At 40.5% G+C, this 127,030-nt stretch overlaps 2 protein-coding genes, 1 long non-coding RNA gene and 1 other non-coding gene across 8 annotated transcripts; 2 read left to right on the plus strand and 2 right to left on the minus strand.

The window, feature by feature from the left end:
• Window positions 1–269: 269 nt before the first annotated feature.
• On the plus strand, window positions 270–42,583 carry FKBP9 (FKBP prolyl isomerase 9). Its single transcript, XM_019443764.2, has 10 exons — window positions 270–655; window positions 13,994–14,139; window positions 14,526–14,715; window positions 15,367–15,512; window positions 18,761–18,950; window positions 25,829–25,974; window positions 32,486–32,672; window positions 36,364–36,509; window positions 38,758–38,921; window positions 41,188–42,583. Exons 1-10 carry the CDS (start codon window positions 429–431, stop codon window positions 41,362–41,364), a joined length of 1,719 nt encoding a protein of 572 aa, XP_019299309.1. The 5' UTR covers window positions 270–428; the 3' UTR covers window positions 41,365–42,583.
• Window positions 42,584–48,140: 5,557 nt separating this feature from the next.
• On the minus strand, window positions 48,141–100,161 carry NT5C3A (5'-nucleotidase, cytosolic IIIA). 5 transcript variants are annotated; one of them, XM_019443768.2, is made up of 11 exons: window positions 99,953–100,053; window positions 67,635–67,730; window positions 63,866–63,920; window positions 57,767–57,865; window positions 55,558–55,627; window positions 54,647–54,693; window positions 53,576–53,661; window positions 52,114–52,203; window positions 50,346–50,508; window positions 49,429–49,629; window positions 48,141–48,931 (listed from the first exon to the last, which is right to left on the minus strand). In XM_019443768.2, the coding sequence occupies exons 3-11, from the start codon at window positions 63,899–63,901 to the stop codon at window positions 48,830–48,832; spliced, it is 894 nt and encodes a 297-aa protein (XP_019299313.1). In that variant the 5' UTR covers window positions 63,902–63,920; window positions 67,635–67,730; window positions 99,953–100,053; the 3' UTR covers window positions 48,141–48,829. The 5 variants fall into 5 exon arrangements, with proteins under 5 accessions (XP_019299313.1, XP_019299312.1, XP_019299315.1 ...); XM_019443767.2 differs by lacking the exon at window positions 99,953–100,053 and adding an exon at window positions 68,454–68,576; XM_019443770.2 differs by lacking the exon at window positions 67,635–67,730 and having other exon boundaries at window positions 99,953–100,067.
• LOC128775775 (U6 spliceosomal RNA) lies at window positions 89,543–89,644 on the plus strand. Its single transcript, XR_008420750.1, has one exon. It is a non-coding gene; the product is annotated as a U6 spliceosomal RNA (small nuclear RNA).
• A 5,212-nt stretch (window positions 100,162–105,373) lies between the features above and the next one.
• Window positions 105,374–113,593, minus strand: LOC109263945 (uncharacterized). Its single transcript, XR_002078486.2, has 3 exons — window positions 113,219–113,593; window positions 112,414–112,620; window positions 105,374–105,405 (listed from the first exon to the last, which is right to left on the minus strand). It is a non-coding gene; the product is annotated as an uncharacterized LOC109263945 (long non-coding RNA).
• Between the last annotated feature and the right edge of the window lie 13,437 nt (window positions 113,594–127,030).

Here is a 127,030-nt window from a genome sequence, read left to right on the forward strand (position 1 = left end):
GCAGTAAATGCTTTTCTCTTCCAACTTTGGGCCAGAGCCCCGTCCCGAGGAGTTCACGGTTTCTCCCTCGGGGACAGGTTCCCTCTGAAGTTGCCAGGCTCTTCCCAGGGCGGGCCAGTTCGCAGGACAGGGCAAGGTGGGGCGGGGCAGGGCAGGGCAGGGCCAGACCAGACCCGGGCAGCGCGGGGCGCAGCACACCAGCTAAGGCGCGCGGCTGCGGCTCCTCCCCTCGCTCGGATGTGGCCGGGGGGCGGGGGGTGGGAGAGGGGGGTGGCGGCTGCCGCCCGGGGAGGGCCGGGAGTCTTTTCCACGTTTGCAAACGCCGCGGCGCGCCCAGCCCGGACCCGCGCTGCCGGAGCTCCGCACTCCCTCGCCGGCTCCACGCTGCGCCCCGCGCCCGCCCCTCGCCGCTGTCCTCGCCACCCCTGATGGCATTCAGAGCCCGGGGCTGGAGGCCTCCGCCGCCGCCGCTCCTGCTGCTCCTGCTCTGGGTGACCGGGCAGGCGGCGCCCGTGGCGGGCCTGGGCCTCGACACGGAGCTGCAGATCGAGCGGCGCTTCGTGCCGGACGAGTGCCCGCGCACCGTGCGCAGTGGCGACTTCGTGCGCTACCACTACGTGGGGACATTCCCCGACGGCCAGAAGTTCGACTCCAGGTACCGCGCCCTGGACGCCCGGCCGGGCCTCCGAGGCTGCAGCGCCCACTCTCCCGTTTCCTTCTCTCCGGACAGGCCTTTCCCTCCCGACGGACCTCCCCCAGCTCCGCCCAGCGATCCCCGCGCTCCTCCCTCTCCCTCCTCCTACCCAAATGCTCCGCGACCCTAAATCTGTCCTCCGCGGGGTAAGTCCACCCGCCCTAAAGCTCGCTTCGCCCGCCCGCCCGGGACCGGAGCCTTGGATAGGTCCTGGCACAGAGGGGTTGGAACAGTTCCCATCCTCCCAGCACATTCACACAACGCGAAATCTATGTTAAATGGCCACCCTGCAAGTAGACCCCCCCTCCCCCCAGGAGTAAATGTTGATGTCTGCTTGCCACCTCCCTTTACTGGCCTTTCCGCAGGCCCCTTGAGTCAGACGACGTCTCTCGCAGTTGATGATGATGATGATGATGATGATAATGAGCTGACGATAGCAGTCGTTACATATATGGAGCTATTACACTGTGTGCCAGGGTAGTTCTAAGTGCTTTGCCTATCATGAACCCATTTAATTCTTAACAACAGTTCTCTTAGGTAGCTACCACTATTTTGCCAGTGAGGTTACTTGAGGCCACTGAGGCTAAGAAACTTAAGTGGAGTCCAACTGAAAACCAAGTGACGGTCCAAGGCCAGGGTCTGTGCATAAAGCTACCACTGTCCTTCCTTCTCCGCTACTGGGCGTGGGGTAGTCCAGAGCAGGTCGCTCAGCTTTGCGCTGGGGCCCTGGACCATGCCCACGATTCCTTCCCTCTAACTCTGCCCCGGGATCACAATACCTGCCCCCAGCTTCTCTCCAGTTGAGCTTTAGGGTTAAGAGGTCTCTTCCTCCAGCTACAGTCAGCTCTCCTCCCCAAGACATTGTTCCAAACCCAGGTCTGTGCCTGCACTTCTCTCAGTGAATCACCAGACGAGACAAAGAGAACTGTTTGTTGAGCATTTGCTGTGTGCCCTTGGCTGTGCTAGGCTCATTCCAGAAGTCATCTTAAAAAAATACTCTTACCTTTCTTGACTTTGAGTCAAGACAATGAGTCCAGACAATGAGTGCGTTTACAAAAGCTGTTTAGTATGCAAGTGGCACATACCAAATGCTTAGAAATAGTCATGTTTACTATTGTTTCAGTTGCTTCTTTTTATTTTTAACAGCTTTACTGAGCTATAATTCACATACCATACAATCCACCCATTTAAAGCATACAATTTGGTGGTTTTTAGTGTATTCACAGGGTTGTGCAACCATCACAGCTATCATTAGATAGCTAGAACGTTTTCATCACTCTAGAAAAGAAATACTGGACTCATTAGCAGTCACTCCCCTCCCCTCCAGCCCTAGGTAACCACTAATGTACTTTCTGTGTCTACGTGGAATCATATAATTTGTGGTGATTTATATCTGGCTTTTTCACTTAGTGTAATATCTTCAGGGTTCATCCATGTTGTGGCATGTACCAGTGCTCCATTTCTTTTTTATGGTTGTATAATATTCCACTCTACGGAGGTTCCACGTTTTGTTTATCCATCCATTGGGTTTTTTTTTTAAGTTTATTTATTTATTTCGAGAGAGAGTGGGAGAGGTAGAATTAGCAGGGGAAGTGCAGAGACAGAGGGAGACAGAGGATCCAAAGCAGGCTCTGTGCTGATAGCAGACAGCCCGATGCGGGGCTGAAACTCACCAACCACGAGATCATGACCTGAGCTGAAGTCAGACAGTTAACGGACTGAGCCATCTAGGCACCCCTATCCATTCATTAGTTAAGGGTCATTTGTATTGCTTACACTTTTTGGCTAATGAACATTTGTGAACAGGGTTTGGTGTGCAAATATGGTTTTCTTTCTTTTGGATATATACCTAGGAGTGGAATTGCTGGGTACTGTAGTAACTGTGTTTAACTTTTTGATGAACTGCCATACTGTTTTCCAATGTGGTTTCACTATTTTACACTCCTGGCAATGGATGAGTGGTCCTAGTTGTCCACATTCTCCTCAACAACTGTAATTGTCTATCTTTTTTATTCTAGCTCTCCTAGGGGGTGTGAAGTGGTATCTCATCGTGGTTTTGGTTCACATTTCCCTAGTGGCTAATGATGCTGAGCATCTTTTCATGTGTTTATTGGTCATTTGTATATCTTCTTTCATTTGCGTTTTTAGTTAGAAAATAAAGAAGGGGCGCCTGGGTGGCTTAGTCAGTTAAGTGTCCGACTCTTGATTTCAGCTCAGGTCATGAGCTCATGGTTCCTGAGATTGAGCCCTGCATTGGGCTCTGCGCTGACAGTGCAGAGCCTGCTTGGGATCCTCTCTCTCTCCTTCTCTCTGCTCCTCCTCTGCTCTCTCTCACTCTCTCTCAAAATAAATAAATAAAACTTAAAAAAAGAAAAGAAGGAAGAATTTCCTGCTTGTGCTGATGATAATTAATAATTCCTACTAGAACAAGCTGATACTTTCTACCCTCTAGCTTGGCAGCCACTGTGAGGCAGTGTGGGACAATGGAAGACATTGGAAAGAGGCACTACCATCCCTTCAGCCAATATGCAGTGTCTGCCCCTGAAGAAGGTGTCCTTCCCTGTCCCTACAGCTTATGGTCCAGGCCATTACACAGTGTGATATGTACAGAAGGGATAATAGCATACGCTTTTGTTTCTCGTGTAGAGTCCACACAGTTCTTACCACATACCTTTTGATATATGAATTCATTTAATGTCAAATGAATTCATTTAACCTCACAAACAGTGAAGTAGGTAACTCAACAACAAACGAAGAAACTGAGGCTCAGAAAGTTCAAGTAATTTGCTCAAGGGATCTGGCTACTAAGTGGTAGAGTGAGGTTTTGAACCTAGGCAATGTAATGTCTATGGCAGTATATATATAGTCTATGGCCCGTAGTCTATGCATATATATAATGAAAAGAAGGCAAGGAGCTGTGGAAAACACACAGAAAGCTTAACTGTATGTTGTGTGGGGATGGAGAGAGAGAGAATGGTTGGGATGGAGTTCCAGGATTGCAAAGATAAGACCTGAGGATGATTAAAATTGACCGGGGGGTGAGCTGAGGGGTGAGGGCTGTGGAGAGAAGAGAGGGTGTGGCTGATGGAGGGAAGAGCCTATGCAGAGGTTTGGCGGTGGGAGTGTTGTGTAGGGGAACGTGAAAGCTGTTCACAGTGGCCTCAGCTTGGAGTGGCAGTGGGGGAATGACTGAGAGGGAAAAGAAAAGGCCAGAGGAGTCTGGGGAGGAAGGCTGGGCCCAGCTTTGGGAGATCTTTTTTGCTTGGCTATTGAATTTGGACTTGTCTAGGACAATGGAAAGCCACTTAAGAATTTTAGTCATGGGGGTGAGGGGTCAGACTTTTCTGTGGTTGCTGTGCGGACAGTGGAGTGGAAAGGGCAGGATGCATAGTAGGTGTTTCATTAGTGTGAGTTTTTCTCCAGGGCGTCCATTCCTTTGGGAATTTATGAAGTATTAAGGCACAACTTTGCTATTCCTGCCCAACGAGCTTAGGGAAGGAGAAATCAAAGGTGTTTTGGGTTCTGGCTACTGATTTGGAGGTTTTGCTCAGAAGAAAATGGCTGTCACCCTGACCAGAGTCGTAAGTCACAAAGGGCCTCTGTTTCCACAGAGCTTTCTTCCTCTGGGCCACTGGCTCGGGCATGGTTTCATTTTATTTTGGAGCCTCCGTGGGCCTGTTAATATGTTCCTGTGGCTGCAGCTCCAGATCGAAGTCGACAGCGGCTTCCCAGCTACACTTTTTAGGGGGCTCCTGCTCTCACTTTCCAGCTCTTGGGAGCTCCTTGTTAGCCACTCCTGATTCAGCATTTTTAGAAGTTCTATAGCATTCCTAGCAATAAAGGTGAGGGGGATGGTCTCTTTGCTCTGATTTCCTTCTGGAGACTGAAATTTACCATGTTGCTGTTATCGTTAGCAGGCAAAGCTAGCCTCTCGTCAGTTCATTCACAGCCTCCAGGCTTGTCTGCAGACACTCAAGGTCCCGATATTCAGTAAATATTATCGTGTGTCTACCACATGTCCTGTCGGGTGGGCTGCTCTAACGCAGTGGTGTTCAAACTGTACCTGCATCGCAATCATCTGAAGAGATTATTGTACACAGTTCCTGAATCACTAGGTCTGGGTGGGGCCTGAGAATGTATTTGCCTTTCTAAGTGCACAGGTGATGCTTTTGCTGCTGGTCTGAGGACCACACTTTGAGAACTATTGCTCTAGGGGACCCTGGGTGGCTGAGTTGGTTAAGTGCCGACTTCGGCTCAGGTCACAATCTCGCAATTCGTGAGTTCAAGCCCCGCATTGGGCTCTGTGCTGACAGCTAGGAGCCTGGAGCCTGCTTCAGATTCTGTCTTTCTCTCTCTCTTTTTCTGCCCCTCCCCACTCATGCTCCGTCTCTCAAAAATAAATAAACATTAAAAAAAAAATAAAAGAGAACTATTGCTCTAAAAAAATCAAAGACTTATTAACAGACATCAGATTAATTTTATATATTCATTCATTCATTTATTCATTCCATTCACTCAACAAATATTTATTGAGTACCTGCTGTTAACACCTGGTGGGTATTGAGTGAAGGGATGTTAAGGCTCACCTTCTCTGCAGGATTGGTTCTGAGAAGAGCCAGGGAGCTGGGCAGCACGCCAGATGGTGTCAAGGTGTACTGGAGGAGTTAAGTAGTGACAGGGAGACTAGTCAGGTCATGACAAGGCTCACTTAGGCAGGGAGCTTTTTATTTTCCCAGAGAGAGAGAGACAGAGAGAGAGAGGAACTGCGCTCTCCTGCCTGAGTTGGGGAGAAGGGTAGAGGGAGGGGGGAGGGGAGAGAGAGAGAATCCCAAGCAGGCTCCACTCTCAGCGTGGAGCCTGATATGGGGCTGGATCCCATGACCCTGGGGTGGTGATCTGAGCCAAAATCAAGAGTCGGTCGCTCAGGGGACCTAGGTGGCTCAGTCAGCTGAGCATCCAACTCTCGATTTAGGCTCAGGTTGTGATCCCAGGGTCGTGGGATCGAGCCCTACATCAGGCTCTGTACTGAGCATGGATCCTGCTTGCAATTCTCTCTTTCCCTCTGCCCCTTGCCCCCACTCCACTCCGGGCACTTTCTCTCTCTCTAAAATAAATAAATAAACAAATTTTAAAAAAGAGCCATATGCTTAACTGACTGAGTCACCCCGGTGCCCCAAGCAGGGAAATTTTAAAAGTTTGAATTAAAAAAAAAAAAAAAGTTTATTTATTTATTTTGAGAGAGAGAGAGAGAGAGAAGGAGAGAGAATCCTAAGAAGACTCCCTGCTGTTAGCATGAGATCATGACCTGAGCCAAAACCAAGAGTGGGAAGCTTAACAGATAGAGCCATCCGGGTGCCCCTAAAGTGTGAATTTGTATGGCAGCTCTTCCTCTGGAAAAGCCACGTGATGAAAGGGAAGCTGCTGCTGGAGTCTTAGCCCAGTGTGGCTCTCCTGACTTTAGGAAAAGAGCCTACCCTCCAGGCAATTCTTCTTAGGATCTCCTGAGGTCATTGGCAGGCTTACTTAGCTGCAAAGACTTGATACATTGCTTTTAACTTTCATTTGTGAGTCATTGTGAGGGACTGTGCATGCATATTGATCATTTAATTTGGCTATATTTTACTCACTAAGAATAAGATTTATAGAGATCTAATATTTTAACTTCAGCAGTTGCTGAAAGACAAAACTCCGCAAGAGCAGTGCAATGATTTCACTTTGCAGAGGTTTTCTCTTAATCATATTTTAGTGTGCCAAAAATCATCCAGGCCAACGGCTCACATTTCAGGGTCTGATCCTCTGTGAAGGTAAGAATGAATGTGTTCTTTCTCATTTCCCTCTTCTCCACTCTTACTCCTTCCTCTCTTGTCCCTCACCATCTCTCTCTTCCTCCATTGCAGTGTTCTTCATTTTTCCATCTGGTAGTGGAACTGGTTTGCCAGTTCATTAAGGGCCTGCCTTTTCCCACTGCCACGGCTCATTAGCAGCTGGTAGAGGTAGTTGTTTGGGGGAAATAATCTTGGACAAAGAGTCTGGGAAGCACATGGTGTGTGGAGAGAGACGGGAGACAGAAAAGTCAGACTTGGCTTCCCCCACTTTTTTTTATTTTTATTTTTTTTTTTAATGTTTATTATTGAGATTCAGAGAGAGACAGCATGAGCATGGGAGGGACAGAGAGAGGGAGAGACACAGAATCTGAATCAGGCTCTAGGCTCTGAGCCGTCAGCACCGAGCCCTATGTGGGCTCAGACTCACAAACTGCAAGATCATGACCTGAGCTGAAGTCGAACGCTTAACTGACTGAGCCACCGAGGTGCCCCATGGCTTCCTGCATTTTCAAGTCTACACTGGGGCCCAGGCTCCTTGGTGGAACTCAGCCAGGGAAAGGTCTTACCTGGCTCATCCCAGAGCTAGGCTAACAGCTGGGAGGTGTCTGCTTTTGTGCATTTCATGCATTTTTCAATCGCATTCACATATGGCTCTGGCAGGACCACAGCCCTTCTTTAGGCAGGTCCCGTATGAGCCAGTCGTCTTGAGTTGGCCTGAGACTGGACCAACTTTGAGGCACCCAAAACATGGTTCCCATGCCCCGTGGGCTGGCTCTTTATTATCTTGCTTCCCTCCAGTTACAAGTTCTTAAAATATGGTAGTGTCTTTAATGTTCAAAGAAATGAATTCAGTCTAATATATAGTATTGTGAATATAGTTAAGAATACTGTATTGTATACTAAAATTTAAAAGTATACTTTATTTACACTTGAAATTTACCGACAGGGTAAACCTTAAGTGTTCTCACCACAAAAAAGAAAGAAAGAAAATGTTAACTGTGTGAGGTGATGGATATATCAATTAGCTTGATTGTGGCGATTATTTCACATTGTATACGTACATCAAAACATCCGATCATACATTTTAAATGTATGCAATTTTTATTTGGCAATTGTACATCAGTGAAGATGGGAGGGGAAGTAACGTATTCAGCTTTTATTTGTCTACGCTGAATCTAAAATTGGCATACAGAGCCAGCTGACTGGTCCTGTCATAGCTGATCAGGACCTCAGTTCTAACCGGAGGGCGGTTTTCTCTCCCTTTTGTAATGGCCATTTTTCCTTTTTTTCTGCATCTGAGATAAAAATAATCTCAGCAACAAGTAGTGTAAGTGTATATAAATTTTTGTCAATAGTTTTAAAATTAATTTAATTTGTATTTTATTTAGTAAAAAAATTTTTTTATTGTTTATTTTTGAGAGAGAGACAGCGTGTAAGCAGGGGAGGGGCAGAGAGAGAGGAAGACACAGAATCTGAAGCAGGCTCCAGGCCCCGAGCTGTCAACACAGAGCCTGATGTGGGGCTCGAACCCACAAACCATGAGATCATCACCTGAGCCGAAGTCGGACATTCAACCGACCGAGCCACCCAGGTGCCCCTAATTTGTATTTATTTATTTAAAAGTTTATTTATTTTGAAAGAGACAGCGTGCCAGCGGGTGAGGGTGGGGTAGGGGTAGGGGCAGAGAGAGAGGGAGAGAATCCCAAGCAGGCTCAATATTGTCAGTGTAGAGCCCAATATGGGGCTTGAACCACGAACTGTGACATCATGAGCTGAGCCGAAGTGGATGCTTAACCAACTGAGGCACCCAGACACCCCCAGGCTCCCCAAATTTTTTTTTTAAATTAATCTTTATTTATTTTTGAGAGAGAGAGTGCGAGCAGGGGAGGAGCAGAGAGAGAGGGAGGCACAGAATCAGAAGCAGGCTCCAGGCTCCGAGCTGTCAGCACAGAGCCCGACGTGGGGCTCGAACCCACAGACCTCGAGATCATGACCCGAGCCGAAGTCGGACGCTCAACTGACTGAGCCACCCAGGCGCCCCCCAAATTTTTAAAAGTAGTATCATATAGGGGCGCCTGGGTGGCTCAGTTGGTTAAGCGTCCGACTCTTGGTTTCGGCTCAGGTCGTGATCTCATGGTTTCGTGAGTTCGAGCCCCACATCAGGCTCCAAGCTGACAGTGTAGAGCCTGCTTGGGATTCTCTGTCTCCCTGTCTCTCTGCCCCTCCCCAACTTGTGCTGTCTCTGTCTCTTTCAAAATAAATAAACTTAAAAAAAAGTAGTATCATATATTATTTTTGCATATTCACAGAGTCTTTAAAACCAGTTAAATAATTCCATAAAGCTTAAAATTGTAGTTGCAAAGCTGCTAGGAGTGGGGAAGGGGCTCAGGGTGGGGTGTAGCAGTTTTGGATGCAGACTTAGCTCTAGGCTTCCTTCTGCCCTGCCACCTGCCACTCTTCACCTCTGCAGACTCTGGGATGCACAGGGCTTGGCCAGATCCCCCTTTGTTTCACCTAGATTCTGTTTCTTCCCTACTAGGTCAGATCCTACACCTGTTCCCTTTCTGTCTTCCAAAATTTTGTTGCCAGCTCTTGACAGCAATGGTCTCCTCTCCTTTTCCTAAGTTGTTGTTTGTTTGTTTGTTTTTTCACAAAGAAGAATGTAGGAACTTGGGGAGGGAATGGGCTTTGGGGACTCTAGGGAGGGAGTGCATTCAGTTTGATATATGTTCTTTTATTTATTTATTTTTAATACTTATTTATTTAAAAAAATATTTATTTAAGTAATTTCTACACCCAACATAGGGCTCAAACTCACAACCATAAGATCAAGAGTCAAATGCTCTTCTGACTGAACCAGCCAGGCATTCCATAACATATGTTCTTTTAACAGTTCATCCTCGGGGCGCATGGGTGGCTCAGTCGATTAAGCATCCAAGTCTTGATTTCGGCTCAGGTCATAATCTCACAGTTCATGAGATCAAGCCCCGACTCGGGCTCTGTGCTGACAGCATGGCCTGCTTGGGATTCTCTCTCCCTCTCTTTCTGCCCCTGCCTTGTTTGCACTTTCTCTTTCTCTCAAAATAAATAAATAAACATTAAAAAGAAAGTCCATCCTCATTGAAGATTGAAACCTACATTTAGAAATAGAGCCACAGTGGGGCGCCTGGATGGCTCAGTTGGTTAAGCGTCCAACTTCGGCTCAGGTCATGATCTTGCGGTTTGTGGGTTCGAGCCCCATGTCGGGCTCTGTGCTGACAGCTCAAAGCCTGGAGCCTGCTTCGGATTCTGTGTCTCCCTCTCTCTCTGCCCCTTCCCTGCTCATGCTCTGTCTATCTCTCAAAAATAAATAAACATCAAAAAAAAAAAAAAAAAAAGAAATAGAGCCACAGTATTTATGCTTTAGGAATGCAGCCACAGAGTTAGTTACTTATCCTGAGGAATATCCTGCAAGTCATGTGTGTGCATGTGTAGACAGTTTCATGAATTGGTTATGATGGGTTTTATGTGATGTCTCCTGTTTTAGTGATCCTTGGGCTGGTAAACTTGAAGACCATCACTGGAGGATGCTGTAGCCCCACCCCCCCCCCCTTCAGGGCGGGGAAAGTAGAAAGAAGTGTCAGGGATAGCAATCAAAGGGTCTATAGCAGCGAATGAGCAGAGGAGAAAAATAAGCTGATGGAGAGGAAAGGGGGATTTTGGACGTGCTAGATGATTTCCATTTGCCTTTCTAGGTCCTTCTGTTCCACTTGGCTTTTTGCTGTGTGCATACTATGGGTTATATAAATGACTCCCTCGTCACCTGGCTTCTGGTTGGGTTCAGTCGGTGGGGCATCAGCAGGAGATCAGAGGGAGGAGAGTGAGGTGGAGATATTTATTCCCTGGGCTCCCTGCCTGTAGGTCTCCACCATTTGTGTCCCTGGACCAGAGGTCTTAGCTAAGCTTCTGTCATGTGGCCCTGAACCATCACCTTCTCTGTACCTGGATCCTTCAAGCCCAGGTCTGACAACAGCACCCCCATACTTGTCCCCGAGGTACTACATTGTCCCTTGGGTTGTCTGCACTCTGCACACTCCTTTGCACACAGCCCCTTTATTAAACTTTCCTGGAACTGCCTAGTTTGGGTGTATCATTTGTTTCCCGCAGGACCTCAACTGGGACTTCTGCAAAAGGTGTAAATCAGTCAGATACTGGGACAGGCCATATAAGTGCTTATTCCAGAGCTTGCAGAAGTAATTTTCATAACCACTTCTGGGCTTGACTCTGCAAGTGAATTTGTGCCAGTTGTGCTGATCAGCACAGATTTACTCAGAAAGACTTTATTTTTCCAGATGGTCAGAGTTTTAAGCAGGAGATAATTCTAGTCTTGCATTGTTAATTTCTCACATATGTAAATTAAAACTTTTCTTCAGAAAGTTTTTTTGTTTTTTGTTTTTAGCACTTTGCTTAGGTAGTCATCAAGTGAAGAAATTAATACTGCAAGGCAACAACAGTTAAAAAAAATTTTTTTTTTAATTTGAGAGAGAGAGAGAGACAGAGAGAGCACAAGTGAAGAAGAGAGGCAGAGGGAGAGAGAGACAGAGACAGAGAATCTTAAGCAGACTCCATGCTCAGTGTGGAGTCCGACATGGGGCTCAATCTCATGACCCTGGGATCATGACCTGAGCTGAAGCCAAAAGTCAGATGCTCAACCGACTGAGCCACCCAGGCACCGAAACAACTGTTTTTATATATCATCTAGGGCCTGGCCCCATGCTAGGAGGTTAAGGGTCGGATAGACCTGTGTTCTCGCTTTTTTTCCCCAGTTGGCTAACTGTGAGCTTGGAAGATTCTTTCCCCTCCAGAGAGCCAGAGTATCAGCACCCACCTTGAAGTATTGTCTGATGATTACATGGGGTAGTATGTGGAAAAGCTTAGTTTGCCACTGTACCTGACACATAATAAACACTCTAAATAGTAATTATTATTAAAAACTCTTATTAAATTTGGGAACCATATTCAGGTTCTATGGATGAAAAACTTGTTTCTAAGGTAGTTTCCAGCCTATGCATTGTAGCTGTTTGCACATGTTCTGTACCTGGGATGTCTTTGAAGCTTCGAGTTTTGGTCCATTATTGATATAAACCCGCCAGTTGGATGATGGTTCAGGGCATGGCAAGGCCCCAGCCAAGTGAAATTAAAGAGCTGGCATTCCAGGGGGCGGGTGTTGGTCCCTGGAGGTAGAGGGTGGAGGTGTAAAGCTGTCTTGGGCACACAGTTGACCATGTGTTTTTGTCCTTTGGCTTGCTGACCTGAACTTGGAATTTTGCTTTCTCTTCACCGACCTTGCAAAAGGAAAGTTATTAAAATGGGTTGTAAAACCAGGAGGAGGAAGCATAAGAAGGGCGGGTCTGAGGAAGCTGCCCTGATGGGTGGGGAAGTGGACTGTGCTGCTCCTCCAGATTGTTCATTAAGGAAAATGAGGAAAAGGTGGCAGTAATTTACCGAATGAAGAGAGCACATCCCAATGAGGTAAATTCTAACAGCTCTTAATATTTTATTACATGTGTCTTTCATCATCATTTTGAAAATTAAGAGAGAATTAAAGAGAAAACAAGTTAAGCCACCTGAAATGGTACTCATAGAGTACCATTGGTAATGTTTTTATGTGTCACCCTGTGGATTTCAAATGTATCTATGTCAGTTCAAAATGGAATCCTTTTACGCTGTGACTCTATAGCCTGTACTTTTCTGTTACTGTATATGTCCTCCTGTGCCAATGGACATAAATCTGATATTTTTAAATGACTACACAGCGTTTTATTGCACGACCTTGCCTTAAATGCAATCAGTGCCATACCCTTGAAACTTCTTATTTCCAGTGTTTCATTGTTATAAACCAAGCCCTGTAGTTGTTTTCTTCAACATAGTATTTGAAACTCTCTGGGTATCTCTGCTGGTTTTTTTGCAATAGGCAAAATCCATGCCTTGGATGTTTTTATATCTCCCAAAGCACCTAGCACAGTCTCCTAATAGGCAAACCCTTGATGGTTGTAGAATTTGACATAAAGAGGATGAGATCATAGATGTTGGTCACGGTTCCATTATTTATCTTCCAACCTAAGGCCGTCACCAATCAGCCTTTAAAACACATGTATTAGTGATTCCTAGACTGTATCAGATTTCTATGACCTGTAACAATTATAGCAATATTGGCATAACTCTTAGGTTTTCAGAGCACGTTACCGATTGTAATATCATATATATCTTGGGATGACTATTATTGTTACTCCCATTTTTGTGGTGGAGGAAATCGGTTAAGAGAGTTTAAGTATCCTTTATGCTATCATGCTACTTCTCCAACTTACAGACCTAAAGATAAAAAGAAAAATCAGGGGTGCCTGGGTGGCTCAGTCGGTTAAGCGTCTGACTTCAGCTCAGGTCACGATCTTGCAGTCCGTGAGTTCGAGCCCCGCGTCGGGCTCTGGGCTGATGGCTCAGAGCCTGGAGCCTGCTTCCGATTCTGTGTCTCCCTCTCTCTCTTCCCCTCCCCCGTTCATGCTCTGTCTCTCTCTCTGTCTCAAAAATAAATAAACGTTAAAAAAAATTAAAAAAAGAAAAATCAGATAAATATGGTAATGGAGCATTAGTATCTTACGTTGTTGCTTTTATTGTTTTTTTTTTAATTTTTTTTTTAATGTTTATTTATTTTTGAGACAGAGAGAGACAGAGCATGAAAGGGGGAGGGGCAGAGAGAGAGGGAGGCACAGAATCATAAGCAGGCTCCAGGCTCTGAGCCATCAGGCCAGAGCCCAACGCGGGGCTCGAACTCACAGACCGCGAGATCGTGACCTGAGCTGAAGTCAGACGCTTAACCGACTGAGCCACCCAGGTGCCCCTACGTTGTTGCTTTTAAACAATCACACAGGGGCGACTGGGTGGCTCAGTCGGTTAAGCGTCTGACTTCGGGTCAGGTCATGATCTCATGGTTTGTGGGTTTGAGCCCCTCATCGGACTCTGTGCTGACAGCTCAGAGCCTGGAACCTGCTTCGGATTCTGTGTGTCTCTCTCTGTCCCTCCTCCACTTATGCTCTCTCTCTGTCTCTGTCTCTCTCAAAATAAATAAACATTAAAAAAAGATTTAAACAATCGCATAGAAATTGAATAAACTGTTTTTAGTGGAAGACTTGATAGCTCTTTTGCAAAATAGACTTAATAATATAATATATTAAAAATAATATATGTTTTTTCTAGGGAGAGTTATGTCACTGCTTATCTAACTGGATTTACTGGCAGTATTCACAATAATTAAAAAACTCCAACCCTGAAAGTACTATTGGTGAAGACGTTTCCTGTATCAGTAACTCCTCTACAGGCTGATTTTGGGTTGCATTGGCCTCACTCTATCCAGGGGTACATTTTCACTGGATGACTTCACTAAGGGAAGGATTAATTTGTACTTTTCTTATTCTTGTTCTACCTCTTGGGTCTTCAGCTATGACAGAGACTCTACTTTCAACGTGTTTGTGGGAAAAGGACAACTGATTGCAGGGATGGACCAAGCTCTGGTTGGGATGTGTGTAAATGAGAGGCGCTTTGTGAAGATCCCCCCAAAGCTTGCCTATGGAAGTGAAGGAGTTTGTAAGTTTTGTTCCATATTTGTAAACGTATCTGCAGATACAACCAGAACATTTGAAGGGCTTTCAGTCAAGCAGACCAGAGGATCTGCAGAGACTTTAAATTGGGGGGAAATGAGAAGCAATGAACACATACACACACAGCACTAAAATTTCATCTTCAGTGAATTTTTTCTAAATATAAAAGAAGTTGTTATTAACACTGGTATATTGAATGTCACCCTTGTTGAGAGGAAAACATTTTTTTCTCTTTTCTATTTCATTTGGAGGAAAGAGGGAGGGAGCATGGCCCATTTTAGAATTGTTCAGCGACCCCCTTGAATCCTAGGTGTTTATTCATCTGGCCCGAAAGGCAGCAACTTCTCAGTGTGAATTCTCTTTAATTTTTAGCTGGTGTGATCCCCCCAGATTCAGTTCTTCATTTTGATGTACTTCTAATGGATATTTGGAATTCTGAAGATCAAGTTCAGATTCACACTTACTTCACACCCCCCAGTTGCCCTCGGACCATCCAGGTGTCTGATTTTGTAAGGTACCACTACAATGGAACGTTCTTGGATGGGACACTGTTTGATTCAAGGTAAGTCCTGCCATTCAAGGTAACATTGGTGAAATGCCCCTTACTTCCTTCTGTCTCACCTGCTTTTTATGCCCATCAAGAAACCAGAAGACAGACTCTTCCCAACTTCCATCAGCACCAACCCCTTTCCTTAATGCTTTTGGTACATGTTTCATGCTCCATAAAGCCAGATCAAAACTTTAATATATTTTACAGAAATGTGAGAACAGTGTTTCTCTAAATTAACAGTATCTTGAGAGCTCATCAATAAGTGAAGAGCCCTATTTCCAAATAGGTTGATGCATTTTTTGGTCCATTTTAATAGTTTTCCCGTGGAAGGAAGAGGGGAAGGCTGAATGTATGTGATGCTATGGAGAACTGCCAAGAGTAGGGTGCTAAGCCAGAAACAGTGAACCTTTTGGGCTTTCCTGTCATTACAGTGTATTTGGTTAGATAGAATAGCAGGCCAATTAGACCACTGTGGTTTAATTACATGATTTCTCAATTTGAAGACTGCTGCTGTCTTTGGGAGTGAAGATCCAAAAATGCCTCTTCAGAGATGGGTATAGGTTCACTATTTAGCTGATAATTGGGTATCTAAAACATTATTGAGGGATGAGTTGGAAACACCCTCATAGCATGGAACTTTTCCCCTTTCTCATTGGTTTTCAGTCATAATCGCATGAAAACATATGACACATATGTGGGCATTGGCTGGTTGATTCCTGGAATGGATAAAGGGCTGTTGGGGATGTGTGTGGGGGAAAAGCGCATCATCACCATACCTCCTTTCCTGGCCTATGGAGAAGATGGAGATGGTAAGTCTTTCTCATTCTTTAAGCTACTCTCATCTCTCCTTATTTTTATTGCAGTGATTAATTCAATTTACCACATGAAACCCGCCAGACCTTTTGGTCTAGACTTGCACTGTCCAATATAGTAGCCACTAGCTCCATATGGCTATTTATATTTACATTTAAAATAAATTAAAACTAAATAAAATCTAAGATTCTGCTCTTTAGCTACACTGCCACATTTCACGTACTTAAGAGCTGCATGTTGCTGCATGTACTTAAGAGCTGCATGTACCTAGACAGTGCAGGTACAGAGCATTTCCATTACTGTAGAATGTTCTGTTGGGCAGTGCTAGTCTAAATCATCTAGTGTCTCATCACTGAATTGTAGAATCTTCCACTTATTCATGGTCATTGGCTTTTCATAAGTAAGCATCTGCCACTGCCCCATAAACTGTAACCTTGGGCACCAACCTCTCCAGCCTACATTTTCCCATCTGTGAAATGACAAATGAACTGGAAAGTCTAAAGACTGTAGATATCAAGGTATAAATTTAGTATATGATGCCAGAATTGCCATTTTTTCCCCTGATTTGTTCCTTCACAGTGGGCTTTACCTGTGACATTAGTTCCAGGTGGACAGATGCAAAGCATGTTAGAAAAAAAACATTAATTTGAATTAGTGTCCTTTTTGTAGAGAGAAAACAGACTATTGTTTGGCAAATGGAATTTCACAGTTACTCATATTTTAATTTCAGACATATTTAATCACCCTGGCAGGCTAACACAACAAAGACAACCTCCCGGCATTTAAACAAGTAGATATAGGGTCACCTGGGTGGCTCAGTCCATTAAGTGTCCAACTCCTGATATTGGCTCAGGTCATGATCTTACAGTTTGTGAGATTGGGCCCTGCATCAGGCTCTGTGCTGACAGCACGGAGCCTACTTCTCCGTTTCCCTCTCTCTCTGCCTATTCTTCTACTTGTGTACTCTCTCTCTCTCTCTCTCTCTCTCAAAAAAATAATGAACATTAAAACTTCTCTTTAATCAAGTAGATATACGTAGCGAAGAATTGAAATGATAAAATGATACATCTAAGAGTTTACTGACTGTGGTACCTGACTTATAATGACCCTAAAATAATGTTTTCTAAGCTGTGTTTCCTGGCTCTGTATATCTACAGAGCAGGAGGAGAGAGAAGGAAATGGGGCTCAGCCTTCTCTCCTGTCCACTTCTACTTGTATTGCTGGGGATCTGCAGACAGACAGTCTCTTCAAAAAGCAGGGGTAGGGATTCCATGCTAAAAGAAAAATAAAATTTGAAAACAACTATAATTGTAATCTGTAAATACAAATTCTCCAGTCTCCAAGACATGTTGTTATTCTTATTACTCAAATGGTCTCCTCCTTAGCCAGGGGGAGTTTATTTCCCAGGGCTCTCAAATCCTTTTGACGTCATCCAGGTGCATATGTCATACATAGTAAAACTAGATGCCTGGCCTAATTTGAGGAGTATTATTTATTTATTTTAAATAAATACTGAAGGGGTACCTGTGTGGTTCAGTCAGTTAAGCGTCTGACTTCACCTCTGGTCATGAATGATCTCACAGTTCATGAGTTCGAGTCCCACATTGGGCTCTGTGCTGACAGCTCAGAGCCTGGAGCCTGCTTTGGATTCTGTGTCTCCCCCTCTCTCTGCCCCCCTCTACTCACTCTCTCTCTCTCTCAAAAATAAAGAAAACATTTAAAAAAAATTGAAATAGTTATTATTTAGTATTTTAATACTGTGCTCAACTACCTGGGTATGAGTTTAAATAGGTGAATTCTATGGTATGGAAATTAGATCTTGATAAAGTTATTGTTAAAAAAAAAAAACATAGATGCAATTAGTACATGATAATGCTAGAAAAATTTAAACTCTGGAGTTACATTTAAGGCTTTCTTTTTTCTACTAAATTAAAAAATACAGGAAAGTACAAAAGATTAATATTCTGTCACACCCATACACACACTTCAGGGATTGACCACACCTTGCATTCCAGAGTCTGACTCAGCAGCTGCTTTCAGAAGATTTCATGATTTCCCTGAGGGGAAGGAATAGGGGTGGGCTCTGCCAGAGCCATTGAAGGAGCTCAGTCATAGTGTACTGTCTTACTCACTTGCCCAGGCCTACTCCTTTGCAAGGTATAACAAATGGCAAGTAAGAGTGTGGAGGTAGGTGGTTTTTGTCAGTTAACTTCCTTTATCTCAAAGTACTGGATTGAGTTATTTATTGCTTGATGTTGATCTTTGCAGGAAGAGTTAGTGCCCAATAATCTCTTCGTGTAGATTATCATTTTGCAGATACTCAGTAAGTCCCCACTGCTGGGAACATCCAAAAGAAGCAGTATGATCCAGAAGTGAGGTGGAAGCGATTTGAGGATTTGTATTTTGCAATGTGGGTGCCATTTTTTTCCCTCTTAGCTAGCTTTAGTTTTATTTATATCTTGTTTTAGATGTAGTTAATACATTGAATTGTGCATGTTGCCGCTTCAAAAAATTGGCTGTTGGTTCCAAAGAACAAGTCTGTGTCATATTCTGCAGAACCAGGTCCAGGGTTTGGAATTTATACCTTCAAATGTCTGTGATTTGCATTTGTATGCAAACAGAGACCCACAGAAGCATTTGGGCTTGCATGTGGGTGCATAACCACCCACGTAGCACCTTGATTTGTCAGCACAAGCATAGAAAATATGGTTGTAGTAGTGTCGCATGTCATTAATATTGGTTTGCTCCTTTTCCTGAAGAAGTCAGTCTTCAAATATACCCGCCAGCCCATGGTTGGGCACCATGGACACAATGGTGACAGAACATAGTTGGACACCAGAAGGACCACCCAACATGCAGAAGAACATTTATTCCTTTGGCTTGAAAACTTTAAGGAATGAGTAACACCAACACAGTGGGAATTGAGTTGTAGTTAAAAGTACTTTCTAGGGGCGCCTGGGTGGCTCAGTCGGTTAGGTGTCCGACTTCAGCTCAGGTTATGATCTCACAGTTTGTGAGTTCGAGCCCCGTGTCAGGCTCTGTGCTGACAGCTCAGAGCCTGGAGCCTGCTTCAGATTCTATTTCTCCCTCTTTCTCTGACCCTTCCCCACTCACACTCTGTCTCTGTCTGTCTCTCTCTCAAGAATAAATAAACATTAAAAAAATGTTTTTTTAATAAAATAAAATAAAAATACTTTCTAAATCTTGTGTCCTGATTTCATCAGCTTCCTCCATTCCCCTCTAGGGAAAGACATTCCTGGACAGGCATCTCTGGTGTTTGACGTTGCGTTATTGGACCTCCATAACCCCAAGGATGGCATTTCCATTGAAAATAAGGTAGTGCCTGAAAACTGTGAGCGGCGAAGTCAAAGTGGGGACTTTCTCAGGTATCATTACAATGGCACACTTCTGGATGGCACCTTCTTTGATTCCAGGTAAGGAAATAACTGGAGCCTTTACTCATCAGAATGACTTACTAAATACAGTCTACCTCTGGCTGGACCATGATCTGAATACTCTGTCAGTGCTGATTTGTAGTTAGTATTTTCATCTCCAGTATAGACTTCTGTTTTCTGACACTGAATTCCTTCAGAGGCTGTTGGAACAGTCTCCTTCTTGGGGCCTGGGGCATAGAAGTCTACAGGAAAACAGGAGAGGCTCAGCTTACACTCCCACCATCCCCCTATAGTGTTCTTGACTATCCAGTATGAACCCAACTATGGGATCCAGGATGGGAAGTGGCCAGAACTGAGGTCTGGGTGGTAGGAGGAGGAGAGAACAGACTTGGTGCCAGGAGATCTGGGTTCTAGCCCCAGTGTATGGTCTGGCTTCCCTGAACTTCAGTTTTTTTCCCTGTTATTAGCACCTTTCTCAGAGATGGTTAAAGAGATAAGGGATGTGAGAGTGCTCTGTGAACTTCAAAGGCTACTGCAGGAGGCCAGTTGGGTGCATTCAGCTTCCTTCTGGTTGCTTCAGAGGCTAATTACCATGCCTCTGTTGTTATTCAGAGTCCTGTTTTGTTTATTGGGCTTAGCTTGCAGTTGTGCCAGTGGCTGGAGCAGGCAGTTGCTGTGTCTTGCTCTTTCAAGTGGTAGGTATGTGCTCTTTGGAAACCACCTCTCTAGCTTCCTGTAGAGCAAACAGGTAGTGACAGCAATCTACCTGTCTCTCTGAGGTAATAAGCTTCTAATTTCTTGAGTCATCCAAAAACAGTACAGAAGAATTTTTATATGGTATTCCTTATATGGTATTATTTTGTTTGAATAATTTATCTTTCCTATTCTTTTACAATTTTCATTTGATTTCTTTGGAAAAAGTAATAGCTACATGGTTCAAAATTAAAACAAAGTATGTATTAAGGTATATCCTATTACCTACTCCTGCCTACCTCACATATCCCTCCCCCCTCCAGCCACTTAGAATTAACTACTTTTACTTATTTATTTTTTTTAAAGTAAGCTCTATGCCCTATGTGGGGCTTGAACTCACGACCCTGAGATCAAGAGTTGCACACTCTACCACTCTACTGACTGAGCCAGCCAGCCACCCCTAGAATTAACCACTTTTTTTTAAAAGTTTATTTATTTACTTTCAGAGTGAGAGAGAGAGAAAGAGAGAGAGAGGGAGAATCCCAAGGAGGCTCTTCGCTGACAGGGTGGAGCCCAACATGGGGTTTGATCCCACAAACTGTGAGATCACAACCTGAGCTGAAATCAAGAGTCGGAGGCTCAACTAAGACACCCACTTTTATTAATGAGTTTCTATTTGATTCTTCCAGTGTGTGGATTTTTTCCTAATGCAAATATAAAGAAATACAACTATTCTGCCTCTTGCTTTTTTTTTCACCTTGTTTTTTTTCCATATTTAATACATAGAGAGAAATTATTTATTTTTTATGTCTGCCTAGGTTTCATTGAGTGAATATTCCAAACTTACTTAACGTTACATTCCCCTATTGATGAACATTTGAGTTGTCTTTAGTCTTTTTCTGTTACAGAAAACATTCAGTGTGTGTGTATTATTGTTATATGAGCTTGGTTCTGTCCTACACACACACACACACACACACACACACACACACACACATACTTTTTTTTCTAAGTAGGCTTCACACCCAGTGTGGAGCCCAACATGGGGCTTGAATTCATAACCCTGGGGCTCAAGACCTGAGCTGAGATCAAGAGTCAGACACTTAACCGACTGAGCCACCCAGGAGCCCCTCTGGAATTATATTTCTAATTAAGACCATTTTTTCTATTGTACACCATATTTCTTTCCATATTAGAACTATAATTTTATTAGATTTAAAAAAAGCTTTCCATTGGAGTGACTGGGTGGCTCAATTACTTAAGCATCTCGCTCTTGATTTTGGCTCAGGTCATGATCTCGCGTTTTGTGAATGAGGAGTCTGCTTGGCATTTTCTGTCTCCCTCTCTCTCTGCCCCTCCCCTGCTCATGCTTTATCTCTGTATCTCTCTCTCTCAAAATAGATAAAGAAACATTAAAAAAAAAAAAAAAAGCTTTCCATTTCAGTGCATTGGGATCTAGTCTGTCCTAATAGCTACATAATATTCTTTATATGGATTTGCCTTAATTTAGGTAATCAATCCCAATTGTTTTCTACCTTTTACTGAAGTATAATTAATGTACAGTGTAGTTTCAGGTGTGCAACATAATGATTCAACAATTCCATATATTACTCAGTGCTCATCACAATAATCATAGTCCCATCTGTTGCTTTCTACCTTTTGATATTCTTTTTAAATTTAAGGTTTATTTATTTTGAGAGAGAGAGTGAGAGAGAGAATCCCAAGCAAGCTCCACACTGTCAGCCCAGAGCCATGGGGCTCGAACTCATGAACCATGAGATCATGACCTGAGCCAAAATCAGGTTGGATGCTTAACAGATTGAACCACCCAGGTGCCTGCCTTTAGACATTCTATGTAGGGCTGCAGTAATTATTTTTGCAGCTAAATCTTAACGTGTAAGATTGTTTCCTTGGGATACACTTCTAGAAGAATCTCTGGAACAAAGGTATTTGGGGTTTTTTTTCAAGAATTTTTTTAAGTTTATTTATTTTGAGAGAGAGATGTGGGAAGGGGCAGAGAGAGGATCTCAAGCAGGCTTCCTGCTGTTAGAGCAGAGCCCGGTGTGGGGCTTGACCTCATGAACGGTGAGATCATGACCTAAGCTGAAGTTGGACCCTTAACCGACTGAGCCACCCAGGCACCCCTGGGTTATAGTTTTTGTATACACAACTAAGTTTTCCTCACCAAGCCTTTACTCACCATCACTATCTAAAAATGCCCCATTCCCTCAAACTCAGTGACATTGAGAATCATTTTTATTTTATTTTTTTATTTTTTATTTTTAAAAAAAATTTTTTTTAAGGTTTATTTTTGAGACAGAGAGAGACAGAGCATGAACGGGGGAGGGGCAGAGAGAGAGGGAGACACAGAATCCGAAGCAGGCTCCAGGCTCTGAGCCATCAGCCCAGAGCCCGACGCGGGGCTCGAACTCACAGACCGCGAGATCATGACCTGAGCTGAAGTCGGACACTTAACCGACTGAGCCTTCCAGGCGCCCCGGGAATCATTTTTAAATAATCTTTGCCAGTTCATAGGAAAAAAATGGAACCTTATAGTTTTCATCTGTATTTCTTCATTGCTACTGAGGTTGAAATTGTTTTAAATGTTTATTACTAGACCATTTGGTTACCTTCTTTTATGATTTACCTGTTTGTATCTTTTGTCTGTTTTTATGTTAAAGATACTGGTATTTGTCCTTTTCTTATCAGTTTGAATATATGAAGACCTCTATACATTAAAGATAGTAACCCTTTTATGGTTGTATATTGTTGAAGGAATATTCCTTATTTTTTTGCATTTTAATTTTTGTTATTGTGATTTTGGACCTATTTAAATGTAAACTTTTTATGTTGTTAAATACATTTAACTTCTTTATGGTTTCCTTTACTCTTACATAAATTCTTATATATTCTGTCTTTGGGGGCTTGGTAAAAATAAAGAATCTGTCCCCTCCCCTGGAGTACATAAACATTTGTCTATATTTTCCTTAAGCCTTTTTAATGGTTTTAAGGTTTTACCCTTTAAAATATTCCTTATTGGGGCATCTGGCTGGCTCAGTTGGTAGAGTATATGACTCTTGATCTTGGGGTCGTGAGTTCAAGCCCCATGTTGGATGTAGAGCTTACTTAAAAAAAAGTATTATGTTCTTATTGTATAAGTGAAACAATACAATGATGTGTAATAAAATGTAGTAATTTCCCATTAACCCCTTTACCACCTGAGGTAAATATTAATAGCCTTCCACAGTGTCTCTCCATGCTCATAAATGCTTTCATGTTTAAATCTTAAATCCATCCAGAACTTTTTGTGGTATTCAGTGTGACAGTCAGAATCTAACTTTATTTCTTCCAGAAACGCTATCTTTCCCTCACTCATCTAAAATGTGACTTTTATTGTGTACTAAATTATTTTCCTTCTCTTTTTTTTCCTTTCTTTTTGTTTTGAGAGAGAGAGAGAGAGAGAGAGAGAGAGAGAGAGGACAAGCAGGGGAGAGGGACTGAGGGAGGGGAGAGAGAATCCTAAGTAGGCTCCACCCAGAGCCCAATGTGGGGCTCAATCCCACAACCCTGGGATCATGACCTGAGTCAAAATCAAGAGTTAGATGCTCAACCGACTGAGCCACCCAGGCACCCTGATTATGTACTAAATTCTTACACATACTTTTGGGTCTTTGTCTAAAATTTTTACCCTTTTTTATTAACCTAGCTATGTATAGGCCAATACCACACTTTTAACTATTGTTGTTTGTTAGTTTGTATGGTAGAGAGTATTCTTTTTTCCTTTTTATTTTTATTTTTATTATTTTATTTGAGAGAGAGAGAGAGCACAGGCAGGGGAGAGGGGCAGAGGGAGAGAGAGAATCTTAAGCGGGCTCCACACTCAGTGCTGAGCCTGATGTGGGGAATCAATCCCACAGTCCTGGGATCATGACCTGAGCTGATATCAAGAATCAGACGCTCCACCGAATGAGCCACCTAAGTGCCCCTCTTCTTTCCTTTTTAAATATCAGGTTTTTAAAATTAAGTGATACATTGATGTGGATCGAAATCCTAAAAGTACAAAAGGGTGTACAATGAAAAATTTCCCTCCTATCCTGTCCCTCAATCACCCAGGGCCCCTCTCCACAGGGAGCCTGTGTTTTTAGCCTCATAGGTCTCCACATGTACACAGTGAAATACTTATACACATTCTCCCATTTTATTTTTTTACAGGAATGAGAACTTGCTATATCCTGGACCTTCAGAACATTTTAAATAGTTTCTTTTTACAAATGAATTTTGGAGTCCCTCTTCCCCTCCCCCCACACCACTCAGATTTTGGTTGAAATTGTTTCAAAATTCATATATTAGTTTGGGGGAGCATTGACAACTTTCTAGTCCTCAACTTTCCCATTGGGGAAACATGGTACTTTCCCTTTTTTAAAACAAAATTTTTTTAAATGTTTATTTATTCTTGAGAGAGAGAGAGAGAGAGAGACAGAGACAGACAGACAGGCAGACAGACAGACAGACAGAGTGTGAGCAGGGGAAGGGCAGAGAGAAAGGAAGACACAGAATCCGAAGCAGGCTTCAGGCTCTGAGCTGTCAGCACAGAACCCAACGCGGGCTCGAACTCACGCACTGCGAGATCATGACCTAAGTCAGATCATGACCTGAGCCGAAGTCGGATGCTTACCTGACTGAACCACCCAGGCGCCCCTCCCCTGCCCCCTGCTTTTATTTAAGTCTTCTTTTAAAGATATTCGAATTTCTCTACATGTCATGGCCACCCTGCTCATCCATTCTCTTCTTCTGAGGCTCTTTTCTGCCTCTCATCCTTGGCCTCTTTGTTTCCCCAGTCCTTTCCCCTGTGCAGATCCCGCCTCCTCAGTGTCCACTGTCTCCCCCACCCCCATGGAACCTTTGCTGACTGTTCCACCCAGTGGCTCTTCCTGCTCCCACTGCTTAGTGTCCCTTTATAAGGGACCCTGTCTGGCAGTTGTCCTCCTCTTCCCTGAATCCCTGGTGGTGGCTGTTCTCTGCTGATGATCTCTCAAGTACTGGCTAGGGAGTAGTAACCTGGGGAAGGTGAGAGGTTGGCTCATGGCTAGAGGATGCTAGGGAGCCAAGCCTGGCTTCCTTGATGGCTGTGTTCCCATCCTGGCCCTCCTGGCTCATGTGAGTGGCTGCAGTCTGGAGTTCCTCAGTGTGGGGGGAAAAGGGTATTTCTCCATAGCCTCTTCTGAGGGGTTATGTAGATAATCTGCTTCCTGAGTGAGGAGAATCGTCTGTTATCCTTTTTCATGTCCCTCGACTTTGTGGTTGGTCTCTGGGGGTATTGAGAAGGGAGAGCCCCTGACAGAGGGTCTTTTCATCCCCCTGGCACCATTCGGCTGGCCATCTATTCTGAGGTGGTCATCATGTTTGAGGTAATGGTGGAACTGACTGGCTCTTTCAGGACAGACTTTTTGCCACATCTGCACTGGGTGGGGGTGAGTAATGAGTGCAGATTACCGTGGTTCAGACTTTGGTAGTAGACGTGGCAGATGAAGTTTTATTATTTTATCCTAGAAACATCTGGCTGTGAGGACTTGATTCCTGTCCTCACCAAACTCACAGTAATCGGCTTCAATTGGCAGTTTATACAAAGGCTGGATCTCTCCACTGAGCAGAATGCTTGGGCCTCCTGCCAGTGACACTTGGGAAACCCAAGCACTCATCAGAAGGTAGCTTGGTGAGCAGAAATTACAGGAGGAAGGGTTCATCCAGGCTCTGGTAGACACTGCAGAGTTAAATTACTCTCTATATGTTACTTTTCAGGCAATCCAAGTATTCATGTCTGACATATACAGATATTCTCTTCTTTAGAAACTGGAGACATTGCCCTTGTGACACATTCTTAGCTTCTAATAAGATGCTTTCTTCATTAACTTCACATGGTTACCAAGCACAGTCCAACTTATGTTAGCTGCATTTCTGTGTGTTTGCATCTCATCCATAATCTGGCCAACCCAGAGGGCTGGAGGGCTTGTTCCTGGGAATGTGTCTGTACGTGACTGCTCCCATGCTGTGTGTGGGTTCTCGGGGGAGCATGTTTCCAGGCCGTGTCCTCACATTCTAAGGTTTGGTCTTTTCCAGGGTCTGGAGGCCTCTGCGTTCCTGATGCCTCATGGCACTGACAAATGCACACAGCTGCTGTGGTATCGCTCGTGAGGAACCTCTTTCTTCCCTTCCATCTTTTCCAGCTACTCGCGGAACCGCACTTTTGACACATACATTGGGCAGGGCTACGTGATTGCTGGCATGGATGAAGGTTTGCTTGGTGTTTGCATCGGAGAGAAGCGGAGGATTGTGGTTCCCCCTCACCTCGGCTATGGAGAGGAAGGAAGAGGTGAGTGCTGGCTGCTTCTAGGCTGGTTTCAAGTAATCAGAGCTTCTTGAGAGCCAGAATATGGAAGCTGAAGTCCCATTTAAGACTTAAATGTCGGGGCGCCTGGGTGGCTCAGTCAATTAAGCCTCCGACTCTGGCTCAGGTCACGATTTTACAGTTCATGAGTTCGAGCCTTGCATTAGGCTCCGCAGTGTTAGTGCAGAGCCTGCTTTGGATTCCCTCTCTCTCCATTTCTCTCTCTGCCTCTACCCCACTTGCATTCTCTCTCTCTCTCAAACCAAATAAATAAACTTAAAAAAAAAAAGACTTAAATGTCCAAATAGTTTTGGTTTCTAGACATGCGCTATTCTTTCCTCTTGTCCCCGCTACCAGTTTCCCTCTGAAAATTCTTAGTTATGCCAAAGTTGGAAGAACTTTGCGATGAACTCTTAGATTCATCAATTGTTAACATCTTGCTATGTTTTTTTTTAAAGTGTATTGGGGCGCCTGGGTGGCGCAGTCGGTTAAGCGTCCGACTTCAGCCAGGTCACGATCTCACGGTCCGTGAGTTCGAGCCCCGCGTCAGGCTCTGAGCCCCGCGTCAGGCTCTGAGCCCCGCGTCAGGAGCTGGGCTGATGGCTCGGAGCCTGGAGCCTGTTTCCGATTCTGTGTCTCCCTCTCTCTCTCTGCCCCTCCCCCGTTCATGCTCTGTCTCTCTCTGTCCCAAAAATAAATAAAAAACGTTGGAAAAAAAAAATTTTTAAAGTGTATTTATTTATTTTGAGAGCGAGAAAGAGAAAGAGGGTAAGAGTGTGCATGATGGGGGGAGGGACAGAGAGAGAGAGAGAGGAAGGAGAATTCCAAGCAGGCTCCGTGCTTTGCATGGAGCACAATTTGGGGCTTGATCTCATAATCCTGAGATCCTGACCTAAGCCGAAATCAAGAGTTGGGCACTTAACCGATTGAAACACCAGGTACCCCAACATCGTGCTATGTTTATTTTCTCTCTCTCCTCACATTTGTTTGTTTGTTGTTGTTGTTGAGCCATTTGAAAATATATTGCAAACCTCCCCTTATCGATTTTTGTTTTTTAACGATTTTATTGATGTATAATTTATATGCCTTAAAATTTACCCATTTTTTAATTAAAATTTTTTTTAATGTTTATTTATTTTTGAGAGAGAGAGCATGAGCAGGGGAAGGTTAGAGAGAGAGGGAGACACAGAAACCGAAGGAGGCTCCAGGCTCTGAGCTGTCAGCATAGAGCCTGATGGAGGGCTGGAACCCACAGACCACAAGATCATGACCTGAGCCGAAGTTGGACCCTTAACCAACTGAGCCACCCAGGTGCCCCGAAAATTTACCCATTTTAAGTGTACAATTCAGTGACTTTTAGTAAATGTAGTGAGTTGTGTAACCATCATCCATCTAATCTAATTTTAGAACATTTTTGTCACTCTAATAGCAAACCCCCTTTCGAACATTATACAAATGATACATGTTGAGTTTAGAAAAAAGAAAATACAGATAAAGAAAGAAAACAAAAATCTCCCACAATCTCACCATGCAGGAATAAACACTGTAATGTGGTAGGCAGAACAGCAGCCCCAAAGATGTCCCTGTGCTATCCCCAGAACCTGTGAATATGTTACCTTTCATGATAAAAGGGATTTTGTGGATGTGATTAAGATGGGGATGTGATTAAGATCTTGAGGTGGGGAGGTTATCCTGGATCATACAGGTGGCCTTGATGTACTTAAAAGAGCTTTTGTAAGAGGGAAGCAGGTCAGAGAGAGGGGAAAATACTCAGCTGCAGACTTAGAAGTTGGATGAAGGGGTCACAGGTCAAGGAATAAGGGCAGCCACAGAAAGCCGGAAAAGGCGAGGAAACAGATTCTTCCCCAAAGCCTCCAAAAGGAATGAGTCCCTGCCAATACCTCGAATTTAGACCTTTGACCCTCCAGAGTTATAAGAATAAACCTGCATTGCTTTAAGCCACCAAATTTGTGGAAATTTGTTATAGTAACAATAGGAAACAAATGAAACTAATAGGAAACAACCATGAAGTGAAAATATATATCCACCTAACTAATAAATACTAACAAAAATGGGATTACCTAGGGGCACCTGGCTGGCTCTGTCGGAGGGGTGTGCAACTCTTAATCTCCATGTTATGAGTTCAAGCCCCACGCTGGGTGTAGAGATTAATAAAAAAAATAAATTAACTTAAAAAATGGGATTATCAGAGTGCCTGGGAGGCTTAGGGTGGCTTTCTCAGTCAGTTAAGCGTCTGACTTCGACTCAGTTCATGATCTCATGGTTTGAGAGTTCAAGCCCTGCCTCTGGCTCTGTGCTGACAAGTCGGAGCCTGGAGCCTGCTTCAGATTCTGTCTCCCTCTCTCTTTGCCCCTCCCCCACTCACGCTCTGTCTCAAAAATAAACATTAAAAAAATTTTTTTAAATGGGATTATCTATACATATTTGTAATTTCTCTTCTTCACCTAATTTGTTGTAAACAACTATCTATGCCAACAGGTATTTTTTTATGATTGCATAGTATTTCAAACCATATTTTCCTTCTTAAGTTTTTTCTCATATATATAGGCATACTTCATTTTATTTCTCTTTGGTTTATGGAATTCCACAGATAGTATTATGGTTTTTTTTTTAAACAAATTGAAGTTTGTGGCGACCCTGCATCAACAAGTCTATCAGTGTCATATTCCCAGCACCATTGGCTCACTTCATGTCTCTGTGTCACATTTTAGTAATTCCTGCAATATTTCAAACTTTTTAATTGTTACTATATTTGTCATGGTGATCTGTGATCGGTGATTACGACTCTGAAAGCTCAGATGATGGCTTACATTTTTTAGCAATAAAATACTTTTAATTAAGATATGCATTGTTTTTTATAGACATAATGCAATTGCACACTTGATAGGCTGCAGTATAGTGCAGACAAAGCTTTTATACACACTGGGAAACGAAAACATTCATTTGACTCGTGTTATTGCGATATTTGCTTTATTGCTGTGGGCTGGAACCAGACCCACAGTATCTTAGAGGTATGCCTGTACCATTGTTTGCTAACCTGCTTAGGACTAGTGGATGCAGTATTAATTTTGCTTTTGTATTATTTTTGCTGGTGGGATTCTGCCTGGTTTGGCTGGCTGTATACATTAATTTTGTTCTTCCAACCACTACTGATAATATGTATCTTCAGAATTTTCTTAGTAGGGTTTATTCAGAGGATCTATGAAGTATCAGGTTGGCTGGAAGCTAGAGTGTACCATGGAGAAACTTTCTTTTTTTTCTCCCGGACTTAAGTTCCTGTTTTCAAAGTAAACTCTACCCCCAATGTGGGGCTCAGACTCACCACCCCAAGATCAAAAGTCACATGCTCTACCGACTGAGCCATCCAGGCACCCATTAAATTTCTTTTCTTCTTTTTTAAAGTTTATTTTATTTTTTATTTTTTTTATTAAAAAAAATTTTTTTAACGTTTATTTATTTTGGAGAGAGAGAGAGAGAGCATGAGTTGGGGAGGAGCAGAGAGAAAAAAATGCCCAGGACCAAACCAGGCTCCGGGCTCTGGGCTGTCAGCATGGAGGCCAGTGTAGGACTCGATCCCATCAACCGTGAGATCATGACCTGAACCAAAATCAAGAGTCGGACACTTAACTGACTGAGCCACCCAGGTGCCCCTAAATTTCTGATTTATAAAGTCATACCAGGTCACAGCTTAAGACACGTTCAACAGATCTTGCTTCCTGTCCTGTTTGTCAAGTGTCTTGATGCTCTGTTGTTTTGTATCATGTAAAATTCTGTTCAGATACATACAGAAATAGACAAATACTTTCCGAGTATTCATGTTTTGTTATGCCCTCAGGATTAATCCTTCGTTTCTCTAAAAATAATATATTGATGGAAAACATTTGCTTAAAGTATTTTTTTCCTTTTGGCTTTCTATCAAGTATGAGACAGAGCTCTGCAAAGAATTATATAAGGCTCTGGAAATCATCGGAAGGCTCATAAATTCTGTGGTTATGAGGCTGCTTCATTCCAAATCCTATGTTGCTGTGGGGCAGGGGCACTCAGATATGTACTGTCTACATGCTCTTGCATGGGGGCAGGGGAGAAGGGCAGGGGGTAGGGGGGCAGCACCTCTGTCTTCTTTTTAATAGCATCTCCCTGGCCTCTTGGTGATGTTTGCATAGGGCCTAATGCTAATTCCTCAGGGACTGACCCAAGAAAGATGTCAGGACATAGAGGAAATTTGGGGTTTCCTCATCACATACCACGGGGCCAAGCACATAGTAAACATTCAATAAGTATTTGTGGAAGGAATGAAATACTGGGCCCTCTGTGGGGTTCTCCAGCTCCATTCTTGGCATTTCATTTTGTTGAGGCCATTTTGCCCTGCAGGATTGGTGGAGGGGAGGGAGTAGGCCTTCTGGAAAGGCTCTGGTCCTCTCTGCTTATCTGCTCTGTTCCACAGGGTCAGCCCTGAACTTTTGATGCTTGACTATGTTTGCAGCCCTGGAGGGAAGAATGGATTCTGCCTGAGGGCTTGTGGAAGCATCACTTCCTGATTTCCTTCCTTCCTTCCTTCCTTCCTTCCTTCCTTCCTTCCTTCCTTTCTTTCTCTTTTCTTTCTTTCTTTCTTTCTTTCTTTCTTTCTTTCTTTCTTTCTTTCTTTCTTTCTTTCTTTCTTTCTTTCTTTCATGTTTATTTTTGAGAGACACAGAACACAAGCAGGGGAGGAGCAGAGAAAGAGGGAGACACAGAATCCGAAGCAGGCTCCAGGCTCTGAGCTGTCAGCACAGAGCCCGACGCAGGGCTCAAACTCACAAACCGCGAGATCATGGCCTGAGTGGATGTCGGACTCTCAACCGACTGAGCCACCCAGGCACCCCATCACTTCCTCATTTTCTGTTCCCCAACTTTCAGGTTACTTTCCAAGTACTCTTAGATTGGGAATATAGGATTATAATGAGAATTAAATAATTACATATAAAGCACGTAGAAGAGTGTTTGGTACTTAATAAGCATTGTGTGTGTCTGTGTGTGTGCGTGTGTCTGTGTGTGTGTTACAGAGAGCAACCAAAAATGGACACAGAAAAGTCCATTGCAGGGATGGGGGGGAGGGGCTATTGGTGTTCACATATCTCTGTTTGAATTCTTTCTATAGCTGTGTTATTTTCTTCAACAAGTTATATCTGAGTTGGTTTTCTTACCTGTAAAACACTAATGAAAGTATTATACATCCTTGATTCTAAGTAGTACTATTTACAAAAGTTTTACATTTAATCTTCTTTGAAATGAGGGGTGCCTGGGTGGCTCAGTTGGTTGAGCAGTGGACTCTTGATTTCGGCTCAGGTCACAATCCCATCCCAGCGTCATGGGATCAAGCCCTGCTTCAGGCTCCGAGCTGAGCTGAAAATTCTCTCTTCCCTCCATCTCCCCCTCCTTTCTTTCTCTCTCTCTCTCTAAAAAATATAAATAAATAAATAAACTTCTCTGAAATGATCTGGGGGTGTATTTAACCACAATGCGTATGTTTAAGGTGTCCCTCTGGCCCCCTCGAGCCTCCTGAGAAGCTGCCATTAAATTCATGGAGCATCTGCTAATGCTGGGTTTATAGTAATACCCCACAAAGCGGTTGCAGGGATTTAATGAGATAGTGTATGTGAAGAATACATTGTAGACTGTAAAACATTATTCAGATGTGAGGTAATGTTTTCAAAAGTGGAGATAATGGAAAAGAAAAGTTTACTAATAATTTTGTGTAGAACAGATAGGATGTGTTGTAAAAGTACTTTGTGAACCGTTAGGCCCTATCACAAGGGGTGTGTATGGGCCAAATTTGGCTGGGTGTTTTTTTCCCTCTGAAGTTTCTGTTAGTTTAGCTCCTCCTGCACAGTGATAGAGGACTGGAGTGATTTTTCACTCTACAGCTGGTGTTCTCACTTCACCTCTTACTTCTGGTAGGAGCCAGGCAAGCCTTAGTTTCCTCATTTGTAATGAACTTAGCCATGCATCTTTCAGGCTTAGTGATTCCGTGGGGCAGTAGCTCATCATCTTGAATTATAGTCTGAACTGTGTTCTTAAAGTTTGTTTGTTTGTTTGTTTATTTATTTATTTAGAGAAATCCCAAGCAGGCTCCAAGCTGTCAGCACAGAGCCTGACACAGGGCTCCATCCCCGGAACTGTGAGATCATGTCCTGAGCCGAAATCAAGAGTTGGACGCTTACCGACTGAGCCACCCAGGCGCACCTCCAAACTGTGTTCTTAACTGGTTGCATGACCCTGGGCAAATCTTTGCCTCAGTTTCCCCATGTATAGAATGAGGGTTAGGTTACTTCTGACCGCCCTTCCAATTCATTCTCCCAGTATTCCCTAGATTTTCATATTTAGGTCCCTGTGTTTCTCACTGGAGGTCTGTGAGGACGTGCCTGGTGACGCTGGGGAGGCACATGTGCTGCCACTTGGAGGGCTTGCTCGTTAATTTCCTCTGTCTGTCCTTTAGGGAATATCCCTGGCTCGGCTGTGCTGGTGTTTGACATCCATGTGATTGACTTCCACAACCCTTCAGACTCCATCAGCATCACCTCCCACTACAAGCCCCCCGACTGCTCAGTGCTGAGTAAGAAGGGGGATTACCTCAAGTATCACTACAATGCCTCCCTTCTGGATGGGACTCTGCTGGATTCCACGTAAGGACCACTGGGGACAGTAGAGGAGGGAGCTTGGAGGATAACAGCCATAGGTCCCCATGATTCTCCTTTTCTTTCATCAGATACTGGTTGAGAGATTTTCTCTCCATGCTTCCCCACTGCAGAGAGCTAGCCTACATCACTGCTCAGGTGCATTATTCTATAAGTTCCCTATGAATGGTCTCACCTTGCTCCTGTGAAATTGTCTTTCTGAAAAACGGGTATCATCTTATAACTGCTTTCTTTAAAAATTAACCCGCAGCTACATTATAAACTCCTCAGTCTGGCACATCAGCCTCTTTGTCAGCTCTGTTCTGCTTAAATGGTCTTATCTTGTGTTAGGGCCCATCTTTTGCCTCTAGGGCTGCCATGTGCAGTGGCGCAAGATGTGTACTGCTTAAACCCTTCCTTCTGACCAACTTCTGCCCTGGCAAAAATGTCCTCCCTTTTCACAAAATCTTTCCTTAATTCCTAGGAAGAATCAACTGCTCGCACTTCTGTGTCTCATAATCTTTTAAGATACTATTTTTATTAGCAAAAATTATTTATTTTTCATTATTTATTTTAGTTTCTGTCTCTGCTGCTGGTCTGAATACCTTAGAGATGCCCAGCATGTTTATTCACATTTTTATTCTTTACACCTAGCCCAGAGTCTTAACACGAAGGGAGCATTTTATAAATGTTAACTGAGATGAATCTGAAATTTTATTAATAGGAATCAACAGTATAATCTAATATCATTGCCAATTTTGGTAAAAGGAGCTTTGCTTCTTATGTTTCTGAATCTTTAGGTATAGCTGTAAGTTAATAAAATATTCTCTGGGAAAGAAACATTTTCAGCCTTTCTTTATATCTCCATAGAAATCTATCCATTTTTGTACCGAGTCTGACTTAGACTCCTGAGTTGGGGCTTGGGGAGAAAGAAGGGCTTCATAAATAAGTATGTGTTGCTGCATTTATGCTGCATGAGGAAGGCCTTCTCTGCCTTGCACCTGCCCCTCTGCCTTCTAGCTTCAGGCAACATTGTGTGTGGCTGGAGAGAGCGAGCCAGGCATGGAGACAGAGCCCTAGGGACACGTGCTCTTCAGAGCATTCTCTCTGGGTGCTATGAGATCCCGTATACCAATGCACTTCGTGTATTTCATGCAATCTAAAACGTATTGGTTATTAGAAGCGTCATGTTATGTATCTCTAAGAAAGTAAAAATGCCCCCAAATTAACATGCTGTTAATTATGAAGTGTATCCCAATTACAGAGATGTTAAAATGTGAAAATGTGTGCATTATAGAATCAGTGAAGTGTATACTAGCTTCCAGAGAGCAGATTTACGCGGATCTGCTTTACAACAAACCTCATTGCATTAATATGAAAAGACTTTGGAGGGCAGTGGGAAAGAAGCATGCCTTGTTGTTTGGGGGGATTAAGCCCGCGCTTATGCACGTTTATGCACGCTTATGCACGTGAAAATGGCCCACAAGGTTAGAGTAGTCTAGAAGGTCAATGGCTTGCTGTCATTGTCTTGCTAATGTTCATATTCTTGTCTGGTTCTCTGACTGCCGGGTGGGGGTAGGTGGGAAGGGGAAGTGGGGGTGGAAAACGAACAAAGGAATTCCTTCTCAGTGGGTTCAGGATATGCTTCTCATGTAGGGTGGGGAGAATCAGCCTTCCTGCCTTCTAATGTGTTTGGTGGATTCACAACATTCCTACAGAGCATCCGGTAGCCATGTGAGGCTCCTTCCTTTTATCAGACTCCATTCTATACCATGAGAGTCGTTTGTGGTACGTGTAAATCTACAATGAAGAGCAACATCCGGCATCCCCGATGGTCTGTTCTGGGCGTAAGCTTCAGAGTAATGGGAAAATGGGATGTAGGGTGGGATGTGTGTGGGAGAGGAAGGGAAGACCTGGTCCCACCCCGAGCCTTCCACGGGCGTTGTAAACAAGGAGGCAGGTGCTGCTGCGGGCGCTTTTTCATCAGCACGGAGAGAAACTGGCTGTGGAGAGGATGGAGGGCAACGTGGGCGGAGAGCCAGAGAGGGCAGCCTACAAGTGGGAAGCAGGAAGCTTGCAGTGGATGGGAAGCCAGGAATGCACAGAAAGAATGAGAAGAATGTCAGGAAAACTGGCAGGAAACAAACAAATAACTAAACAAGCGGTTGATCTGAGGAAAAACAATTAGTGGGGCTTTCAGAGATGACACGTGAAAGCAAAATGTTTGCTTGGAGGATTTTCTTCATGTGTGTTTAAACTGGCCTCAGAGAGGAAGAATAAACATTTGTTATTTGATAGCTAAATGAGGTTTTTGAATATTCGGGAGACTTTGAAACAGAGTATTCCCATGGGAGGTCCCAGCGGTCCCCGGAGAAAGGCAGGGTGAAGGTGCCTCTGTGCTGCTGACAAAGGAGGAATTGTGTGTGGGGCAGGACAGAGGATGTCCTGCTCCCTCCCACAGGCCTTGGGCCAAGGCATCTGGTGCCAGAGCTGGCTTTGTTTTGGTTTCGTCCCAGGTAGGACAAAGGCAAACCCTGTTTTGGTTTGTCGGTGCCAGAGAGCCAGCCTGGCCCTGGGAACCAGCTTGAGAAGAGAAAGTAGCCCTGCACCCAGGGGAAGCTGGGAAGCCTGAGAAGGGGATGTGACCCGAGGGGGCTGTCCCCTCCATGTTGTCACCATCCGGAAATGGGCATCAAGGGAGCCCTAAGATACTGGGGAGGTTTTTCTTCCTTGATATCGAAGAAGAAAGCGGTAGCGCCATACGTTCTGGAACTAGATTTATTTTCGGTAGTGAGTGAGGTGATAGAGGCAACTTTATTGTACGTGGGTGTCTCAGGGACCGTGGACATCAGGGATGCTTTAACTGTGGCTCAAGTTAAACTTTCGGTCATTTTTTTAGAGTCAAAAACTATGCAGACACAAGCACTTCGCATACTCAAGGCCATCCATTTTTTGAGCTCTTTATACTTGTTCTCCTCCGTGCCAGCATCATGAGTTATTTACTGTTGAGAATATCCCTGTGAGATAGCTATTATTATCACCAGTTTATAGATGAGGAAATTGAGAGATTTTATTTTTCAGCATCCAATCAAGTGGCAGAAGCAAGATTCAGAGTCAGGTCTTGATAAATCCAAAACACATAAATCCAAAACACAGGGTTATGTATTTTTCAAATTCTCATGAAAACTCCTTACTAGGATATTTATTAAAATATAGAGAAAAGTTGTAAGAGCAGTACGAAGGAAGGACTTCTTTTTTCCCCGAATCGCTGGGGATAGGTTGCCACCATGATGTCCCATCACCCATTTCCTACAAATGTCGACATTCTCCTACATAATTCAACGCATACTTTATAACCAGAAAGTTAACACTGATACGTTATCACGTGTTAATCCCCAGACCCCACCTAAGTTTTGCCACTTGTTCCCAGAAGGTCTTTTATAGCAAAATGATCCCACTTCATATTCTCCAATACTCTGGACTGATTCCTCAGCCTTTCCTTGATTTTCACCTTGACACTTTTGAAGATTACAGGTTCGTTTTTTGCAGAATCGTTCTCAGTTTGCTCTTGTCTGATGTTTCTTCCTGATTAGATAGGGGTTCTGTGTCTGTGGCAGAAGAGATGGTCCTTTTCATGAAAACGCTTTCAAATATCAATGGGTTGATGACCTAACGAGGGACTCTTCTGTTTCATTTTCAGGTGGAATTTAGGCAAAACGTATAATATTGTTTTGGGATCTGGACAAGTTGTGTTGGGAATGGATATGGGTCTCCGAGAGATGTGTGTTGGAGAGAAACGGACAGTGATCATCCCACCCCACCTGGGCTACGGGGAGGCTGGCGTGGGTGAGTAAGCACCAGCATTAAAGGGTTTTGGGGCACGTTCACAATCTGAGTGTTGTGCTTTTGGGGTACCATATTTAGAGCCCCAATATGCTTCTTCCATTTAAAACCCAAAGAATCAGGGGCACCTGGGTGGCTTAGTTGGTTGAGTGTCCGACTTCGGCTCAGGTTGTGACCTCACTGTTTGTCAGTTCAAACCCTGGATTGGGCTCACTGCTACCAGCAGAACCCACTTCAGATCCTCTGTCCCCTCTTTCTGCCCCTCCTCTGGTTGTGCAGGCTCTCTCTCTGTCTCAAAAGTAAATAAACATTAAAAAAAAAATCTGGCACCTGGCTGGCTCAGTTGGTGGAGCATGCAACTCTAGATCTTGGGGTCATGAGTTCAGGCCCCATGTTGGGCGTAGAACTTACTAAAAAAGAAACAAAAAAACCATAAAGTGCCTGCTACTTCCTCCAGTCCAAGAAGAAACACTTCAAAAAATGGGTACCCTAGAAGACCTTGTGATATATATTATAAATAATTATAACATAATAATTTTAAAAAAGATATTATATATACATGCATATATATAGTCACATACTTACATTTGAGCCCATACTATATATACTGTTCTCAAATTTGTGTTTACAGTCATATCTTAGGTCAGGATTTTAAGGCATACTGTTTTATTCTTAAGGTTCTGCTGTAGGATTTATTCAAAAATTCTACCATTGTGGTCTCTACTAGTGCTTTTCAAACTTTTTTCACCGAGACATAGAGTTAAGAAATACTTTTTATCTCCCCATCTGTGTTACACATGAACAGGCAATTTATACATATACTCATACACAATTAGTTCTATATATAAAATTTAAACTCAAGTTTTATGAAACCATACCTATCCTTTCTATGGACAGTGTACCCTGATCTATTTTATTCCTGAATTTAAAAAATTGGTGGTCACCATGCTGTAAATAGATTTCATGACTTACTAATGGTAAGTACTTACAGTTTGGAAAAAAACCACTTGCTGGTTTTGAACTTTTTTGTTTTTAATTTATTTTTTAATTTACATCTAAGTTAGTTAGCATGTAGTGCAGTAATGATTTCAGGAGTAGATTCCAGTGATTCGTCCTCTATATATAACACCCAGTGCTCATCTCAACAAGTGTCTTCTTTAATGCCACTTACACATTTAGCCCATCCCCCCCCCACAAACCCTCCAGCAACCCTCTGTTGGTTCTCTATATTTAAGAGTCTCTTATGTTTTGTCCCTCGCCCTGTTCTTATATTATTTTTGCTTCCCTTCCCTTATGTTCATTTGTTTTGTATCTTAAGTTCCTCATATGAGTGAAGTCATACGATATTCGTCTTTCTCTAACTGACTAATTTCACTTACCAGAATACCCTCTAGTTCCATCAACGTAGTTGCAAATGGCAAGATTTCATTCTTTATGACTGTCGAGTAATACTCCATTGCATATATATACCACATCTTCTTTATCCATTCATCCATCGATGGACACTTGGGCTCTTTCCATACTTTGGCTATTGTCAATAGCGCTGCTATAAACATGGGGTTGCATGTGCCCCTTCGAAACAGCACACCTGTATCCCTTGGATAAATACCTAGTAGTGCAATTGCTGGGTCGTGGGGTAGTTCTATTTTTAGTTTTTTGAGGAACATCCATACTGTTTTCCAGAGTGGCTGCACCAGCTTGCATTCCCACTAACAATGCAAAAGAGATCCTCTTTCTCTGCATCCTTGCCAACACCTGTTGTTGCCTGAGTTGTTCATGTTAGCCATTCCGACAGGTGTGAGGTGGCATCTCATTGTGATTTAATTTGTATTTCTCTGATGATAAATGATGTTGAACATTTGTTTATATTATAGTCTGTTAGCCATCAGGATGTCTTCTTTGGAGAGTGCCTATTCATGTCTTTTGCCCATTTCTTCACTGGACTATTTGAATTTTTTTTTTTTTTAGTTTGTTTATTTATTTATTTAGAGCACGAGCAGGAGAGGGGCAGAGAGAGAAGGAGACAGAGAATCCCAAGCAGCTTGATCCTACTACCCTGAAATCATGACCTGAGCTGAAATCAAGAGTTGGATGCTTAACTGACTGAGCCACTCAGGTGCCCCTGGTGTTGAGCAGGAAATGCTTGCCATCTGTGAGGCAGCTAGAACCTTGGGTGGGGGAGGGAGGTTGAGATGGGCATGCCTGCTGCCTGGTGGTGCTAACCCTGTTTCCTCCCTTATTGGTGAGGCAGATGGAGAAGTACCCGGCAGTGCCGTCTTGGTGTTTGACATTGAGCTGCTGGAGCTCGTGGCGGGTCTGCCTGAGGGGTACATGTTCATATGGAATGGCGAGGTGTCACCCAACCTGTTCGAAGAAATCGACAAGGATGGTGATGGAGAAGTCCTCCTCGAAGAGGTAACTGACCTTCAAAAGAGAGTGGGACTAAATGAGCTGGGGGGAGCCTTATTGGGGCAGGGGATCCATTCCAGATGTGAAGCCTTCTCAGAGTGAGGAGGACGCACTTTTGTACACACTCTCTAAATTGAAGCTCACAGTTCCTCCCTGGAGAAACTGAGGTCCTGAGAGGTACAGGGCTTGATCCTAGGGCTGACAGATCTAGATTTGGTTCTCAGTTCCTGGGTGCTCACTGTATGCCTGCATTATGTTGAATGTTTTTCATATACATTCTCTTGCTTGGCCCTTGTGGCAGCCATGTAATCATCATCCCCGTTTTTCAGAAGCAGCAGCTGTACGCAGACGAGATAAATGATTTGCCCGAGGTCACAGAGCTACCTAGTGGTTTGAGCCATGGTACATATCTCCATCTTGATCATCTAGGTCCTGAGTGGATTCTTCTGTAGCAGACACCCCTTCATGGAGCTGGAGAATAGAGTCGGCTGTCCTGTCACACCCTCCTCAGTTCCAGTATCTGCCTGTTCCACATCTGCTTATTCAAGGACACGGCTCCAGCCTTCTCCCCTTTCTCTCTTACATCAGCCACATTTCCCTGGCTACTGGATTGCTCACATTAGCATAAAAACATGCTATTATTTTCCCTTTTCTTGGTGCATCTTCTCATTTGTTTCTTTGCTCCCTTTACAGCGAAAATGTCAAAACTTTTAAATCCACTCCTGTCAAACATTTGTCCTTCTGTGTCACTGAGCCTGGTCTTGCTAAGGTGACCAGTGCCTTTTATGTGGCTGCAGCCAGTGGTCACTGCTCACTGTCCTCACTCTTGGACACAGCTGACTGCTTTGCAGGACACCTTCATTCCCTCGCTTCCAGACCAGACTTTCTTGGTGTTCCTTCTACCTCACTAGTGGCTCCTTCTCAGGAATCTTCTCCCTCTCTTCATGTTGGAGTGTCCCCAGCCTGAGTCCTGAGCTTGTTCTCTCCTCCATCTCATGTCACTCCCTTGGTGATCTCAACCAGTCCAGTGGCTTTGTCATCCACATGCCATGACTTCCAAACTTGTAGCTCTGGTCTGGTCTTCTCTCTCTACCTCATACTCAGACATCTAATTGCCCACCTGACATCTTCATTTTTTGAATGCTGCTACCTCCCTCTCCTGAACTTGCCTCACCCAAAGCCTTCCTCATCTCCTCTGATGGCAACTCTGTCCTTCCAGTTGCCAGGTGAGAGCACTCAGTAATCTTTGACTCCTCTCTTTCTCACATAGGCTATAGTAAACCCACCAGGAAATCATCCTCGCTCTATCCTGAAAATTTATCTACATCTCACCACCTCCAGTCGGTAGCATCTTGGCCCACTGTCTGCTTGGTCTTGCTTGGACCTCTACGAAGGTCTTTGTGCTTTTCAGCCTTGCCCCTCACGGCAGCCGGAGTGATCCTTCTGAAACTTCAATTGGATTATGGCTTGCTTTGTCTCAGAACCCTGCAGAAGCCCCTCTGTTTCCAGAGTCCTTACAGTGGCCTGCAAAGACCCCAAGAAGGTTCTCCACGACCTGCTTGCTGTAACTTCCTCTTCAGCTGCTCCTCTCTACCAGGCATTGCACACGCTGGGCCTTTGCACCAGCTGTCCCTCCACCCAGAAGACACTTCCCTGGATAACTGTTTGGCTCATTCCCTCCCTTCCTTCAAGCCTTTGCACGGGTCTCCCTTTTTCATTGGGGTTTTACCCTGACCACTGGATTGAGACCTCAACCCACTCCCCGACCTGTACTCTTGATCCTCCTTACTTGACTCCACTCCTTTGTTTTCTGGAGCATTGCACTTTTGAACTTAATATGTGACTTACTTAATTTTTTATGTTCTTTTCTAATTGTGTGTCTTTCCCGCTAGGATATATGCTAGAATTACAAGGGCACGGTTATGTTTTCATTGTATGAAGGAAAGAAGGGAGGGAGGGAGGCAGCAGTGTTCTCAGAGGCAAAGATGGTTAGAGCATCAGCCTGTGGTGGAGAGCTAAGTGTTGATTTAGGGAGAAGGGATAGCTCCAGTCACTGCTGCATGGAGCCTAGGAACTTCTGGAGTCATTAGTCATTGTGGTTATACACCTGCATCTGAAGGGAGAAACACCAGGCAGGTTGTGTAGCTCACAAAATTTTGTCTGTTTTGCAAGCTTAGACTCAAATTCCAGCCCCATTGCCCTCGGGACGCTCTGTTCAGACCCTGGCTCGGCTGCTGTATCTCATGGTCTGTCCTGTCCCCTCTCTTTCCAGTTCTCAGAATACATTCATACCCAGGTGGCATCTGGCAAAGGGAAACTCGCTCCTGGTTTTGATGCTGAGATGATTGTGAAGAATATGTTCACCAACCAGGACCGGAATGGAGACGGGAAGGTCACGGCAGAGGAATTCAAACTCAAAGACCAGGAGGCTAAACATGATGAACTCTAAACCTGCCTTGGGCCAACTGCGTGATACCAAGCCCCCGGTCATGGCTGAAAGTGAAGCGAAGGCCCGCGGGTCTCTCAGAAGGTGAATCGTCCACAAGTAGTAGATGGTCACATAGTACGTGGGGCATATGTCAGGGATGGGTCGATACACATGGTGAGAATTTTAGGCCAAATGCCAGTGATATGAAAATCAGTGTGAGGTGCCTTAGCAGGGGCTGTGTAGAATATTGAAGAGCTGCACTGTCAACCATTGTTTTGTGAGCCTTCTGTGTAGTTTTGTTATTAAAGGAAAATAGTGTCATACAGAGGTCATAACCATTTTAGAGGGAACAGAAGAAAAAGCGTCCAGGAGATCTACATAAAGAGCATTAAAAAAATTTTTAACTTGCTGGTGTTTTAAAAGTGTTCTCCAGATGAGCAGAAAAGACAAACAGCATGCCCCAGCAGTATTTCCCCAAAAGCCCCAGGATGGGGCCCTTTTGTCAGTGGCCCGTACAGGCTCTGATAATGCCCAGCTTCCACTTTCCTGCTACACACACACACACACACACACACACGCATGCACATGCACACACACATACTTGCACATGTGTGCTTTGATAGTTAATCATGCTCTACCTGTTGTGGTCTTCCAATTGGCTGGGTGACTTGGAAGTTAAGAAGAAAATCAGTGGACCAAACAAGAGGCATCTTGGACTATGAGTAGAGAATTTGATTCTATGTTTGCCACATAAGATTATCTGCTTCACCCTTTCTTATTCCCATTGCTCTATCCTCCCTGAATCTTTTGATCAGATAGATTTGTATAGGGCTTGTGGCTAATCCATGCTCCAGCGTGTGTGACCAAGATAGGAAGTATCATCTCAACAGATGAGCATACACAAGGTGACATATTTCTGCTCATTTGTGTCCTGGAGAGGGAGGTGCCCTAAAGCCCATGGGCCTCTCTCTGTGTAGAAAAACAAGGACACTGTTAACCTGCCCCCATGTTATGCAGTAACCAACAACCTTGCTGCCTTATGTCCTCTGTTCCCAAGTGGTGGTGGCGTCCACCCTGAAGTAATCAGTAATTTTCCTTTTGAAACTGCTTTATTTTTACTAATTTAAACTGTTTTGTACTGATGTAGCCCTGAGATAGTTCATGAAAATGCTGTGCACTCCTTCAATGGAATAAATGTTGGAAAACTGAACTTTTCATATATAAAAAAATTGAATGATAATATCAAGTGTTGTGGAGTTTTATTTGAAGGCTGAGAGGATCCCATGAGAATACGTCTTGATTATCCATTGAGAATCACCTCAAGGAGGGCTGCATCTCATTGAAGGTGGAGGAGTGTGACGGATAGTGTATGGGGGTGTGTCAGTCAGGGTCCTGGCAGGAAACACACCCACATACGGGCCTTCCAAAGAGAAGCTATGTAAAGGACTTTACAGATGTGTGGACAGGGCCTAGAGACCTAGTTAGGATGTCAAGGTACCATGATAGATGTTGGCCAGCAGCAGTAGGGGGCTCTTCTACCCCCCTGGGGCTGAAAGGTTAAAGGGGAGACACAGCCACGCCCAGAAGTGTGGCTGGCGCTGCAGCAGAGGAGGGCAGAGACACCCCATTCTCTGTCCTGTAACTCGTTCCCATTCGCTGAACCCAATCTGAAGCTAAAGGAAGAGGAGCTTAGTGGCTGGTATTCTCAGAGTCAGCTTTTTGGGGTGCAGAGTAAGGTGAAGGACTAGGCATTGGAGTGGGAGCAAATGGAGGATAACTGGCACATGTATAGAGAAAAATACATTTTTTAAAAAAAGCAAATGTTACAGTTTACTCTTTGCAGAAGCAATCTCAGGGACTCTGTATGCTTTTGGAAGGCAAAGGAGATGCCTGCCCATGGCCTTCCTGGCTGTTGCTGTCATGGTAACTAACATTCCTTAACCATCTTCTACCTGGCACATAGTCACTCAAGATTTTTTAACAGAATTCCTTAAGTGCACGAGATAGGTTAATAATTTTGCTAAATGGAATTGCCCTTTGGAATGCACTTGATCTGTAACACCTCATTATCCTTACACATCTTCATGAAGATAAAAACCTTGTGCTTATTCTGTCCCAGGTTTTTAGTTGGTCCTGTCTGAATTTCTTCACTGGTTGTTTTCTTTGGTGGTGGACAGGTTTGCTGAATAAAAGATACGTTTCTCTGGGGAAATTAAGCACTGTGGGCCTTAGAGCTTCAAGAATAGAGGGAACATTTAATTTTTTTTTTTAAGTTTTTAAAATTTATTTTGAGAGAGAGAGAGAGAGAGAGAGAGAGAGATAGCACTAGTGCGGGAGGGCAGAGAGAGAGGGAGAGAATCCCAACCAGGCTCTATGCTGTCAGCACAGAGCCTGACTTGGGGGTTGATCTCACGAACCGAAAGATCATGACCAGAGCCAAAATCAAGACCCTTAATCAACTGAGCCACCCAGACACCCCTCAACCAATTTTTTTTAAAAGTAATCTCTACACCCAACATGGAGCTTGAACTCACGACCTTGAGATCAAGAGTCTTGTGCTCCACTGACTGAGCCACCCGGGAGCCGGGTAGCTTGTTTTTGTTTTTAAACTGCCTGCCTGACTGCTGAACTGGAACCTTGGTCTTTTTTGGCCTTCAGACTCAGACGGAAATATTGGCTCTTCTTGGTTCTCCAGCCTGCCACCTGTTGTGTTTTTTTTCTTTCCTGAGGTGTAATGAACAAGTAAAATTTTAAGATACTTAATGCATATGTGATGATTTGATATATGTACATGTTTACATTGTGAAAGGATTTCTCCATCTATCACTTCACGTGTGTGTGTGTGTGAGAGAGAGAGAGACAGAGAGAGAGAGAGAGAGAGAGAGAGAGAGAAAACATTTAAGTTCTACTCTTAGCATTTTAAAACTATACAATACAGGGTTACCAACTATGGTTGCCATGTTATGTATTAAATCCTTAGACCTTATTTATCTTATAGCTGGAAGTTTGTACTGTTTAACCAAACTCTGTTTCTCTCATCCCCCTGCCCCTGGTAACCATTTTTTTTACTCTATTTCTATAACTTCAACTTATTTTTTTTAATACCACATATAAATGATACTGTGTAGTACTTATCTTTCTAAACCTTTGGCTTGTTGTTGAGCACTACTGGGGCACTTTGATTCTTCCTGCTGCTAAGGAAGGCATTCAATTATCTGTGACCATGACAGAGACTTTAATCTCTGGCTCAACCAGCTGCTCAGATGGCCTCACCTCATGATGCTGCTGCAACCCTGTTTCTATCTGCGTTATGATTAAGGATTATAGCTCTGTTGGAAAGACTGTGAGTACTCATTAGGGAGCCAAATACAGGGTAGGGATGCCACAAAGCATTTTTCTCAATCACATCTTATACTCATTTTCTGTGTTGCTGCTTGAGGCAGTTTGGATCGGCTGTAGATTGGGATCACCTAACTTATGACTCATGCAGATTTTGGACTTTGGGCCCTAAAGATGAAGTAGGTCATTGATGCCCAGTGGGAGATTAGAGTATCTCAGAGAATATGACATCTGAGTATGCATGTGACCTGTGTGCTTGAAACACCACTTAAGCTATCTTGCGAGCGTAAGCAATCTGCATTATTTTGTTGAAACCTGGTGAGTTTTGATCTCTCATTACTTAGGAATTTATAATACCTTTCAAAATTATTACTTAAAAGACAGAAAAAAACATTTCATTTTGGCAACAGAGTGGGCCTGAGTGCAATTACACGTAAGTGCTTATATATAGCACTTCAATGTCTTAGGTTTCTAGGAACAAGGTTGCTTTCTTTGAAGTCTTTTTCCCTTGGCTTTCTTGGGGATCTGGTGTCTGTTTATAAACTAAGAATACTGTTCCCAGTTACTTATTGCTAGTTGCAGATATCACACTTTCATGCTTATTAAAATAGTGTTTGAGGGGCACCTGGGTGTCTCAGTCGGTTAAGCGTCTGACTTCGGCTACACGAGGGCAGGAAGCATGTCTGGTGTGTTAATTGTTTCTCTAGAACCTAGCCCACAGTAAGGACTTCAATCTTTGGTGGGATGAGTGACTCTTCATTGAATCAATCTTCACCTCAAATTAATACCCCATTTTAGAGATGAGGAAACCAAGGCCTTGAAAAGTTAGAAACTTACCAAGTGTTGTAGTTAGAATCTAAGACTCAGATCCAGGTTTGACTGATTTGAAGGCCTGTACCCTTTACACCTCAGCCACACTTTATCTTACCTATTAAACTTGTACTGAAATACAAAAATAAGTATAAAACACAGCAGGACTGGTGAATCTTGAGGTAACCTTGGATAAGTCTCCAAATTATTCAAGATCCCATGAAATTTTTTCTTCCTTTTAAAAAAATATTTATTTATTTATTTATTTTTGAGAGAACGCGAGAGAGTGCAAGTGGGGCAGGGGCAGAGAGAGAGGGAGACAGAGAATCAAAGCAGGCTTTAGACTGTGAGCTGTTAGTACAGAGCCCGACATGGGGCTTGAACTCATGAACCATGAGATCATAACCTGAGCCAAAGTCAGATGCTTAACCAACTGACTGAGCCACCCAGGCACCCCTTTTTTATTTCCTGATTCTCCATGGTGTATGCCTTGAACCTGAAGTCTGGTTAAAAAAAAGTGTTCAATAATCTACCTAATTAACTCTGGTCTTATCAAACATATCATGGAAAGCAGAGTTCCTGTGAAATCACTCTGGAACAAAGTAGTATCTCTGACAGTTTTTGTTTTTCGGTTTCATCAAAATTGTTCATCTCGGCACTCAAAACTGCTTTACCTCCTAAAGTAAAATTCAAAATAAAAAACAAAAAAACAAAACTCTTAACAGCTAATGCTAGACTCTTAAGAAAATGTGGTAGTTACCACACTGCCGGTGTTCACTAGGGCTACAAAATAACTTTGTTTCTTCAGTTCACCCAGACTGTGCTCACACTTGCGGACAAATAGCCAGCAATACTGAATACTTGTGCTAAGCCATTCTAAATGGAAATACAAAATTTAAATGCATACGTAGATGTAGATGAGTACATCTCATTCTCACAGGGATGTATCTGGAGGACGTATCATTACCTTCACTTTACAGATGAGCAAACTGGGGCACAGGTTAAATAATCTGTTCTGGTCACACAGCTACTAAGTGGTAGAAGGAAGATCCAAATCACAACAGTCTGACTCTATATTGGCTACATTAAACTGCTCTGAAAACGGAACTTGAAAACAAATTATTTCAAATACCAGTAGAACAGGGGGCAGTGAGAGGTGATAGGGTCCCAGGGATGCAGTGGAAAAGGCAGGGGCCTTGGCTTGATATTCAAGTTATCCTGATAGTGGCTATAAGGGGCTACAAAGACTGCATGCCCTCAAGGCCTTTGTTAGATGGGGAGGTGCCTGACTTCTATAGTCTTAGTAAAGGGCTGAGCCAAGACTAGAATGGAGGTCATACCTTCAGTATTCTTTACATTTATACCATGAACTATGCTTATTTGTAGAAGCATATTATAAACTCCTTGGAAAACAGTCTATATGGCAAGCTCTAACTGCAATATGGGATAAAAAGTTCTGATTAGATCAGAAATGCCCAACTTTTTTTCTGTGTGAAAAACTCCTCCAGGTAATTCTGATACTCTCATGTGATGCTAATCTGCTTTAAAGCAAGAAGCTTGGTTTCTTCTTCCTCCCTCCCTCTCTTCTTCCTTCCTTCCTTTCTCTTTCTGAATCTTGGTTTCAAGGGGTGCCTCCCTCCCTCTCTTTCTTTCTTTCTCTCTCTTTCTTTTAGAATCTTGGTTTCGAGGGGCACCTGGGTGGCTCAGTCAGTTAAGTGTCCGACTCTTGGTTTCCGCTCAGGTCATGATCTCATGGTTCATGAGTTTGAGCCCTGCATCAGGCTCACTGCCGTCAGTGCAGAACCCACTTCGGATCCTCTGTCTTCCTTGCTCTCTGCCCCTCCCCCACTTGCACTCTCCTTCCCTCTCTCTCAAAAATAAATGAACATTAAAAAAAAAAAAGGAAGCTTGGTTTCCAGTTTGATTTTGGAAATATTTCAACAGAGAATAGTCTACTTCTGGCCATTATAAACTTTGTTTCATTGTTTACTATAAAAAGGAGTAGTGGTGGAGGGTAAGGATGGGCAGCCCCAGGGAAAAGGTTTTCACTGTAAGACCTCACCTACCTGCCACATCAAATGGGACTAGAGATTGCCGACCACACTGGGTGTCCGGAACCAGCTGGAACATGCTCTGTGTGTATCTGAGCTCAGATGCTTTATGGAATTAGTGGCTCGGAGACTCTGGAGTGGAATGGTTAGAGCCAGGGTCAGATTTATCACAATGGCAAGTCTAAACTCTGTATGAACCATTTATGGGGCAGCAGAAATTTGGAACAGGAAGTCAGAGTGCAAAGACAAATGTCGGTTTAACTCAGCAGTACTCGGTTTCAGTTACCATGAGACCCAGCTCCACTTTGTTCCCTGCCTGTGGCTATTTCTGAAACTATTAGACCTCCAACAAAGTACCCTCTTTTACTGATATTTTCAATGAGGGAAAACAATTTTCCCAGTCCCCGGTATTTTCTGAAGGGCTGATTAAATTTTCTCTGCAACTATCCCTTCATCCTTAAACTTATAATACGTAAATTTAAAAATATTCAATCTAAATAGCCACTATAACAATGACATAGGATTCATCTCTCTCTCTCTCTCTCTCTCTCTCTCACACACACACACACACACACACACACAAGAAAAACACTGCAAGAGCTTAATAAATATTTGTTGAATAAATGAACAACAATGGTCTTGACAGTACAATTTAAAAGGCTTTTCACTTCATGTGTATTATCAGTGCATCAATATAGAACATTTTGTAATGATTAGTGATATGTGGATACCAATGGTTTTTCAAACACCAAGTGCCATTATTTTCTGATAAATACTGACTTTCAAGAACAAAATAACCAAACATAATACAATTTCAGGAGATGGTGATATCATCAGCATAATTCACCCACATGACAAAAACAGCAACACTTAAAATCATGCACATTATTCCACCATTTCATAAAACTTCTTTTTAAACTTATACAGACTTTTTTCCCAGAGTAAAAAGTTTCCTCAAAAACCTCATGATAACATTAAACTACAAAATTCACTCTGGAAATTAATTCATGGAGTTATTTTTCAAATTTTACCTTTAAGGTTTTTTTTTTTTTTTTTTTTTTTTTTAAACTGTTAAAAAATATAGTTGAGTGTGTTGAGAGAGGTAAGGAAAAAAGGAGTTCCCAGTTGATGGATTCAATATGTCTGAAAATACCTCAGTAACGTAGAGAAAAAACTTCAAGAGCAAGAATGTATTATAAATAGAAGTCTTTCAGCAAGATGAACAGGTGAGCAGTTCCTGCATCAATTGCACCCACAGCACAGAGGTCTTCTTGAAGAATGCTTGTTTATAGAATCTTCTGTAAGATAGAGTTGGCTACGTCCAGTGATTCATCTTTTACTAGAACAATATCGTAAGAGTCCATGTACTTTTCTAAAAGCTCATCCACCTAATCAACAACAACAGAAAAATTAAAAGGATATACAGGGAGGAGAAGTAAATTGTTTCAGTGTGGATCTCATTATTACATTCGATCTTTTGGGCTAAAATGAAGTAAATCAAATTTACTTTCATAAGACTTTTGAAATGAAGACTTATGAACATAGCCACAGGGTGGCTTTACTCCCAAAGTCACTTCTCTCTAGTCCAGTGGGTCTCAACTGGGGAGACTGCCCAAGCAACTCTCTGGCAATGCTGGGGACATTTTTGACTTTCATGACTTGGGGGTGCTAAGGTTTCTGGTAGGGAGAGGCCAGAGAAGCCACCCTAATACCGATGGCATACAGATGTACATCCCAATTCCCTTAATCACACCAAAGTAAAAGGATAAAGAGCAATCAAATTGTATCTAACTCCTTTTGCATGTACCTTTAGTAACAATTGCCTATTAAGTTCCATCCTTATTTTTTCTTATAAGAAAATTAAATGGCAGACCTGTATACTTACTCTATCATTTAGATATCCAATTTTCAGGATGTGTTCAACATTGGCTACTCCATCTGCCATTCTTATATCTCCTTGGGAATCTCCCAGCAGAATTATATTGCTATTATCTTTTAGCCGATTGAAATATTCTGTGTTCTTCAAGGCGCCATCATGTTTGTTAAATACATGAATTAGTTCGCCTTTAAATCCTTTGAGCACCCCCTATAAAAACATAAATCCTTTGAAACAGTAGGTTCCAAACTGCAAATTCTGTTTGTTCTATTTTCACATTCATGATAGGTAAGAAGGGCTCTGAGAAGTTAATGACTTTCTAGAGAGTACTTTAAATGTTAAACACAGTGAGCTAAACATCCAATTCTAACTTTTCATGTTTCCTAACCAGAGGTCCCATTTTATGTACTTCACAATATATTGTCTTGAATTCAAAAATTTATTCAAATAAAGTCAGTTCTAATTTACTTCTTTTTTTCCACCTATGGGTATTAAGTCTTCAGAGCTGCTGCACTGAGTTACATTAAAAGAACTTTTCTTAATTTTAATATTAGTCTATAGGTTGGGAAACAAAAGTTTAAGAAAGGCATATTATTTTTAAAACATGGATACAGATAGAACACTGGGAGATGAGCCTCAGAGTAGGCCTATTGACCTGACCTAATTTAATATACGTTATATATTATATATGTTTTATATATATGTATGTATGTATATATATATATATATATATATATATATATATATATATATATATAAAGTAATATACCTTAAATGATAAAAACCAACTGCATTTACATGATTAAAATATATTCAGATTTTAAAAGTAATTATGAAGAAAAATTACTTATGAAGAAAATAATTATGAAGAATTATTTAGAATGATATATTCAGATTTAAAAAGTAATTATGAAAAATGTTCTTACATTGTCATCAAAATCCATGAAGTTGGACACTACTGTGATGTTTGGGTGATAAACGCCAGCTTGATGGATCACCTCCTCTAGTATATCACCGATACCAGCCGAAAATATGAACACAGGGATACCGTATTGCTGGAGCTTATCAAAGAAATTCTCATACCCTTCCCTGCAAGATGGAGGTAGGAACTGATTGTTAAAAAAGCAAGATATAGATATATATCCTTTCACCTAGAAATGAAAAAAGCAAAACATTTCTACCTAATTCCATGGCCCATTTATATTCCCTTTCCAGAATCCTGCCTCAGAGCAGGGTTACTGATGTATATGACAACTTTAGTACAAGTTTTTCCAAACAGTTCACTCTTTGCCTTGCTTTTAATAAATTCTAATGATACAAATTAGATGATTTTAGACTCTCATTAAATATGGACATAAGCCTACAGTTCACAATGTATACCATTTAACAGCAAATAATTAACCACAACTGGAAAAAAGCACACCCTGGAAAACCCATTGAGAAATGGGCTGAAACACTTCCCGCTTGCCATCCTGCTCAACTATTTCCTCTCAGGAAAGCAGAGGGGCAGGAACTGAATGTATTCTCTTTACAACTGGCATCTCTCCTGCTTAAGGCGTGGCTGTAGGTAATGTTTTTAACTTATTAATCTAAGTTTCTTCCCTTACTCTTCCTGGGCTATATGTTAAGCTGCCTACAAAGGAATGAAATGCTTACTAGCTGTCTTCACACTCTTTCTGACATTTAATACCTTCCTCCTTAGAGGTAGATCACCTTAGAGGCATGCCTGGGTGGCTCAGTTAGTCGGTTGAACATCCTGAGCACCTGACTCTTATTTTCAGCTCAGGTCATGATCTCACAGTTTAAGGGATGGAGCTTTGCAAGGGCTCCATGCTGACAGCACAGAGCCTGCTTGGAATTCTGTCTGTCTGTCTCTCTCTCTGCCCCCTCCCCACTTGACTGTGTGCGCACCCTCTCTCTCAAAATAAATAACTGACAACAAAAGTAGGTCACCTTAAAATGTAGGTCATTAAAAAACGAAACAAAAAAATCCCCACGACATCATCATATTTACCTAATAAGTTGAAAATTTTTAGAGGTGGTAAACAGTATTGAAAAGAAGCTTAAAAATGTTTCTATCTTATCATTCATGTAATACAAATATTTTTACCATTTGCTAAATCATATTCACCTTTCCTAGAGATAGTTTTCAAGGAAATTTGAGAATTCAGAAAGTAGATTCATGTAACTTTATAAACAGGGTATGAGCAAAAAATTTCTTTTCAACTTGATTTATAAATGTTCCTTTTATATTTTATGTCTTTCAAAAGAATTTTGCTAAAAAACTCTACAATGGTCCTGGTTTCATAAATTTCTAAGTTAGTCTTAAAAAAATATTTTTGAAGTATTTTTTTTTAAGTAATCTCTACACCCAACAGGGGGCTTGAACTCACAATCCCAAGATCAGGAGTCGCACATTCTTCCCACTGAGCCAGCCAGGCACCCCAAGTCTTGAAATTTTTAATGTAGAGAGAGGAAATGTAGATTAGAACTTAAATCTCATAAGGCTCTTACTGCCTACACCAAGATCTAATATATCATTCTAAATCCTCATCATTATTTTGCGATAGGTGGCATATTTTGGCTACATTTTTATAAGTAATATAGTTATAGATTATTTTAATATAAATATACACTTGAGTACATATGTAAGTCTGTAGACAGTTAACAGCAAAAAACACCCTAGAAACTTACTTGAGCATAACATCAGATTCTGCCACGATTTCTTTAAGTTTAGCTTTTGGTAAAGCCTGTTCAATAAGCAAGCCATGTGCTTTAGTATACCTGGAGTTCATGACCAAAGAAAAAGAATATCAATTAAAGCAAATCAAAACCATCATCTTTATTAAAAGGCATTTTTCAGTGACAGATAATGCAGTATTTCATTCATCATATTTTGGACTTAAATTTTAGAAATTTAAATTCATCACTAATGACCATGTACCCTATTGTTCTCAAATCAATATACCATCTTCTTATTGTATTTCCCAGTTCACCCCAAAGTTTTAGTTTAAATGTGTTAATGAGACAATGAAAGGCTACTACGTGTACACCTTTCCTCAGTCTTCAAAGAACTAAATCCAACTGAGAGAGGCATTCTCTGATTATGAGAATTAGTGCAAAGCCATTTGTTTTACCTGTTTGTAGTCTAAATTGTTGTGAAATACCTCAGTACTAAAGATGCTCTCTAGCACACACAAGAGAAAACCCTTGTTTTGACAAGTTTGATAAACACATGATTTAAAATTATATCAAAGTACCTATAATCAAAGCATCTCCATAACAGGCCTTTAGAACCTCTCCACCTGATACCCAGTATCATCGTGCAATATTCCTAAGGGACCCCCCACTCTGGATCAGCTCCCATCACGCTGGTGAGCTCATTCTTCCAGGGAAGCTTATATCATTGCTAGAAAATTCTAATTACTAGGTAGTCCTTTCTTTCATCAGGCTGAAATTGGTCTTCTTAAACCTTCTAAGTCTGCTTCCAGTTCTGCTTCCACAGAGGCCCAACTTTTCAACATTTTGTACCATAAACATTGATTAAGTGTACAAGGCATTCAGTTTAGGTCATAGGATAATGAAGGTAAAGAACATCACTCCTGTCCTCTTAAGATTCAAAAACCACAGTTGTTGCTTCTCAAATCACAGCTTTCTCTCTTCAGTGAAATCTTTCCCAAATGGGATGGCTCCAGTTCCTGTGATTTTCTTAGTGGACCCATCTGACACACTCTAAGTTTCTCAACATTTCTCTTAACAGCATTCTCTCAGGACTCAACACAATGCTTTCTGTGTGGTCAGCTTGGAAGGCTCCATTTCCATTAACGCAGCCAACATCAAGAGGCCCATTTCTTACCAACTATGTCACCTGCTGGCTCCAAACGAGTTCAGAGTCAATTCAAATCCCAATTCTTTTTCTTTACACATGCAGCCCACATTTTGTCCATTAAAAAACAAACAAACAGAACAAAGCAAATTCTACACTGAGTGATTAGAAAATTAGGTTCATTTTGTTGTATTTATTCACTGCTATAACTCCTTAGATAATTTATGAATCTATTTATATACACCATAGGGAAAAAAATAAGCCATTAGTTGTAACTGCAGTGTTATGTTATTATATTTTTAAACCTCCCCTTACCCGATACATACTTACCATTCTACCATATAGGGGTACTTCTCTTCCATGGTAAGAACAGGATCAATTTCAATAGCATAATATTTTTCCTTTAGTTGCATTAACTAGAAATAAATGAATAACTTAATTATGAAGATGACAGAATTGTCATTAAATTGCATAGTTTTATAGAAAGCAAAACAATGTCAACAAATGTTTGCTATAAACGGCTGTTAAAGATTAGATCACGAGTACTTAGCTAATATATATATCAACTAAGATCTTTGTTGACCTTGCTATACATGTAACAAAATGTACCTGCAAAAAACTACCTTTCTTTTTTTAAGTACTTTCAGGTCAGCAATTCAGTGAAATCGACTAATAATCGAATTATTACTACAAAAAAGCTTCTGTTCTCATATCAAAGTATTAAATTTGATTCACACCTGCAGTCCTATTTTGTTAACACAGACACCAATAGACACATACTCAAGGAAAGCAGAGGACTGAGGCAATTTCCTGATTAATTTAAAGGAGCAAAACTGGGGTGGCTGGGTGGCTCAGTTGGTTTAGCATCTGACTTTTTATTTTGGCTCAGGACATGATTTCATGTTTTGTGGGATCAAGCCCCACATCGGGCTCTGTGCTAACAGTTAGGAGCCTGCTTGGGATATTCTCTCTCTCTCTCTCTCTCTCTTTCTCTGTCTCTCCCCTTCTCTCTGTCTCTCCCCTTCTCTCTCTCTCTCTCTCTCTCTCAAAATAAATAAATAAACTTAAAAAAATAAATAAAGGAGCAATATTTGCACAAAATCAAAGTACTTTTGTTTTAATGTACACTTAATGTAAGGACATCAGAATATTTTGATAATCAACTAAAAGTTTCTGATGTTAATTTTATTGTCTTTGTTAAAAAGTTAATTTTTTCTTTAAAATAATGTTGAGTATGTATAATCCACACAATAAAACTAACATTTATTCAGTGTTTACTATGGGCCAGGTATGGTGATAAGCACTTTATATCCATTGTTTGTGTGAATGAACCTGGAGAAATTCTCAGGCAAAAAGGCTAATGAAGTCTTTGAGTAACTCTGGATTACTGTTAGTGTTTACCTTTTTCCGACATTCATCTGTAACCAGCTTACTGTTGTCAATGACATCTGAAGAGTGAAAGCAAACTAGCATTAAAAGAAATATTCTGATTGATGCTACCACTACTTTAAATAACTCACTACTTTTAAGTTTAAATGCCAAGTCCACTAGCATGGTCATTACAACTTCTGGTCTTAGTGCTATGGTACAAGTGACATTGCTGGAGAATCTGATGGCTTTAAAATCCAAACTGTGACATTGCTAGAGAATCCAATGGCTTTAAAATCCAAACCTTGGATCTAAAGCCTTTTTCCTACATTTAGAAGGACTTCATTAAAAATTTTCCAAGAATCGGTGGGCCAAAGGGTATGATTTCTAGTGGTTTTAATATAAATTATCAAAACAATTTCTCAAACTACACATGCAGCGCCAGTAAATGAGAGGACTTGTATCACTGCTTGTCAGGTTGAAGAGGATTATTTTTAACACTGACTGCCAAGTTTGGAAAACACATAACTTGATATTTATTTAGTCACTCTTTTACTTAATTTATAAATCAACACTGCAAAAATTCAGTGACATTCTTAGAAAACAGTAGTTGATAAAAATGCTATTTCTAAGAAATACTAGGTTAATCCAAAGTTTAAAGTCCATTTAAATATTTCTTGATTAAATAATGAACAGACCACATTTGGAGAAAAATTTCAGAAGTCTTCATTCCTTTTGTAACCAAAACCATACCTGAAAATACCCATTTGTATAACATGGGGGAAAACAAACCCTCGAAATATAAGAAGAAAAAGGCAGGTCCTCTTATTTTCAATGTCCAAAAAGAAGAGCAAACCGCAGTCAATCTCATAGATAATACAGATAACAGTGGATCTGAAAACGGAATCACTTTCATGAAATTTGTTTATGAACGCCACACTTACAATGACATGTTGGGCATCTTTTCCCTTCGTAGGAAAATCTACTCAGTGTCATATCAAAGTCTGTTATTATCTGTAAAAAAAAAGGGGGGAAAGGCATTATGGAAAATACAGCCACCAAGGCTAGACATGTACTGCACTTAGAGGCATGGGACTGTGCTCAGTCCCTAACATCCACTATTGGTTATTTGCTGCATTCTGCTTTCTACTGCAGCTCTTGATCAAGAATAGCAGCCCCGTCACCTACAAACTCAGATCCCTGTACTGATTAACCAGGTTTTATTTGGTGGCAATGCCAGGGCACTGAAGGTATTGCCGTGCAGTTAAGTCCTGGGAGCTATCTTAACCACAGAGTGATACCTTCAGTGCTCTAGCATTGTCACCAAATAAAATCTGATTAATTGGTAGGGAAATCTTCAGTTACAGGTAATTGGGCTACTGTTCTTGATAGAGATAAAATGTTGCAAAATTTCATACTACTTAGTCAATGTACAAAAATGCAGTGGAAGCAATTAAATTATATGAGGCTCTCAACTAAAAAGAAGGACATCCTGTCATACTATACAACATGGATGAACCTTGAGGGGACATTATGCTAAGTGAAATAAGCCACTTACAGAAGGACAAATACTGCATGATTCCACTTATGTGAGGTATTTAAATTAGTCAAACTCATAGAAGTGGAAAAAGAATGGTGGCTGTCAATGGCTGGCGGGAGAGGGGTGTGGGGAGGGAAAGAAATGAGGAATTGTTGTCCTGTGAGGATTGAGTTTTAGTCAGGCAGGATTAGGAGATTTGAGAGATCTGCTGTACAACAATATACATAGAGTTAACAATACTGTACTGAACACTTAAACATTTATTGAGAGAATAGATTTCATATAATGTGTTTTTTACCATAATAAAAAGCATATACTATTTGTGCAAAATAAGTAAATAAATAAATAAATAAATAAATGATATGAAGTTCTTAGTTATTGTTACTATCACATTTTTTATTTAACTTGCTATGTAGTTAAAGCATACCAATGAATGAATGATACTGATACATGGAGATAGTTTACCAGCTCTTGAAACTTAGGTGACTGGGTTAAATACTTTTTCAGAAGTGTTTTAAAAAGGGAAAAATTTTGGGGGGGAGCACCTGGGTGGCTGTTGGCTGAGCATCCAACTCTTGATTTTGGCTCAGGTCATGATATCACAGTTTGTGAGATCAAGCCCCGGCTCTGTGCTGACAGCATGGAGACTGCTTGGGATTCTCTCTCTCCCTCTCTCTCTGCCCCTTCTCTGCACACCCCTTCTCTCCCTCCATCTCAAAATAAATAAATAAATAAATAAACATTAAAAAAAAAAAAGAGAGAGAGAATGAGGGGCCCCTGGGTGGCTCAGTCAGTGGAGCATCCGACTTTGGCTCAGGTCATGATCTCACGGTTCGTGGGTTCGAGTCCTGCGTCGGGCTCTGTGCTGACAGCTCAGAGCCTGGAGCCTGCTTCGAATTATGTGTCTCCCTCTCTCTCTGCTCCTTCCCCACTCACATTCTGTCTGTCTGTCTCTCTCTCTCAAAAATAAACATTAATTTTTTTCAAAGAATTAAAAAAATCAGTTATTCACTAATAAAGTTACATCTTAATTTGAACTTGATTTGAAATTTGAGTATTATTCTTACAATGGTTTGAAACTGAAGTGCCTGGGTGGCTCAGTCGATTTAACACATCTGACTTTTGATACCGGCTCAGGTCATGATCTCACAGTTCGTGAGATAGAGCCGTGCATGGGGCTCTGCACTGATAGCGCTGAGCCTTCTTGACACTCTCTCTCTCCCTCTTCTCAAAATAAATACACATTATTTTAAAAAAATGCTTTTTAATATTTGTTTAGTTTTGAGAGAGAGGGAGAGAGAGTAAGATGAAGTGTGAGAAGGGAAGGGGCAGAGAGAGAGTGGGACACAGAATCCAAAGGGGGCTCCAGGCTCTGAGCTGTCAGCACAGAGCCTGCTTCAGATCCTCTGTCTCCCTCTCTCTGCCCCCCTCCTGCTTGTGCTCTCCCCCAAAATAAATAAATATTTTTAAAAAATGGCTTTATACTTTTGCACCAGCATTAATTAGCTTAGTACTTAGTATTACCCAGATTTTAGCAAAACATGAGATGAACGCATGTGCCTGAACATTAAAAATAAAGGTTTAATAGTAAAGACTTCTTGATAATTATTCACCTGAAGTTTGGCAGCTCCTCCCTTAATAAGACCGCAGATAATTTCTTCTACTCTTGCTGGGTTCTTGATTCGAACTGAACTTCTCTGGAATTCTGGCATCTAAAAAATTAAAAGAAGTTAATTAACTCCTTTAAATCCCCTTTTCCCAGGTTCTTTTGATACCAAGCAGAAGCTTATATTAAGATATAAAAACGGTAAGGCACTATTAAAAAAAAAAAAAAAAAGCAAATCATCATATCAAATTACCATTTATACACACAAAATTTTTTGAAGCACATCAACAGTTTCCAACTGGAAGATTAAAACAAAATTATGTTTGTCAGAAAGTGTAATTCTTCTAATTATAAAAGTTGTGCATGGTTACCACAGAAATAACAAAAAATATAAAAAAAGAAAATAAACATTGTTTGGAATTCTACAACCTGAAGATAAGCTAGTAAACATTTAAATATATTTTTCATTATTTTCTTTGATTACAAACATGCATGTATATGCACAGTTTATGTCATTCTCATATACTTTTGCATCTGGCTTTTTAAAATTAATATTATTTAATAAACAGCTATACAAATGTTTTTCACAGAGTTCATTAATCAAAATAAAATTCCAGAATGGAATGGAGACTATCTGAACTTTATGATAGTTTTCTTATAAGATCTTTCTGCTTAAGATTTAGCTTCTATTTATATTTACATTAAAAAAATCTTAGCAGAAAGGTAACAAATGTTAAAGTATTATTGTCCTCAAGTGTACCTTTGTATAGGTAACTAAAATGTTTTTAAAATATATTTAACTTGAAAAGGTGCTTCAATATCTTGTGCCTTTATTGTGCTAAATCCTAAATAATTTCATTGTTCTTGGCCTAAATTTTACAAAGTATTTATTTCAAGTTAAGACAACTACTAAAAGGTATGAGACCACCAGCAGGAGACTCTTGATCTTGGCGTGGAGAGTTCAAGACCTATGTTGGGGGTGGAGCCTACTTAAAAAAAAAAAAATATTAGACCACCTGGGCTTAGGTTGCTACTAAGCCGGTTTATTCAGGATTTAGTGTTGCTCAACAATGTAACATTAATTATTGTTTCTTTTTTCTACCCTATCACAGGGAGAATGAAACTGACCAGAGTAAAACGCACAAGCACAGTGCTCTTACAGCACATGTATAAGAAGATGCAGGGTGTGTGTGTTGGGGGGGGGGGGGGGGGGGGTTGTGGTTATGGGGCAGTTAATAGCTCCACAGTATGAAAAGATAGTAAGAGAACCTCAAATCAAGGTTCCATACTGGGTTGTATCCAGTAACCTTTATTTACTTCATATGCTATTATTCTGGGTATGTTACCATCAATAGTAGCATATGTCATGTGTATCACAGATATGGTCATAAAAAATTCCCTAGACCTTACATCTCTGCTCCAAGAGCATGTGACCAGTTAAGTTTCTCAGGTCCTCTGCTCTCTCTACATAATGACCAAAATTAGAAAATCAGAAAAGGCTAAAATGTTTTCCTAAGACTGAAAGATAAATGCAGAAGTGCACAGGAAAGAGAAATGCTAACATTAACACTTTTTTCCACTAATGAAAGATCCTACAATATACTTAATTTTAAAAATCCATATTTAGGGGCGCCTGGGTGGCTCAGTCGATAAGGCGTCCGACTTCCGCTTAGGTCATGGTCTTGTGGTTTGTGAGTTTGAGCCCCGCGTCAGGCTCTGTGCTGACAGCTCAGAGCCTGGAGCCTGCTTCAGATTCTGGGTCTCCCCTGTCTCTCTGCCCCTCCCATGCACATGCTATGTCTCTCTGTGTCTTTCAATAATAAATAAATGTTAAAAAAAATTTTTTAAAGCCATATTTAAATAGAATAGGATAACCTGCAATGCAACTAACCTACATACTGAGATTCTTCAACTTAATTGGGCGTTAAAGGTGTCAACAGAATAAAGGTTACCTAAATATTCATTTTATAGTGATTTTTCAATAGATGAGAAAAGCAAATAGGCATTTATTCCTACATTCCTTTTCTTCATTTGTTAATCATTTAATTTGCTTAACAAATATTTACCTGTATCTACTTTGTGTCAGACACTAGATGTCAGAGATATGATGATCAACAGTACTTACAACGCTATTGCTTTCCCGCTGAGTTTTAGAAACTGTTGCTGTTTTGGAACATCCCTTCTGTAGCTCCCTTACAAATACCTCAACTAGTATGTTCACTTCCTAACAACTAAATTCTGCTCTTACATCTGCCTTAACTGGCAGATGTGTAGTAGTCAGCCCATGTTTGACTTAATAACTAACCCATTACTGAAAACAGAAGATATGAAAGCAACAGCAGATATATGCCACTAACTATATTTTCACCAAGAGAATTAAACATTTCGGTGTGTCCATACTGACAAAGATGTCCTGTCTCATGCAAATCACATTCTACAATACATTAATTAAAAAAACAATTTTTTTTCCAATAGGATAGTATAACCTGTTTCAGATAACGGATAGGAAAAAAGTACCAAGGCTACTTCAAAGGAAGCCAGTTTCTGCCAGGTTAAAAACTATTAGAAAGACAACCAGAGGATCGAGGCATTGATATCCCTGCTTTTGTGCAACACACAGCCATTCGTTTTCAGATAAATAAGTAGGAAATACCCAAATAGCACCAAGGTGAAATCACAGTGATGAAAACAGACGAAAGAGCAGCAACTTTCTCCAAAGAACACAATAGGAAAGAGGGTGTAAGTGTAAGAAATTTTAAAATGATAATTACATCTCTGCTTTGGGTTATATGGCAATAATACCTACATCCCTCCCTCCCAGTTCCACGATACACATATAATGTCACCAAAGTATATCATAAATATCTCTCAGGAACTTGAGATACTGGGCATTTTACTCAAATATTTTAGAATTCAACCTAAGAAATATAATTTTAAAATACTATATGAAATGTGTCAAAGAATATCAGAATACCAGAACATTAAGAAGTGTACTGCGGGAATATACATTCATCATACATCACACACTTTTGGTACCTCCTCAAATCCCTTCTTCCATATTCCTCTTGAACAAAAACACACCTATTTGGTAGCACTTAAAATAATGATACTTCAAATTTGAAAGGCGAGTTATTTTGAATTGTCTGAAAACTTTTCAACTTAATTTTATGGAAAATAAATAAGTGGCTAAAAATGTCCATTACTTACAAACAAAAGAAAATAAATTCATTTCATAAGGCCATAATGTAAAATGCTGAAAGAGTAAAGTTTTCCTGACAAGAATCAGGGCATTTTGGTTGACTGGAGCCAAACCTGAATCAATGCTAAAGATGACCTCATAAAAACCTAAAATATATGTATTCTGGCTGATCTTTAATAAAATGTATTTGTACAGATGAAATGATCTCCTAATCATTAGTCTACTTCCTCACTCAAAAAAGCAGTGATTTCTAAAGAAGTTGATTTCAAAGCTATACAGTTTTATTCACAACTCTACAGAAATATTTGATTATTTGATATTATCTTTATCTTGCAGATACACTGAGACAAGATATAACAGAGATCTACATGGTATAGTTACAAAAGTGTCCTAGTTTTACCTGTATTTTCTGAAAATGGCCCAGTAAAAATTAGTTTAAATGACTTAAAGATCTCTGTCCAAAATTCTTAGGGGAAATATTTTTTGTTTTCCAGTGTTCATATTGGGTACAAGCAAAAGATTTCATTGCTACATTGATACAAAGAAGGGGGCACTACAATTTTCATGTAGCTACATAGAAAGTTTAGATCCAAAGTCACCTATTCAGACTGGTACATTCACCCTCATACATAGATGACTCTATGATTTATTTGGAAGATTATGCATTGCTAAATTATAGTGATAGCCATCTCCCCCTGCCTACCATATATTTGGCCTGTCTCTATATTAAGGGAGTGTAGGCCAAATTCTTTGATTCATTCACCATTTAATCATTAAGTACAAGGCAGCTCTGTAAGAAATACAAAAATTTTAGTAAGATAAACATTTTATGCTCCAAGTGCATGTTCTCTAACATGGTCTGTAATACAGGAGCCCAAATAAGTAATCCACTGCCCAGATGTCCAGATAAAATGCAAGAGGAACAGAAGTCACTGAGATTATTTCCACTGGGGCCAAAAGAAGAACCAACTGAGCTAGGCTTTCAAAGAGAAGCAGGACTTGTATATGCTGAGATCAACAGTCAAAGTGGAGGGTCTAATGTGGGAAAAAGATAAATAGCTCTCTTTGTTTAGAAGTTTAGTGTACATGGAGGTGTGTGTGTGTGTGTGTGTGTGTGTGTGTGTGTGTGTGAAGTATGGAAAGAGATTTGGAGCCAGATCATAAGAAGTTAAGAATAACATCCAAAGGAGCTGTCAACCTAAAAGATGTTACCAACATTTTTAGAAAAGCAAAACCAAAGGTAAAAACTGTGCAAATTAATGCAATGAAAAGTAAAAAGTAAATAAATATGTACCTGTTTTTGGGGCTTGTTTTCCTTCAACAGTCTCTTTGTGGGTTGACTACAGTGCTACTTCCAAAGAAGACATGCTAGAGGGTTTTGGACCCAGGTAACAACACATTATACGGTAGGACATTCCTACATCACTAGTATTCATTTTGGTTAAAAAACATCAACTCAAGCAAAAAAAAAAAAGTTTGGACTGACTTAATTCTACATATCATAAACATTCAATAGCAAAGAATCAAATGCTAACCAGGCAATGGAAGCAAAGACCATGCTGAATGATGTATCTGGCTGAACCAATCAAAACTGCCCATGTTGGACTCTTCAACATACAAAAGCACAGCAATTTCATATGTTCTATCCTAATAGCAATAACTACACCGATGGCAGCTTAATCAGTACTTTGAGGCAGCCTTCCCTTCGTGTTGCATGCTGGATGAGGACAGCTAAACTGAACATAGAGATTTATTAATTGTGACACAAAGCTGTTTGCATGCTAAGTCATGTTCTGGTTTATAGACTCAAATAAAAAAAAAAGAAAGAGGAAGAAAAAAATAGAGAAGAGGAAGAAGGACAACAAAACAGAAAAGAAAATATAAGGTGATCGTGGGACAGTTGTCCTCTTTAAAAGAGAGCGGAAATTTTGATTTTTAGGATTTTACCATGGTGAATATGGAAAAGATATAATTTTTTCCACACATGCAAATAAATGCTACTTACATAGTTAATTAACATTTACTGAGTGCTTACTTTATGCTATTAGGCACTTTACATACTTTTCCATTAAATATAAACAAGAACATTTCATTTATAAGATGAATAAGGTCTAAAAATCCAATGTATGCTACAGTGACTATAGTTTATAACACTCTATTGTATAACTAAAATTTGCTGAGAGTAGAACTTCAATGTTCTCCTCCCCACCTCCCAAAGGGTAAATATGTGAGGTGATAGATGTATTAACAAGATGGGTTCACAATGTATATCAAATCTCAAATCATCACATTGTATACTTTAAATATCTCACAATTATATATAATGTCTATTGTATCTCAATAAAGCTGGGAAAGAATATGAATAAAACAACAAGAGTTTGGTGGTTTCATACCATTTCTTAAAGGTGAGACTGCTGCCCTCATTCAAGGGTATCACAGCTCTTAAGGACTACATTAAGATCTGAAGCCAGCTCTGACTCCAAAACCTTTATTTTTCCTTCCTTTTCCTAATGTCTACAATGCAATGAACTCTACTGTGACACAAGAAGTTTTTTTTTTTTAATTTAAACATTTGTTGTTTTAATTCAGATGCTAAATATAAAATAACTCATGCTGTGTGCTTTAAGTGTGTTTTTGCTGAGCAAGGAAAATTTAGCACAAAAAGGAATGGGGTAACCATTTCATATGCTGAGAAACACTACACATTATATTTCAAGCAAACATTTTTTCAAAGGTAAGGTGAAATTCAATTCAACAAATACTTGAGGTTCTATTGTGTGTGAAACATTGTGAAGGGAGATCTGGATAAAGTTACAGTCCCATAATTAATGATCTGGTTAGAGACAGAGGTAAAAGTGGTGAAGATTCACCATTAATAAATGGAACTGGGAATACTCAAATACCCACCATTTTCACATGCACAGCAGAGTCTTGATTAGGCATTTCTTGGTTATCCAATCTTCTGGATTTCCCCAGGTGATGTCACAGTAAAGGAGAGAGAAAAAAAGTACACGTGACATACATATATTTCAGGCTGTTCCTGCATGTTAATGACATAGTAGGGTGGTACTTTTGGTTTGATTTAAATACCAAGTTACTGAAGGCAACTTTTTTCCTTTCCTAAGAAGCTCAGCAAAGATTTTCTCTATCTCACAAAGGCTGGAGTTAAAAATCTGTATGAAAAATTTGTAGCTCTCCCATAAGGACTTATATAGTGTTAATGAGATTTGAATAAAGAGTTCAAGTGAAAGTCTACATTTGCAAGAAAATGCTTTATTACAAGAATATTTTACCAACATTGTCTCTACATAGAAAGATGAAGTTTGTGGGAAAATTATGCATTACTATTACTGAATCAATGAAGGAATATATGAATAGAACTTAAGGAGAAACATAATACACAAAAGTCAAGTTTATTTTTTAATTGTCCCATATTAAACTCTTTAATTTTGTGAAATGATGTGACTAATATCTGAGGCGTGTCTGAATCTAGCAGTGTCTGGCCCAGAATAAGTATGTGATAGTGTTTGTTAACTGAATGATCATTTTACAGGTTTGGGTGGAATTTATACATATCAGTTTGTTAAACCAAAAAAAGTGGTTTTTAAAATATCTCTTAATAAAATAAAATAAAATACTTATCATTATTCTTTTTTTTTTTTTTTCATTTTTGCAGTATCACTCTTAGGGAAATTTACATACTTTTGTTCCTCAATGACTTTACTTTAGGTAAGTAAAAATTTTTAACAAAAGCAGTACTTAAAAGGCCAATGTTAAGGGCGCCTGGGTGGCTCAGTCAGTTGAGTGTCCAGCTCTTGGTTTTTGCGTAGGTCATGATCTCATGGTTCATGAGTTTGAGCCTCATGTTCAGCTGTGCGCTCTGACTGTGCAGAGCCTGCTTGGGATTCTCTCTCTTTGCCCCTCCCCCACTCACGCTCTCTCAAAATGAATAAAACTTAAAAAAAATTAAAAAGTAAATAAAAAGGGCAACTTTATCAAAAGGGGAAAAAACTTTTTTCTTAAAAGTTGGACATTATATATGTGTTCTTTATAATTAAAATTTATTGTAGCATTTTCTCAAATTCTAAAATTCATTCCTCCCCCTTTCATTTTAAATGCATTAAATTAGGAAATGTCTTATAAAAAGGTATTTCCTGCCCCCCCCCTCCCCGAAAGGTTGTTTGTAAGCTAATGGTTTTATGATTGGTGGCATCTTAGAGCTAAGTAAACAGTATTTCCAAATAGTAAGATACTTCCAATTTTTCACATGTGAAAAATAATGTACTATCTGCAGAAGTATCTATAATTCATAAAAGCTTTGATCACTACCCTGAAAATGTAATTGTAATGGTAGTTTGGGGGTTAGTAGTCTTTAGATGATCATGGTCAAACTGAAGTAACCCTTCCTTTCTGTCAATTCTCATAAACAAAGAAGATGTCACGGAAGTTGCCTGCAAATCTGTTTCTTCATTTATAGAAACTAAAGCATACAATACGCATATGGTTTTCCTTTGATGTTTAATATTGAAAAGGAGTCTACATTTGTCTGAAAGCACTATTTAAAGTACAGTAGAGTTGGGGTGCCTGGGTGGCTCAGTCAGTTAAGCATCCAACTCTTGATTTCAGCTCAGGTCATGATCTCACGATTCATTAGTTCAAGCGCCACATCGGGCTCCACACTAACAGTGTGGAGCCTGCTTGAGATCCTCTCTCTCTCTGCCCCTCCCCTGCTTGCACACATGCTCTCTCTCTCTCAAAATAAACAAACATTAAAAAAAAAATAAAGTACCGTAGAGTTTACAAAAACACCGTGTACCCTGAAACATCTGAAAAACCCAAAGGAAAAGAGAATTCAAGCAGTGCAGAATACATTTTAATATCTGGGAATCTCAGATGTTTTGTTACACAGAGCCAGGCAGCCCATTCCTCTTCACCACCCCACCCCCCAATTTTGCTCTTTTTGGAGCATTTACGTTTAGTAATAAAAGAAAAGGAAAAAAAAGCCAGTGTTATTCGAAAAAGTAACTGTCTTTCTCATGGTCTCTTCGTATTTTATTAAAAAAAAAACACAAACAGAAATTTGACAATGGCCAATTTTAGGACATATTTTTGATAAGTAAACCTAATAGTTTATGGATACCATGTAAATTTCAACTGAACATCCTTGCTCTCCCCAATTCTCACTGGTAATCTGACCAGAATGTATCCTTGTTCAGAGATAATATCACATAAAGTGATACTGTTGTCCTAATACAAAAATCACCCCATTGTTTCTATCATTACAAAAGTGTAAAGACTAAGGCATAAATGCCAGCATTCTGGCACTATTCTAAGGAAGACATTGAAAATTAGGGCAGGGTATTTTTAAACCAATAGGCTTGTAAGCCTATACTTGGTATATAATGTTCTGGCTTACTTTGCCAACAGTCATCTGTTGCAGATGCTTCAAGAGAAGAGCTGTTGGAAAAAACACATCAAGTGTAGAAGACATGTTCAAAAATAGAAAATACTACCCTGCAACTATGAACTCTCTTCACGGGAAGTTTTGAAGTTTCAAAGTCTTTGGAATTTTAAATGTGGACTGTAAAATGTGGAAATTGGAATAATTACTTTGTGTGCCTTCACTATGAGGTTAAGGTCTCTGCGCTAACAGTGTTTATTACAAAGAATCTGAAGCAAGAGGTAAGAACTTCGCTTGAATAGCACAAACTGGGTAACTGAATTAGCTATCATGGTTATTTCCTTCTGAGATCATTAACTTTACCTTGAAAAGATATTTACAAATCAATGACTGAAAATTTCTACATCTATATGAAAAAATTTACTTGCCTTTATACAAGTTTTAAAGTATCTGAAGGCAAACTGAATACTTTTTAAAGGCCTACTTGACTCTGTCTTACGGGAAAAGTGAACAAGATTAAATTCATTAACATTGGTTTAAAAAGTTGTGAGGCTGCTTTAATTGTAATACTTGCAGAAACATTTACACTATACAAGAATAAGGTAAAGAAAGTTTGAATGGTAAACTGCACACTACTTACATAAGATGCATATTACTATAATATGGACAGGGTATCAATCAGCAACAGTACTAAATTTCCAAATGAATCCATTTTTGCTACACTTTTCCAGCAACCTGTATTACTTATGATATAGCTTACGTTTTTAATAATGACACTTTCTTAGGACACGGAATAAAACTGTAAGTTTATTATTTCAGTAGCATTGTAAATCAGTTTCATGAAGCATTTAAATAATTCTCCCTAATTAGATTTTCAAGGCAGCAGTGAAAAAAATATATACAAACTAGAAAGTGAAACTTTCTCGATACAGACATAAACGAAAAATGAAACTGAACATTCTCAGGTCTTTCCTAAGCCTGTTGGGGGAAAGAAAAAAGAAACAATAGGAAAAGGTGGGAAGGGAAGAGAAGGAGATAGAAGAAAAATAGATTTCAAAGGCTAGTTATTTAAAAATTGGGAATTTATACCAATTTCCTTAAATAGTAAAACTTGGTTTCTCGGTCAGACTTTTATGGACACTTAAGAAAATGCACAATTTCAGAGCTTAGAATTTATTCACATATCCTCCCACCCCCACTGCCTTAATATCTAATAGCATTTTTCAAGAGGAATAAACCAAGGCACATGGAAATTAAGTAATTTATACTGATTACCCTAAGGGTACTCTGAGTTCTTCTGTCCTTGAATTTGTCCTAGAACAACAGCATAGGTGGTAAGCAATATCCAGGGATGCAGGGCTTGGATATACACTGCCAATAAAAACCAAGTAAATTGCTTTAAGAAATGGTGTGCTGTATTACCTAATTTTCCTGATTAAAAAAAAGAAAAAAAAAACTATAAAAAATAAGGTAAATTCAATTATTTAAATCTAAGTTAACCATAACATTCTAGGCTTTTACAGTAATATATGTTTGAATCTTAATTTTCAATATACAATTTGTTATAAACCTTAGAGATTGTGATCCAGCTTTTATCAATTCCTAAAACACACCAATATAATTACACTCCATGATATCTTGGCTAAAACTCACAGGCACGTAATAAAAATTATCTTTATTACTAGCCATAATAAATGCTTCCTAATCCTAGGGACACAAAGCATATCAATCAGCAAAATTAAGTCACAGAGCAACTAAATGAACAACAAAATTGGATCTTACAATGTTTTTTTTTTCCCCTTTGAGAAGAGATTTCTGAGGGTACTTTGCTTTTAGTTAACATTTATATGTGAAACAAGAAGCTCTTAAAATTAGATCCTATAAATTGTAATTTCTGAGACCCAAGGCACTGCAAGGTTATACATATTCATATCTTTGCAAATGTTAAAGTTTTGCATTTTACTGCTTTATTCTATTTTTATTTCCCTAATTTGTATTTTTAAATGCCTAAAATTTCACCAAGATACTGAACCAAATAAAAGATAAAGTTAAACAAAAGAAACTCATTTGTTTCCATGAACTGTACACACTTACCCTGAATGTAACCGGACCAGCTACACCAGCGAAAGAAAATTCTTCCTGTCTGAGAAGTACTAATATAGCACAAGGTGCAACTGAGGGCGGTTCCAAAAGTCTTGGCTAAGCTCTATGCAAAAACAGTCTTGTGACGCATTACTACACAGTGCTTTATTATGCTCTGGGTGACACTTGCTAGCTCTGAGCTAGTCCCCAGCCAGTCAACAGAAAATTATCAACTGAAATAATGTGACAGTTAAGAGAAGGTAAATCTGTACTATTAGAGCTGGCAACTTGCTCTGCAAAGAAAAACAGAGCCTCCATATTAACACTTACAAATACTCCCTTCCTCATCCTGTTTTTTGGTTGCCAGTGTACTTGTGGTATATGCATTTTTATGTATGAAATTATAGTGCAACAGAAGGTAAAACAAAATTAGGTTGTGGTTGCCAAGGACTGGGGGAGAGGAGAATGGGTAGCCACGACTCAATGAGTACAAAGTTTCAATTTGGAAAATGAAGAGTTCTAGAGATGGATGGTGGTGATGGTTGCACAACCTCAGTGTATTTAATGCCACTGAACTGTACACTTAAAAATAGTTAAAACAGACAGGGGCGCCTCGGTGGCTCGATCAGTTAAGCATCCAACTTCGGCGCAGGTCGTGATCTCGTGGTCTGTGAGTTCGAGCCCTGTGTCCGGGCTCTCTGTGCTGACAGCTCAGAGCCTGGAGCCCGCTTCAGGTTCTGTCTCCCCCTCTGCCCCTCTCCTGCTCAGTCTTTGTCTCTCTCTCTCTCTCTCTCTCTCAAAAATAAGTAAACGTTAAAAATATTTAAAATAGTTAAAATAGTAAATTTGATGTTGTATTTTATCACAATTTTTAAAAGATTACCTCATTTAAGACACATGAAAAAATACATGATGCATTTAAGATACATGAAAAAATACATGATGCATGCTAAGTGGTCACTAGAATGTTATGAGCCTTTACTACAGGGCACTGGGATTTAAGTGATTTTTATTTTTATGTTTTTCTTCATATGCCTACACTGCAAATTTTATCAAGACCATGCATAGATTTGCTAAAAAAAATTTGAACACAATGAAAACTAAGTTTCATTGAAAATTTTGTTAAAAAATGGAAAAACATGCCTTTCCTGTTGGAAATAAGTGGTCAATCTTTTGTGAAGAAAAATATTTTTAACTTTTAAAGAGAACAAGTCTTGTTTTTAACTTGACTAGCAGGACTGCAATATGCTAATGCCATATGTCAGGGCCTTATAGATAAGTTATGCTTACCCCCGGGGAAGCTTTATCATTAGGAACATGAGGAAGCTACACTTTAGTAAATAAATTTTTATATCTGCCCTCTCTTTTCTATGTTCAAGAGAAATCGAACTCACGCAACATTTCAGTAATCAAATTTTGTGAAGTAGCATGCTCTATTAAAAACAAACTCCCAATTTTTGTTAACGAATTTTAAAAAGGCCACTAACAAATTATCCAAACTTGGTATCTACCAAAGGTTAAAAACTTGGCACAGCTATCTTATTTTAATAAGATAAGAAGACTTACAACAAAACATTCTTCTACAAGGAAAATCTTTTATACTCTACTAATGGAGGCTCAAGGGCAACCAGGTGATCCTTTTTAAAAATACTCTGTATTATATATGAATATTATGACTTAATTGTCCTGCAATATATCAATATAGGTAGCCATAATAAGAATTTTAAAGATACCACTTAGAAAGATGACTCAAGATAAGTCATTCTCAACAACAATACAGGATGCTGGAGTCAGAGTTCCTTTTTGGAGGGCTATTTAGAAATACTATTAAAAACTTTAGAAATATACATTCCTTTTGACACAACAATTTTATGCCCTAAGGATTTTATCCTAAGGAAATAAGGCAGTACACAAAGATCTAGTCGCCAAAGATATACAGCTGCCATCTAGTACACAAAGATACATACTACAGACTTGTTTTATAATACTGAGAAATTGTAAACAACCTAAATGCCCAATATCTAAATTATCATTAATATAAAAGAGGTGAATACACTGTGGTATACACATAAAATATAAGATTATAGTTCCCAACATTATTAATTGTTAAAATTTATTGTACGTTTACCATGTGTCAGATACTTCTAAGTCCTTGAGATACTTCATCTCATATAATACTCATAACCCTATAATGTATGTGTTATCATTATCTTCATTTGATAGGTGAATTAATTAAGGCTATAGCTGGCAAGTGACAGAAATGGATTCAAACTCAGGTCTCTGACTTCAGAATTCATGCCTGTAAATCACTGGACAGTACTGCTCTATGAGATCAGTATGGAGATGTACATGATCTACTATTGAGTGAAAAAAGTTATGAGAATATCTACAGCAAGAGTCCAATTTGGGGGGAATTCTTTACACAAGCATAGTAAAGTCTAAAATAGAACACATAAGACAGTATCTGTGATGGGATTATGGGACCATTTTTTTTTTTCTGAGCTTTATACAATGAATTTCATGGGGAACAAAAAATGATTTAAAATGTTACAGTAGTAGCACAAATGTGTATAATCAGAAAAGAACGTTAAAAAATAAATTAAAAAAACACCTGGAGCTAGTCAATATCATGGACAGATGATTTGAAACAGTGTTTTCTTTTCTTTCTTTCTTTTTTTTAACTTAAATCCAAGTTAGTTAACATATAGTGTAATAAGGGTATCAGGAATTGAATTTAGTGATCCATCACTTACATAACCCAGTGCCCATCTTAACAAGTGCCTTCCTTAATGCCCATCACCCATTTAGCCCATTCCCCCCATCCAACACCTCTCCAGCAATCCTCAATTTGTTCTTTGTACTTAAGAGTCTCTTATGGTTTGCCTCCCTATTTTTATCTTATTTTTCTTTCCCTTCCCCTATATTCATCTGTTTTGTTTCTTAAATTCCACATATGAATGAAATCACAATCAACTCATCTTCAACAAACCAGGAAAGAATATCCAATGGAAAAAAGACAGTCTCTTCAGTAAATAGTATTGGGAAAACTGGACAGCCAAGCAGATAAATGAAACTAGACCATTTTCTTACACCATACATAAAAATAAATTCAAAATGGATGAAAGACCTAAATATAAGACAGGAAACCATCAAAATCCTAGAGGAGAAAACAGTCAACAACCTCTTTGGACCTCAGCCACAACAAGTTCAGACTTGACATGTCTCTGGGGGCAAGGGAAACAAAAGCAAAAATGAACTATTGGGACCTCATCAAGATAAACAGCTTCTGCACAACAAAGGAAACGATCAGCAAAACTAAAAGGTACCCGAAGGAATGGGAGAAGATATTTGCAAATGACATTTCAGACAAAATTAAATTTCAGACAATGCAATGCATTTTCAGACAATGCAATGATATTAGTATCCAAAATCTATAAAGAACTTATCAAACTCAACACCCAAAAAACAAATAATCCAGTGAAGAAATGGGCAAAAGACATGAATAGACACTTTTCCAAAGAAGACATCCAGATGGCTAACAGACACATGAAAAGATGTCCAATATTACTCATCATCAGGGAAATGCAAATCAAAACCACAGTGAGATACCACTTCACACCTGTCAGAATGGCTAAAATTAACAACTCAGGAAAAAACAGATGTTGGCGAGGATGTGGAGAAAGGGGAACACTTCTGCTGTTGGTGGGAATGCAAACTGGTGCAGCCACTCTGGAGAACAGTACGGAAGTTCCTCAAAAAATTAAAAATTCAGCTACCCTATGACCTAGCAATTGCGCTACTAGGTATTTATCCAAAGGATACAAAAATGCTGATTCGAAAGGACACATGCACCCCAATGTTTATAGCAGCACTATCAACAATAGTCAAATTATGGAAAGAGCCCAAATATCCATCAAATAATGAATGGATAAAGAAGATGTGGTATATATATGCAATGGAATATTACTCAGTGATCAGAAATAATGAAATCATGGGGTGCTTGGGTGGCTTAGTTGGTTGAGTGTCCGACTCTTAATTGCAGCTCAGGTCATGATCTCAGGGTTTGTTGAGTTCGAGCCCTGCATCGGGCTCTGCACTCATAGACCAAAGCCTGCTTAGGATTCTCTCTCTCTCTCTCTCTCTCTCTCTCTCTCTCTGCCCCTCCCCCATGCATGCTTCCTCTTTCTCTCTCAAAATAAATAAATAAAGTTAAAAAAAGAATGAAATCTTGCCATTTGCAACGTAGAGGAACTAGAATGTGTTATGCTAAACAAAACAAGTCAGTTAGTGAAACAGTATTTCTAATGGGGAGACAAAAGCAAGGAACTCACCCAGTTTGCTCTAAAATAAAACAAAATACAGGGGCGCCTGGGTGGCTCAGTCGGTTGAGCGTCCGACCGGCTCAGGTCATGATCTCACAGCTCGTGAGTTCGAGCCCCGTGTCGGGCTCTGTGCTGACACCTCAGAGCCTGGAGTCTGCTTCTGCTTCTGTGTCTCCCTCTCTCTCTGCCCCCAACCCACTCGCACTCTGTCTCTGTCTCTGTCAAAAATAAATAAACATTAAAAAAATTTTTTTTAAAAAATAAAACAAAATACAGTATGAAAAGAAAGATGACTAGTATATTATCAAAGAGGTAGAAGATAGCTTTGGTGCCCTGGTGTTCTGTCCTGCTAGTCTAAGGAAAGGAGAGAAGAGAGGAAATAGGAGTACGGCTTCCTGACTACAGGGAACTTTTCCCACAGTTTAATTCCACCCAGTGGGTATAGGAACTGGGGGTTGGATGGGATGTCTGGTGGGCTATCCCTCCAAATGGGACTAACATTTTTCAAGCACTTTCTTACCTTGTGTGTCAGAGTCCCAGAAGCATGCAATGGCCTTTTATATATTGTGGGACCAAGGGCAGGGGCTACCCTAAGATGGCCCACTTTAGAATAAAGATTATTTTGAGTTAAAAATAATCAAGACCCAGCAGATTTAGGAAAAGCTCTTTACCTCCACCCTCCTACCCCTTACAACTGCCTATAATAATTCAGATAAAAGACCTTCTCCAGAAAGACAGCTATCATCATAGATAACTACACTACTATAAATTAGGTAGAGTGGACAGAGAGGAACCTAGCAAGGCCTCTTTGATCCAAGTTCTCTCTTTGTCCCACCATTTCTAAGTGGCCCAGCAAGTATTTGTTTATTCTTCCTCAGGCTTGCATTCCTTCCCTTTGAAGACCCAGACCCCTTCTCCTTGTTCACAATGACATACATACTTCATTCTGCCTGTCTTTGGAATTTCCATGTCTTTGTGGGTTCTCCAGATGTCTGCTATTAAGTTTGATTTTTCCTCCTGTTAATCTGTCTCATGTCAATTTGATTCTTAGCCTAGCGAAAAGGACCTTGAGGGGACAGGATATTCTTGCTCCCTGGTAACATGTTCCATTTTAATGTATTCAGTAAAGCCTTACAAAAAAGATAATATTCCCTCTTTATTGTTGATAAGAAATCTAAGGTCTGAAGGGGTTACTTACTACTTATGTGACTTTTCTCTTATTACATCATGCTGTTTCTAGGCAATAATATACACATAACACACGAGAGGGCTAAAGATGTCTGTGAATAAGAATAATGTTTTGAAACTGTGCCACAAAAAAAAAAAAAAAAAGAACAAGAACACAAACACAATCAAAGTACAGAGAAAAAGAAAATGAATTTTGTTTGAAATCGCTCTCAGATACGATGTTTTGTTTTTGAAAGGGAATATAAAGGTTTTAGAAGTAAGAAGTTGGAGGCTTTTTAGCAGCACAATGAAGACCATTCAGTAGTGGACTCGAAGACTGGTCCCTGTTGCCTTGGGAGTTTCTTTACTCCTGGTCATAGAAACAAATCATTCATGAAGCTCCTAAAGGAAACTCTACGCTCGTAATTGATATGCCAAAGAGCACAGAACTTCTCGTACAGGACTCAAATCTGTGGAAGATGTGTCTCCCCTTATAACACTGAAACTGGCTGTCTTTATCAATGAGAAAAAAAGATACTCATTTGTACTTCTGAGTAACTAGTTACAACTTTTTAGATACTGTCAATTATTCAATCAACTTGAAAAGCTAAAAATGATCACTTCATATTTGCCATCAAAAAGTTTCTCAAGATTTTGAAATAATGAAAAAACAAAAAGTCCACAGAAAATCAAATCTATCTGTTTAAACCTTAATAACTTATTTATTGATTGATTCACTTTCCCTTTAATCTTGGGGCTGAGAAGTAAAGGGAATAAAAGTACTCCATTACTTCATAGTTGTATGTGAAAGAAATCCCTTCACAATTCTACATAAAACCTGTAGTAAGTATACTTTATTTCTCAACTATTTAATCTAAGACATAACTACTAACTCAGTTTACCATGATCCTATAATTTGGCTATGGAATGTATTTTTAAACTCCAATCTGAATGTGACTGACACCCTAGGAAAGTATTCCAAACAAAACAATAAAATCATATAAGAAAGACCATTCAGTAGGAGGTGAGATGCAATACTCTCTGTAAGGATTCTTGCAAAACTTGTTCCTGCTAATTCCTGTAATTGCTGTATGATATATATAGAAAGATGATTTTTTAAACATGTAAAACATCCATCTAAGCATTTGACTTCTCTTATAACTCCTCTAAAGAAGGCAAGAGTCAACTAACTTCAACACTGTGACTGATCAACACAGAATTGAAACAGATGTTGTTAATGTTTATATGAATACAATTTTAAATGTTTAAGGAGCCAAATCAGAGATGGAACAATGAATCCTTCCATTTTGGGATGAACAGGAAGTAAAGATCTTCTGTAAGTTTCTTCTCATTTAAAATCATTCCAAAAACTTATCCTATTAGGTGATTGTTAGTGAAGTTGACTGCTGCATTTATGAATTTACAGGCATATATGCAAACTGAGGAAAACCTGTGGTTCTAATCTCAATGCATTTCTTAAAAACTCTGCAAAAATCTAGGATTGAGTAACTTAATTTTCAGAAACTCAAATGCAGTTCTCAAACATGGTTTATAACTTTTTTAACTTAAAAAGTAGTAAATTCTGTAGTTTAAACTCCTTTAGAGGAAATGACATGTATGTTGCAACAGGTAGGTCAAGTTCAAGAAAATTGGGGGCACCTGGGTGGCTCAGTTGGTTGAGCACCCGACTTTGGTCCCCTGTTGGGCTCTGTGCTGACACCTCCGAGCCTGGAGCCTGTTTCGGATTCTGAGTCTCCCTCTCTGCCCCTCCCCAGTTCCTGCTATCTCTCTCTCTCAAAAATAAATAAAAACATTAAAAAAAAAAAAAGTTCAAGAAAACTGGATGTAATACTGTATCATTAATGAAGGGAGTCTTCACTGGCTCTCCTCTGAAAGGCACTATGTTCTAATATTCCAAGATGCTTAGCACTGAAATTGTTGTTTCCATTTTATTATATCTGATCTCTGTACCTGAAATGGAACAAGAAGAAAAACTTTGTTTTAATTTTGGACTCCTTCCACAATCACACAGTTGGTATTCTGTCTGTTGAAAAGAAACAGTATTGTTTAAGATTGTTCTTTTGGTATGGGTTATACTAAAAAAATAGCAAAAATGGTTATGTTATTTATGCTTTTATTGTTCATGTTATTATATCCAATACCTCTAAATGGAGAGTACAAAAACTTACTATCTTCTTTTTGCTCTGCAGGATAAACTCATTTAAAAAATAGAAAGGTAAAGAAAATGATGAAGAAATTTATTTTGAAAGAGATTCAAACTTATAAATAACTTATAGCAAAGGATTACTTGAAATTATACGGAGGATGAATGAGAACTTGAGTTTTAAAAGTATGTAAATAGAAAAAACCACAAAATATAGTCCTAAAAGGACTAAAAAAACTTCCTTAAATATTAATAAACTCAGTATGTTAGACCAAAGTACTTAATTTAACCTATGAAAAGTTTTGGTAACATATGTTCAACAATGGAACATGTGTTCATCAGAATGGAACTTATAAAAGTAGGTTTATCAGAGAATGGCCTTCAAAGTGCTTTATACTTTATAGTCAGGCATCATACTGGTGATCTCTTTCAAACTTTTAAAGGGCTCCATGCTAGATATAAACTGCTTAACAACACATAAAAAAGAGGTTAAGCTATCCAATTCCATTTATGAAACTAGTATAAAACCCTGAATCAAAAGCCTATCAAAAATAGTACAAAAAGGGGGGGGGGGGTACCTGGGTGGCTCAGTCAGTTAAACTTGCAACTTCAGCTCAGGTCATGATCTTACCTCTGTGGATTCAAGCCCTGTGTCAGGCTCTGTGCTGACAGCTCAGAGCCTGGAGCCTGCTTCGGATTCCATGTCTCCCTCTCTCTTTCTCTGTCCCTCCCCCGCTCATGCTCTGTCTCTTTCTCCCTCAAAAATAAATAAACATTAAAAAAAAATTTTGGGGGGGGGGCGCCTGGGTGGTTCAGTCGGTTAAGCGTTTCACTTCAGCTCAGGTCATGATCTCGCGGTCCGTGAGTTCGAGCCCCGCGTCGGGCTCTGTACTGACAGCTCAGAGCCTGGAGCCTGTTTCAGATTCTGTGTCTCCCTCTCTCTCTGACCCTCCCCCGTTCATGCTCTGTTTCTCTCTGTCTCAAAAATAAAAAAACGTTAAAAAAAATTTTTTTTAAGTAGTACAAAAAGGGGATACATAACCTAAGTTCACATATGAATATAGATACAAAAGTCCTAGGGGCGCCTGGGTGGCTCAGTCCATTAAACGTCGGACTTCAGCTCAGGTCATGAACTTGCAGTTCGTGGGTTTGAGCCCCGCATAGGGCTGGCTCTGTGCTGACAGCTCAGAGCCTGGAACCTGCTTCAGACTCTGTGTCTCCCTCTCTTTCTATTCCTCCCCTACTTGTACACTATCTCTCTTTCTCAAAAATAAATAAAAATTAAAAAAAAAAAAGTAAAAAAACAGTCCTAAATAATAATGCAGTAACAAGCTAAATTCAATAGTATAGATAATCACTCAACATGGCTGAATCAAATATATCATAAAACTCAATTAACAGTCATTACAGAGGAATAAAGGATCACAGCTGACTGTATTTTCTTCTTCATATTCTTTGGTATTTTCTAAATTTTCTGTAATGAACCTACCTTATGCCCAGAAGAAAACAAATATTATTTTTAAAAAGTTACATGGCCTGGGGCCCTGGGTGGCTCAGTTGGTTAAGCATCTGACTTCAGCTCAGATCATGATCTCATGGTTCATGAGTTCAAGCCCCAAGTTGGGCTCTGTGCTGAGGCTCAGAGCCTGAAGCCTGCTTTGGATTCTGTGTCTCCCTCTTCCTCTGCCACTCCTCACCTACACTGTCTCTCTCTCTGTCCCAAAAATAAAATTAAACATTAAAAAAAATTTTCTAGGGGTGCCTGGGTGGCTCAGTTGGTTAAGTGTCTGACTTTAGCTCAGGTCATGATCTCACAGCTCGTGAGTTTGAGCCCCACGTCGGCCTCTCTGCTGATAGCTCAGAGCCTGGAGCCTGCTTTGGATTCTGTGTCTCCCTCTCTCTCTGCCCCTCCCCAACTCATTCTCTCTCTCTCTCTCAAGAATAAACACTAAAAAACTTTTTTTTTTTAATAAAAAAAAAGTTACATGTCGCAAAATGTAAGAATTAAGAAATACATATAATGCTACTACATCTTTGGACAAAATGGACATGCCATATGTTAAGCCATATTTATGAAGGTAAAATGAAAATTATCTATTGAGGTAAAATCCTACCTTACTACTTTTTCTGGAGTAAGAAAAACTTCCTCATTCTTTGGCTGGGAGGATAAACTAATGAGTAAGCTACACAAACTATTTAAACATTATGTTAGATTCTCCTCCCACTCTGTATATCGAATGAAGTCATAATGTGTAAATGAGGAGTCATATACAAATTAGGCTCAGTAAAGCATTATAAAGAATTAGTACATTGGTTTAAAGAAGGCATTTAGGTGGGTGGGGAATTGGGATAAAAAGATAAAGGGGATTAAGAAGTACAAAGTGCCTGGGTGGCTCAGTCGGTTAAGCGTCCAACTTCAGCTCAGGTCATGATCTCACGGTTTGTGGGTTCAAGCCCATGTCGGGGCTGTGCTGACAGCTCGGAGCCTGAAGCCTGCATTGGATTCTGTGTCTCCCTCTATCTCTGCCCCTCCCCCATTCACGCTCTGTTTCTCTCTCTCAAAAATAAATAAACATTAAAAAAAAAAAAAGAAACACCAACTGGAAGTTATGAAATAAAGTCACGGAGATGAAAAGTAGGGCATAGGAAATATAGTCAATAACACTGTATAATCTTGTATGGTGAAGATGACGACTACACTTATCATGGTGAGCATGAACTGTTGAATCACTATGTTATACACCTGAAACTAACAGAATACTGTATGTCAACTACACTTCAATAAAAAGAAGCAGCAGCAGTCAATAGCACACATTTAAAGATTTGAAAGGAGGGTCACTCTTAGACTACTCAAAAATGGAAGTGAAACAAAAAGACTTGGAAAAATACATTCCTAACATACTCTCATGGTTAAAATCATTATAAAACCCCTTGCAAATCAAGAAAAATAACTTAGACAATTCAGAAAAGAAGAAAATAAATGGCCACTATTATTTTTAAAGGTTCAGCTGAATATTTAAAAACATATTATTTGGTAAAAATGAGAAAAAAAAAATGACACCTCTTCCCAGGAAAACAGGGAGCTAGGTACTTGTATATACTGCTGGTGGAAATGTAAATTGGTACAAACTTTTCAGGGGGTAACCCGAGAGTACATTCAAAAGCCTTAGATTTGTGCATGTCCTTTGACCTAACATTCTACTTAAACAGTTACTGATTTGCAAAGATGCTACATGAATATTTACTGATACATTATTTACCATAATGAAAAATGGAAAACAATCTAAATGCTCAACAATGAAGAACTTGCTAAAATAAATTATGATATAATAACATAAAGGAATATAATACTCTAAAATAAGTATAGAACTGGTAAGGAATAAATTAATAAATGAATAATCTTATTAAAAACAATGTTACAGGGGCACCTGGGTGGCTCAGTCCATTAAGTGCCTGGCTCTTGATTTTAGCTCAGGTCATGATGTCATAGTTGGTGAGTTCAAGTGCTACATTGGGCTCTGCACTGATAGTGCTGAGCCTGCTTGGGATTCTCTCTCTCCCTCTCTCTCTGTCCCTTCCCTGCTAGTGCTATAGCTCTCTCAAAATAAATAAGTAAACTTAAAAATATAAAAATAAAAACAATGCTACAATATAATCTCATGCTGAGACATGCATAGAAAAACAAAGGAGTATACTAAAATCTGTTTGTTTTTTTTTTAAGCTGGTGAAAATTGCTGATTACTTCTTTTTGTTTACCTAGATGTAGTAATTTTTTTATATCAGCATGCATTATATCATATAAAATAAAAAGATAATCAGGGGAAAATTAAGCTTAAAACAGGTAAATTAAAAGGGAGAAATTCTTTATAAAAAACTGGATCTAATTCAGGTACTAATGAGTCCTTAATTGTTAAAACTTCCCTAAAACAGAGCCATATGACTGGAAATCCACACATGTGAACTTCATGAATAAATTTTTAAACATCTATACTCTATCATATGATATGCTTGTTTTTAGTGTATTAGAGGGGATTCAAAATTAGTGAAATACATGTAGAAGCTTTATTCTTTATAAAAGCCCATGTTTCTCATACAACTTTAGTGAAATTAAATTTCAGTAACTGAAAATGATATTATAATTATATATGCCAAGCCTGAAAGTATGCTACTCAGGTCAATTTAACCACGTACAAATTATGATTGCAGGCCAGCAAGGATTAGGCCCTAGAGGGCTAGGTACTCAGGTGAAAAACTGTTGCTCAACATTCTCTCTCCATTCTGAATCTTTTTCTTTTTCTTCTTTTGAGTTTTATTTATTTATTTTGAGAGATGGGGAGGGGCAGAGAGAGAAGGAGAGAGAGAGAATCCCAAGCAGGCTCTGCAGTGGCACTGTCAGTGCAGAGCCCGATAAGGGGCTCGAACTCACTAACCATGAGATCATGACCTGAGCCATGATCTTAACCAACTGAGCCACCCAGGTGCCCCTCCATTCCCAATCTTTATAACTTTAAGAAAGATGTATGATGATATAATTAGACATTCTGCTTTTATCTCCAGGCCTGAGAGCTCAAACAGAATACTGTTTAGAGACAATTGTTAAATCATTACTTAATATGAAGCTCCTATAAGAGAACATCATGTCTACAAGACAGCTGTGAAAAGAATGCTTTACCTCAAGAAGGAAGAAAAGAGGATTAGCATTTATTGAATAACTACTATGTGGTAAACAAAGTTTGGCACTATATGCATATCATCTCTTTTTAATCTTAACAACCCAGGGTAGATATTTAGAATGCACTGTTGGAATTCTCCTAAAGGCATTATTTAAAATACCAAGTAAAATAAACAATACAAACACAAAGACAGAACATATTCTTAATATAATACCCTGAAAGAAACAAGGGGGCAGAGGAGTTTTTAGGTGAATCTTCTCCATTCTGGAGAACTGGAAATTGAGACTTAGAAATTGTCCAAGGCTAGGGGTGCCTGGGTGGCTCAGTCGATTAAGCAGCTGACTCTTGGTCTTGGCTCAGGTCATGATCTCACAGTTGTGAGACTGAGCCCCACATTGGGCTCTGAGCTGAATGTGGAGCGTGCTTGGGATTCTCTCTTCTTCTCTCTGCCCCTCCCCTACTCATGCTCTTTCTGTCTCTCTCAAAGTACATAAACATTTTTTTAAAACCACAAAATTTTCCAAGGCTAAACCATCAGATTGTGGCAGTGCTGAGTCTGACCCAAGGATTCACCAACTACTAAACTCTCAAACATTATATGTTATGACTTCATTCCCTTACCAGATACTCTAGAGTTCAAGTCAGCAATTATGAAACTTGTTAAATAAATTATTTTATCTTTATTATATAAGATACAATACTTATAAATTACAGAATAACTGAATTAATTATGGAACACTAGATTTCCCCATCCTACCAAAACTAAGCCATGTGACAAAACCATCAAAAAGATGAAATAGAATAAAGTATTTAACTTGGAAAGAGAAAAAATTAAAAAAAAAATTTAAACATTTATTTGTGAGAGACAGAGACAGCATGAGCAGGGAAGGGGCAGAGAAGAGAGGGAGACACAGAATCTTTGAAGCAGGCTCCAGGCTCTGAGTTGTTAGCATAGAGCCCAGCGCAAGATCATGACCTGAGCAGAAGTGAGACGCTTAACCAACTGGGCCACCCAGGCGTCTGGAAAGAGATAACATTTTTAAAGATCAGCAACACAACACTTCATTAAAGCAATTCTTATTCCCAAGTGGGAAGCAGGCTTTCTTTAAGCATACTGAGGGCTGGTCTGCTACTTACTAAGCTAGTTCCTAAGCAAATTAATACATATTATGACAACATTACTAGCTGGACTGTGTTTTTAAGGATTAAATAAAGTAAACATGCACAGTGAATTTAACCATAAGTAGACACCCCCAAATCTTAGTTCCTTTCTCCTGGTCACAGGATGATAGGGCGGTGCCCAGCTAACCCAAATGGGAATCAGTTTCTAAGTGTTTTCTAGTGTTAGCCCCAGGGTAGCCCCCTGTTTTCTTGAAGTAACTTCAGTGGGTTTCTGTTTTGTCACTTTTCACTATGCTGTTATGCTTAGGTTCTCACGCTTTTCCTATCTCCCTCCATCAAAATTGACTGAGGGTCTCATTACCTTACAACACTAATGGTGTCACAGAGAAATCTAGATAAATTTTGGTTTTTTTTTGATGATGGTGTTTTGAACCCAGGCTCTGAGTGGGGCATTTGATGTAAAATAAACGAGAGGGCTGTGCCATGACAAGGCTTCAGAGATAAAATGGGGACAGGAAGGATCTTGCGGGAACCCACATCACGTTAAACATGTGACTATCTATTTCCACCCACTTACAAGCAGGAACTTGCCAAACAAATTAAGCAACCTTCCAATCAACCACTAAATAAAACGCTGTAATCTACTAGCACCTTGCAAATGAGGAAAATAAACAACATATATGGAAAAAAAATAGACAATGGAATTTACATCTATAATGGCAGAAGAGTGTCAGTTGGTTTAAATTTTATAGATTAATGGTTTGTAAGGGCAGAACGATAACTTTCCCTCTACCCTTTTATGTTCTTTGCTGAGACCACCCACACTAAAAAGATTAACTAAAAAGATTAACAGAAAAGAAATCCTTAATTTCACACCTATGGGAACCCACAAAGATAAGAGACCTAAAAGCAGTCAGGCAATTGAGGCTTATAAACCATCCTGAGCTAAGGAGAAAGGGGTAGAGGTCTGGGGCTTCAAAGGGGAGGAAGGCAATTCCAGGAAAATGAGAAGAGCAACATTTGCCTCCATGCAGGTAAATCTCTCAGATAAAAAAGCAATCTCTGGTAATAGCTCTCTTCCTGGTACACGCCCCTTTCTAAATTCTTTTAGGCAGGTAGAAGGGCAGTAAAAAGCTTTTCCTGACCCCTCTGGGTCTTGACTGGCTTCAGTTCACAATAATTCACATGACAAAGTGGCACATTTTGGGGTGGCAAACCTTTAGGTTTAAGCAGCAATGAGAGAGTAAACATAAAAATGTATCAACAAGAAAGGTAATTTAGAAAGCCAGCACTAAGCCATAGCAGAGAGAAGTCTGCCACCTGCTGACACAAAAATGGAATTGTGTAGATTTCCTTGATTGACATTTTTAAAGGTGGGGGGAACCTCAGATAAGGTTCATGGCACTGGATTTCAAATAACTTACTGTACTGAGGAGACAAATTACAATCCCTAATTTAAAAGAGAATAAGGATTAAAACTGGATTTCAGGTTCTTTATAGGCTTAATTCAGTACCTCTAAATAAGGTGATGTCTGAATTATTTTAAATGCAAACAAAAAAGAAATATATGGAAATGATTTAACAAATTGTAGGAAACATTCAAACTGCTACGATGAATTAAGGATAATCCAAGATACTTTGTAAAAATTATAAAGTCTGTGGGGGAGGAAAAATAATTTTGCCTATACCCTTCTAGGTTCTTGGCCAAAACTCTCCTATAAAAAAAGACAGATTAATAGGAGAAAAACAAACACAAGCGTAATAACATGCATACTTCCTGTATACATGGGAGATACCCAGGAAAACTAAGTAACTCCCTGAAATGGCCCAAACCACCATCTTCAATACCATCTCGAGTTAAAGAAAAAAGAAGACGGCAGATTTTGAGGTTACCAATCCTGTTCCCTTTTAAATCCTACAGATTTCACCTCTGCAATCCACCAATTTTCTGTCCCCTTTTTACTACTACGCCCATAGCAGTCTCGGGCTTCATTCTCTTTAATCCAGGCTTATTTTAATTCCTGCTCCTTGAGTGTGACAGAATATCGCCCCAACATATGCCTCTTTGGCACAAGGATTATTTTGAGCTGGTAATTTCAGAGAAACTGTAGACACCGGAGAAGCTCTGAAAAGAGCAGAAGTTCTGTTTTGCAAGGGAAATGTACATTTATAAAGGAAATCTCCATTTCTGTGTGTGTCTCCATCTCGGTACCAAAAGAGAAGGAAGAGAAAGATGATGAAAGCACCTCAAACTCAAATCAATGGAGAGAATGCACTTAAATCTGCACATCAACCCTTACTCAAGTTTACCATACTTTTCTTCCTCCCATCCCACAACAGGCCTCTTTCATTACCTTTTCTCTTTTTGTCTTTAGCTGTAGATGGTATAATTTTAAAGCACCCAGGAGAGTTACTCATTTTTCCCAAGGTATCTCTCATGTACATGTGCTAATAAAACTTGTTTTTCTCTTGTTAATTCTAACTTTTGATATAGGGTCCCAGCACAGAACTTAGAAAGGCAGAAGGAAAATTATCTTTTCCTCACACTGCTCATCTCTTGATTCTAGTTATGCTAATTTCATATACTTTAGTTACCAGATTAAGCACACTAAAATGCATTCCAGATCTTACCACTGATTATTTAAAATGAATATAACACACGCAAAGGCTCTTCAGCAAATTAATTACAAATACCTTACTACTGATAATGAAGATGCTTCTACACTGTGGTCCCAACACAGGTTTTAAAATGTTTCTTTCAATTAACCAGTTCTTAAAAAAATAAACATGGTCATGTTACTTCAAACACTACGAACATTAAAGGATGAAAAAGTAGAAATCTCCTTCCCCAGTCTCATCCTCCCAAGTTCCACCATAACTAGTAACAACTGCAAACAGCTTCTAGTACAGTTTTTCAAGAATTTCAAGTGACATACAAGCATATACATGTGTATCTCTGTCAGAACCACAACTGTTCTAGAACATGCTTTTCTCCCTAGTTACTATCTTTCGAGTTTTTTTAAATGTTAACTCATACAGATTTACTTTCTTATTTTTTAAGCTGCAATAATATTTTATTATACAAATGCACCATAATGTAACTGATTTTGGAGTGGTGGGAGTCCAGAGCTGATGGTCAAGAAAGAATTCTTGTGACGTCTTTGGCGCAAAAAGGTGATTTTATTTATTAAAAAAAAATTTTTTTAATGCTTATTTATCTTTGAGAGAGACAGAGTGCAAGCAGGGGAGGGGCAGAGAGAAAGGGAGACACAGAATCCGAAGCAGGCTCCAGACTCTAAGCTGTCAGCAAAGAGCTTGATGCGGGGCTCGAACCCACGAGCTGTGAGATCATAATGTGCGCTGAAGTCAGACGCTTAACCGACTGAGCCACTCAGGCACCCCCAAAAAGGTGATTTTACTAGAGTACAGGGACAGGACCCGTGGGCAGAAAGAGCTGCACTGGGGTTGTGAAGAGTGACTGATTATACACCTTCAGGTTGGGAGAGTGTTAGGTATAGCATAAATCTCTAAGGTATTTTGGAAACAAGGTTTCCAGGACTTCAAGGGGCTAGCTGCTATTAGGAAAAGGTCATTTATTACTGTTTAGTAAAAATTCAGTCTTGAGACCCTTTAGATGTTTATTATCAGTGGGCCACATGATTGCTATCATATATCTTGGGGGGATGGGTTATAAAGGAGGGTTCCAAAGGAATTTTTATATGTAAAGTAGACTTACAGGATCCTGGGGTGGGGGGTGGGGGAGCTGCAGTTGGGATACTGTTAAGCTAAGATTGCCTTTTGCCTTGAGCAAAGTGTCATCACTGAGGCAGCTGAATTCTTAAAGGAATGTCACTGCCTGTTTCAAGACTTGTCAATGCATTGTAGGCAGTAAGGAAACTTAATTTTTCATTTGCCTTTCTTTCCCACAAGTAACCAATGCACTATAATTTATTTAACCAGTGTATATATCATTTCCAACAGAGTAAATGAAAGTGCTCATTTTTCTAAATGCTCCTCACTGATTTCTCTTTCCATACGGTAATTGTTTGGTAGCCCTTAATTGTGACTATTTGTGAACAATTAAACTGGATTTTTTTTTTAACAAATTTTGTAAACTTTGAAATTTTGCTGGGGACAAAAATTTGAATTCTTTAACTTCTATGATTCTCAAACTTTAGCTCACATTGGAATCACCTGGAGGGCTTATTAAAGAAAGTAAAGAGCGCCTGGGTGGCTCAGTCAGTTAAGCGGCCGACTTCGGCTCAGGTCATGATCTCGCGGTCCATGAATTCGAGCCCCGTGTCGGGCCCTGTGCTGACAGCTCAGAGCCTGGAGCCTGTTTCAGATTCTGTGTCTCCCTCTCTCTGAGCGCCCCCCCCACCCCCATTCATGCTCTGTCTCAAAAATAAATAAATGTTAAAAAAAATTTTTAAAAAAATAAAGAAAGAAAGTAAAAAGATCTACGGATATGATGGTTTTTAGCTAGAAAAGATCATTGGTTCTTGGATAATTAAAGTTCTTGGATATTAAAGTATCAGGGCTCCTGGCTGCCTCAATTGGTAGAACATGTAACTCTCAATCTCAGGGTCGTGAGTTCAAGCCCCACAATGGGCCTAGCCCTTACTTAAATATAAAAACAAAAAAACACCCGAAAAGTATTATAGTATCTGGTTCAAGGGTGGCTCCATCTGTTGTGTAAATGAATTCACAACAAAAAGAATTAAAAACTCCAATGGTATCAGGAAGTATTCTGACTAACATAAAAACAGCTCACTAGATTAGAGCTCACACTTGCTGAAGCTGATGTGGTGAAACTTGCTACATGAGGATAACACATAGGTAACATGGCAAATGTGATTTGAAAAGACAAAGTCATATGCCTAGTACAAATATCTCCACACTTGCAAATTTGGGATTCAAAATGATCTTGGACATATTCTTTGCCAATGTCAAGGGTTTAATATATTCCCCTTATTTTACAATATATATTTTATTCAGACTGGATCAATCATGATTGTCACTCTTCAAATAACACCACATCCATCAAACATTACCCAATGTAATCTCCTATTCCTTTGAATTCCACACAGCCTTTCCTTGCTATCTCTTTCACAAATTTATATTTATTCATTCTAGAAGTACTGTTAGGACTCTAGCTTTTAAGCTAGTTGTGGCACATAATTGGGAGACTAGCTTCTAAATCTTAGCATGCATAAACCCAGTGTGATATCTCCAGAACTACTGAAGACCTAGGTATTTCAGGTATGAATGAATAAATCTTTATGCTTGTGGTAGACAGAAGAGCAAAGCTATTCTGAGTCTGTATTCTGGACTGCCGTCCAGAATGGCCAAGGACTTGTAGCAGTTGGAATGCTCTGTTTTTCCACCAGCCAACTGACCACCAGTAATCCTAGATTATATACATGCATTTATATTTGATCAAATTTTAAATCAATTTACTGAATGGCAAGTAATACAGAAAAAGAATAGGGACTATGGTATAGTACGGTAGACTGCTTATTACCTAATTCCTCCCTTTCTTTCTTACTAATAGAATCTTAATTTTATGGGGGGGGGGGTGATTTCTCAGTCAAAAAAACTCCTCAGCTTCACAATTAGGGTGGCTATGTGACACTGTCCTCTCTAATGACAAGTGAGGAGAAAGTTCTGCTTTACTGAAATGAGCATTCTCCTCCCTGGAAGATGGACATGTTGGGCAGGACTACAGAAGCCATCTTGTCACCATGAGAAGAGCCAAGAGAATTTCAAAGACCTCTGTCTTGATACCCATGTGCCCCCTAATTAACACCAGCAACTGCCTATTTTTTGGACTTCTTACATTAGAAAAATAAAATGTTTATTGTTTATTAAAGCCACTGATTTGGGGTCTCTGTTTCTCTTAGTTGGGTGCAACAAATAAAAAAGGCAAATATGGACCAATCTAGACCCTTAAAAACCACACATAACAGTAAACAATACAAGACAGTGTATAAATTGCTCCTTTATGAGAAATCATCAGGAAATACCACAGGAGTTCAGGGAATATGCTTTACAAAACAAATCATTAATTCAAAACAGGTCCTAAAAGGTCATAAATCTGTGTACTGATGTAAATTAGACAAAAGTTGAGATATAAAGATATTTTCAAAAGCCTATGCAACAGCTGAGCCACTAAAGCAGTTGTGTTTAAATCTTCATTCCCCGCCCTCTCCCTTTTCTAAATATACATTCAATAGTGGGCTTTACACTTACTCAGTATAGTACCCAGAGAACATCTGATGTTACCTTAAAATAGAAGAAAGGAAGAAGTTTTTGTTAGAAGTTTATCTCCAGGAAGGAAACTCACTCAAGTTTCAAAAATACCACCAGCTATTTAAGGAGTAATTGTTGGTGTGTAGAAGGAAGCCGTGAATAAATGGGGTGCCCGGGTGGCTCAGTCGGTTAAGCATCGGATTCTTGATTTCAGCTCAAGTCATGATCTCGTGTTTGGTGGATTTGGGCCCCAAGTCAGGATCTGAGCTGACAGTGTGGAGACTGCTAGAGACTCTCTCTCTCTCTGCTCCTTTCCCGCATGCTCTCTCTCTCAACCAACAAACAAACTTCAAGAAGGAAGCCATAAATAGTTGAGATGTGTTTAAATTAGAAATCACAGTTTTAACTGGCTGTGGAGCTTCTAGTGAGGGGGAAGCCAGTGTCCATCTTGTCAGTCCAGATGAAAGAATGAACACTAGAGAGAAGTTGTATCACCCAAGGAGGCTGAACAAGCCAAGGAAGACACAGAACACATAAGCCTAGACTCAAGAAATGGGAATGCTTGCTTATCATTCAAAAGCATGTAGGAGTCCAGGGCAGGCCGCCCCGAGATGGGCCACTCTGGCAAGAAGATTATTTTGAGCTGAAGGCAAGCGAGACCCTGTGGGCTCAAGAGAAACTTTTGTCCATCCTTTAACTACATAGAAAAACTCTAAATTGGGGGATCTTCCCAGAATAAGGAGACAAATTTTACGTGAGTGACTCATCTACGTGGCAAGGCAAACGTCTAATTACCATGCAGCTGCTCTTCCTTCTGTCCTGTGAAGTGCATTCCTCTCAAGCCTCAGACCCCTATTCCCTTCTCCTGAGTTCAGAATGACATGTACACTTCATTTTGCCTGTCTTTGGAATTTTCATGTCTGGGTGGATTCCCCATATGTACGCTATTAAATTTGATTTTCTCTTGTTAATCTGTCAATTGATTTCTTGTTGATTCTTAGTCCAGTTAGAACCTTTGAGGGGTCACAATTCAGCCCATAACAATGAGTAACATCTAAAAAAATTCACAGAATGTTAAACTTATGTAATAGGATATTAACTTAGGAATCTTCCTGTTTCGGTTCAATTCAGTGACAGGTATCGTACCAAGGTGAGGGGAGGAAAATGGGGAGAATTGGCTTGATGACTCTTGGGCCCTCACCCACTTAAGGAATACAAAAGAGTGAAAAGAGTGAAGAGTTGTTGCTGTGCCCTCTGCTTCTAAGGGAATGGGGATGGTGGAGTGCTACCTTCTCACCAAGCAACAGGGGACTCTCGTGGGGTCTCTGGGAGAACCTGAAATGTGTTTTCCACCTGACCCAAGCTACAAAAGATACTCAGTGGGACAGAAGGGGCTCTGCTATGCTCCACTGGCAGCACATATACTAAACTTGGAACACTAAGAAAATTAGCATGGCCCTGTTACAAGGATGATGGCGAATTCATCAAGTATTCTATCTTTTTTATAGTTAACACTGTACTATATAATTGAAGTTTGCTGAGAGTAGAACTCAAATGTTCTTAGATGTTCTCACACACAAACACACACACACACACAAAGATAAATAGGTAAGGTGATGGGTGTATTAATTAACTAGATGGGGGAATCCTTTCCACAGTGTATATTATATCCAATCACAACGCACACTTCAAATATTTCATAATTTTGTCAGTCATAACTCTGTAAAGCTGACATTGTTAAAAAGTGGCTTTGTTGTAATAGCCTGTACTCCTAGAGTTTGTCAGAGCCAGGGATAAGTGAATGTTTCCCACAGACTAGAAGAGAGACAATGCAGGAGGGAACCAGCCAGAAACCTATTTATGTCCAGCCCACAAGAGCCACCTGAGAGGGAGAGACTTCAAAGGCATGAACCTGTATGGAATGGATCACTTAAAAAAAAATCAGGTTGAGGTAGAGTGGGGTACCAAAAAAATTAATTGCCCATATTATGGGGCTACAGTGGAAGAAGAAAAAGCCAACTTTATTTAAAGTTTATTTATGTAATCTCTACACCTAATGTGGGGCTGGAACATGACCCCCAAGATCAAGAGTCACACACTCTTCCAACTGAGACAGCCGGGTGCCCCGAGGAAGTCAACTTTAAATATCTTGCAGGCCCAGAAAGCACAAACCTATCGAGTCAAATAAGAACTCACATTTCTTTACTTTCTAGTAAAAGACAGCCTTCCTCCTACCCTATTAACCCTAGCAATGGCTAGCGGGGGAAGGAAGAGCATCAGGGAAACAGAGAGGGTGACTTCATCCTTCCATCCAATCTCAGATCACTCGCCACCATTAACTAGGGAGGGGAGGAGCCACCTGCAGTGAGCCATCGCTTTGGGGTAGTGAAGACGTGTTAGTCAGGATAGGTTATGGGGCTATAACAACACAAAAATCTCAGTTCCTTACCACACAAAAAAGCTGATTTTTCATTCACACAAAGTCCAATATGGGTTCAGAGGGCTCTCCAGGGCAGCTGTCCTCCACATATTGGCTCAGTAGTCCAGGCAGCTTTGATATTGTGTTGTCTCCATGTCAACATGATGCTTCAGGGTTTACTCTAGTAGTAGGAAAGACTAGGGACAACTGTGTAACTGTTCATAACTGTACTGGCCTGGAAGTAGCCATATCATCTCCAGACACAGTCTATTGGCCAGAAGAGCAAAGCTTGCCCAAAGGCAAAAAGGGGAGAAGACTAAAAATACCGGTGATACTAGTAATATCCATTTAGAAGTCTCACCACAGAATTAATATTGAAATCATGACTACTATATGACTAGACACTTGTATTTACAGAAATGGAACTGACTCTGACCTCGGCTCAGGTCATGATCTCACAGTTCACGAGTTCGAGCCCCGCATTGGGCTCTGTGCTGACAGCTCAGAGCCTGGAGCTTGCTTTGGATTCTGTGTCTCTGTCTTTCTCTGCCTCTCTTTCTCTCAAAAATAAACATGAAAAAAAAGGTTATTTTTTTTGTTAAATAAAAGACTGTCTTTTACCTGAGAGTAAGCAAAAAATCATAGGTTCATCAGCATTTTCACCACTGGCAAGAAAGATTACTACTGAAAGAGGCCACAAGAAAGAAAAATAAAGGCATGTTCTATTTACATCCCTTGCATCATGTATAGTCCACATGCCAATCACATCTTTAGAAGAGATCACAGAAATCAAATTTAACTCCATTTTTCATAATAAAACCTTTAATCTTTGTCTAATTTAAAGATTATAATTCTATTTCCCTCAGTAAATATGTGAGGCTAGAAATGTTTGGTCTCCTTAGCCAGCTCTTTCTGTTTACTAAATAGTCTAATCAAATGAAGCCATTCTCTTCCAAGAACATAATTTATTTTAGTTTTTAAACTCTACAAGGAAAGGTCTGTTTTCAACTTACTTTAATAGCAAATAGAAGAATAACACAAAAAGATAGGCCTTAAATTTTAAAGTCAGTTTTCAACAGTGTGGAGGTTCCTCAAAAAACTAATGATAGAATATCCCTACAACCCAGCAACAGCACTACTAGGAATTTATCCAAGGGATACAGGAGTGCTGATGCATAGGGGCACATGTACCACAATGTTTATAGCAGTGCTTTCAACAATAGCCAAATTATGGAAAGAGCCCAAATGTCCATCAACTGATGAATGGATAAAGAAGATGTGGTAGATATATACAATGGAATATTACTCGGCTATGAAAAAGAATGAAATCTTGCTGTTTGGATGGAACTGGAGGGTGTTATGCTAAGTGAAATATGCTAGTCAGAGAAAGACAGATATCATATGATTTCACTCATATGTGGAATTTGAGAAACTTAACAGAAGACCATAGGGGAAGGGAAGGAAAAATAAGATAAAAACAGAGAGGGAAGCAAACCATAAGAGACTTTCCAATATGAGAAAAAACTGAGGGTTGTTAGGGGTGGGGGGTTTGGGGGGGCTGGGGAATATGGATGATGGGCACTGAGGAGAACACTTGTTGGGATGGGCACTGGGTGTTATATGTTAGTGATGAATCACGGGAATCTACCCCTGAAGCCAAGAACACACAGCATGTAGCTAACTTGAGAATAATAATCATTAAAAAGTCAGTTTTCAGTCTTTCAATACTTTGGATTAAAAGATAACACAGGGGCACCTGGGTGGCTCAGTTGGTTAGGCATCTGACATCAGTTCAGTCATGATCTCATGGTCCATGAGTTCAAGCCCTGCATCAGGCTCTGTGCTGACAGCTGGAGCCTAGAGCCTGCTTCAGATTCTGCATCTCCCTCTCTCTCTGCTCCTCTCCCGCTCACCTCTGTCTGTCTCTCTCTCTCTCTCTCTTAAAATAAAAAACATTAAAAAAAATATATGTAACACATGAAAAAATACTCAACATCACTCATCATCAGGGAAATACAAATCCAAACCATAATGAGATACCACCTTACACCTGTCAGAATGGCTAAAATTAACAACTCAGGCAACAACAGATGTTGGCGAGGACACAGAAAAAGAGGAACCCTTCTGCACTGTTGGGAATGCAAACTGGTGCAGCCACTCTGGAAAACAATAAGGAGGTTCCTCAAAAAATTAAAAATAGCTACCCTACAAACCAGCAATTGCACTACTAGGTATTTATCCAAAGGACATAGGAGTGATGATTCGAAGGGGCACATGTACCCCAACGTTTATAGCAACACTACTGACAATAGCCAAAGTATGGAAAGAGCCCAAACATCCACTGATGATGAATGGATAAAACAGATGTGGTAGATATATATACAATGGAATACTACTCGGCTATGAAAAAGAATGAAATCTTGCCATTTGCAATAAGGTGGATGGAACTAGAGTGTATTATGCTAAGCGAAATAAGTCAGTCAGAGGAAGACAAATATCATATGATTTCACTCATGTGGAATTTAAGAAACAAAACAGATGAACATATGGGAAGGGAAGCAAAAACAATATAGAAAGAGAGAGGGAGACAAACCATAAGAGACTCTTTTTCCTTTTTTAATGTTTATTTTTGAGAGACACAGAGAGACAGACAGAGAGTGAGCAGGGGAGGGGTAGAGAGAGAGGGAGACACAGAATCTGAAGTAGGCTCCAGGCTCTGAGCTGTCAGCACAGAGCCCGATGTGGGGCTCAAACTCAAGAGCTGTGAGATCATGATCTGAGCTGAAGTCCGATGCTTAACCAACTGAGCCACCCAGGCACCCCTAGAGAGACTATTAAATACAGAGAACATACTGAGGGTTGCTGAAGGGATGTTGGGTGGGGGGATGGGCTAAATGGGTGGAGGGGCATTAAGAAGGACACTTGCTGGGAGGAGCACTGGGTGTTATATGTAAGTGATGAATCACTAAATTCTATTTCTGAAAAATTATATATATATATATATATATATATATATATATATATATATATATATATAGTCAGCTTTCTAAAACAACTTTAAAACCACAAATTACACATATGGTATTTTGATAATTTGAAAAGTTGGTCAATTTGTTATCAATATATTAAGGGCATTACATTTTCTGTCCTCAATGACACTAAATAAATTTTCTGGACTAGTTTCTGCAATTAATACAACAGAACACCAAATCCTAAGTTGTTGTACTGAGAGATCAATGTATTGGACAGCTCAATGCAAAATTTTATAAAAGCAAATAAAACCCACACTGTTGGCTAACCTATCTAACAAGAACGATGACTAAAGAGGAACAGTGGGGAAAACAGAGATTCTGAGATTCTTAAAACTGTAGGGAAGTTCTGTGGTGGATCACTGTAGGACAGGAAAGCTAGCATTCATTCAGGAATAACTAGTAAAAACACTTGCAAGATTTCTCCTAATATAATCCAGAAAGAAGACGAATTCTTATAAAACAGCGTATGTGTATATAAAGATATATACATCTGATTAAAATGTTTTTACTTTAAAATAATTGTCATTTGAAAGTGGCTGCATCTTGTAAGGAGTTTCATCGGTGCTGTCCTAATGCCCTGATGGCTAACCACATATATTTTTAAATTCTCTTTTTTTAAAAGCCACATTTAGCACTTAAATTTGTACACTGCTGTTTTTTTAATCACTAACACTTAGCTTTATTTAGTTTCAAGCACTGGGTTTTACTTTTACTTATTTTTAAATGTTTACTTATTTTTGAGAGACACAGAGAGAGAGACACAGAGAGAGAGAGAGAGAGAGAGAGACAGAGACAGAGAGAGACAGAGAGAGAGACAGAGAGAGACAGAGAGAGAGAGAGAGATGGTGAGTAGGGGAGGGGCAGACACAGAATCTGAAGCAGACCCAGTCTCTGAGCTGCCGGCACAGAGCCTGATGTGGGGCTTAAACTAATTAACTGCAAGATCATGACCTGAGCCAAAGTTGGATGCTTAACCAACTGAGCCACCCAGGCACTTTTTACTTTTATAAAGCAAAAATTACAGTTCCTACTATTTCCCTAAAATTTGATTAGATTCCTTAACTTATAATGCTTTGACTTGTAATTCTCTGACTTTACTATGGTGAGAGAGTGATATGCATTTAGTAGAAACTATACCTTGAATTTTCATCTTTTCCTGGGCTACTAATGTGTGGTACAATACTCTCTCCTAATGTTGGGCAATGGCGGTGGCCACAGCTCCGTCAGCCATGTAGTCACAAGGATAAACAACTGTTACATTGACAGCCATTCTGTTTCATACAAGTATTTTGTTTTTCACTTTCAGTAAATTATATTAGATATTCAACACTTCACTATAAAAAAGGCTTTGTGTTAGATGATTTTGCCCAGCTGTAAGCCGATGTAAGTGTTCTGAGCATGTTTAAGGTAAGTTAGGCTAAGCTATGACGTTTGGTAGCTATATTAAATGCATTACAGACTTATTGTAGTTTCAACTTAACAATGGGTTTATAGGAACATAACTCCATTGTAAATCAAAGAAGACGTGTATTGTTAATGCTTTTATACTTACGCTAAATTAATATGAAAGTAGGTAAGTGCTGTCTGAAAAGAATAAAATATGGAAGCAATGACCATGAATAAAAATCAATCAAGTAAAAAACAATAAAGCCATCATGTATCATTCAATTTAAAAAAGTTGTATGGAGGTGCCTGGGTGGCTCAGTCGGTAAGCATCCCACTTCACTGACTTAAGCTCAGGTCATGATCTCATGGTTTGTGAGTTCAGGCCCTGCGTCAGGCTCTGTGCTGACAGCTCAGGGCATGGAGCCTGCTTCGGATGCTGGGTCTCCCTCTTTCTCCCCCTCCCCTGCTCTCTCTCTCTCTCTCTCTCTCTTTCTCTCTCTCTCTCTCTCAAGAATGAATAAATATTAAAAAAAAAAAAAGTTGTGGGGCACCTGGGTGACTCAGTCAAGTTAAGCACCCAACTTCTGCTCAGGTCATGATCTCATGATTAGTGGGTTTGAGCCCCACATTAGGCTCTGTGTTGACAGCTTGGTGCCTGGAGCCTGCTGTGGATTCTGTGTCTCCCTCTCTCTACCCCTCACCCACTCATGCTCTGTGTGTCTCTCTCTCAAAAAAAATAAACATTAAAAAAATTTTTTTTAAGTTGTATATAAAAAAAACCTGTATGGGGCGCCTGGGTGGCTCAGTCGGTTAAGCGTCCGACTTCAGCTCAGGTCATGATCTTGCGGTCCGTGAGTTCGAGCCCCGCGTCGGGCTCTGGGTTGATGGCTCAGAGCCTGGAGCCTGCTTCCGATTCTGTGTCTCCCTCTCTCTCTGGCCCTCCCCCGTTCATGCTCTGTCTCTCTCTGTCTCAAAAATAAATAAACGTTAAAAAAAATTTTTTTTTTTTAAAAACCTGTATGAAAGATATATATATGTTTACATTTCCCTCCTTCAGAGTATATCTATCAAAGCCTAAACATTGCATTCGAATGGGTTTCTCTGCCTGGTAGGAAACTAGCAATAAATACTTAAGCTTTATTCCAGAATCTTTTTTTTATTAGGAGTAACCAAAAGGGACGCAAAAAGAACAGGTCCTATCTGAGCAGGCATGTTTGATTAGAATAGTGAGTGAAAACTCAGTAGCAAGTGGTAAGTGATGGTCAATAGCAATGAGGAAGGACTTGAAACCTGCAAGAATTTAAGAGAGGTGGGGGAATTCATTCCTTAAAACAATTCATCACCAATACTAGTTTCATTTGTGCAAAATTCTACTGCATATGTATCAACTTCTATACACATGCTTGGCAACTTTAATCTTTTCAGTCCAGTTAATAAAAATTGCAAGCCATCCTTACTGAGGATACTTAGAGTAGTTTTTACAATGAAGGCTTAGGAGAGATAAAGATAGAAAATAATACCAGTGGTTAGAAATTATGCCCTAATCGAGTTCATAAGGAAAAAATGTAGGCTATGAGAGTGGCTGATAGTCTGTGTTTTGGTATAATAATTACATCTACTACTTATTAAGCAGTTACCATGAGTTGGATATTATTAAATTACATTTATCAGTTTTTATAAACACTTCTGACCCCAAATGTGTGGGTTTTCTTCCTCACACCAACAATCTTCCAACTCTTCCAACAATTCAATACAATTCTGATACTATCTAGAGTTAGTGTCTGATCCCACGAGATAAGGACTTAGTCCACAAGTCTGTCCCCACTTCAGATGCCAGTCACGAGTCCCAGGTTGCCAAACATACTTCCGATGGATTGGGTGTAAATTTGAGGATTTGTATTTTTATTTATTTATTTATTTATTTATTTATTTATTCAATATATGAAATTTATTGTCAAATAAATTTGACAATGCTCATCCCAAAAGGTGCCCTCCTCAATACCCATCACCCACTCTCCCCTCCCTCCCACCCTAAATTTGAGGATTTTTAAAACTACCTCCTCAGGTTCCATAATTTGCAAGAATAACTCACAGAACTCAGGAGAGTGCTTAATTACTATTACAGGTTTAATATAAAGAATATAACTCAGAACAGCCAAATGAAAGAGAAGCATAGGGCAAAATACGAAACACAGAAAGTTAGAGGTCTTTATAGACAGCTGGTATGTAGGTAGGTTTGATTAAATAAATTATTGGCCAGGAACTCCAACCCCTTCTCCTCACAGAAGGGAGAGGGGGTTAAAAGTTCTACTGCTCTAATCATGTCTTGATCTTTCAATCAACCAGCCCACATCTTGAAGCCATCTTGGGGGCCCCCAGCTACCAGACCACCTCATTAGCATAGAAAAGACACTGTTAAAGCTTCCCAGAGTCCAAGTGTTTTAGGAGCTGTGTGGCAGGAACCTGGGACAAACACCAAATATATATTTCTTATTGTATCACAGATAAAACAAGAAAAATCCGAGAAACTGTTACAGTCAAGATGAGGACACATGATGACAAAATGTATGTGGTGCCCTGGATGGAATTCTAGGACAGAGAAGGACATTAGGTAAAAACAAAGGAAATCTGAACAAAGTATGGATATTTAAAGATGTATGAATATTTGTTCATCAATTTCAACAAATGTACCATACTAATGTAAAATGTTAGTAATAGGGGAAACTGGTTGGGACTCTACTTATTTGCTCAATTATTTTGTTAATGTAAAATTGTTCTAAAATAAGTATTTAATAATGAAGTATATTGACTATGAGAAATGGTTTCTCTTCTCTCTGAACTCTGAACATCCTGAGCATGTCTTCTGACAGGCTTCCTCTGTATATTTATCTCGCTGCCCTAAAGGACCTTCCAGCTGTAGCAGTTTCAGCCCACTAGCCACACCTTTGTGTCTTTTAGTTAAAAATTCTTAAGGCAATGCACAATCTAAGCCCAGTGCCAGAAGTCATTTGCTTACCTACCAGCTAACAGGCCCACCCTGCTTAGGTAGTTACTGCTGGTTCCATTATTTGTGACCAGTTTAAGCTATGTCCACTAGACATTCACAGGTTTGTACAGATTCTCTAGGGTGGGGGTTTGAAAGATGGGGCAGGGGATAGGCAGAACATGACCCCTAAAACACAGCTGTTACAAAGAGATAAAACTAAGATATGAACCCAAATTTTCAGAATCCCAATCAAATATTTATTCCCTTTGAAAAAGTAACCTATTAAAATTAAAAATTAAAAAAAGAGCTCTTTCAACGTTTTCCTTTTAAAAGCTACTAGCAAGCTGCACATATATCACACTATGAATTGATATAACATATTATGTATACATATGTGTATGTAAAGACTAATTTCTATACTACAAATCATAAGTAAAGTTGGTCTGCCTGATGGGCTTTTATTATTTTTCACAAAGACAGCAAACTGTTCTTAGGATGGTATCACTGTGGGATTTTATGAAAGCATTGATTTTTAACTCTACTTGGTTTAGAGAAGTGATATAACAGACCAATCCATAGTTTAAGTACACACAAGTAAGTGTGTGGCAGTTAGTTCCCCTCCCCTACCACATGGGTTATAAATTTTTGGTTTGGAACAAAAGGAAACTCCCACAGTTCTATAAGCAGGACAGCAACAATAAAATGAAATTTCTGAAATAAAAATATTTGCTGGGTATAGAGGTGAAGAAAAAAAATAGGGGTTCCTGGGTGGCTCAGTCAGTTAAGCATCCGATTTCAGCTCAGGTCATGATCTTATGGTTGGTGAGTTCGAGCCCTGCATTGGGCTCTGTGCTGACAGCTCAGAGCCTGGAGCCCGCTTCAGATTCTGTGTCTACCTCTCTCTGCTCCTCTCCAGCTCACACTCTATGTGTGTGTCTCTCTCTCAAAAATAAATAAACATTAAAAATAATTTAATTGTAGCAATAAACAAAACTTATCAATATTAGTGGCATATGAGACATGGGAATTGACATATCTTATAATGTTAGTTATGGAAAAATATTTCTGAATTCAATCTGGGGCCAGCAGGACAGTTTCTTTAATCAATTAGAACATGTAACTGAGGCTGAAGTATTCCAAGTATATGAACCTAAAATGATCTTACTTAATATGGTGGTAGACTGTCAACTTACTTTTCATGAATATTTGACCCCAGATGTTCATGTGCATAGCACATTATTGTGAGTAAACATGGGATTATGCACTCCAGTAAGCACGTTAAAACGCAATTTGGTGAGTAACTTGTCTTGACGAATGGGTTTTAAATAAAAACAACAACTAAAAACATCCCCAATTTTGAAGCAAATATTGTTTATAATGTACCTTAAATAGGTACATTCTTGAAACACTCTTACAATAAAATTGGAAATAAATTTCTAAAAAAATGTTATGCAAGAGGTTTGGGGGAAAAACGAACACAAAGATACTTCCTGGCAGTTTGAGACAAGAAGAAATAACACTCAAATACAAAATAAACTATTCTGAATTCCAACTGGGTTAAATGGCATTGTTCCAACCACTGAGAAGTTACACCTTTTCATAATCTAAGTCATTCTAGCCAGGGTGCAGAAACAACTCTGTCCGAATTGGATCAGTCACAACGGTTTGGCTGCAGGAATTAGGGAACAACCAACCAGTCTAGAACGTTCAGTTTATTTCTTGAGAAACGGGTTTGGCTGCAGGAGGTGGCTTATTTCCGAATCACCTATTTGCTGCCTTTCTGTTTCAAATGGAGACATAGCCAAGGCCAGAGGAGTGACACCACGGAGGGTCCAGACCGGGTCACTGGCCCTCGGGCGGCCGCTCGTGGGGTGAATGGGTCCCCAGCGTGCCCAGTGCATTCCAGAAGCGCCAGCGCGGGAAGGTAAGGCCGGACGGAACACCCTGCGGCCCATCAAGCGCTTGGGCGCACCAACCCCCGTACTCACCATCTCGATGATCTTGGTCTTCCGCCCTGTCTTCCTCTTCAAGGTGAATATGTACTGGGCCAGTACCACCCCCGCCACCAGGGCGCACACACTGGCGCTCGCCACCGCGCCCATCCTCGCCACGGCCGCCCGGTCCATGAACAGGGTGTCCTGCTTATCCGGGCCGGAAAAGAAGAGGTCGCTGGGCGGCTGCGGTCTGCAGAGAAGCCCGGACGCCCCGCCCCGCCCCGCCTCTCTGCAGGAGCCCCGCCCCCGCCCCCTCCTGCCTGAGCTCCGCCCCGCGGAAAGCCCCGCCCCTGTGAGCGGACACAGGGACGGGTAGGCTGGGAGGGGCGTGGCCTGCTTCCCCAGCAGAGGCGCCGGGTCGGTTTTCCTCAGAGCCTCCGTTTGAGCAAGTATCCAAAGACCGAAAAAGGAGTGGTATAAATTATATCTCTGCTAATGAGGACCAGCAAGTGGTTCACTCCAGGCCCGTCCGGTAGAAATCTGATTCTAACCACTACCCACGCAGAAAAAGTCTTCTACCTTCCGCCCTCCTCAGCCGCTTAGGACTACAGCCCCCAGAAGGCCTCAGCAGTGGTATGTGCTATGACAAACTGCTGAACAGCAAAAGAAACAGTAAAAAGGCCACCTATAGGGGCGCCTGGATGGCTCAGTCATTTGAGCATCCGACTCTTGATTTTGGCCCAAATTATAATCCCAGGGTTGTGGGATGGAGTCCTGCTTCAGGCTCAGAGCTGAGCCTGGAGCCTGCTTAAGATTCTCTCCCTCTGCCCTTCCTCCCCTCCCTGCACTCCCTCTCTCAACAACAAACTCAATTTTAAAAATGGGACAAAAGATTGAAAAGATGCTCAACATCACTAACCACCAGGCAAATGCAAATCAAAACTACAATTAGATACCACTTCACACACATTAGGGTAACCATTATTTTTTTCAAAAGACAATTACAAGTGTTGGTGAGGATGTGAAGGAATAGGAACTCTTGTACACTGTTGTTGGAAATGTAAATTGGTGCAGCTACTATGGAAAACCACAGACATTCCTCAAAATTTTAAACTAGGAAAAAAGAATAGAATTACCATATGATCCAGCAATGCGGATATATATCCAAAAGAATTGAAAGCAGGTACTCAAATATCAGCACTCCCATGTTCATTGCAGCACTGTTCAGAATAGCCAAAATGTGGAAACAACTGAAATGTCCATCAACAGATGAATGAATAAAGAAAATGTGGCATATATATTGAATGCTTTGCTATTCAGCCTTTAAAAAGGAGGACATTCTGCAGTATTCAACAATACTGATGAACCTTGGGCACATATGCTAAGTGAAATAAACCAGTCACAAAAAGACAAATACTTCATTATTCTACTTACATGAGATAGTCAAACGGTTAGAAAGTAGAATGGTGGTTCTGGGGTTGGGGAAAGCAGAAGAGAGGTAGTTGTTCAATTGAGTACTGAGTTTCAGTTTTGCAAGGTGAAAAAGGTTCTAGAGACCTTAGACAAACAAAAATAGTTAACACTACTGTATATTCTAATATGGACAAATCGGTAAATTTTATGTGTTTCATAGCACAATTTTTAAAAATGTGCAATGACAACAGGGTAAAGATGGTTTGAAGTTAGGCAGTGTCCGCCTCTGCTGTCCTTTTCTGCTACATTCCACTCACTGCCTCTTAAATCATTTCATCCTCTTTGTAAGCATCAGGACTTATTCTCACCTGCCTGGTCTCTTGCAAGGGACTGATGCAATTTCCTTTACTGATCTCTATGGGTGACACAGAAGGGATCCAGAGAGGTTCTTTGGAGCTGGTGGTGCTGCCTGGTGAAGCTCTTTTTTTTTGCCTGGGACGTGGAACAAATTGGAGTAGGGGAATAAACAAGGGGGAGCAGTGAAGCTACAGGTTGCTTTTCTCTGTGCCCTCCATTCCTGATCTGGGACCCCGGCAGGAGTTCTTAAAGGTCAATTTGTGGGAAGAGCATTCTTAGAAATGTAAAGGAGGGCCTACCTGATCAGGCATCTGGTAAGAAAGCAAGTCTGGAATTAAATATCAGGTACACGAGTGTGCTATGTCTTGTTTTGTGGGCAAGATTAATTCCCTGATGCCATAAAATGATTTGAGGGATATAGAGTGATCAGTTTCTTAGGAAGGATGTTAGCCTTTTTGTTCATTTTAATATAAGCACAATATATGTGAGACCCTGTAACTATATCTGAGAAAAAGATGACACAAATTCTAAAGTATTCCATTAAGAATGTTATGTGCTGCTTGAGCATCCTTCCCTGTGACCTACACTCAACAAGTCCCCAGCAAATGGTAAAGCAAATTTCAGCCTATGAAGTTGGATTCATACACTAATACCTCATGATTCCTTCTTGCAATAGGATTATTGCTTCTACTTCCCTCTACTTTGTGGGTCACAGCAGTTTAGATTGATTTAGCTGATTTTAAGACCAAGATTCAGAAAATGAATTACTAATTTCTTAATCACACAAAATTTGTACCCAAAATTTCCTTTTGTGTACAAAGGGAAAATGTTTTGTGTTTGCTTTGTTTGAACCAAATGATCTTTATTAATCCTGTTAAAGACAAGGATATTCAGAAACCTTAAGTAAGGTCTTTCAGATATACTATCAGTTCCATCTTGAAGCCAAAAGGGAAATCTATGTTGTGATTTTTAATTTTTAAATTGTTATTATTTTTAATTAGGTAAGCTCTACAACCAACATGGGGCTTGAACTCATGCCCCCAAGATCAAGAGTCACATGCTCCTCTGACTGAGCCAGCCAGACACCCTATGTTGTGATTTTTAAATCTACCAATTTCTTTTAAGTGTAGTTTTATTTATTTATTTATTTATTAATAACATTTATTTATTTTTGAGAAACAGAGAGTGAGTGAGCTGGGTAGGGGCAGAGAGAGAGAGGGAGACGGAGAATCCGAAGCAGGTTCCAGGCTCGAGGCAGGTTCCAGGCTCTGAGCTGTCAGCCCAGAGCCTGATTCGGGCTCAAACCCATGAGCCGTGAGATCATGACCTGAGCTGAAGTTGGATGCCCAACTGACTGAGCCATGCAGGTGCCCCTAAATCTACCAATTTCTTTAAAAAGGAAATTAATGGTATGAAATCTTTTAACAAATGAGATTTTGTTATTTCTACAATTACCATTGTAGTCTTTGATTGGGTTAATTAGCTTCTGAATGAAACCAAAAGTAACTGTGCACCAAAAAAGTAATTTGGTAGCCTGATGGAACATAGATAATGATATAAATAGGGTAAATAGGAAGGTTGACTTAAAATTTCATCTCCCTTGCCAACTTTAAGTTCCACTAATTTCTGCCTTGTCCTACTTTTTTCTAATGGCTTCATTATTTATGACTCTTTTATCTACCCTGGCTAATGTCATGGAATACATTTGAACTGGGAGTTTGGTTGCTGCAAGACTCTTGAACATTGGTTGGAATGGGGTTGGTAATTCTATCTCAGTTTTAAATTACACTAAAAGAGCCCAAGTGATTTGAAGTGGGTCCAGGGAAAATATGAGAATATCAAACATTGATTCTGGGTTATCAGAGGATTCAGAGTGAGCTAGGAGATGTTTCAGGCTGGAAAGTTGGGGAACATTCTGGTCTGGGTGGCAAGGGAATGATGTATATTTGGTGGTCCAATAATAGCACATATTACAATGTTCCTATGCATCTGGAGTACACAAATGAGAATATGGGGACATTAAATATTGGTACTTCTCTTTCAAGTAGTTAATCTTAAAAAGATCAGTAAAGGTGTATTTTTTAAGTTTTTTTTTTTTTAAGTTTATTTATTTTGAGAGAGAGAGAGGGAGAGAGAGAATCCCAAGCAGGCTCATCCACTGTCAGCTCAGAGCCCTATGTGGGGCTCGATCCCACAAACTGTGAGATCATGACCTCAGCCAAAATCAAAAGTGGGACACTTGACTGACTGAGCCACCCAGGTGCCCCAATAAAGGTGTATTTTAAGGGTTTATTGCATTTGTTTAAGACTCACTGCCAGATCTGAAAGTTTATTTTTTATTTTTTATTTTTTTTTAAACGTTTATTTATTTTTGAGACAGAGAGAGAGACAGAGCATGAACGGGGGAGGGGAAGAGAGAGGGGGAGACACAGAATCGGAAGCAGGCTCCAGGCTCTGAGCCATCAGCCCAGAGCCCGACGTGGGGCTCGAACTCACAGACCGCGAGATCGTGACCTGAGTGAAGTCGGACGCTTAACCGACTGAGCCACCCAGGCGCCCCAAGATCTGAAAGTTTAATCATCTGCTGATCTGCATGGTTATATAACACAATTAGCAATAATAAACAATGCAAATGTTTTTCAGAAACTCTTCCATATATGTTCATATTCATTTCACATTTATTTATCTGCTATGTATTTTTTCTTCAGTTCTACTTCTTAGCATAAAGAGAAGACATTGGTTGGAAGTATCTTGGAAGTAAAAACTTCCTTCCTTCCTTTTTTCTTTCATTTTTTACAGTTTTTTTCTTTTAATTTTCATTTTGAAATAATTTTAGACTCCCATAGAAGTTGCAGACATAGTACATAGAATTCCCTTGTGCCTTTCACACAGGCTTTCCCCAATGATACCATCTTACAGCTATATCTTATAGCCCAATTACAAAGTAAGTTGACATTGGTACAACGCAGAAACTCTACACATCTTACTTGGATCTCATCAGTTTCCACGTGCACTTTCTTTTGTTGTTGTTATACAGTTCTAAGAAATTTTGTCAGGTGATAGGATCCAGAACAGGATCCAGAACCAGGATCCATCATCATCCCAAAGAAGTTCCCTTATATGACCACTTTATAGTCACATTCTCACCCAAAACCAACCCCTGGAAACCACTGATATATTCAGTGTAATGTCCTTATTTAGGCTTCATCTAATTTCTGTGTATCAGTGCTTCATTTTTTTTTTTTTTTTCTGATTTGTATTCCATGATATGGATATACCAGCTTCACCATATACCCGTTACACACTGAAGGGCATTTGGGCTTTGTTTTTGTTTTTTTTCTTCTTGAATGTTGCTTTCGAAAAACCATGAAAAGGACATAGCATCAAGAATTAACATTCATTGGGTACGTAATAGTGCCAGGTTGAATAGTTTTATTGAACTCAATCTGCAGCCTTACTTTTTCTCCCCTCCCTGGAGGCTGTGCGGTAGGACTGAAAGTTCCAACTTTCTAATTACCAATTTGGTCTTTCTAGTGACTAGCCTTCATCTGTACTATCTAGAGGCTCTATCCTGAGCCACTTCATTAGCATACACTTTTTGTGTGGTTAAAAGGGGCTTGTTTTGAATAACAAAAACACTCTTCGCTAAGGAAATAACTAGAGTGTTTAGGAGCTCTGTGCCAGAAACCAGAGACAAAGACAACATGTATGTTTTTCTTATACCACAGGCCATGGATCTGTAACAAAAAAGATTATAAGAATGAAAAGATACTAACATATTACTAGAGTCCATTCAATAATTAATAATTAGTCCAGTCCATTATCCTTTCATATGAAAATGTCTCCCAGGGCAAGGCTTCTCAGGTTTATAGGCACACATTCTAGATCTTAACTGTTGTAAAACCATAAACGGCTTCATCCTTTCAGGCAACTAGTACGTGTAATGGAGCTAAGAGACAAGGTTAGCTTTTATTCTGATCTACTTTCAAGGTATTAATGTAATATTGGATTTCCCTCACTTACACAACTCATTTACTCATTTATCCTCAGCTACTGTTCCTCCTTCTCTCCATTTATACCCAAACTTTTCCACCTTCTGAAAGTTAGATTGGGTCACTGTGCCAGTCTGTACTGCAGGCAGCAGTTCTAGTTTGGTAGGCACCTCCCATCAGTCCATCCCCATTCATACCATAAGGTATGAAGCCACTTGGAGCCCTCCAGCCAACCTAGTAGTTTACTAGCTTTTGTAAGCATCCTTAGCCTGTATGATTGACTAATTAAACCTTTCTTTCTATATCTATAGATCATGCATTCTTTCCTAAAAAAAAGAACAGAGACCTTCTATACATCACCAGACCCTGTTGTACCACTCCTGGGCAACAAGGAACCAGACTCCCTTGCACAACCTCTGAGCACCACAACAACATCTGTAGCTGGTACCACGAGTCTGCACATAATCAAGAATTGTTACAGACCACTGCACTCCCTTAACTGATTAACCGCTTTAAAAAATCTCTGGGCTGGGCAGAAACCTCAGAGTTGGCATTTGGACAGGTCTGCCTTTTCTCCAGGTAGCCATTCTCTCCTGAATAAAGCTCATATTTCTTTCCAATCAATCTCTTGTGTATTGGCTTTTTGAGTGAAGGGCAGTTGAAATTGGGTTTCAGTAACAGGTAGGGTTACATAGGTACAGAACTGGTGGACTATTTTTACCACCACGGAATATAGCTGCATTCACTATTAACCTTAATTTTGCCAGACAGAATGAAAGCACAATCCTCCCCTATCAGGCCCTTAAGGAATTCTAACATAATACTTTAAAAAAATTTTTTTAAGGTTTTATTTTTGAGAGACAATGTGAGCAGGGGAGGGGCAGAGAGAGAGGGAGACACAGAATCTGAAGCAGGCTCCAGGCTCTGAGCTGTCAGCACAGAGCCCAGCTTGGGGTTCAAACTTGTAAACCGTGATATCATGACCTAAGCTGAAGTTGGACACCTAACTGACTAAGCCACCCAGGCACCCCAATAATGAAAAAAATATAGTTCTAGTCTTTTGCCTTGGGAAGAATTGCACAGTCCTGCTAGCATCCTCCCTCACATGCTCATAGCCAGATATACCAGAAAGACAAAGGAATCTATCTAGGAGGGATACTCCCCTTCATTTTGAATGTAAGCACACACTCATGCCTATCTTCCTTCACACCCCCTGATTTAAACAACCAATGTTCAATTGCGAATTCCAATTCTCTATTCATTATTTGTATGTTTAGTAAGCAAGTAAGCTCTACACCCAATGTGGGGCTTGAACTCATGACCTCGAGATCAAGGGTCGCATGCTCTACCAACTGAGCCAGGTAAGTGCCCCTCTCTTTGCCCATTTTAGAGATTATGGGCTGTAAAGCATTTTCTTTGGTCTGAAGAAATATGATTCAAAAAAACAATATGATTCAGTGGTCCAAATTTGGTGTAATATCCTCTGTTCAGATTCTATTAAAGTACTCTGATACATTTGCTTTGAACACTGGTTAAGCAAAGTCCAGCCCCAAAACAGTGTCCATTCTTATCAAGACCCATCGGTAGCCCCAGGGGGCTGGGCATGTCTGACTTGTCAGCCATGCTCAAGGCCTTGCCATTGGGAATCTGCCACATAGCTATCTGCAGTCTCTGACTCTTGGTTGGCAAACAGAACAGTCATTGACATTTCATACCTCAGAGGGCATGAAGGAACAGGTCTACATTCAGCCCATCTCTGCATTGCTGCAGTCCCCTCAACACCCACTCATTGACCCAGGTGGCCACCACAAGCAAACACACAAGGATATCCACTTGTCAATTTCAATTACTTTCATAACTTGGAACCCTCTGGTTTCAATGATTTACATTTTTTGCCCTCCTCCGGTGTGCACTACTTTCTTGGTGAGCAGAGGTTTTAGAAGTACTTTCTAGGGGCATGTGGGTGGCTCAGTTGGCTAGGCGTCCTACTTAGGCTCAGGTCATGATCTGTGAATTCGAGCCCTGCGTTGGGCTCTTTGCTGACAGCTCAGAGCCTGGAGCCTGCTTCAGATTCTGTGTCTCCCTTTCTCTCTGCCTCTCCCCTGCTTGCACTCTTTCTTGCTCTCAAAAATAAACATTAAAAAAAAAAAAAAAAGTACTTTATGTTGTTCCAGAATAATTATTCTATTTGGGGATGGCTTTGAGCCTATGGACTAAGCTGGGACCAACTAATATTTGAGCTTGGTCCAGCATCAAGGTCGAATCCAGTATTCTCTTTTATTTTCATTTTAGCTATTACAGCTGACAACAACCAAGATATTATATATTTCGCATTTTTCTTATTAGTCTTCATTTCCTTATGCATCAAGTGAGCCAACTCCCTGGAAATTGAGTCCATCCCTAAATCCCACTGGTACCTTTTAGTTTAGCAGGACAGCTCTGTTCTGTACCACAGGTGACCATATGGTCAGTCAGGAATCAAAGATGGCTCATCACTGGCATTTTGTGCATTCTCTTCCCAAACTGTAGGTTTATCTAAGTGAAGGAAGTTCTAGTGAATCTCACCTTTTTTTAACACCAAACGTATATTTAAATTTTTTTTAAGTTCATTTATTTATTTTGAGAAAGAGAGAGAGTGAGTGGAGGAGGGCGGAGAGAAAAGGAGAGAAAGTGAATCCCAAGCAGACCCCGTGCCGCCAGTGTGGAGCCTGATGCGGGGCTCAAAACCCACAAACTGTGAGATCATGACCTGAGCCACCCAGACACACCCCCCAAATATATATATTTGAAACAACAACCAATTCTCTACACCAACTGGGTTCAATTGAATTGGACAATTCAATTCTGACAACACCCAGAGTTAGTGCAGTACCTGTAAGACAGCCCATAAGACTGCCCTGACTCAGATGCCAGTTTTGAATGGGGTGGCCAGGCCACAAAACTTCTGCCCAGCCAACTACCAATTTGGTAGTTCCTACCACCACCTCCTCAGGTTTGCAAATTCACTAGAACTCACAGATCTCAGTAAAGCACTTTACTCATATTTACCAGTTTATTATAAAGGACACAGCCAAATGGCAGACAGAGCTAAGAAAAGGTATGGGGTTTGGGGATGGCACAGAGTGTCCATGCCCTCTCTTGATGCATCACCTTCCTGCCATATCAGTATATATACAAATAGTCAATTTTTCTTCATATCATTTCTCTTGCCTACTATGAACAGAGTCGAATTTAATGGAAAAAGGATACACCAACCCCAAAGCTCTCTCAATCTCCTGGTTCAAGTTTGTTTTTTGTTTTTGTTTTCCCACTCAATCTTCAGCAACCTTCCCCCTCCCCCCTGCCAGGAGGTGGAGAGGAAAATTTAAAGATCTAATCTTGTTTGGTCATTCTGGTGACCAGCTTTCACCCTATAGTTATCTAGGGACCTTACTCTTCTCTAGAGAGAGGTATAGGTTTGTGTCGCTTCTTACACATTAGTTTGCTGGAATTCAAAGAAAAATATGAGGTTTGGCTTAATTTGTTAAAAACCTACATCTGGTGAGGGTAGAGCTAGTAAAAACATTTTGAATTAAGAAATTTTGTTTCATAATACTGTACAAGAATAATCATATTCCCTTTTGTTGGACCAATCAAACCAGAAAGCATGAATTATGCTGACTTATTGGATGGCTATAAAAGTTGTTTCTTTTTCATATTACTGTACTGAAAACAACATACAACACACTATCCTATTTTTATACTAATTGCTTCTGCATCAGTTTGCTAGGGCTGCCATAATGAATACTACAGATTGAGCAGTTTAAATAACAGTAATTTATTTTCTCATAGTTCTGGTGTCTACATGTCCAAGATCAAAGTTTTGGTAGGTTTGGTTTCTTTTGTGGCCTCTCCATGACCTGCAGATGGCTGCCTTCTCACCATGTCCTCACACTTTCTTTCTGCCTCACATCTCTGGGTCTTTATTAGATCACCAGCTATACTGAATTAAGGCCCGCCCAAATGATCTCATTTTACCTTAATTACCTCATTAAACGTCCTATCTCTAAATATTGTTAAATTCTGATCTCCTGGGGGTTTGACTTCAACATACGAATTTTAAGGGGCGCTTGGATGTCTCAGTTGATTAAGCATCTGACTCTTGATCTCAGCTCAGGTTAAGATCTCACAGTTTGTGAGACTGCACCCTGCCTCGGGCTCTGCGCTGACAGCAGAGCCTTCTTGGGATTCTCCCTCTCCCTCTCTCTCTGCCCCTTCCCTGCTGGCCTCTATTTCTCACTGTCTCAAAATAAATAAACTTAAAAAAAAAACAACATGAATTTTAAGAGGACATGAGTCAACTTAATATCTTTTCTGCATTTTTTTATGTTTTAAAATTGATCTTTAACATATTTTAGTTCTTAGGGCACCTGGCTGGCTCAGTTGGAAGAGTATGTGACTCTGGATCTTGGTGTCGTAAGTTTGAGCCCAATGTTGGATGTAAGGATTACTTTAAAAAAATAAATAAATAGGGGCACCTGGGTGGCTCAGTTGGTTAAGCATCTGACTCTTCATTTCAGCTCAGGTGATGATCTCACAGTTAGTAAGATTGAACTCTGCATTGACAGCATGGGGTCTACTTGGGATTCTCTCTCTCACTCTCTCTCTGCTCCTTCCCTGCTTGCTCTCTCTCTCTCAAAATAAACAAACTTTGAAATAAATAAATTAAAAACAATCAAAATATTTTATTAAAAAATTTTTAATGTTTATTCATTTTTGAGAGAGAGAAGGAGAGGGAGCAGGGGAGGGGCAGAGAGAGAGGGAGACACAGAATCCCAAGCAGGCTCCAGGCTCTGAGCTGTCAGCACAGAGCCCAACATGGGGCTCAAACTCACAAACTGCAAGATCATAAGCTGAGCCAAAGGTGGACACTTAACTGACTGAGCCACCTAGCACCCCAGAAATAATAAAAATATTTTAGTTCTATATCCTTGTTATTTAGAATTTGTATTTGCTTTTTATTAAAATTTACAGGCATAAATTTTGTTTTTTGTTTTGTTTTTTTTTTTTTCAAAATGCTCAAAGTAGTTAGATTGAATCCAGACAGCTCTCTGGCTACTAAGAAAGCAAACTGATAACTCTATTGTTCAATGTATATACAAACAGTCCGTTTTTCCTCATCCATTTCTTTTGTTTATAATGAAAACAGCAGAATCTAGGGGGAAAACTGAAAAAATAAAATTAAATAGGGAAAGAAGAAGAGTAAGAGAGATTAAACTGCACTGAACACCTAATACATTATTTTGAAGTATAATTTGGACTCTGAGTTCCTACCGAGAGAAGGTGGAAAGGCCTTCTATTCAGACAGTATACGGTTTCTCAAGGACTGGGTACCCTGTCCCCATACCTAATGATTGTTAAACATTATGGTTCCCCAACTATTTGGCAACATAAAGTAGTTATACCTCAGATATACTGCCAGAAAACAATTTCAAACCTACAACAACTCCACCTCCTTGGCTGGGTTGGATATAACCATCTAGGTAACATACTGCCTACACATACACACCTAAAAAAGCTTCTCAACTGCTATGCCACGTGTGGAGGTTAACGGTATGCTAGGATGTTGCTTTCTCCCAAGGATGTAAACAAGAATCATCATTAGTGCATGTCCTAACAATAACAAAATCTTCTACTGAGATGTAAAGGTCTGGTAGATACAGGGGAGATTGAGATTTCGGATTGAGCAGTCTGCTAGTTGTATTTGATGCCCTGAGGATGTGTGAAAATGCAGAGAGAGAAGGTGGAATAAGAGAGAGGAAACATAAGGACCGTAACATAGAGAATGTGAACACTGAAGACAGAAATTTTAGAAGAGAAGCCAGTAAGACTTTAAGAAGGGCAAGCAGGAAAAAAGAAAAAAAAAAAAAGGGCAAGCAGAGAGGAAGGAGAATGAGGTGGGCTGGTACCTGAGAGGCAAGGTTTAGTGACATGAGGACTGAAGTTTCCGTGCCATTAGCAGCAAGGGGTTCGTTAGTGTTCTTGGTGAGGGTGGATGAGTGAACACGGTGGTAACAAAATCAAGATTTGCAGTGAGTGAAGGAGCAGGAGGTGGAGAAGCCTGAGTGTTTATGACCTTTTATAAAGAAATTTAGCTGTGAAGGGAAGAAGGGATGATGATGATTGGACTCCATATAAGTGAAGGGAAGTGGGAAATTACTGATTCTTCCATTAACTAAAGCAATATATAGCAGTTATTTACCTAATTAGTACCTATTCTCCCCTCGTTCTTGGTGACAGCATCCCACCTTATTATAAGTGACAACATGCGGGGCGCCTGGGTGGCGCAGTCGGTTAAGCGTCCGACTTCAGCCAGGTCACGATCTCGCAGTCCGTGAGTTCGAGCCCCGCGTCAGGCTCTGGGCTGATGGCTCGGAGCCTGGAGCCTGTTTCCGATTCTGTGTCTCCCTCTCTCTCTGCCCCTCCCCCGTTCATGCTCTGTCTCTCTCTGTCCCAAAAATAAATAAAAAAAAATAAAAAAAATAAAAAAAAATAAAAACGTTGAAAAAAAAAAAATAAGTGACAACATGCCCTGCTAAAAGATAAGAGCTCCTCAAAATCCTTTCAGCTGTGGGTAACTAGTGAGAGAGATAATGATCTGAAACTGCAGGAGTTTTCTAGTATTACTCCTTCAGAAAAAGATCAATGACGGAGCAGAAGTTGCTGTGTGCACCATCTGCTCTGCTCTTTATCCTCTCCCGTTACCTTCCCTACCTTTGTACTTGGAGCAGGAATCTTGGATCACGATGCAGGTTGAAGAAGGAAACCAGTGCTAAATTCTTAGCACTTAGTTGGAGTAGGAAGAGAAGACATTGGGTACTTTGTGATGCCAAGACACCACCAAACCAGCACTCGGGCAGTCTGCCTCCAGAGTTCTTCATGTGAAAGAAAATCTTTCTTCTGTTTCACCCACGGCAAATTCTGTGAAACACAATTTCTACCAAGTAATGCAGTCATCCCAAATTTTCAATGCTCCCAGCAAGTCTTATTCCTGCCCTCTTTTGAAAAAAATCACGGTCGTCAGATGCTAAAGCACCGAAATTCCTGCCTTCAGGACTTCATTTCCCGCCTATCTCAGTAACTTTCTTCTGTCCAAGGCAAAGCATTGTAACCAGGCTTAGCTAACCTCACCTTGTGCTTCCTCAGAACTGCCTCCTAACATCCTTTCTCTCTCCACTATAGGTAACATCTCCCTGTCTCTCCATTCTGGCCTTACAGATACCTAAATCTCTCGCTTTAAAAACAAAACAAAAAACTCACAATAATCCTTACAACCCCACGACTCCCATTAACTACGATCCTAGGCCTTTCCTTTCTTTCCCATGCAAAAAAAGCGGAGTCCGTGTGTGCCAGCTTCTCTCTCCAACTGCCCATGTACCAGCCCACAGACGACTTCCCCAGGCCCTCTGTTCCTCACTCTCCCAACCCAGGGCGCGCTAACTGCCAGAGCCTCTGCACCCCTGCTTTTACTCTCCGCAGCGGTAGGGGCTGGAGCGCCCCTCCCTTATGAATCGCCTACTTTCAGGTCCACACGGTCCAGGCTAGCCTCCTCCTTCCTCTCTCCTTCTCCGTCAGCTCCTCTTCCTTCGTGTCAGGGGTGTTAGGCCCAAGAAGGAAGACCAGGGGCTCAGAGCAGGGGAGACAAGCCGTCTTCACCGAACACACTCAAATGGAAGGGACAGTCCGGGAGAGCGAGTGGGACAGGGAACCGACCCGTCCTCTGGAAGCGCCAACACCAGGGCGTCCAGGCGCCGGAGCGAGCATGGTGCCGAAAACTGCTCCAAGGCTTCTCCAGGTGTCCTTGGGAGGAGCAGTCAGGCTCCGATCCTCGCCCAGGGCGCATGCGTGAGCCATCTGTGGGAGGCCCGCGCAGCGCGCAGAGCCCATAAAAGTGGGAGCCCATAAAAGTGGGAGCCAAGGCCCAGTGTCAGAGACGTTCCGGGTTGTGGAGGTTGGCTTAGAGCAGGTGGGCGTACCGAACACGGTGAGTGGTGGGGTTGGGTGCCGAGGGAGTGGAGGCGACTGACTTGCAGGACAGGGAGTGGGGTGTGAGTCGTAGGTAAAGAGAGGCTGGGTCCCCCGGGATGGGTTCCTCTGGACCGGGGAAGGGGCGCGGTGGGCACGCCCGAGAGACAGGACGAGGGCGCTGCAGGCCAGGCCTAAGTGATGGCCCTGGAGTGGAGCTCCTGGGCACAGCCCGTCACGTTCGAGGCGCTGCGGCAAGTTCTCTCCTGGCCTCAGTCTTCACTCTGTGCTGCTGCTGCTGCTGCTGCTGCTTGGGGAAGCCGAGACTTGTTTGTGCGAGATGCGGCCCGGGCTTGTGGGCAACGCTGCCCGGGTCCCCAACGCCGCGCAGCCCTGTGTCCGCGATCCCAGGCCAGCCAGAAGAGGTGAGGACCCTTCCACCCAGATTTGGAATTCTGAAAGGGAAACAGGAGAACTTCTCCGTTAACTGTAGTGTATGGCACTTGAGTGCGATCGCCCCTTCCTAAATATGAACACCTGTCTTTCAGCCTAGGACATGAACGCCTCTTCAGAAAACGCACATTTCGAGGGCAGTAACGCCAGACCCTTTTTTTATGTGCACGCCATGGGCCAGCAGCCTTACCTGAGTCCGTGGTGCCAGAGTCCCACCTATAATCCATTCTCTGTTCCTGGGGCAGGTAAGCAGTCCAAGAAGTTCAGTGCGGTTAGAGACCCTACCCCCTAAAGCAACGCCTGAGGTTTTCTAATACTTGAATCCATGATCTCCCTTTCCTCACTCTGTCCTGACACAGAAGAGATTATGGCAGCACATAGGGGCAGTGTTTGAAGTTCACCATTTTAATAGGTAACATTTGACTTCTAGCTATATGCCGGTTATTCTGCTAAATACTGGACGTAGGTTCTCTCATTTGACCTCAACAACCTGATGGACTAGGTATTATTGCTGTCTTTGTTTCACAAATGGGGGAACTGAGGCTCGGAGTCTGGGACTTGCCCAGAGTTACACAGGAGTCAAACCAAAATTTTATGTTATGAGACCAGTCTGGTAGAAGAAGTACCTTAGAGCTCCTAGTCCCTATAATTTTTTCAACAAGGCCTAAAAATTCTAAAAGCTTTTATGTGAGGTCAAAAAAGTACTCTGGGAGAAGAATGAGGAGGCTTAGCAGTTTGGAAGGTAGACATCTGGGATTTCATGCATTATAGGGTGGGAGGGATCTTTAGGCAGCACAGTTTACTATACATTATAGGGTGGGAGGGATCTTTAGGCAGCACAGTTTACTATACTATACGTAAAACATGTTCTGTACTTTATGCAACTTGTTTTCCAGGTAGAAAATTTGGTGTGACAAGGAGTGCTTTTGAGTTTGTCATTGCTTCCAGCTGGTAATAGAATCTTTTTTGCTCTGCCTGTTAATGACTCCATCCTCCCTAACCCTTGGCAACCACTAGTCATTTTACTGTCTCCATAACTCTGCTTATTTCTGAAGTAATTTCAGTGAAGAATTGATCTTTCATATAATGCCACTCTTTATTCCTGATCACTTTCCTTGTTCTGAAGTCTGCTCTGTCTGAAAGAAATAAAGCTTGTCCATTTCTTTCAATTAGTATTAGTATAGTACATCTTTCTCCATGCGTTTACTTTTCATCCCTGTCTTCTTATTTAATGTGAATTTTTTTGTAGACCACAGTTTATGCCTTTTAGTATGTCTTGTAATGTTTTCTTGATTGGTAGGTATTCTGTTGTAGTGCTCTTAAATAATTTAGGCCTTTAGTGATGTGTTAAGTTGTGGAGATGGGACAGAGATCATAGTTTTACAGTTATAGAAGGACTGTGATTTTAGGTTTGTGCCTTTGGACAATGAATTACACATATACTTCACCTTCCTCCTCCCATTGGGTAAGGAAGGGTGGCTAGGGTGGGTTTGAGATAAGTATTTGCCTAACCCCCTGGTCATTTAGGCCCTGGTTAACTAGCTTGTTCTGAGATCTGGCTTGCTAAGAGTAGAGTTTTCCTGGCATATGTCACAATGCCTCTTCTTTTCCACTCTCCCTGGGGGAAGCACAGAGAATTTTTCTCCTAGATTTACCATGAGAAACTGGTTGAGCTACTGTAGATAAAACTCAAAAAAGCAAAGGGTCCCCTTGAAGTTTTTAACTCTCAGATGTATTGACACTGAGCCTGAAATTGACAATAACAGTTCAGGTTTCCCTACCCTATCACTAGTTTCTGTAGAGTTTTTAGCTATTGGATTTGTGTTCCTGTAAATTGTGGTTATCTCCATTCACATCTCTCTCCAGCATTGGGGATAGTACTTTGTCCTATAACCTACTGCTGTGAAGGATCTGAGAAGAGTTCTTGGTTTTTCAGTTCAGCTTTTTTATTTTGTTCAGAGTAAGTGATTTCCAACCTTCTTACACATCCAGAATCAGGTGTCTTCCACCTTTTTTTAATTTAAATTTTAGTTAAGATACAGTGCAGTATTGGTTTCAGGAGTAGAACCAAGTGATTTCATCACTTACATGATGCTTATGTAAGTGCTTATCCATTGCTTATCCCAACAAGTGCTCATTAAAAAAAATTTTTTTTTACTTTTATTTATTTTTGAGAAACAGTGAGACAAAGTGTGAGTGGGGGAGGGGCAGAGAGAGAAGGAGACACAGAATCTGAAGCAGGCTCCAGGCTCTGAGCAAGCAGTCAGCACAGAGCCTGATGCAGGGCTTGAACCCATGAACTGTGAGATCATGACCTGAGCCGAAGTCGGATGCACAACCGACTGAGCCACCCAGGCGCTCATTATATATATTATATATATCAATATATATATTAACAGGTGCTCATTAATACCCATCACTCATCTAGCCCATCCCCAACCCACCTCCCTCCATCAAACCTCAGTTTGTGTTCTACCATTAAGAGTCTTTTGTGTTTTTTTCCCTCTCTCCTCTTTTTTTCATCCCTTCCCATATGTTCATCTGTTTTGTTTCTTAAATTCCACATATGAGTGAAATCATATGGTATCTGTCTCTTTCTGATTGACTTATTTTGCTTAGTATAATACATTCTAGCTCCATTTATGTTGTTGCAAATGGCAACCTTTCATTCTTTTTGATGGCTCAGTACTATTTCATTGTATGTATATACCACATCTTCTTTATCCATTCATCAGTCGATGAACATTTGGGCTCGATCCATAGTTTGGCTATTGTTAATAATGCTGCTGTAAACATTGGGGTACATGTACACCTTTGAATCTGTATTTTTGTATCCTTTGGGTAAATACCTAGTAGTGCAATTGCTATATCGTAGGGTAGGTCTATTTTTAGTTTCTTGAGGAACCTCCATACTGCTCTACAGAGCAGCTGCACCAGTTTGCATTCCCACCAACAGTGCAAGAGGGTTTCCATTTCTCCACATCCTCACCAGCGCCTGTTTTTCATGTGTTGTAAATTTTAGCCACTCTGACAGGTGTGAGGTGGTATCTCATTGTGGTTTTGATTTGTATTTCCCTGATGATGAGTGATGTTGAGCATCTTTTCATGTGTCTGTTCACTACCTGGATGTCTTCTTTGGAAAAGTGTCTGTTCATGTGTTCTGCCTGTTTCTTCACTGGATTGTATTTTGGGTTTTGAGTTTGATAAGTTCTTTATAGATTTGGGATACTAATAACCCTTTGTCAGATATGTCATTTGCAAATATCTTCTCCCATTCCATAGGTTGCCTTTTAGTTTTGTTGATTATTTCCTTCACTATGCAGAAGCTTTTTATCTTGATGAAATCCCAGTAGTTCGTTTTTAGTTTCCTTTGCCTCTGGTGATGTGTCTAGTAAGAAGTAGTTATGGCTGAGGTCAAAGATTTTGCTGCCTTTCTTCTCCTCTAGGCTTTTAATGGTTTCTTGTCTCACATTTAGGTCTTCCATCCATTTTGAACCTATTTTTGTGTATGGTTTAAGAAAGTAGTACAGTTTCACTGTTCTGCATGTTGCTGTACAGTTTTCCCAACACCATTTGTTGAAGAGACCATTTTTTTCCATTGGATATTCTTTCCTGCTTTTTTGAAGACTAGTTAACCATATAAGTTGTGGTGTCTACCACCTTTTAATGTTAATTAGATATGTAGTACACAGTGCTGTACAATTGAAATAGAGGACTAAATTGACATATTAAGGGAGATATACAGCATTTGTTTTTCTCTGTCCAACTAATTTATCTTAAGAAAATGCCCTCAAGATCCGTCTATTACAGAATGGTGGGCTTTCTTTTTCTTCTTTCCCTTCCTTCCCTTCCCCTCCCCTCCTTTTCCTCGCTATCTTTCTTTCCTTCCTTCCAAGATTTTGGTGGCAGTTGGAAAGGCACGTGGAAGGAGAATGTCCCAGAAAAGGGAAGAGTAGTTGACCTGAGGGGGAACCCACATATGGCTAGAGCCTATAGACTTAGTGGGAGACTGAGATGATACAGTGACAAACCAGATAATGAGGGCCTTTATGGCATCCTAAGGGATGGGGTCATTGTTCCTCATCTCCTGACTGGCAGTGATAAGCCCTTCAAATACTGTCTCTGGAATGAGGAGGGATCACAGTTGAGTCATAAAGATAATTCTGGTATGGGCGCCTGGGTGACTCAGTTGGTTAAGCATCTCACTCTTGATTTCAGCTCAGGTCATGATCGTGAGATTGAGCCCCACATTGGGCTCATGCTGACAGTGCAGAGCCTGCTTGGGATTCTCTCTCTCTCCTCTCTCTCCGCCCCTCTCTCTGTTCTCTTTCTCTCTCAATAAATAAACAAACTTAATTATAAAATAATAATTCTGGTAGTAGTGTGGATCACAAATCTATGATAATATATCAAAGAGATGGGTCAAGGAAGTTACTAGTAGTTACTGAGGTAAAAATGTGGGAGATCACTTAGATTTTACTGATTACTGGGAGACAAAAACCCAATTCTAACATCTATGTTTTTGCAAAGGGTGACTCCTGTGGTGGATTCTGGTGGCAGGGACGTCCTATTAAGGTATTTTGTTCCACCATATGCTACAGTACAATATGTATGGTGGCAAGTTTTCTGTCTCTTTAGGTATATGAACTTCATCCTGTTGACTTCAAACCTCTGTAGACAATCTTGAACTCCAAGCTGAGACTTGTCTGCTTCTTTTCAATAAGAGAAGAACCCTTATATGAAGGTTGTATGTATAAACATACATTATAAAAATGTATAAATACATTAGGCCAGGTCCAAGAGGCATTTTGATGCAGTACAACAGTGAAATTGAGTTCATAAGATCAATCTCACCAAATTGAATAAATTGCCTTGTGAATGCTGATCTGAATAGAACTATTGCTTTTATATATTTAGAAGTTTTTTTTTTAGAGGTTATATCTTAACTTCATTTGTCAATTGTATATACCTTTCCCAAAATGAATTTATACAAGAGAAATGTGTCTGGCATTATTGGCACCATTGCACTGCTTACTTCTGTAGAACGGAAAATGGGGAAAGATGTGTCTGTGAGGGAATAGTGCTGAATAAATAGGTTTAGAAATGCTCATACATACAAAGGACTTTTGTTTTTTACCCTGTAAGACCTGAAGTGAATTATATTCTTTCTTCAGCAGTGACTATGCTGAATTATGCTTAGTGGGTGCTTGGTCTCTTTGAAAAAGAGCTGCTCTAAGTAGGGGTGATTTATGATACACTATCTGATGGCCTGGCAACCAACCAGTCAGATCAGATGCTCACCATTGTAGTGAAGGAGGGTGCTGGAGGCCTCACTGTTCTGGTCATTGCCCTTTCACTTGTAAAATCCTGAGGATATCCAGGGAGAAAGTGGGGCCATTAGCTGCCAAAAGACATGGAAGAAGCCATATTTTAATCATTGGTGTGGCCACATGGCTACGTACTGGCTGAATGTTGGGACCGGCTGCAGGAGACAGAGTCACTGACTACTGTATTCTCTTTCCAGGTTTCAGAAATGGAAGTCTGTATTTTCCATATTCAGTGGTACTCAGTGAGTATCCTGGCTTCCTTGTTCCTCAGTCACCATTGCCCATTACACTTAACCGACGACCTATGTTTTATAGCACGGCACAGTTCCAGCACTCTAGTGGCTATGGAAAGAAAATGAAAACAAGAGAGACTCAGACTGAACCTCAGCAGGCTGAGAACATGACTCAGAAACAAGACACCCACTCAGAAGGTGATATGGTGACCAGTATCCCTACTTCTAATATTGACATAGAAATGGACGACATTCCTGAAGAAACAGATGGCGTTTTGTCTTCTGTTGCCCAGAAGAGGGAGCTACATGGTAAGAGCCCTTCTAATAACCGCCTGCATAGGACATCACCTCATGGAAGCTACGCATGTGAGAAAGAGAAAATGAGGCTAGAACAGAGCAAAGGATCCCCTGTAACACAGTTCTGGAAGACTTTGAAGGAAACTATGCGTTTGTATGACCTAGCTTATGGTAAAGCCATGCCAGAGAAGATGGCGCAGCACAATAGGATTTCACAGAGTTCTTGGGAAAGTAGAACTTTCCCTCATGAGGGTACAGAGGGCATTACATGTAAAGATGAAGAAAGCACTGTCTGGTTGGAGCAGTGTCATGATGTAAGACATGATGATGTGGTAAAGTTGGGCTCCACCATGAATATGAACTTGGGTAAAGAAAAAAACTATGCAACCGCTCCCCAATCTCCAGATGAAGCAAAAGACAGAGATAGAATCCAGAATACCCTGAACTCAAATCTGTGCCCATCTTCTGGAGATGGCTACAAGCTCCAGCAGGAAAGGTCACTCTGTTCCAGCAATAAAGCCATTGAGGACCTGAGCCTACAGTCCAAATCCCAGAGTCCCCTTAGCATTGGGGAAAGCATGCCTGACAATGGTAGTGGGGGCCATGGCTTCCCTGTGAATGTGAATGAAGTTGACATGATACAGAGCAACAGCTCCCCAGAGAATTATGTTCCTCCCCCTATCTTGCTGGCCCAGTTCAACCAGGCTGATGGAGGCATTCAGTGTGATACGAGCCAATGGCAAGATGAAGAGCACAATAAATCTCCCAAGTCTTCACCAGAAAGCAGAAAGGCAACACAAGAAAAGTCAGTCAGGTGTGGGAAATCGGATGAAGTGGTGGAGAGGGAAAGCTACCCAAAGTATGTCCCTAGCCCTGCTAGGTTGGCCCAGATGTACAGCAAAGGGATGGATGAAGGGATTCAGTGTGATATGATCTGGTTGCAGGATGCAGAGTTGGAGAAATCCCCTGAGCAAATGCCTTACAAAGATGAAGAGTCATCACCAGACTGCAGAACTAAAGGATCACAGAGAAAGTCAATCAGGAATAGGAAATTGAACACAGATGAAGAAGAAGTAACCATGAATGATGAGATTGAGGAAGAGTATCATGAGAACTTCAAAAAGTGTGCCAAGATTAAAAAGACTGTGAAAGACAGGAAGCAGAAAACCCTGAACAACTCCTCAAGTGGTAACAGAGTATATTTATTGAAGAAAAATGCTACCTTGAACACTGTACTTCCCGAGGATTTAGAAGACTGTGAATTGGAAGAGGAAGTTGAAGATGAAATGTATGTGGTGGAATGCCTCTTTGAAGAGGTTAGTCCACCAGACCCTGTGAATTCCTTGAAAGGAAGGATTTTTTGCAAGGCCAGCAGGATAATCAGGATGCCACCTGAGTGGTCTCTCTCTCCTCAACTTATCGTCTGGCCCACCAGAAATAAGGACAGGTTAAAGCATGTTGAATATGAGAGCATCCCTATGGTGTATGAGGTGACAGGACAGGATGGCAGGATCCAAAGGGAACGTATGATGGCCATGCAGAAGGGACTGGAGTCTAAGACAGCCTCTCACAAGTCATGGGAATGTAAGTGACTAATGGGCTGATCCTATTTGGTTGTCTGTGGTGTTTCCATACTGCATCCTGGAGGCAAAGGCAGCCGTACATCAATAGTATTTCTCCATTTTGAAAGTGTGTTCTTAAACAATTATAGATGCCCATGTGTGCAGGATTGGCAGAGATCCCAAGTCTGAGGTCCTGCATTCCAGGAAATTGTAATGTAATTTGAAATAAAGAGCTGTAGCAGATGATGGAGAGCTGGTTGGTCTTAAAGGACAGTGGGGTTGAGAGAGCAAAGGAGAGATGGACATTGAGGTAGGTGGTTGCTGAGAATGGGCAGTCCAGTGGAGGCAGTGAATTGTGATACAAATTTGGGGACTGTGGTTTGAAGTGGGAATGGAGACAGCAGCATGAGCTTATCAAATGGGCAGCCAGGGCAGGTCAAGTGTGTTCCAGGGATTGAGCGTGAGACCAGCCAGCCAGAGGGGAGACCTGTGATGAGTTTAGAAGGTAGGTCTAAGCAGAATGGGCTAAAGTAGTAGATATTTCCCTTTCTAGATGTTTTTCCTCTAGGCAATAAGGAGGTGCCAAAGCAAATTGAATAAAGGACAGGAAGAAGTATGCTCTAGGAATCTTCAGCTGGCCGTACAGTGTAGGAGGAATTTGAACTCTGCCTATATGGCTGAAACCCCTGTATAAAGTCAGTTTAAGTAAACATTGGATATAAAGTGAGGAGGGTCTTAACACCCATGGTAGTAAAAGATATATATCTAAGATCTGGGGTTCCAACTTGAGTACTAGTGAAAGTGGTAACATCTGTGGAAAAGTAAACTTGGGAAGGGAAGTTATTTTGCTTTACTGTGTGGTTGTTGGTGGGAGGACTGGACCAGCAGGTCATGCACACCTGGTTGAAGGTGGGATTTGGTCCACCGTATGTTTAGGGAGGGGGCTCATATGAGTGCGAGGACCAAAGTAGAGCCTGGGGGATGATTATATGTGGGGTGCAAAAATGAAATGAAGCAGGTAAGGTAGAATGGGATGCATAAGGGCCCCCAGAAAATTTAATTAAGTTCCAGTCTTAGCTCCTAAACCAGAACACTGGCCATCTTGCCCTTAGTCTTCTTAAGGTCTCATTTGCCTCTCCTCAGTGTGTAGGAATTCATTTTTTCCATCTTATCACAGCCCTGTGAAGAAGACAACTTTTTTTTTAATGTTTATATTTGAGAGAGAAAGAGAATATGAGTAGGGGAGGGGTAGAGAGAGAGGGAGACACAGAATCTGAAGCAGGCTCCAGGCACTGAGCTGTCAGCACACAGCCCAACATGGGGCTCGAAATCATGAACTGCAAGATGTAACCTGAGCTGAAGTCAAATGCTTACCAACTGAGTCAGCCAGGTGTCCCTGAAGAAGATAGCTTTAATTTACTTTTGGATATGCATTCAAGATGGTAATTTTCAAACTGAATTCTCTAAATTATGTTTACTATTGTTTTTGCCAAATGATTTATTTTTTCTGGCAAAGGATGTAGAATGATCTAGGATAGTATCTTGAACAATAGATTTTTCTTGAAAGATGTGCTTTTGATTTGTTTTTTCCATTGGCTTTTAAGCAATTTGGGTTATGGTATGAATCATTTTTTCCCTCAGGTAACTGTGAGAGAAGGAAAACCAAAGTACCTTACAAAGTTTCAAACAGATTTGATGCAGATGCTGTAAAGTTGAGGAAACAGCCAGCAGGCACAGAGGTTGGTATCTATATTGTGTCTGTTTTGATGTCTCATTGATAGGGCTTTGTTTGGGGTGTCATACTCAGTGTGTATTCTAACCTCTAAAAGTAACACAGCTTGTGGGCAGTGAAAAATGGCAGCATTCTAACTGGGTAATAGACCTGTATCTATAGATCCTTACTTACACGTAGTTTGGAGCCAAAGCCTTTCAAATCTGTGGAATGTCTTTTTTTTTTTTTTTTTTTTTTTTGAATGATTAATTTTTATTTGAGAGAGAGCATGAGCAGAGGAGGGGCAGAGAGAGAGGGACAGAGAGAATCCTACATAGGCTTTGCACCATCATCACAGAGCCCGATGTGGGGCTTGATCTCGGGAACAATTGATCATGATCTGAGCTGAAATCAAGAGCCAGACACTTAACTGACCCAGGTGCCCCTGTGGAATGTCATTATTATGTCAGTTTTCCACATTTAATTCCCAGTACTGTTAATGGTAGTCTATTTGGATTATATGGGATTTTGTAAGTTATCTTGGTAGTTTCACTCAAAGTGTCCCAGTTTAGAGCTGGTAGAGTTAGGTACTGGGAAGTTCAGGTTCTCCCTTAAGGGGCTAGGAGCATGACAGGCTTCTCTTTACACTGAGTCTTGCATTGAGTATCCCTGCCACACCTTCAACCCCCAACCCCTGGGGTGTCGGGGAGCAAGAGGTTATTGGCCCTTCGACTTGGCTGTTCCTGCCTTGCAGTGGTCATCAAGTAAAGACTGATAAAAGCAAAAATGTCATGACTTTATCCTTAAAATGGACTCTTAAGACCTTAGCAATGACTCTCACTATATCTTGAGTCTGTTATACAACCGATTTAAGACAATGTATTATGTCATTTTTATTTCATAGGAAAGAAATTTCTGAGTTCCAGCTACATAGAAGAGCTAATTACATCACCACGACAGTTTAGAACCTGATTATCCCTTGATTTGAACTAATAAAGCTATTATAACTAGAAGCAAGAAAATGTGATATTGTAAAGCCTTCAGAATTAAAAGGTATAAAATAGCAAATAAATTGAATTGCTTATGTGTGTGATTCTCAACATTTTCTTCTCCTCCAAAAATGACCATATTATCAGTAACACCAACAATAGAGTTGAGTTATTCAGGAATATTCCTGCCATGTATATTACTGTCTTATACTCTCTAGGGACTTTTAAATATGGGGAAAAGTATGGTAGAGCTGAGGACAGAATAAATAGATAAAAGATTCCCCATAAATAGGAACTACCGGAGGATAGAGACCATACCTTATTCATTTTGTATAAATGGAGAATGGGCATATAGTAGGTCCACTGATGTGTATATCCAGGTGTGGTTTGAGTAGTGTGTTCTGTAGTTATGTCCAGTGTATTCCTTGAAACAAAGGAAACTTTAGGGAAATGATTTTTTTTAATGCTTTTAAAATATAGGACCTATCTGGTCAACTTATAATCAATATTCTGTCAATAAATGGTGCAAGTTAAATATGAGTAGGTATCAAAAAAGATATATATGTGGCTGAATATTCCCAACTTTTGAAAGAATAAGGCATGGTAGCATCTATGGTGTTGCAGATGTGGGATTTTACTGATGTGTGACCAAGAATGCCTCCAGATAGGCATATATGAGGATACATGGATGGTACCATCCAGTGTTGTCTCTAAGGTAAGCTCTATGAACATGTACTTCCTGTATTTGTAATTCCTTATACTAACCTAATACTTCTGTAGATATCATAGTGGAGGCAAGCAAAAGGTAGTTTTCCAAGGGCAGTTTTATGTAAAGATATGTGTTTGCATAATTTCCAGCTCAGGACTGCTTTAACTCCAGCTCTGGCCTGTGTACCCACTCACGGCTGGATAAGGTTATCTGCTTGTATACCCAATGTGCTGTTATCTCATGGTATTATACATGAAGTATAATAACAGGCGTACTTGTTGCACCTTAGAACCATGGCATACATGTTTTGTGCCACTGATAATTGCTATATCCTCTGGGGCATATCCCCATTAAGAAGTTAATTTTTTTAGGTAACTAGTACAGATAACAGTTTTCTATACCCCTCCCCCCAGCACACAGATTGTGTCATGAGGTCTGCTACATGTTAGAGCCTTTGACCTCACTACAGTGCCCTCTGTACATCCCCTCACACTATAAAATCTGTGGACTGAGGTCTGGACTTTGTGGAGAGTAGTTGTGTAGCTCCCTGGATCCTTCCTTACTTGATCCCCTGTCAGTTAGTCACCCTAAGTAAAACTCTGTAAACAGTATGGTGTTGCTTGCTTTGTTTTTTGGTTTCAAAGTACTTTCTCAGCTTTGGGGGCTAATTTACTGTCCCTCCTCCACCTTCTAACAGCATGGGTGGGGTTGGTACTGGGGTGGTTGAGTGGATGGATACAAGTGGCACAACTGGTACTTACAAATCATGTTCCAGCTGGAGAATCTACCAATTCAATAAAATTGAACACCAATTTGTCGTTCAGTGTTGGAGGCTGAGGATACAACAGGGAACATGGTCTGTGCCATCAGGAAGTTTCCAGATAGTGGGCAGTCAGGCAAGGAAATAGTCACCTTAGAGTGTGATACGTGCTTTGGGTATTGAGAAGCACGCAGGAGGAGCAGCTGAGGGCTTCTGAGAGGGATCAGGCTAGGCTTCTGACTCAGAACTGAGGTGGTTCGTGGCACCATTTTTAGAATGAAAAAAATGCTGATGGGTATCCTGCTTGAGAACAGGATAGAATGGTGGAATGCCCACAGGATTCTAAGTGAAAAAGTCTAGGGCTCAGGAGAGTATTCAGGGCTGTCATCATCAGAGTATTGATACTTTAAGGTCATAAAAGTCAATGAGAACACAGAAGAGTGAAGAGAAGGTCTAAGTCACAACTATGAGAAATAGTGATATTTAAAGGACTGAGGCCAAGAGTTACATGGGAGAGGAAGCAAGAGCAGCCAATGAGATAGAGCATCTGGAAAATGTCATGAAATCTGTTGCTAAGGATCTTTCATGAAAAAGTGGTCAACAGTGTCAAATGCTAAAAAAAAAAAAAAGAGAGAGAGAAAGGATTTGTTAGATTTGATAACCATGGCAACGCTGATGGTCCTAGCAAGAGCACTGCTAGGGATATTTTGTACTGAATTGTATACCAAGCTTCATATGTTGAAGTCCTAACACCCAGTGTGACTACATTTGGAGAATAGGATCTTTAAGGGAGAGATTAAAGTTAAAAGAGACCATAAGACTGGGTACCTGATCTAGTAGAACTGTTCTTATAAAAGAGCAAGACATAACAGAGTGCTCTCCCCATGAGGGCATAGAGGAAAGGCCAAGTGAAGGCTCGGAAGGTGGCTGTTTACAAGCCAGAAAGAGTCCTCTTACCAGAAATCAATCTGCTGGCACTTTATGTGGAACTTATAGCTTCCAGAACTGTGAGAAGATAAATCTCTGTTGTTTAGGCCACCCATTCCTTGGTATTTTGTTATGGAAGTCCAAGTGGAATAATCTAAGAGGTACATCCAAGACCACAATGGGTAAGGAAAAAAGAAAAGTATGTAAAAACAGCAAATACCATTGACCTTTGAACAACACAGAGGTTGGGGTGCCAACCCTCTTTGCAGTTGAAAATTGAGTATAATTTAACTCCCCCAGAACTTAACTACTAATAGCCTACTGTTGATTGGAAACCTTAACAGATAACATAATTAACATATTTTATGTTGTATGTATTATATACTTTATTACAGTAA

This window comes from Panthera pardus, unplaced genomic scaffold, assembly GCF_024362965.1.
Source record: "Panthera pardus isolate Hobbes unplaced genomic scaffold, ASM2436296v1 HiC_scaffold_8, whole genome shotgun sequence".
Classification (NCBI taxonomy): Eukaryota; Metazoa; Chordata; class Mammalia; order Carnivora; family Felidae; genus Panthera; species Panthera pardus.

What these genes read in the sequence shown, in the direction of transcription:
- FKBP9 (XM_019443764.2), top strand. Translation starts at nt 429, where the DNA reads ATGGCATTCAGAGCCCGGGGCTGGAGGCCTCCGCCGCCGCCGCTCCTG. An exon ending in CTATGGAGAAGATGGAGATG is followed by an intron (nt 15,513 to 18,760) that starts GTAAGTCTTTCT and finishes ATTCCCCTCTAG; the next exon opens with GGAAAGACATTCCTGGACAG. An exon ending in GAGAAGTCCTCCTCGAAGAG is followed by an intron (nt 38,922 to 41,187) that starts GTAACTGACCTT and finishes CTCTCTTTCCAG; the next exon opens with TTCTCAGAATACATTCATAC.
- NT5C3A (XM_019443765.2), bottom strand. Translation starts at nt 100,090, where the DNA reads ATGGACCGGGCGGCCGTGGCGAGGATGGGCGCGGTGGCGAGCGCCAGT. An exon ending in AGACCAAGATCATCGAGATG is followed by an intron (nt 57,866 to 99,952) that starts GTGAGTACGGGG and finishes TTAATTTTTTAG; the next exon opens with ATGCCAGAATTCCAGAGAAG. An exon ending in TCATGGATTTTGATGACAAT is followed by an intron (nt 49,630 to 50,345) that starts GTAAGAACATTT and finishes ATGTTTTTATAG; the next exon opens with GGGGTGCTCAAAGGATTTAA.